General features: G+C 39.9%; 1 pseudogene; it reads left to right on the plus strand.

Moving 5' to 3' along the window:
- The first annotated feature begins 7,118 nt into the window (after positions 1-7,118).
- Positions 7,119-64,332, plus strand: LOC128657054 (zinc finger protein 260-like; annotated as a pseudogene).
- The last annotated feature ends 79,847 nt before the right edge of the window (positions 64,333-144,179 follow it).

The following is a 144,179-nucleotide window of genomic DNA, read 5'->3' on the forward strand; positions in this document are numbered from 1 at the left end:
ACATACCACAAGAGCTGGAGTGGAAAATCGTCTTGAAATAATTGAAAGATTTTTTAGATGTAAGTCTAATTAAAACTGTATTGACATGTTAATATTTTTTTTTTCTATATTATTAATTACACCTCTTTATTTTTCTTTCAGGAAATTTTCGGATTGGATTACAATAATAAAAAAAAAAAATTTATATTTAAAATAGATACAATTGTGTGTATATATATATATATATTTTTTTTTTTTTCCAGAGAGGAATTATATAGTTTGTTATTAAAGTTGTGTTGTGTTATTTATACATATACATATATATATATATATATAATATATATTTTATTATTTTATTTTTTTCTGAGAGGAATTATATAGTTTGTTACCAAAGTTGTGTTGTGTTATTTATACATATACATATATATATATATTTATAAAAAAAATTTCCAGAGAGGAATTATATAGTTTGTTATTAAAGTTGTGTTGTGTTATTTATACATATACATATATATATATATATATATATATATAATATATATTTTATTATTATTTTTTTTTATGAGAGGAATTATATAGTTTGTTACCAAAGTTGTGTTGTGTTATTTATACATATATATATATATATATATATATATATATATTTTTCTGAGAGGAATTATATATTTTGTTACCAAAGTTGTGTTGTGTTATTTATACATATACATATATATATATATTTTATTTTTTTCTCTGAGAGTAATTATATAGTTTGTTACCAAAGTTGTGTTGTGTGATTTATACATATACATATATATATATTTATTTATAGAGTTATATATATCTATTTCTAGTTTTGAATAAAAACAAAATACTTTTAAACAAAATAAATAAGTTTCGTTATTTACTTTTAATCAAAAAACTTTATTTAATAATATAAAAATCTTTATAATATCAACTTCAAAACAGTAAACTCCACTAAACATTAACAAAGGTTATAAGTGTGTTAAATTGTTTAGACACGATAAGTTAAAGGTATATATGAACAAAATAATTATACATCTGGATGTCGCCTATTCATTAACTCTAACTTTTTCTGATAATACTTCTTTTGAACATTTAACTGTTCTTGAAGTATATTATTTCTCGGTTTTTGTAATGCAATCATTTCTTTAAAAAATTGATTCTGTTCATTTCTGAAAGACAATGCCATATCTGTCAATCGTTCCACTTCATTTGGTCTCTCTGGTTCATCTATATGACATTGTTGTGCATCCTCAATCTCTTCCTCACATTCTGATTCGTCAACATGTGGTGTCTCAAGTTGTGTTTGAGTTTGTCCCTCTATTTGTGTCTCATCATCATCCTGACAAACTGTGTCAGTCACAAGTGGTTCCAAAGTAATTTCTATTTCATCTATGAATGTAAACCAAAATAATTTAAAAAACAAAAACAAAACATTTATATAAAAAAAAAAAGGACCAATAATTACCATCAAATAATGTAATTGACGAATCCTGCATTGTTTGTAGTAATTCCCTGACACCTGTAACAATAATTACATTTATTTTCATATACATCTTTTTAAAAAATTACTCTGTACATAAACAGAATTTTCATGAGAAAAGTCAGAAAGTCAATACATATTAATTACATTTCATTGTCCTTTCATTTCATTAATACAAATGACATTTACATTTTAGTTATACACTTTTACTTACTGGTAGTTTCTTCCCTGCATGTTATATCACATGAAGATGTTGAGGGTTGTTGTTGTTCAGAAGTCAACTCTGACTCGGATGGTCGGTCCACCTGGGCATTTTCTATTTCAGTTTCAAACGCTTCTTCATGTTGTTCTTTAAAGTACATATAAATAAAATTTAAAAAATTAAAATAAAATACGCAAAAATGAATATACAAAATACATGTTAAAGAGATAGTATAGTGAAAATTATACTTTCATTATTCGGATAGAGCATGGAATTTCAAAGAACTATATAATTCAATACTATTAGAAGCCGGACCATTTTTGGGTGTGGCACCTGGTTATCGCTTGAGGATTGGTTTCTTTTTAAATGTAGCCATCCAATCAGCAAGCGGTATCCAGGTCCTCAACCAACAATGGTCCTGCTTCCAAGCTTACTATAAAACGTTGCTAAATACATATTCAAAGCTAACAAATTAACAATCTTAATAGTAAAAAATTATTACCATGTTATGCTCTGTCTGAATACTGAAATTTAAGTTCTGAATAGACTATTCGTTTAACAGCAAGCAATGAGATATTTACCTCTAAAATCCATGGTATCTGATGGAACATCAAGTCCCACCACGACAGCATCCCCCATCCTGGCATACAGCATCTGTTCGTAGTCAAGCAGTTCAGCCCTATATGCGGGGCCTCCACCAGTTCCTTTCGATAACTGTTTTTCCTTACAGATTTTTTTTTTTATATTCTTACGAATATCATTCACCCTCTTCCGACAGGCCCTGACGTCTTTAGGAAAACTACCCTCTGCTGACACTGCACGACTAATTTGTTCCCAAATTGCCTTTTTTCTTTGAGGGTTGATAGATTTGGCTTGATAGCCGATAATAACATCATAATGTTCGATGATAGCTTCAACTAAAATACAGTTTTGTCGATGACTAAACATCACACTTCAACCACTTTTCGTCTTTCCAGCTTGTCCAGTAGCCATCGCAAATTTAGAGCAAATAATGGCGCAATAAGAATAGTCTCTTCGTTCGAAGTCAGAATAAAGTAATGAACAATTATCAATAACAAGTTTGTTTCTAGAACGTTACAGAAATGGGGCGTAATATGAATAGATAAAAGAATAATTTAAATAAAATTATTAACTTTCATTTGATTGGACATTAACAATTTACTTTATTCCTATTGGTCAATTGTGTTTTCTTTTTCAAATTGATGTGTCCATATTTTTATATACATTCAGTTTTTAAAATCATAACATTTGTATGTATCAATTGAAGTAACAATGAACATAGCCATAAAAATAAATGTTAAGTATTAAAACAAATGTATCGACTGTAGAAATATAGTTCAAGTTATTGCCCATTATTGTATCAAGCGTTGAAACATAGTGCCAGTTATCTTGTATCGACCGTAGAAATAAAGTGCACGTTATTACGCACTTTGTAACAACTTAAATGTAATCTATATTTTTTTTAAAAATTGTAACTTGGTTAATAGTTTTTCTTTAATATTTATTAATAAATAAGTTGCTATTACATTACTTACTTCTTTTAAACATAAATCATTTTTTAAATGGGTATATTTTACTGCGCAATTACAATCACAATTAGTTCCGTTATTGGGTGGAGTTTTATGGTTAGAGAGATACATACAGACAGTGATGATGAATCGTTCCAAGAAGTTTTACATCGGTGAATTACTGATAATCACCTATACAATGGAAAAAAAAAAATTCCTAAAAAAAAGAAGGGGATATTCACATTGGAACAGGATAAAAGAAATCCAATTTTATCAGAGATGGTGCGACGGGTCAGACGTCTGTCTGGCCATAATAGGACTAGAAAACAGTGCCTGAAGCGTTATAATGATCTAATCCGGAGACAATCGAAATTAAGGACCCTGATAAGAAGCTATGTGATGAAATGTAAGTATTTATGTAATAGTTGTGTATCAATTTTTTAACTCTATTGTAATCTGTCATTAGTTGTTACTTTGTTTACATAATCTTGAACTTTGTACAAAAATATAATTTCAGTTTTTGTATCCATTTGACCTTGATTGCAGTTTGTAAAACAGTATTAACAATGAAATTCTTTCTGTCAGATGTATGGTGTACTGTAAAATAGATTAACAATACAATTGTATTTTACTTTTACAGTCAAAAATAGAAGAAGGCCCCGTTATCTGAGCCCAATAAACTGGAATCCATCCAGTCCAGAAGCTGAATGTGATCCACTACCGACTGTTTTTCTGGAGTCTGAGGCTATCATTACAACCGGTATGAATATAGTTAATAAAATGTATAGTATTAAGATAACTATTCATTGATATTAACATTTATATGTTCTAAATTTTATACAAAAAGGGAGAAAAAAAAAAGAGGCGACAACGTCGCAGAAGGCCGATGCCCATCATTGATGATGAATGTGACAATGAAGGTAGATTTAATTCACATATATCTTACAAATAAATACTATTATTCTAGTTAATAACTATAATCATATTATAGACATGATTGAAGAAGATCAAAACCAAAATGCCATTGAAGAAATTATTGTTGAAGAGGAAAATAATAACATGATGCAAGATTCTCCAAATAGCGAGCATCCACAAGACAATTTATGTAGGTTCATATGTCTATTCAGTCACTCCTGATCTTATGTCATTATTTGTAATAAAATATAAATTTAAAAAAGATATGGATTTCAATCAGCATTGTTCTATTATATAACTATTCCAGTTCTAATTCATTTGTATGTCTTACAGCTATTCAAGATGAAGGACAGAACCTTGAACATGAAGAAGAGCAACAATCAAATTCATCAAATTCAACGCAATGCTATGATTGGAGTGAGTTCTTTTGTATCATAACAATCTTTAGCTTTATGAAATTCAATTGCAATTGTCAGTATTGTGTGGAACAAAAGATGCATGTGCGTGTACACAGTATTATCAAGATGACATGCTTTTAAATAACAACAGAGGTGTAGATAAAACCTTCTAACAAGATATTAGTCGTTTTCTGTGTTTCTTGTTAGCATTACATAAAACACTAGTTATCTTGTAATACTGAACAGAAATGTATTCAATTGATTACATGTTCCTTAATATAACTTATGTTCTTTTTCTCTTTGGTACAGTGCCTAAAGATCAAGAAATAACTATCAACAAAAAAGAAATTTTGGATACCCTGCTGGAAGTTGAAAATAATTTGATGAGGACATACATAAAAGTTCAAAACTTAAGAGAAAAATATAAATCTTTTTAATTATAAACAATAAAGCAAAACATTATTTTTCTTTTCATGTGGAAATAACATTATTTATTTATATTTTTATGAAAAAAAAATATATTTTATTATTTGTTATCAATAAATAGATTGCTGTTACAATATAATTTTTGAGTTGTCTGTGTGTTTATTTCATCTAAAAAAGTTAATAATTATTTTATTGTAAAAATAAAGAAAACAGCGCAATTTGTGTTGAGGGGGGGTGGATATAAATATAAGAGTTGGGTTAGATCAAAGAGTTGGGTTATATCTTTGCAATACATAAGCACATGTTTATATAAGTTGTTAAACAGTTAATACATCTTGATGTTGTTTCTTAAATAATATAAACATTGATACAACAAATAATAAAGTAGATATCAAACAATTGTGGTATTTTCAGCATTACATTTTAATGTTACCATGGAACTTCTATCCCTTCAGAGATTGATATGTGTATGATGACATTTTTATCTAATATCGGAAATATCCATAAAGTTTGTGTTTACTGAAAAGCACTGTAGTTATATACATCTAATTAATAAAATTGAATAATTGAACAATACCAATTTTTATTTATGTATATTAAAATGTAATCAATAATAATTCACATTTCTTTCTAATATGCGCTTAAATTGAACTAATTTTTCATAATAAATATGGCGCAAAAATACGAATAACGGCGAGATTTATCAATATCACGCCACATCTCGCCTTTGGAAAGTAACGTAGAAATACGACCAGTTTAATGATAAATAATGGCGCACATGTGCGCCTATCAGATGGCGATATGCAGAGTACTTGTCGGAGAACTGAAAGGCGATCCTGAACAAAGTTTGATAAATCGAGCCCTATACATTGAACCTATAGAGATCCCTTTTGTATCACATGCACCACCCACTAATAAGGGGTCAATTTATCAAAGGCTTTCGCCAGCCTTTGAGCCCCTACGGCTGCAGGTTTTCACACGAGAACCTGCAAGCCATATTTAACAAGCAGTGGTCATCAGACCGCTGCTTTGCTAACCTCTTCGCCACCTCTTGCTTGGCAAAATTCAATCTCCCCGGTCTTTTCCGACCGGGGAGATTGACAGCTCCTGCCGGGCACGATTGCACGCAAGCGCAAAATAGCGCTCGTGTGCAATGCTGAATTACTCCAGGAGAATTCAGACCGCCAGAGGCGAGCTGCGGCAGACAGGGGCCCGTATATATGTGCCCCTGTCCGCCTCAGCTTGATAAAACGCCCCCTATAGAACATCAAGCAGAGATACACAGTACTATAGAAAGGGTCCATATGTCATAAATACACTCTCCCCTTATATATAAACATTTAATAATGTATGTTCCCTCAGCTTCACACACAGCAACCTACTCACTACCTTATATACAGGAATATAAAATTTTAGAAAGTCTTCCTCTGCCTCACACACAGCCCCCTCCCCAGTACCGTATATATATAGAACTGTATTATTAATTATAGGCTCTGCCTCACACATACACCCAGAGAGATTGCTTGTCTCACATACATCGCCCCTCCCCAGTACCTTATATACAGATCTATATTATTATAGAGAGGTTTCCCGTGTCTCATATACACAACCCTTTCCTATCAACAGATCTATATTATTATATGGAGGTGCCCTGTGTCTAACACTCACTGCCCCCCTGCACCTTATATACAGATCTAAATTTGTATATAGATTTTCCCACTGCCGCACACACATCCAAACCGATCCCTATTACCTTTTATACAGATGTAAGTTATTGAGAGGTTCCCACTGCATCACACACGCAGTTCCATACCCAGTGCCTTATATACAGCTATATAATACTATAGAGAGGCTCCATCTGCCTCACAAACACACATCCAGCTCCCTCCCGGAGCCTGTTGCTTCATACATACAGGATTTCTTTAGTACAGCATATGCAGGTACATAACACTAATACAACGGTGGCTTTGCTTGTGTTTACCTACGTGAATCAGCCATGTTGAATACGGATAGTGTAGCAGCTACTTCCATTCCATCAGAAGGACCTATGATGTCATAAGTCACATGGCTGCTGTAACCACACGGGAACAAGTACTACAGGAAGTAGCTGGGTGGGTATTGGGTAACTTCAATGGATGCAGCTTCCGGTGTGTACCATGTGATCGCTGCCGTCCTGTAGTTACTACACTACGGAACAAGCTGCTACCGCCTCACTGCCTCAGTTCAGCAATCTATATGGTTGTTCTATGTAGGTAACTTTCTAATTGGTGATGTGTCTGTGTATAAAGCACTGGGGAGATATGTGTTTCACAACGAACCTCTCTTAGTGACTATATCTGTATAAGCTACTGCAGAAGACTTTATTTTAGAGGCAGAGAGAACCATAATATTAGGTGTCTGTATATAAGGTACTGGAGATTGGGTAAGGTGTGTGAGCCAGAGGGAACCTCTCTATAATATGTGTGTGAGGAAGAGGGGTGTGTGCGAGGCATAGGGGGCCACCATATTTTATATCTGTATATAAGGTACTGGTGGGGACTGTGTGTTTGAGGCATAGGTAACTCCTCTATTATATGTATATCTTCGTTTATAGTACTGAAGAGGGGTGGTATGAGACAGAAGGAAACTATAATATATAATATCTGTATATAGTATTCTGGGGAGGGGGCTTTGTGTGGGGTCACAGAGGATCTCAATGTTATATATCTGAATTCTGTATATAAGGTACTGGAAAGTGAGCTGTGTGTGTGAGGCACAGGGGATCACAGTGTGAGCCTATAACATATACCATATATATATATATATATATATATATATATATATATATATACACACACACACACACCATATACACACACACACCATATACACACACACACACACACCATATACACACACACACACCATATACACACACACACACACACACACCATATACACACACACACACACACACACCATATACACACACACACACACAAACAACATATACACATACACACCATATATATATACACACACACACACACAACATATACACACACATACATACCATACACACACACAAACAACATATACACATACACACCATATATATATACACACACACACCATATACACACGCACACAACATATACACATACATACCATACACACCATATATATATATATATATATATATATATACACACACATACATAACATACACAAACAACATATACACATACACACCATATATATATACATTACACACCATATATATATATATACACACACACCATATACACACGCACACAACATATACACATACATACCATACACACCATATATATATATATATATATATATACACACACAACATATACACACACATACATACCATACACAAACAACATATACACATACACACCATATATATATCCATTACACACCATATATATATATATATATATATATATATATATATACACACACCATATACAAACGCACACCACATATACACACACACACCGTATACACACACACACACCACATATACACACCACACACACTTATTAAAGAACAAAAAAAAAATCTAAGTATTTTGGTTGGCTCCTACACTCCTAGAATATATGTGTTAAGCCCTGACTTACCTTTTCTGCAATGTGCTGTTCCCTGTACCGCACTGGAGATCAGGAAGTGACGTGAGAGGAAATTGAAAAGAGAGGGATGTAGCAAATATTTTCATTGAGATAGAACGGAACAGTGACACCTGCAGGCAGAAATTAAAAGTGCAGGCAAAAATTTTTTTAACTGCCGTTCTTTCTGCAGAGATCCTTCAGTTTCTGCAATAAGAACGCAGATTGCACAGTGTTCTGCCTTGGGGCTTCTATTATCAAATTTGTTTTGTTCCCATGTTATTCCGTAATGAAGAGATAACTAGATAGGCATCTGGGGCACTACATGTCAGCCCAGAGGCAGATTTTTTTTTCACTTTCTGCGATGAGTTTTTTTAGTGAAAAACTTGCTGCAGATCATAATTTTAAATAAAATTTAATTTTAAATTAGGCAGTTACACTAAAGCGCCAGTTCAATTGTAATGTGTTGGTTAACTGGAGGATAAAGTAATTTTTAAAGTTTTATTATATAGTGCAATAGTTGAAAATTGAATTGCAAATTAGCCGCAGACAAAATAAATTGTATAAAATGTCTCTTGAATAAATTAGTTTCCTTTTCTCTTGGTCTAACATAAAAATGTAGTAATAAAAATGTGCATTGCTCATAAGAACGTCTTAGATTCAGAAAAAAAACAGCTTTGCAGACTGGGAAAGGTTTGCGCTAGTAAACAAATGCACTGCTGCTTTGCAGCGCTACTGCATATTTTACTGTTCTCTTCAAACAGCACTTTGCTCTGGATGCACTGTGGTAAGGAAAACTTACACAGTGCAGCCAGAGCGCACTGCTGTTTGAAGAGAACAATCAAATGTGGAGCAGCGCTGGAAAGTTAAATCGTTGACTGTTCCTGCATGTGTCCTTTTCTTTTTGCAGACATTCTGCATTTTCTGCAATGACAGCTCAGATCACTGGACGTTCTGTCTTGGGGCGTGGCAGGAACTAGTGCTGCCATCTAGTGGTTTTACAAATGGATACCATTCTTGCAAAACTGCTGCCAAATAGTGCTCCAGAAATGGGCTGGCTCCTTAGCATATGTCCCTCCTTTTCAAAAAATGATACCAAGAGAACAAAGAAAAATTGATAATATAAGTAAATTAGAAAGTTGTCTAAAATTGTTTCATATCCCTTTAACAATGTGATTAACCATTGGTTAAACACATAGCACTACAGTGTTGCTAGTGTTAAAATTAGTTGTTTTAACAGCATTTGAACACTATAATAGACTATTACCTTTTTATAATAATCTATATCTGTATATAAGATGCTGCAGAGAGGGTTGTGTTTGTATGGAACCTCTCTACTAAGTTTTTGTAGAAGTTGGCTCGGTTTGATTGAGAGGGAACCTGTCTGTGATAATATGTATCTCTATAAGGTACTGGGGAGGGGTCTGTATTTGTGAGAGGCAGAGGGAACATCTCTATAATTATATATAGCTGTATAGAAGATACTGGTGAGGGGTCTGTGTATGTGCGAGGTAGAGGGAACTTTATATATATATATATATATATATATATATATATACTGTACAGTAAGCATATTGAGTTTATCTGTTTTTTAAATGTTTAGTTCTATGTAATGAAATAACTTTGCAATATATTTTCACTATCTATTTTGCCCCTTTTCTGTGTCATTTGGTTCAGAAAATTAAAGTGAATGTAAATTTTGATGCTGAAGTGCCTGGTTTTTAAAAATTCGATTAAAAACATGGGCACTTTAATTCAACCTTTGGTCATCCTCCAATCACTGCTCCCCCCCCCCCCGGGGGGGGAATCGGTGTCTGATTCAAAGCCGTGATTGGAGGAAGCCGGATTCCACATTTTAGACCCAGGAAGAGGCTTTGCGACGGGCGGAGGAAGCTTGAGCGGCTGTCAAGATTAAAAGGTAAGTATTTTTTACAACATGAGTGAAATGTAAATTTTTATGAATTAAAGTGCCCCTGTTTTTAATCAAATTTTTAAAAAACGGGCACTTTAGCATAAAAATTTACATTCACTTTAGGCAATTTCTAATTCTAAGAACTTGGGGTGCACCCCTGCTGGCTTCTCGAGGCTAACTCGGCTACATACTGGGGCTAGCCTTGTTGTCTATGGGCTAAACCCCAGATTGTCTTCTCTAAATAAAGAAAATGCTGGGTGGAGATTGGCTATTGAAAAATAACTGCTGTAAAGAAGGATGTTAATGTTAGACTTGGCTGATATGTTATTCTATAGCAACACAACAGGAATGTCCTGTAATTGCAAGGTGTTTGCTGTCCCTTTAAGTGATAGTAGCTCAGACAAACTGATAAAAGTTTATTCATCCCTGTGACTCAGCCGATACTTGAATCCTGGGAGTCTGTTTAATTGAGGGAACTGCCAGGGTATAAATAGCGCTTCTTATCAAACTCTAGGTGCCATTAAACAATGTTGGTGATGTGGAAAAAAAATAAATGCTTTTTGTTTCACTTGCTATAAGCTACTGCAGTATAGTGTAAAACTGTGCATGGGTACACAAGGGAATTCCAGAGAATTATCACCAATTTGGGCTTATATTTTCATTAATTAATGAAAACTAAAGTTGGTTTCTAAAAGTGCTAGGTCTATTGAAAATACAGCATATAGTTTGTGTAGGTAACTCACAGAAGAAATAAACACATTGAAGTTGATATTCAAAAACAATAAATGTAAATGGTTGTAAACAGCTTCAGCACAAGGTTGTCAAATGGCGCAAATTAAATGGTTAAGGCTTTGTAAATAATAACATAAAATAAAAAAGCTATGTATTGTTAGAGAAGTTAAAGGGGCGGTCTACTCCAGAATGTTTATTGTTTAAAAAGATAGATAATCCCTTTATTACCCATTCTCCCTAAGGGTGATGCGGGAAGCCAGATATGGACCCGTTGCTCAGTGTGCCTAGAGCTTTATTACCCAATCCTCAGTTTTGCATAACCAGCATGGTTGTATTAATACACTTTTTACCTCTGTAATTACCTTGTATCTAAGCCTCTGCAGAATGCCCCCTTATTCTAGTTGTTTTGACAGACATGCATTTTAGCCAATCAGTTACTCCTAGGTAACTCCACGTGCATGTGCACAATGTTATCTATATGGCACAAATGAACTAACGCCCTCTAGCTGTGGAAAACTGTCAAAATGCCCTTAGATAAGAGACGGCCTTCAAGGCCTTACAAATTAGCATATGAGCTTACCGAAGACTAGCTTTCAACAAAGAATACCAAGAGAACAAAGCAAATTTGATGATAAAATTAAATTGGAAAGTTTTTTTGTTTTTTTTTTAAATTGCATGTCCTATCTGAATCATGAAAGTTTCATTTTGACTAGACTGTCCCTTTAATGTATACCCCATATGACAATGAACTGTACATGAGTGTCTCTCTCTCATCTCTCTGTGTTTAGGCTCCTGTTACTGTGAAGATCACGTACAATAGACGTCACTGCGTTTGCCAGTAAAGGGGAAACATTATAAGAATATCTGACAAATTCAGTTGTGCTGAACAAGAAAATGTTTGCCAAGACTGAGAACCAAACCTCAAACTTTCCTGATGCACACGGAGGTAAGCAGGACGTCACATGTATGTCACCTGGTTTTGTCATCAGAATGGGAAAATATTTACATTAACTGACCAGAAACCTCCGTGATCTCATCGTCTTAAAGGGACAAAGGGGTTGATAGTATATTGGTAATGTACAGAAGTCTCTACCTTGCTGTGTATACAATCTTGCTTTACTAATGTTGTTAATGACCAGCCCCAAGGCAGAACATACTGCGATGTGCGATCTCATCGCAGAAAATGTACCATTTCTGCAGAATTTTTTTTTTGCCTGCACTTTTAATTTCTGCCTGCAGGTGTCACTGTTTCATTCTTTCTCAATTTAAAGGGTGTTACGGTTGCCTCCAGGCTGGCTGGAAGTTGGACCGTAGAAAAGGATGCTCCTAGCGCTCACCAAAGAATCATCAGCACCATAGTCAGCAATCCCTGTAGTGATATTAGCTGAAGCTGTCCCCTACAAACATGAGTCAAAGCTGCAAGTTAGAGGGACAGAAAATAGGTCTGATGTGCTGGAGCACACAGCCTGCTTTTATTCAGGTTACATGCAAACAGGACACTCTCAGGGGGAGGCATAAAATCCCCCATCACACATTTGATATTAGATAGGGAGACACTCCCTTTGACAGGCCACAACATTTACTTCAGCAGATAACATTACACACAATAAAACAATGCGGTCCACCTTATCAATACTAGTCTGATTAGACAATGGGAAAGTTGATCACTAAACCTAATTAGAGCTAATCCCAGCAGACTTGTATTTAGAATAGGTTTCTTGAAGCTGAACAAAATTTAACTCTTAATGGCACACAATGAAACTGAACCAAGTGGGAGAAAGCCAGGGACAAGTCATTTCACAGGTCTGGGGACATAGTCTTAAAGGGGCATTGTTCATCAAAGTCACAATATGTCCCCAGATGGTTCTTAAAGGGCCACACACACCCAACAAAAGTCAATATGTCCTCAGGGGCACAATCTTCCAGGGGCCATAGTCATGTGGAAGGAGGCTGGCAAATAGGCTTCTCCAAAATCCAGGGAAGCAGGGCAATTTTTCATTTAAAGGGCCAGTTACAAACAGCAGTTTGTAACATATCTCCCCTTTTGGAGGGAGACTAACCAGGCACCTGACCTTCTGCCGGTCAGTGCCTAAGTTAGTCTCGCAACCCACCCACAAATAATCGTTAGCAGCAAAGTAGCCCCCCCACAATACGTAGTACTGGCCTGTAAGTTCCAGGTTGCAGGATGAAAGTGCAGCATCCTCGGCCTTCCTGGCGCAGCTGGGCAAATAGCTGATGGTACTTGGGGGGCAGAGGCCAGCGGCACTCTGCCCTGGTGCCAGCGCTTCTGCTGGGGTGAGGGGTTTGCAGGCCAGTCCTGTAACAAGGACAAGGTCTGTAGGGCAGAGGCCAGCAGCGCTCTGTCCTGATGCCAGCTCTTCTGCTGGGGGAATTGGGGCATAGTCCTGCCCGGTGGCAAAGGGAACGTGGGGGTCAGTGGGGGTTAACATCTCCACTGTTAACCCTGGGCCCAAGTTAGGAGTTAGCTGGGGAGGGGGAGATTGGCTTACCTCCTCCTCCTGATACTCCGGCGGCCGTTGGGAAGGGAGGTCGATGCTCTCCGCTTCCTGTGGAACATGCTGCGGCTGGGGAGAGAGACCGGTTGTCTCCTCTCCCTGGAAGGCACACTCCGGCTGGGGAGGGAGGTCGATGCTCTCCCCTCCCTGTAGCTGGGTCTGTCGCTGGGGATCTGGGCCGCCTGCCCAGCATCCCTGTAGGGCCGGTAGAGAGACTGCGGTCCCATCTCCACCTGCCTGCTGGGGGTCCTCCCAGGACCAGTCTATAAGGCCTGCTGCCTCTGGTATCTCTGGTTGGGGTTGGGGAAGGAGACCGGTTGTCTCTTCCCTCTGCACGGTATACTGCCGCTGGGGAGGGAGGTCGCTGCTCTCCTCTCCCTGTGGAACATGCTGCGGCTGGGGAGAGAGACCAGGTGTCCATACCCTCAAACTCCACAGTTGGCGCTCAAAGGCTCGTGCCGCTTCGTTCTCAGTAGCCAATTCCCGGATGAGGCGACTGACTACCTCCTGTGCAGGGTCTGGACCATATCGGACTAGCCGCCTCTTTACCTCTGGAACGAAATCCGCGCCCTCATAGCGACGGATCAGGTTGAGGTGCTCTTCACAGGGTTCTGACCAGTATCTTGTCAGCTCCATGCTGCTGTAGGTAGGGACGCTGCGCAGTGGCTAGCGTTGCCCTCAATAACTTTCCTACGATACCAGTGCTGTTGTGGTGCTGCTCCTTGCGCTAGGACGCCAATCCCACCGCTGCCGCCAAATGTTACGGTTGCCTCCAGGCTGGCTGGAAGTTGGACCGTAGAAAAGGATGCTCCTAGCGCTCACCAAAGAATCATCAGCACCATAGTCAGCAATCCCTGTAGTGATATTAGCTGAAGCTGTCCCCTACAAACATGAGTCAAAGCTGCAAGTTAGAGGGACAGAAAATAGGTCTGATGTGCTGGAGCACACAGCCTGCTTTTATTCAGGTTACATGCAAACAGGACACTCTCAGGGGGAGGCATAAAATCCCCCATCACACATTTGATATTAGATAGAGAGACACTCCCTTTGACAGGCCACAACATTTACTTCAGCAGATAACATTACACACAATAAAACAATGCGGTCCACCTTATCAATACTAGTCTGATTAGACAATGGGAAAGTTGATCACTAAACCTAATTAGAGCTAATCCCAGCAGACTTGTATTTAGAATAGGTTTCTTGAAGCTGAACAAAATTTAACTCTTAATGGCACACAATGAAACTGAACCAAGTGGGAGAAAGCCAGGGACAAGTCATTTCACAGGTCTGGGGACATAGTCTTAAAGGGGCATTGTTCATCAAAGTCACAATATGTCCCCAGATGGTTCTTAAAGGGCCACACACACCCAACAAAAGTCAATATGTCCTCAGGGGCACAATCTTCCAGGGGCCATAGTCATGTGGAAGGAGGCTGGCAAATAGGCTTCTCCAAAATCCAGGGAAGCAGGGCAATTTTTCATTTAAAGGGCCAGTTACAAACAGCAGTTTGTAACATAGGGCCACTGTAAGTAAATATTTTCTATGCCTGTTACTAACTAACTACCCCAAATATGCTTTTTATCAATAGCATTTCATTAACATATCTCTACCGTATATCAGAAATCTTGTCTGCAAATGTAATTGTTTTCCAAACCCACTCCGTGGGTATCCTTTGCTCTGTACCAATCCGTTTACAATACCTAGGTTTCAAAATGGCGCTTTAAACACAAAGTTATTGGTTTAAGTATTTTGAACACGCAGTGCTGAAAATAGTGGGCAGGATAACGTGACATCATCTGCGAATAAAAGATATAACTTTTAGAACGTTATGAAACTTCGTTTTGGAGAAAATATAGGTCAGTAGGTTTTAATTAATGTATATTAACTTTAATATGTTAGTTGTTTAGCTTAAAAATTATAACAGAAAGTAATCCTTTAATTATTTACTACGTTCCTCTCTCTTCAATTTCCTCCCCATTCCTGAACTCCAGTGCGGTACAGGGTAACAGCACATTGCAGAAAAGGTAAGTCAGGGCTTAACAAATTTATTCTAGGAGCCAATCAAAATACTTAGGAGCAAGATTTTTTTTTGTTCTTTAATGTATGTGTGTGTGTGTATGTTTGTATCTGTGTGTGTGTGTATATCTGTATGTATGTGTGTCAGTTTCCTCCCCCCTTCCTGAACTCCAGTGTGGTACAGGGTAATATCACATTGCAGAAACGGTGAGTCAGGGCATAACAAATTTATTTTAAGACACTGCAGAAAATTTTTCACAAAAACAATCTCATTGCAGAAAATAAAATAAAAAAAAGTTCTGCCTCTGGGATGACCAGATCGGCACTATGTGCTCATGCCCAGTCTCTGCATAAAGAGCACTTATTGGATAGGTAAGCTCCATGCATAGTGTACCAACCAATCAGCTATTGCACATGTTGCCAATTTCTTATATACAAAATGTCTAAACATGGTTTTGTTTGTTTTTGTAGGCACTTTGCATTGCACAATGTTTGACTCTAGTGCGCTTAAATTGTACAACACCAGTTTATGAAATCAGAGTGCAATCTGTATATGACAGCAGTGCTTGTCATCAGAGTTTACTGAAGTAGGCTCACAAGTGTGCTTTATAAATGGCAGCACTGTTTGTCGTTAGAGCATTCAAAGGTAGATTCAGGAGCATGCTCTATATGTACAGCAGTGCTTGTCATGAGAGCATACTGAGGTAGGCTTAGAAGTGCACGCTATCTATGGCAGCAGTGCTTATTATGAGAGCATACTGAGGTAGGTTTAGGAGTGCACTCTATACATGGCAGTAGTGCTTGTCATGAAAGCATACTGAGGTAGGTTAAGGAGTGTGCTCTATATATGGCAGCAGTGCTTGTCCTGAGCCCATACAGAGGTAGGCACAGGAGCACTGTCTATATATGGTAGAAGTGTTTGTCATGAGATCATACTGAGGAAGGCTTAGGAGCGCTCTCTATATATGACAGCAGTGTTTGTCATGTGATCATACTGAAGTAGGCAACAGCAGCTTGCTCTATATATTGCAGCAGTGCTTGTCATGAGACAAGGCTCAGGAGCGCACTCTATACATGGCAGTAGTGCTTGTCATGAGAGCATACTGAGGTAGAACAGGAGCGTGCTCTGTATATGGCAGCAGTGCTTGTCGTTAGTCCATATAGAGGTAGGCACAGGAGCACTGTCTATATATGGCAAAAAGATGCGTAGTCCACAGCACTATGAATAAGCATCTGTTTATTAAAGCATAACAGACGGGTAAATGTGCACATTTTGCTTTAATAAACAGATGCTTATTCATAGTGCTGTATGTCCTACGTGCACTACACCAGATGGGAGTTCCAGGTGCTAAGCTTTACTTTATCTGTTGTGTCTATATATGACAGCAGTGTTTGTCCTAAAATCATACTGAGGTAGGCTCAGAAGTGCTCTCTCTATATGACAACAGTGTTTATCATTAGAGCATACTGAAGTAGGCACAACAACATGCTCTATATATGGCAGCAGTGTTTGTTATTAGAGCATACTGAGGTAGGGTCAGGAGCGCTTTCTATATAGCTGCAGTGTTTGATACAAGAACATACTGAGGTATGCTCAGGAGCATGCTCTATATATGGCAGCAGTACTTGTCATAAGAGCATACTGAAGTAGACATAGGAGAGCACTCTATATATGCCAGCAATGTTAGTCATGAGAGCATACTGAGGTAGGTATAGGAGTGTTACAGACAATGGATACCCCGACTGGGTATCTCCGCCAAAAGGTCCTGCTTTCTTCCCGGAACCTGTAGCTGTATAGCTGGAAAGTGATTATAGCAAGTAGCCCACCCTAATAACCAGACAAGACCAGTATTAAAGGGACAGTACACTGTAAAATTGTTTTTATATGAATGTATTTTCAATGACTTGTTATACCAGCTGCATAGTATAAAATTTATGAGAAATTGCATTTTCAGTTTATTTGTGTATATGAAGTAGCTGTTTTTCTGCTTTTTTTTTTTTATTGAGGTTCATGTACAGGTGTACAAAAAATATACGATGAGCAAACAAAGGGTAAACAAAGCATATGATTACAATACAATTAGAAAGCTTTACGTGCATCACATTAAAATGACACTAATCTCTGAGTAGTTAGTATTGCGCTGTAAAGTTCGGGAAAAGAATGCAGTGCTCATCATTAATGGTGGGTGTTGTTCTACTTATAAACCCTCTAAAATGGATTAAGGAGGCCACTCTTGGACCTCAAGTGCTTAAGTGGTAATACTATTTATAGAAGGCATCTGAAAGTGAAGAGGCCACTTTGTGTCTCATCTTGTAAACCTAATTTTTTATTTTTGTAGTACTTTAACAGAACAGTATAGCGTTAAGAAGTTATAGAAGGGGCTCTGCCAGAAAATAACTAATTTACAACATTTAAGTACTTAGTAGAGGATGGAGCTACACTTAAACCTGGGGGTTATATCTAAATAGGATGTAGGGGTCAATAAGCTAGTGGCATCATTTGGTGTTGTCACAGGAAACAGGTCTCAAGGGCCAAACAAGATATGGACTGTAAGCCAAGTGGATTCCTCTGCTAGGTAAACAGAAGAGAAAATTAGATCTCTTGTTGAGCGCCTAGATGTGGACTGTTGTAGAATATTAGCAATAGGAAAAATGATAGCCACTGCAGAATCATATCTTAAGCCTACAAGGGAGGTAATGGATAAACCCGTGTGAACAGGTATTTAATTTTATAAAAGGTGTATATGTGGCTCTAATGTTTAAACTGGTAAATTTATGATAATCTAACAAACACCTAAATGCTGAAGTTAGGGACTCATCGTCTCGCCGTCGAGACCGCTAACAGCAAGGCGCCATCCCAGAGTGAAAAATTAAGTAAAGTTTAAATCGCTAGAAATGCAAATAGGGCTCTGACTAAAGTATGTTCTGGGGTGTAAGTGAAGAGGCAGTCCTATAAGCTAGCTACTATGTGTGGTACAAGAGCATATAAGTTTATCCTTTTTTTAAGCATATGCATACCAAGGTAGGAATTGATAATCAGCTAAAGGGTCATAGAGAGTGCAAGGTGTCTGAAACTATGGGTCTGACAAAGTGTCCTAAGAAAGTAAGTACCATGGGATCTAAAAGTTGACAGACACAGGCTGCAAATATACACGTAGTTAAACATGAGGAACATTCTCGCAGTTTAGAGCATAGTATTGATAGGATTTGATATCTACATGAGAAGATCATATTGTGATATTTAACTTAACATCAAATGATACATTAAAACTAAGGCAATACAACACAACTGAACAGGCTGTGTGACTACAGTTACTTGTCACAGTCCAGGGTGAACATATATTTATAAGCTGCAAATAGACCCATAGCCAAACCAGAACAACATTAGGAGCATTCTCATAGTTTAGAGCATAATATTTATAGAATTTTACACCCAGATGAAAAGATCTTATTATGATATTTACTTAACAGCCTTATAGGAACACTAAAAACTAAGGCAATGCAATACAATAGAACAGGCTTTGTGACTACAGTTCATTGCCATATGTTAGAATGGACATATGCAGGCTGCAAATGGGCAGGTAGTTAGACTAGAGTAACTATGTCCCAACCAGCACCATGTAGCAAAGCCAGAACCAAATGCAATACAGCAGGCTATGCATCTACTGGTTCTTGCCTTGATCTCCACAAACAGCCTGTAATTAACCTCCAGGATCCCATGTTAGATACAGCAAACCTGTGTAGGAAAGGATGGTAGGGTGCTTGTCAAGACCAGTCCCAGTCCTGCCTTCAAGGCTCCACCTTAGATGCAGTGAAATTGTACAGGGAAGGATGGTAGGTATCATCACTATTCGTGCACATAACGTTATTTTTGGGTGCATGCATATTAGGCCAGTAGAGTCCCCCTTTACATGCCCTCATTTTGGAATTACAGCCCATCGTGTAAGTTGTTGTCTGTTCAGCGCTGGCTACCCACACTGAAGGCTCCGCAGCAGGAAGCTCAGTAGATGCAAATAGCGAGTGCCAAATATTCAAGAAACCGCTTGTTCCATGGATTTTGTCTTCACTCGATTGGGCAATAGAGCTCTCTATATTGTCATCCGGTAGTTTAGCCTTGACATCTCGGACTGTGAGCTCTGCAGGAGCAGAATGAGCTTCGTCATTGGCAGGCAGCAGATGCTGGAGCTCCACCACACCACAGCCTCCACATTTCACTGAGACCTGCTCAGGCTGTATGTGCTGTTTTGCAAAGCATAATTTTCTGTAAAGCTAAATGCCGCGTGCAGCTTCTCTTCAAAGGCAGCGCTATGAGATTCAAGTAGACAGCGCAGCTCCTCCAAAATATATATCGCCGTCTCCATGGCATAATAAATACAGGGAGTGCAGAATTATTAGGCAAGTTGTATTTTTGAGGATTAATTTTATTATTGAACAACAACCATGTTCTCAATGAACCCAACAATACTCATTCATATCAAAGCTGAATAGTTTTGGAAGTAGTTTTTAGTTTGTTTTTAGTTATAGCTATTTTAGGGGGATTTCTGTGTGTGCAGGTGACTATTACTGTGCATAATTATTAGGCAACTTAACAAAAAACAAATATATACCCATTTCAATTATTTATTTTTACCAGTGAAACCAATATAACATCTTAACATTCACAAATATACATTTCTGACATTCAAAAACAAAACAAAAACAAATCAGTGACCAATATAGCCACCTTTCTTTGCAAGGACACTCAAAAGCCTGCCATCCATGGATTCTGTCAGTGTTTTGATCTGTTCACCATCAACATTGCATGCAGCAGCAACCACAGCCTCCCAGACACTGTTCAGAGAGGTGTACTGTTTTCCCTCCTTGTAAATCTCACATTTGATGATGGACCACAGGTTCTCAATGGGGTTCAGATCAGGTGAACAAGGAGGCCATGTCATTAGATTTTCTTCTTTTATACCCTTTCTTGCCAGCCACGCTGTGGAGTACTTGGACGCGTGTGATGGAGCATTGTCCTGCATGAAAATAATGTTTTTCTTGAAGGATGCAGGCTTCTTCCTGTACCACTGCTTGAACAAGGTGTCTTCCAGAAACTGGCAGTAGGACTGGGAGTTGAGCTTGACTCCATCCTCAACCCGAAAAGGCCCCACAAGCTCATCTTTGATGATACCAGCCCAAACCAGTACTCCACCTCCACCTTGCTGGCGTCTGAGTTGGACTGGAGCTCTCTGCCCTTTACCAATCCAGCCACGGGCCCATCCATCTGGCCCATCAAGACTCACTCTCATTTCATCAGTCCATAAAACCTTAGAAAAATCAGTCTTGAGATATTTCTTGGCCCAGTCTTGACGTTTCAGCTTGTGTGTCTTGTTCAGTGGTGGTCGTCTTTCAGCCTTTCTTACCTTAGCCATGTCTCTGAGTATTGCACACCTTGTGCTTTTGGGCACTCCAGTGATGTTGCAGCTCTAAAATATGGCCAAACTGGTGGCAAGTGGCATCTTGGCAGCTGCACGCTTGACTTTTCTCAGTTCATGGGCAGTTATTTTGCGCGTTGGTTTTTCCACACGCTTCTTGCGACCCTGTTGACTATTTTGAATGAAACGCTTGATTGTTCGATGATCACGCTTCAGAAGCTTTGCAATTTTAAGAGTGCTGCATCCCTCTGCAAGATATCTCACTATTTTTGACTTTTCTGAGCCTGTCAAGTCCTTCTTTTGACCCATTTTGCCAAAGGAAAGGAAGTTGCCTAATAATTATGCACACCTGATATAGGGTGTTGATGTCATTAGACCACACCCCTTCTCATTACAGAGATGCACATTACCTAATATGCTTAATTGGTAGTAGGCTTTCGAGCCTATACAGCTTGGAGTAAGACAACATGCATAAAGAGGATGATGTGGTCAAAATACTCATTTGCCTAATAATTCTGCACTCCCTGTATAAGGCAAATTGACGAAGTAACGCTATATAATGCTATGAGAATAGTTTTAAATTGCAGTGACTGGTGAGGTGGCACTTCTCCTTAACGACAGGCCCACAAAGGGTACCTGCAGGGGGGGTCTAAATAATGGCAACAGTCCTCAGCGTGACTTGGGAGCCCGGGTGAATTTGTAAAATCCTGCAGCCACGAGGTTGGAAAGATGGCTGCCACTTATGCAGAGTCAGGATAGGGCTCCGATCCCAATTCAAAGATGTAGCACAAGAGGTTAAATTTGGCTTTTGCCAGCTGCTAGATAGGAGTCCAGGGTGTACTCAAGGGGTTTCTCATGGTTCAACTCTGTGATAAACCATAGGTAAGGTTGAATATAGCATAGTCAGGACCAGAGCAGCAAGATTATGCGACCATTCTCGTGTGCACCGGACTCCACCCCCTGGTTTTGTGCTTTTGAACCACAGCCTATTACAATGGGTTGAGCTTAAGGTAATATCAGATCTCATTGTGTTATCATTTTGTGTACACACACTTGCTTCCTTATCTTATATTTGTCTAGAAAACCAAAGCTCAATACTTAGAGAGAACAATGGAAAATTATAATTTTATTACTTAACTAGCATGCCCCCCACTGAGAGTGTAATCTCTTCTGCTGGCTGTGTTTACTTAGGCTATTCAATATAATCTACTCCAGTATAGTAATTTTCAGTATAGGATGGGACACCACAGCCTAAATCAGCTATTTCAAATGCCAAAATAGGGGTAAAGGAGCTACTTGTAAACCATTTAAAACACTCCAGCAGGTAAAATGAATCAGTGGGAACAATTTAAAGGGGAGACATTTTTTGGGTGAACTGTCCCTTTAAGGTGAAACACGAACAGACTTTATTGTGAAACACACACTGCTTATATACACACTGTGCAAAGAAAGGAAGTGTGGGACAGAAGCGCTCCAAAGAAATGAAGCCTACCTTGCAAATTTTGTGTAGACAATTTTTTGCCGTGATAGTATTATGTTTTAAAGTGATAGTACTATGTTTTAGAGTGATCAATATTACTGATAAGTTTATAGTATTTCTAAATGTTCCCAATACAAAAAACAGATGAGACAAGGTGACAAGAAGTGATTTGTACAAAATGTAACAAAAGATTTATTAAAATGCTAAAAATTGCTAATGTAGCACACTAAAGTTGCTATAAGATGCCGGCATCTATAATAATCAATATATTTAATACTAAGTGTACCTCAGCAATGATATGTTATCAATTGTAGGTAGCAATCTTACATACTAAATAGCGCTATTTTTGTATCTTATGGTAACGATTAGCAAAAAACAATAAAACAAAGCCAATACTTGTATGTTAAGCTAAAATGTTCCCAAATGGTTTGTGACTTATTCGTTGGTGTATAGTGTCTTGCACCAATATCAGAAATAGATTCTTCGGCTGTGCACAGCTTTGTAACTCACAGTTCTCCGATATACAAACGTGTATTGACAGTCCGTTGGGAGCTCCGGTATAGATGGTGACGTCAGACCAGCAAGCTTTGTGAATCTCGTCCACTTCAAGAAATCCTGTGTCAAAAAACACAGAGGGAGTCTTCAATTTCCAGCTTGGATTCTGTCCCACACTTCCTTTCTTTGCACAATATTTTTTGGATCATTTCTTAGGAATCAATGATCCCCTATAGGAAGAGAGAGCAAATATACCTTAGAGCTAGCACTCGCACCACTCCCCTTCTTTTTCTTATATACACACTGCCCATCATAAGGGTCTTATCTGACCCCCAGATCTCCCGCCCCTCCAGACAGACTGGCGCCCCCATAGGAGCCATAGTCCCCGTAATACAGAGGCAGTGTATTCGTGGTGATCCTGAGGGAGCGGCGGCTATTCCCAGGTACCAGTGGAGAGCCCCGGTCCCCAAGGTGTCCCAGTCCAAAAAGTGTCACGATCCGTCGATGGGGGCCGAAGCAGCAGCTGGTCAAAGGTACACAGGGTAAGCCAGGGGGTGTAGGAGTTGTAGGGGGGTCCGAAACCCCAAGTTCACAAGGGAGCTCCCTTCCGGCAATCATCCCACCTCTTGCCCTCCCTAGAGGGTACTAATCCCCAAAAGAGCGGAGCTCTGTGACAAAAGGCCACTGGAGCGACCTAGGGTAAAGGTCAGCGGGGTTACGGGGTAGCTTGGCTGGGTAGTAGTTCCGTGAGTCCGGCCAGCCAGGAAGGGGTCAGGCGGTAAGCGATCAGGTCTTCCATGAGGAGGTACAAACAGTGCGAGCACAGGACAGAATGAGTCTAGGACAATGCGTAAGCCACAAAAAAAGCAAAAACAATATAATAAACAGTGACTTAGGTTGTAGGGGGGTGGGGGTTGCCTTGGCAGCTTGGTATCCGTGACAAGGAGCATGCACTATTTATGGCAGCAGTGATTGTCATGAGAGCATACTGAGGTAGGCACAGGAGCGTGCTGTATATATGGCAGTAGTGCTTGTCATAAGAGCATACTTAACTAGGCTCAGGAGCGCACTCTATATATGGCAGCAATGTTTTTCATGAGAGCATATTGAGATAGGCAGAGGAGCGTGCTCTATATATCGCAGCAATGTTTATGAGAGCATACTGAGATAGGTACAGGCGCATGTTCTATATATGGCAGATGTGTTTGTAATGAGAGCATAATGAGGTAGGTACAGGATCATGTTCTATATGAGGCAGCAGTGTTTGTAATGAGAGCATACTGAGGTAGGCTCAGGATCATGCTCTATATGAGGCAGCAGTGTTTGTAATGAGAGCATTCTGAGGTAGGTACAGGCGCATGCTCTATATGAGGCAGCAGTGTTTGTAATGAGAGCATACTGAGGTAGGTACAGGATCATGCTCTATATGAGGCAGCAGTGCTTGTAATGAGAGCATACTGAGGTAGGTACAGGATGATGCTCTATATGAGGCACCAGTGTTTGTAATGAGAGCATACTGAGGTAGGTACAGGCGCATGCTCTATATGAGGCAGCAGTGTTTGTAATGAGAGCATACTGAGGTAGGTACAGGATCATGCTCTATATGAGGCAGCAGTGTTTGTAATGAGAGCATACTGAGGTAGGTACAGGATCATGCTCTATATGAGGCAGCAGTGTTTGTAATGAGAGCATACTGAGGCAGGTACAGGCGCATGCTCTATATGAGGCAGCAGTGATTGTAATGAGAGCATACTGAGGTAGGTACAGGATCATGCTCTATATGAGGCAGCAGTGTTTGTAATGAGAACATACTGAGGTAGGTACAGGATCATGCTCTATATAAGATAGCAGTGTTTGTAATGAGAGAATACTGAGGTAGGTACAGGAGCATGCTCTATATGAGGCAGCAGTGATTGTAATGAGAGCATACTGAGGTAGGTACAGGATCATGCTTTATATGAGGCAGCAGTGTTTGTAATGAGAGCATACTGAGGTAGGTACAGTATCATGCTTTATATGAGGCAGCAGTGTTTGTAATGAGAGCATACTGAGGTAAGTACAGGTGCATGCTATATATGAGGCTGTAGTGTTTGTAATGAGAGCATACAGAGGTAGGTACAGGATCATGCTCTATATGAGGCAGCAGTGTTTGTAATGAGAGCATACTGAGGTAGGTACAGGTGCATGCTCTATATGAGGCAGCAGTGTTTGTCATGAGAGCATACTGAGGTAGGTACAGGATCATGCTCTATATGAGGCAGCAGTGATTGTCATGGGAGCACACTGAAGTAGGCTCAGGAGCATGCTTTATGTATGACAGCAGTGCTTGTCATGAGAGAATACTGAGGTAGGCACAAATTAAGTTGGGTCAAGTAGTTAGGTACGTACGATGTGACTACAGTATTCCAAGACACTGGTTTATTTTGGCCATTTTAACCATTTAAATTGTGATTTTTTTTTCTCCTTAGCTGTGCTACTGTACTTATTTTTTTATTATTTAAATTGTATTATATAAAATCTGTGCCAATTTCTTCCCAAAAGTGATTACATTTTACTCATTGCTGTAAGTGGCTGCATTTAATACAAAGCGTGATTTAATTAGACTTCAGGATATTATTGTAAAAGAAGATAAAACATACAAACTGCTGTTATATAAGTTTATGTTACACCCTGTACTGTGCTCTATCAGATAATTTCCTGCTGTAATTACAGGGCGTCTAGAGGAAAACCCGGGCACTGGGCTATTAAATGTGAAGGAAGAGGATGAGACAGATGACATGAATAGTCATCAGACTGAAATACATTGCTCCCTCCCTGCCGGTGAGTAGTAATACGTGAGAGTCTGCCGGGGCTGTGCACACAGTTACTTACTGCTCTCCCTCCCTGCCGGTGAGTAGTAATACGTGAGAGTCTGCCGGGGCTGTGCACACAGTTACTTACTGCTCTCCCTCCCTGCCGGTGAGTAGTAATACGTGAGAGTCTGCCGGGGCTGTGCACACAGTTACTTACTGCTCTCCCTCCCTGCCGGTGAGTAGTAATACGTGAGAGTCTGCCGGGGCTGTGCACACAGTTACTTACTGCTCTCCCTCCCTGCCGGTGAGTAGTAATACGTGAGAGTCTGCCGGGGCTGTGCACACAGTTACTTACTGCTTTCCCTCCCTGCCGGTGAGTAGTAATACGTGAGAGTCTGCCGGGGCTGTGCACACATTTACTTACTGCTCTCCCTCCCTGCCGGTGAGTAGTAATACGTGAGAGTCTGCCGGGGCTGTGCACACATTTACTTACTGCTCTCCCTCCCTGCCGGTGAGTAGTAATACGTGAGAGTCTGCCGGGGCTGTGCACACAGTTACTTACTGCTCTCCCTCCCTGACGGTGAGTAGTAATACGTGAGAGTCTGCCGGGGCTGTGCACACAGTTACTTACTGCTCTCCCTCCCTGCCGGTGAGTAGTAATACGTGAGAGTCTGCCGGGGCTGTGCACACAGTTACTTACTGCTCTCCCTCCCTGCCGCTGAGTAGTAGTACGTGAGAGTCTGCCGGGGCTGTGCACACAGTTACTTACTGCTCTCCCTCCCTGCCGGTGAGTAGTAATACGTGAGAGTCTGCCGGGGCTGTGCACACAGTTACTTACTGCTCTCCCTCCCTGCCGGTGACTAGTAATACGTGAGAGTCTGCCGGGGCTGTGCGCACAGTTACTTACTGCTCTCCCTCCCTGCTGGTGAGTAGTAATACGTGAGAGTCTGCCAGGGCTGTGCACACAGTTACTTACTGCTCTCCCTCCCTGCCGGTGAGTAGTAATACGTGAGAGTCTGCCGGGGCTGTGCACACAGTTACCTACTGCTCTCCCTCCCTGCCGGTGAGTAGTAATACGTGAGAGTGTGCCGGGGCTGTGCACACAGTTACTTACTGCTCTCCCTCCCTGCCGGTGAGTAGTAATACGTGAGAGTCTGCCGGGGCTGTGCACACAGTTACTTACTGCTCTCCCTTGTAGTTTACGGTCTGGTTTATAAGCGCAGATAACACAATGAGTTTAACCCTTGTTTAGTTCATGTTGTATTTTGTATACTGGTATATAGAGGCTCACGGTAAAAAAAAAAAAAAAAAAAAGGATGAGAGGGAAAAGGAGAATGTGTGAATTTGCTGTTGTTATTGTCTGTCTGGGAAATGCACAAACTGTGTTATGGTAAAGTTATAAAAAAAACTAGATCATGTGATATAAAAAGGGAATCTACTTTATTTGTACAGATGAAGATAATGCTGATATAGTGAAAGCTGAGAGAACAGAAGATCTGTGTGTGACACGTCAGCTGGAAGCACCAGATGAGGAAACCAGTGACAGCATCAGTCAATGTGAGTGTGCACTTGTGGTGTGTCTGAGGGACACAGGATACAGGTGAGTGTGCACTTGTGGTGTGTCTGAGGGTCAAAGGATACAGGTGAGTGTGCACTTGTGGTGTGTCTGAGGGACACAGGATACAGGTGAGTGGGCACTTGTGGTGTGTCTGAGGGACACAGGATACAGGTGAGTGGGCACTTGTGGTGTGTCTGAGGGATGCAGGTCACAGGTAAGTGTACATGTATGTTGTGTCTGAGGGACATGGATTAAAGGTGAGTGTGCACTTGTGGTATGTCTGAGAGACACAGGTTACAGGTGAGTGTGCACGTGTGTTGTGTCTGAGGAATGCAGGTCACAGGTAACTGCACATATTTTGTGTCTGAGGGATATGTGTTACAGGTGAATATGTATTGTGTCTCCGGGACACAGGTTTACAGGTGAGTGTGCAGGTGTCTCAGGGATGAAGGTAGCATGGGTGTTGTGTGTTTTTGGGTTACAGGTGATTGTACACAAGGTGGTTGTGCATATATGGTGTGGGTTACAGGTGAGTCAGCACATATATTGTGTGTGAGTTACAGGGGAGTGTGCACATATATTATGTGTGTGAGGTACGTGAGTTACAGGTGAGTCAGCACATACAGTATATTGTGTGTGAGCTATGTGGGTTACAGGTGAGTGCACATATATTGTGTGTGAGTTACAGGTGAGTGTGCACATATATTGTGTGTGAGGTACGTGAGTTACAGGTGAGTGTGCACATATATTGTGTGTGAGGTACGTTAGTTACTGGTTAGTTTGCACATATATTCTGTGTGAGGTACGTGAGTTACAAGTGAGTCTGCACATATATTGTGTGTGAGTTTAAGGTGAGTGTGCACATATATTGTGTGTGAGGTATGTGGGTTACAGGTGAGTGTGCACATATATTGTGTGTGAGTTACCGTGAGTGTGCACATATATTGTGTGTTAGGTATGTGGGTTACAGGTGAGTGTGCACATATATTGTGCGTGAGGTACATGAGTTACCGGTGAGTGTGCACATATATTGTTTGTTAGGTATGCGAGTTACAGGTGAGTGTGCACATATATTGTGTGTTAGGTATGTGAGTTACAGGTGAGTGTGCACATATATTGTGTGTTAGGTATGTGAGTTACAGGTGAGTGTGCACATATATTGTGTGTGAGGTATGTGGGTTACAGGTGAGTGTGCACATATATTGTGTGTGAGGTATGTGAGTTACAGGTGAGTGGGCACATACCTTGTGTGTGAGTTACCGTGAGTGTGCACATATATTGTGTGTGAGGTACGTGAGTTACAGGTGAGTGTGCACATATATTGTGTGTTAGGTATGTGAGTTACAGGTGAGTGTGCACATATATTGTGAGTTACAGGTGAGTCTGCACATATATTGTGTGTGAGTTACAGGTGAGTGTGCACATATATTGTGTGTGAGTTACAGGTGAGTGTGCACATATATTGTGTGTGAGTTACAGGTGAGTGTGCACATATATTGTGTGTGAGTTACAGGTGAGTGTGCACATATATTGTGTGTTAGGTATGTGAGTTTCAGGTAAGAGTGCACATATATTGTGTGTGAGTTACAGGTGAGTGTGCACATATATTGTGTGTGAGTTACCGTGAGTGTGCACATATATTGTGTGTGAGGTATGTGGGTTACAGGTGAGTGTGCACATATATTGTGTGTTAGGTATGTAATTTACAGGTAAGTGTGGGTCTACTAAATAATTCTCTTGTGTGCACATAGTAATTGTTTTGCGTTCTCACATGATTTTTTGTTATATATAATGAGAGAGAAATTAATATATCCCATGAGCACTACAAATAACTTAGGTATGTGAGTTACAGGTGAGTGTGCACATATATTGTGTGTTAGGTATGTGAGTTACAGGTGAGTCTGCACATATATTGTGTGTGAGTTACAGGTGAGTGTGCACATATATTGTGTGTGAGTTACCGCGAGTGTGCACATATATTGTGTGTGAGTTACCGTGAGTGTGCACATATATTGTGTGTGAGGTATGTGGGTTACAGGTGAGTGTGCACATATATTGTGTGTTAGGTATGTAAGTTACAGGTGAGTGTGGGTCTACTAAATAATTCTCTTGTGTGCACATAGTAATTGTTTTGCGTTCTCACATGATTTTTCGTTATATATAATGAGAGAGAAATTAATATATCCCATGAGCACTACAAATAACTTACACATATGCATGTATATTCTTATTGTACAGGCCGTATGGATGTGACGCCTTCAGATGGCTCAGCAGTTGAGTACAGAGGAGAACCGTATGTGTGTGATCACGTGAAGACTGAGGAGGATGAAGTTCCTATAAATACGGCTACAGGTGATTAGCAATAATTAATACACTACCCTTAAATATCCGCCGGATATAGCGCAGATCTTGCCTCCGAAGTTGCGCTAGTTAAACTCAAAACGACCACAGACGTACATGGTACGTCTGTCATTAAGAGGTTAAGTAAAGGGAATATTCTGATGGTGACATTGTGCCTCATGTAAATAACAGTTATATTTTCTCAGATGGTTACACAGCAGACACAAGTCAGTGAGCAGCTCATGTATGAATAACTAAGGGCTAGATTACACATGAAGCACAAAAATATAAGCACTGCTGAGTGCTAACTCCACTCAAGTTAAATCTATAGCGCTCCTATTCTTGTACTCATATTACAAGTTAAAAGTAAAATTTTATTGCAAGAGCCAATGCCTCAGGCGCGGTAACATATGGAGGTCGGATATTGTGACCTTGCTGAGTCCCTTTGTGCATAGACATCTGTATATTTACACACACATACATATATATACTGTATTTATTTATTTATATATATATATATATATATATATATAAACACATATACACCTTTGTGCACCAGATCCTAGACCATATCCCTTTAAATCACTATTAGAACATTTCTTTCAATAATAAACCTTGTTTTTGTATTAAATATGTATAACTCTAAGTGAAATACTTAATTTTAATGTATTATATATGTGTTTTAATGGGACAGTAAAGTCAAAATAAACTTTTGTGCTTCAGATAGAGGATAGAGTTTAAACAAACTTTCCAATTTACTTCTAGTATCTAATTTTCTGTGTTTTCTTGGTATCCTTTGTTGAATAGCATACTTAGGTAGGCTCAGGGGCAGCAATGCCCTACTGGCTAGTTGATGTTTGGTGTCTGCACAGATATGCCTCTTGTCATTGGCTCAGCAGATGTGTACAGCTAGCTCCCAGCATTTGCTTCATTCTCTTGGTAACAGAAGTACATTGTAAAGTTGTATAAAATAGTTGATGTTTGATGTCTGCACAGATATGCCTCTTGTTATTGGCTCAGCAGATGTGTACAGCTAGCTCCCAGCATTTGCTTCATTCTCTTGGTAACAGAAGTACATTGTAAAGTTGTATAAAATTACTCTCTATCTGATTCATAAAAGGATTATTTTTGTTTTTTACATTTTACTTCAGGTCTCTAAAAGCACTAAGTTTCCAGTGCTATTTTGTAATGTGCTCGAGTGTAACACTTTTGTCGCCAATGTAATATGAGCGTTAGTAGCAAATCCTGCTCTATCCATTTAAAGTATAGGGTGCGCTAAATAAATGTCAGCCTCGGTAAAGGGACATGAAACCCTTAATTTTTCTTTCATGAGGTAGAGAGAATGGGGAGCAGAACCGTTAACGTTACCCTTAGTCTGACCTTGCGCACAATCATTATCACAGACATGACGTTTCAGATAGATACAGAGAGAATATAATTTTAAATAACTTTCGAATTTACTTCTATAATCTAATTTTCTTCATTCTCTTGGTTTCAAAGGATACCAAGGGAACAAAACAAATTAGATAATAAAAGTGAATCTATCTGAAAATGTCATGTATTTGATGATGATTGTGCACAAGGTCACACTAATTGTACCGTTAATGATTTTGCTCCACTTGCGTCTCATGAATGCAGTGCACAGGCAAGTGTATATATGTGATGTGTCTGAGGGATACAAGGCACAGGTGAGTGTACATGTGTGATGTGTCTGAGGGATACAGGGCATAGGTGAGTGTACGTGTGTGATGTGTCTGATGGATACAGGGCACAGGTGAGAATGTGTGTAATGTGCCTGAGAGATACAGGGCACAGGTGAGTGTATGTGTGTGATGTGTCTGATGGATACAGGGCACAGGTGAGAATATGTGTGTAATGTGCCTGAGAGATACAGGGCACAGGTGAGTGTATGTGTGTAATGTGCCTGAGAGATACAGGGCACAGTTGAGTGTATGTGTGTGATGTGTCTGAGGGATACAGGGCACAGGTGAGTGTACGTGTGTTATGTGTCTGAAGGATACAGGGCACAGGTGAGTGTATGTGTGTGATGTGTCTGAGGGATACAGGGCACAGGTGAGTGTACATGTGTGATGTGTCTGAGGGATACAGGGCACAGGTGAGTGTACATGTGTGATGTGCCTGAGGGATACAGGGCACAGGTGAGTGTATGTGTGTGATGTGTCTGAGGGATACAGGGCACAGGTGAGTGTACATGTGTGATGTGTCTGAGGGATACAGGGCATAGGTGAGTATACATGTGTGATGTGCCTGAGGGATACAGGGCACAGGTGAGTGTACGTGTGTGATGTGTCTGAGGGATACAGGGCACAGGTGAGTGTACGTGTGTGATGTGTCTGAGGGATACAGGGCACAGGTGAGTGTACATGTGTGATGTGTCTAAGGGATACAGGGCACAGGTGAGTGTACATGTGTGATGTGTCTGAGGGATACAGGACACAGGTGAGTGTACGTGTATGATGTGTCTGAGGGATACAGGTCACAGGTGAGTGTACGTGTATGATGTGTCGGAGGGATACAGGGCACAGGTGAGTGTACGTGTGTGCTGTGTCTGAGGGATGCATTGTGCTGGTTAGTGTGCGTGTGTGATGTACCTGAGGGATACAGGGCACAGGTGAGTGTACGTGTGTGATGTGTCTGAGGGATACAGGGCACAGGTGAGTGTACATGTGTGATGTGTCTGAGGGATACAGGGCACAGGTGAGTGTATGTGTGTGATGTGTCTGAGGGATACAGGGCACAGGTGAGTGTACGTGTGTGATGTGTCTGAGGGATACAGGGCACAGGTGAGTGTACGTGTGTGATGTGTCTGAGGGATACAGGGCACAGGTGAGTGTACGTGTGTGCTGTGTCTGAGGGATGCATTGTGCTGGTTAGTGTGCGTGTGTGATGTACCTGAGGGATACAGGGCACAGGTGAGTGTACGTGTGTGATGTGTCTGAGGGATACAGGGCACAGGTGAGTGTACATGTGTGATGTGTCTGAGGGATACAGGGCACAGGTGAGTGTATGTGTGTGATGTGTCTGAGGGATACAGGGCACAGGTGAGTGTACGTGTGTGATGTGTCTGAGGGATACAGGGCACAGGTGAGTGTACGTGTGTGATGTGTCTGAGGGATACAGGGCACAGGTGAGTGTACGTGTGTGATGTGTCTGAGGGATGCATTGTGCTCGTTAGTGTGCGTGTTTGGCATTCTAATATTAATTACAACTTCTTTGTGCAGTGCAAAAAAAGCTATACTGTGACCTTATTTATACGATCTATGCAGGTGATTTTAAGACTGAAGTCACATCTAATGCTGAACAGACTAATGACTTGGAAGCTTTGAAGCAGGAAATCTGTGACAAAATCAGTACAGGTGAGTGTATGGGGTCAATTTATTATAGTGCAAGTGGACATGATACGATGTAGCGTATCATGTCCGCTGCACATCAATAAATGTCTACAGCATACGCTGTCGGCATTTATCATTGCACTAGCCGTTCTTGTGAACTGCTGGTGCAATACCGCCCCCTGCAGATTTGCGGCCGAGGGGATGTCAATCAACCTGATCGTATTCGATTGGGTTAATTTTTGTCCGCAGCCTCAGAGCAGGCGGACAGGTTATGGAGCAGCGGTCTTTAGACACACGGGGCATCAAGATCTGTACGGAGCTTGATAAATTGACCCCTATGTGTGTGATGTGACTAAGGGATGCCTTGCGCAGGTGTACATGTGTGATTTGTCTAAGGTGTGCATGGACCAAGTGTGTTTACGTGTGTGACGTCACAGGCGATTGTAGGTGTGTGTGTGTGTTTTTTGTTGTTGTTTTTTTATTTATTTTAAACCAACGGGGTATAGACTCAAATGTAATGCATCGCCTTTACGTCACGCAAGACGATTTTACAAACGTAATCGGGTCAAAACATAAAAGTAAATGCACCATTAACAACTTTATGAAGCATCATCCTGCAAATATAGGGATATATACCACGTTGGCATTTTGACTCTGAAATAACATAACATCAACAAAAACAGACATAATCACAATTAATTGTAGCGTTGTAAATCATTGCTGGTTTACTGTTTTATTAAAAGCTGTGTGTACCCTGTTGGGTTTTAAAAAAAACTAAACAATAAAGAGCTATACAAATAACATTTAATTTCATACCATTAAATTGGGATATTCATTTCTTTCTACAGGGAGTGCAGAATTATTAGGCAAGTTGTATTTTTGAGGATTAATTTTATTATTGAACAACAACTATGTTCTCAATGAACCCAAAAAACTCATTAATATCAAAGCTGAATAGTTTTGGAAGTAGTTTTTAGTTTGTTTTTAGTTATAGCTATTTTAGGGGGATATCTGTGTGTGCAGGTGACTATTACTGTGCATAATTATTAGGCAACTTAACAAAAAACAAATATATACCCATTTCAATTATTTATTTTTACCAGTGAAACCAATATAACATCTCAACATTCACAAATATAAATTTCTGACATTCAAAAACAAAACAAAAACAAATCAGTGACCAATATAGCCACCTTTCTTTGCAAGGACACTCAAAAGCCTGCCATCCATGGATTCTGTCAGTGTTTTGATCTGTTCACCATCAACATTGCATGCAGCAGCAACCACAGCCTCCCAGACACTGTTCAGAGAGGTTTACTGTTTTCCCTCCTTGTAAATCTCACATTTGATGATGGACCACAGGTTCTCAATGGGGTTCAGATCAGGTGAAGAAGGAGGCCATGTCATTAGATTTTCTTCTTTTATACCCTTTCTTGCCAGCCACGCTGTGGAGTACTTGGACGCGTGTGATGGAGCATTGTCCTGCATGAAAATCATGTTTTTCTTGAAGGATGCAGACTTCTTCCTGTACCACTGCTTGAAGAAGGTGTCTTCCAGAAACTGGCAGTAGGACTGGGAGTTGAGCTTGACTCCATCCTCAACCCGAAAAGGCCCCACAAGCTCATCTTTGATGATACCAGCCCAAACCAGTACTCCACCTCCACCTTGCTGGCGTCTGAGTCGGACTGGAGCTCTCTGCCCTTTACCAATCCAGCCACGGGCCCATCCATCTGGCCCATCAAGACTCACTCTCATTTCATCAGTCCATAAAACCTTAGAAAAATCAGTCTTGAGATATTTCTTGGCCCAGTCTTGACGTTTCAGCTTGTGTGTCTTGTTCAGTGGTGGTCGTCTTTCAGCCTTTCTTACCTTGGCCATGTCTCTGAGTATTGCACACCTTGTGCTTTTGGGCACTCCAGTGATGTTGCAGCTCTGAAATATGGCCAAACTGGTGGCAAGTGGCATCTTGGCAGCTGCACGCTTGACTTTTCTCAGTTCATGGGCAGTTATTTTGCGCCTTGGTTTTTCCACACGCTTCTTCACGCGACCCTGTTGACTATTTTGAATGAAACGCTTGATTGTTCGATGATCACGCTTCAGAAGCTTTGCAATTTTAAGAGTGCTGCATCCCTCTGCAAGATATCTCACTATTTTTGACTTTTCTGAGCCTGTCAAGTCCTTCTTTTGACCCATTTTGCCAAAGGAAAGGAAGTTGCCTAATAATTATGCACACCTGATATAGGGTGTTGATGTCATTAGACCACACCCCTTCTCATTACAGAGATGCACATCACCGAATATGCTTAATTGGTAGTAGGCTTTCGAGCCTATACAGCTTGGAGTAAGACAACATGCATAAAGAGGATGATGTGGTCAAAATACTCATTTGCATAATAATTCTGCACTCCCTGTATTGTGTATGTCAAGAGCTTTGACCCCCTAAATGGAAATGTAACAAAGTTTGTATTTCTTTGGGATATGACTGTTTAAAGGGACAGTATACACCTATTTTCATATAACTGCATGTAATACTTTACTATAAAGAATAATATGCACCGATACTGATATAAAAATCCAGTATAAAACAGTTTAAAAACTTACTTAGAAGCTCTCAGTTTAGCTCTGTTTAAAAGGTTACTGGAACACCCACTGCAATTGGGAAATATCAGACACTCTCCCTTTGCATATTAAAAGACCCTTTACACAAACAGAAGCAAGCTGGAATAGGTATACGTCAGTATTCTCCTAAAACTTTGGGGCTTGGTTAGGCGTCTGAAATTCAGAGCAATGTTATTTAAAAATAAGCAAAACTATCCATTTAAAAAAAAACTAAAAAAACTTTATGGGCTATATAAATAGATCATCTACAAAACATTTATGCAAAGAAAAAAATGAGTGTATATTGTCCCTTTAAGTTTTTCCTTTTGCCAAAAAGAGTCTTTGATTTTTTTTTTTTTTAAATTTTATTTATAACCAACACATGGTACAATGATAAGTTACAGATCCAAGACACCTCGCAGGGTGCGATAAAATAGCATAGAATTGATGATACAGCATGGTTTAACAACATAATCCATTGAATGCATTAGAATGAAACGTTCACGATTATATTTAGATTTGCAAAGGACTTGTATGGCCTAGAGAACTTTCTAACAGAAGTGTTCATTTGTACCACAATGCTGGGGTTTTTTTTTTTTTTTATAAACTAACTAAACAAATAATAAACTATCAAGACTAAACTAAACCTCCTTAAACAGAGACAAAAATTACAAAGGGGCAAAAGGATATTACATCTCAAAATGAGAAGGCTGATACATATAGTATTGTGGATAAGCCCACGAATGCAACTATCAAGTGCAGCGAATATATCAAGTGGAGGGGGGGGGGGAGAGGGCCCACAATTTTCATGAGTAAGATAATATATACTCTGTATTTCAGTTTAATAAACTAACAAGACTAAGCTTAACCACCTTAAATTAGGAAAATTAACTAATAAAGTATATTATATTACATATCCCGGCAGATATCATCTAATAGACATTGACTGTGAAAAATGTGGCTGCCGTGTTATTACATGTATGCATTTACTCCATAACTTCTTGGTATATATGAGTGGGATGTGCATTTACAGAGGCTATTTAGAATGGTTAATTATGTCTGGCTATAGTTCAAAGCAAGAGCTTGTATGTACGTTGAGACATTAGTTTGCAGAAGCGATCTAGTTCTCACAATGAGATCTAATCCCAAGAGTGCATATCGCTGGTTACAGAACAAGTATCAGGCAGTGTAGCATATAAACACTGATCAGCCAAACTGTGGAGTTACAGTGGAGATGTGTCCCTTATAAGAAGGCAGCGTGACCAAAATTTTCGACATATTATAAGAGTTATAACATATTACAGGTCTCAGCAAACAACAATATGATTGTGCAGCAATTCAGAAGTACAGTTTTATATGTAAGGAGGTGGGATGTCCCAAATCTAGGTAGTTGACCTGGGTTATGATAACACAGCTGAGAAACTACACCTAATTGCTTTTAATTAAGTTATGATCTGTCTTACAGCCTCCCCTTTGAAACCAATATAAAGTGTGGAAGAAACAATGCAAGCATACAAGGGAAAAACAATAAACAATCATATCAGAGTTGAAAAAGAAAAATCAAGCAGATACATAGAGAATGTTAAGGCATACCTGTTTCTATACAGATGTCTGGTTGAGCAGAATCTTACAATAAATTGCTGTTGGGTGATCGCAACTCAGAGCCAAAGGAAGTGTGCTGCAATACCAAAGTAGCCACTAGAGGCCCTCAGAAAATAACGATTCACTCATTGTACAAAGAGTTAGAATATAGAAAATAATAATGCAGAACTTTCAGCACGGATATGTGAGAGTGATAAAATGTGATTCAATTTCTAAGATCTGTAGTGCACTAAATACCAGGGTCAGTGGGGGCATTAAGGGGCATTCATGTGGCAGCTATACAGTAAATTCCAAACGCTGGTTGAGATATTTAACAAAGTGTGAGAGGGAGGCTTACGTTAGTGAGAGAATATAGAAGTACTCATGCAGGTGTTTAAGAGGATATGTACAAGTTAGGTGTGGGGAGATTACACTAAGCTGCCATAGCAAACGTTATAAACAATAGATTTATGCGAGCATCATGAATACTCAGTAGGATCCAGCAGGGAGCCGGTGTTGAATGGGAGTGTTTGACAGCCTGTGTAATCTCTAGTCGGGCAATGGAAGTCTGTAATAAACAACGATACACACACTTAATAAAACAACACAACAACAACAACAACACAAAGAGCAGGGGGCCATAAAGAGGGAATTGCTAATTTATGAGCGGCTTTCAAATGAATTTAATGATGTACTCAAAGTGTAAAAAATAAGCCAGTCTCAATGTGTCCAGAGATCCCTGTCGCATGAGTAAAGAGAAAACGGTAAAAGTCAGCCAACCCCTGTAGCCAAGCAGTTCTTACACTGTCTCCAGCATCCTGCAGAACTCTCATCCACAATGCCCTGCATTTTATCTCCTGGGCTAGTGATCAGATATATGGCCAGCATGATTTCTAACCCGGAGTTGCAGCCAACCTGTCGTGCCTCAGATGGAACTAGGAGGGTACCCGGAGCAACAGGAAACCCAACTGCAGGAACAGCAGAGCAGGCAGGATTACAAGCAGCCTCCTTTCCAATGCCTGAGCCAAGATCCGTGACTGAGGACGGGGAAGCAGTCAGAGCCACGTGAGAGAGCTGTAAGTTATACTGTGGGTAAACAGTCGGCTCCATAGCGCATCCCAACCAGATCGCCTGGACATCTAGCTCTGGAGCAGAAAGCGACAGTGGGTGAGTAAACGGACATGTCGGCAGGCTCTCCTCTGGTCCGGTTTTCAGTTCCATAACGGACCCCACTAGGTGAGAGTCATGGGAGACTGTTCCGCTCACTGGTTGGTGTGGGGCCTTGAGGCTGTCATTGGGAGGCATGAATGTGATAATTCTTGTGGTGGGCTCGAGGGTAAGTTTCTCCTGCTGACCAGATTGTTTCTCTATTGCTAACATTACACATAAGTCAGCGCAGGAACACAAGAGTCTCTCTAGTTTAGGCAAGAATATAGCTTGTAGTTCTGCTGAGATGTAAGAGCCGGCAGAGCAGTCTTTGGCGACGCAGTTCTCCATTGTGCAGAGAGAGCAACTCTATGAAATATATATACAATTCAATGTGGCAGCAGATTCCCGCCACAGTGCCCGATGGCTATAATCTGTAAAATGACGTTCCGGGGTAGAAGAGCTGTAGTTTCTTCTGTCTGCTGGATATTCCCGGACAGCTTGCCTGTCAAGGGAGATGCAGATGGCTTTGAAAGTGGCAGCAATATTAGCTTCAGGAGTAGTCTTCTGCAGAGCTGATGGAGCTTGCAGCCATCTTGTAGAGCCGCCCACCGGAAGTCAGAGTCTTTGATTTTAATTTCTGAGTTTATAGAGGTATCAAATTGTTCTATTATTAATTTAGCATAGATTTTGTTAATGCACTCTGCCAAATCTGGGCTCTTTTTGGACTTTCATTTTTTTAAAACTAAAGATCTGCCTGTCAAAATAATTTTACAAACTTAATATTTACCTGGATTATTGTTTCTCCGTAAAGGAAAAAGATGTACTTGTCCCGTAATTTTATTTATTTTATTTAGCTAATAAGGTGCTGGAAAGCTACATTTACAACATTTATTATCAGAGAATGTATCCCATTTTGCTTTCACTGCGGGCGTAATATATGTCCTAATAATTATTTTTGTATGGGATTCTCTCCAGGAGGTTGATAATGTTGCCTTGTCTGACAACTGGAAACTTTTTTGAATTATGTCTGATTGACATCAGTTAGTAACTATCCTTTCTATATTCTTTAAACCTTGGAACACTTTTGATCTTAATGCTGGTTTAAAGTTTGGGTTTCCACATATTGTAAGATATTTAGACCACCTAGGATTGGCTTGTGAGATTTAAAAAAAAAAAATTGCCAGGCACCTATCATGTTTTTGATAGTAATCACGGTTCTAACTCCTGGTGGTAGATTTCCTTTACAATGTAATAATGCTTTTAGCAAAGGCGGATTAACTATCTGTTCTTCCCACCCAGAGATTGAATAATATTGTTAACCCATCTATTGCTATTTTCCCCATACATGTTAAATAATATAATTCAATATCGTGGAAGGATATTCCTCCCTCTTCTAAAGTAGGTCACCTCCTGCCCCACAAAAACCTCACACATTTTTTTTTAAATAAAGATAAATCTCTATGTTTAATAAATAATGGTACATTTTGTAATAGATATAATAGCTTAGGGAACAACACTATTTTGATCAAATTGACTTTACTCGATAAGGACAAAGGAAATTTGGACCAAGTTGATGTAATTAAATATTTTTGCAAAAATACAAGGATAGTTTAACTCAACCAGTCGGGGGTTTTCGCAAATTTAATACCCAAATATTTAAGTTCATCCTTTGTTTCTTTAAATGGGCATTTTTTTTAAAACTGTTTCTGTTTTTATGAATCCAAAAAAATTCTGATTTAGCTACGTTCACTTTATGACCCGAAGAAGAGCTAATCTTTTCTAAGATTTGGATTACTATAGGAATTTTTGTTTTAGAATCTCTTAAGAAGACTAATAAATCGTCCACGTAAAGTAACAGCATAATTCTTCTTTTCCCTTCCCAAATGCCCTCAATTTCTTTTCTAAGATAAATAGCAAGTGGTTCGATAGCTAGGTTAAATAGGTAAGGGGATAAGGGGCACCTCTGTCTTGTGCCTTTCTGAAGGGAGAAATTTGGCATAGTACTTCCATTGACTAAAATATTGTCAAAATTATTTTTGTAAATAGTCTTAACAAATCTGAGGAAATGTCCAGTTATCCCAAATTTTTGTATCACCATGAAAATATAGTCCCACGTGACTGTATCAAATGCCTTCCCGGCATCGATTGGTATGATAGCAATATCTGTTTTAGGTAAGGATCTCTTTTTATTAAATTGCTGCCAATAATAATCAATAGTTAACTGTAATTTCCTCAGATTGATAGTTAAATTTCTCCTCAGCATAAAGCCAACCTGATATTTATGTATTAACAGGTCCATCACTCTCTTTAGCCTTTGTGCAATAACACTAGTAAATCTTTTATAATCATTATTTAGCAATGACATTTTTCTATATGCATTTAGTTCTTAAGGATCCTTTTTCAAGCTTAATGACATTGTTGATGCAGTAAAATATTTAGATTGCATATTTCCTTGTATAATAATTGTGTTAAAGGACCACTTAATGCAGTAGAATTAAGTAATTAAATACATAATAAAAAGACAATACAATAGCACTTACTCTGAATTTTAAATAAGCAGTAGATTTGTTTTTCTCCCATTTTCCAGCCCCCTGTATCATGTGACAGACATCGGCCAATCACAGACTAGTATACGTATACAATGTGAGCTTTTGCGCATGCTCAGTAGATAGTAGATTGCTAATATACGCAACAAGTTTAATAGAAGCTATCTCATTATAAGAATATATAGGATATTATTTAATGATCACACTGCTGGATGGTTAAATATAGAATGATGAGTTTAAAAGTTCTGTATTAACCTTTTAGCAACCTCACCTATGTTTGCAAGAGGTGTTAAATTACCCCAGATTTGGCTCTATATATACATTTTATGTTTGTTATACTCACTTATTTCTAAATGACGATATACTGCACTATGATAAAAATATATTGCAATTATTTGTTAATAATGACTGTTTACTTCTTAAAGGTTTATGAAAGATTTTGATTTATTATTGACAGTCTATACAAGACATTTTTCTGATTGGTTGCTGTGAATTAAGACAGTTCTTTGATAAGGGGGGGAGGGGTTAAACATCTGTTAAAATGTTTGTTAGATTGTTCGTTGTCACTTGGTCTGATGAAGGGGTGAGATCTCCGAAACACCACGGCATGTATAATTTTTGTTCACAATAAAGCACTATTTAAAAGGGTTCAGTGAGTGCATATCTGCTTTTGATTATTGATTAGGTTTGCTTGCACCCTGTTTGTTACTCGGATAGTGAGAGTGCGCTTTGTTAAACTTACATACACATATACACACCTTTTGAGTCCTTGCCAGTCATTGTCATATACCATCTATTTTAAAGCCTTTTTAAACCTTATTCAGTATTAAACATTTTTTATTTAAAATGTTTATGTATGAGTGTAACACTTATTTAATATTCAGTTTTTTTAGTATTTTTATTTTAACCCCTAAAGGCTGTGACACACTGCAAGCGATGCAGCACGAGGCGAAGCAGCTGCTTTGCACTGCGTCACATCGTTTCTCAAGTTCAAATATTTCATCTCTGAGCACTCAGCTACGCGACCTGACGCAGCAGAGTGCTCAGAGATGAAAAGGCAGGACACACTGAACGCGCACAGCCACATCTACACGCTGCACGCCGCTCGGCTTGCAGTGTGTCACAGCCTTTAGACTTTACTTCAGATCTCAGGTCGTGCTAATTCTATTTCATAACTTTAAACTTGTAATGTGAGCAATATTTATCACGGTCACAATCTCCATTAAAATTAGATGGCATGCTAAGGATGTGTTTGCTGCGTTAAACCTTCTCTGGTAAATCTATTATACTGTGGACTTGTAGTATTAATTTGTGCACTTATTTTAGCATGGTCTAGTAGTGATATTGCACCCCGCACTATAATTAGTGCTCTATTTGTTATCTGGTTTTATATCTGGTATTTTTCAAATAGTTTTTAATTTTGGTCTAAATTGTAATACTTTTTAAAGTCAATATTGCGTTATAAGATTAACATTACAGAAAATATTTGACGTCTTAGATTTATAGACACATTCTCTGTTTACCATATTTTATTTTGTAGACAACATAATCATATTAGTTTTCAATAGATAAAATCCTATCTTGTAATTTAAAGGGACAGTCAACACCAGAATTGTTGTTGTTTTAAAAAGATAGATAATTCCTTTATTATCCATTCCCCAGTTTAGCATAACCAACACAGTTATAATGCATGTTTTACCTCTGTAATTAACTTGTATCTAAGCCTCTGCAGACTGCCTCCTTATTTCAGTTCTTTTGACAGACTTGCATTTTAGCCAATCAGTGCTCACACCTTGGTGAATTCACGTGGCTTGAGCTCAATGTTATCTATATGAAACATATGAACTAACACCCTCTAGTGGGGAAAAACCATTCAGATTAGAAGCAGTAAAAGGTCTAAGAAATTAGCATATGAACCTTCTAGGTTTAGCTTTCAACTAAGAATACCAAGAGAACAAAGAAAAATTGGTAATAAAAGTAAATTGGAAAGCTGTTCAAAATGACGTGCCCTGTTTGAATCGTCAAAGTTTTTTTTTAGAAGCCATTGTGGAACCTCCACTTCAAATGTGTCCCTCATGTACTGAAAGGGCCTTACTTTGCAAAGAACATATTTTAGCTGATAAAAGTTTGTCTCAGGATGATTCTCAGTCAGAAGAGAATCAGGTTCGGCCATCTGCTTCTCCCCAAGTGTCACAACCTTTAACGCCTGCCCAAGCGACGCCAAGTACTTCTAGTGCATCTAATTATTTCACCCTGCAAGATATGGCTGCAGTTATGTCTACTACCCTTACAGAGGTATTATCTAAACTGCCAGGTTTACAGGGTAAGCGCAGCAGGTCAGGTATTAGAGTAAATGCTGAGCCCTCTGATGCTTTATTGGCCATCTCCGATGTACCCTCACAGTGTTCTGATTTGGGGGTGGGGGAATTGCTGTCTGAGGGAGAGCTTTCTGATTCAGGAAAGATGTTCCCTCAAACAGACTCAGATGTGACGGCCTTTAAGTTTAAGCTTGAACACCTCCGCTTGTTACTCAGGGAGGTCTTAGCGACTCTGGATGATTGTGACCCTATTGTCATCCCACCAGAGAAACTGTGTAAAATGGATAAATATCTAGAGGTCCCTACTTACACTAATGTTTTTCCAGTCCCTAGAAGAATTTCGGACATTGTTACTAAGGAATGGGATAGACCAGGCATTCCGTTCTCTCCTCCTCCTACTTTTAAGAAAATGTTTCCCATATCTGACACCATTCGGGACTCGTGGCAGACGGTCCCTAAGGTGGAGGGAGCTATTTCTACCCTGGCTAAGCGTACAACTATACCTATTGAGGACAGTTGTGCTTTCAAAGATCCTATGGATAAAAAATTAGAAGGTCTTCTAAAGAAATTGTTTATTCATCAGGGTTTTCTTCTACAACCTATAGCGTGCATTGTTCCAGTAACTACTGCAGCAGCTTTTTGGTTCGAGGCTTTAGAGGAGTCTCTCAAGGTTAAGACCCCATTAGATGATATTTTGGAAGGAATTGAGGCTCTCAAGCTAGCTAATTCTTTTATTACAGATGCCGCTTTCCAAATGGCTAAATTAGCATCAAAGAATGCAGGCTTTGCCATTTTAGCGCATTTAGCATTATGGCTTAAGTCATGGTCTGCTGATGTGTCATCTAAATCCAAGCTTTTATCTATTCCCTTTAAGGGTAAGACCCTATTCGGGCCTGAACTAAAGGAGATAATTTCTGACATTACTGGAGGTAAAGGTCATGCCCTTCCTCAGGACAAGACGGTTAAAATGAGGACCAAACAGAATAATTTTCGTTCCTTTCGAAACTTTAAAGGTGGTCCCTCTACTGCCTCATCCGCCTCCAAGCAGGAGGGGAACTTTGCTCAATCCAAGTCAGTCTGGAGACCTAACCAGACCTGGAATAAAGGTAAACAGGCCAAGAAGTCCGCTGCTGCTACCAAGACAGCATGAAGGGGCAGCCCCCGATCCGGGACCGGATCTAGTAGGGGGCAGACTTTCTCTCTTCGCTCATACCTGGGCAAGAGACGTTCAGGATTCCTGGGCATTAGAAATTGTGACCCAGGGGTATCGTCTAGAATTCAAGGATTCTCTCCCAAGGGGGAGATTTCATCTTTCACGTTTGTCTGTAGAACAGACAAAAAGAGAGGCGTTCTTACGCTGTGTAGAAGACCTATATACCATGGGTGTCATCTGCCCAGTTCCAAAATTAGAACAAGGGCAGGGGTTTTATTCCAATCTGTTCGTGGTTTCCAAAAAAGAGGGAACCTTCAGACCGATTTTAGATCTCAAAAGTCTAAACAAATTTCTCAGAGTCCCATTGTTCAAGATGGAGACCATTCGAACAATTTTACTAATGATCCAGGAGGGTCAATATATGACCACCATGGATTTGAAGGATGCGTATCTTCACATTCCTATCCACAAAGATCATCACCAGTACCTCAGGTTCGCCTTCCTGGACAAACATTACCAGTTTGTGGCCCTTCCTTTCGGATTGGCCACAGCTCCCAGAATTTTCACAAAGGTGCCAGGGTCCCTTCTGGCAGTTCTAAGGCCGCAGGGCATAGCAGTGGCGCCCTATCTGGACGATATTTTGATTCAGGCGTCAACTTGCCATCTAGCCAAATCCCACACGGACATTGTGTTGGCTTTTCTAAGAACTCACGGGTGGAAGGTGAACATAAAAAAGAGTTCACTTGTTCCTCTGACAAGAGTTCAATTCCTATGAACTCTGATAGACTCGGTAGACATGAAGATTTTTCTGACGGAGGTCAGAAAATCAAAGATCTTAACTACTTGCCGAGCACTTCATTCCGTTCCTCGGCCATCAGTGGCTCAGTGTATGGAGGTAATTGGATTAATGGTAGCGGCAATGGACATCATTCCATTTGCTCGCTTACATCTCAGACCACTGCAGCTGTGCATGCTCAGACAGTGGAATGGGGATTATGCGGATTTATCTCCGCGGATAAATCTGGATCTAGAGACCAGAGACTCTCTTCATTGGTGGTTGTCACAGGATCATCTGTCCCAAGGAATGTGCTTCCGCAGGCCAGCATGGGTCATAGTGACGACGGACGCCAGCCTCTTGGGCTGGGGTGCAATCTGGAATTCTTTGAAGGCTCAGGGTGTGTGGACTCAGGAGGAGTCCCTACTACCAATAAATATTCTGGAACTGAGAGCGATATTCAACGCGCTTCAAACGTGGCCTCAGCTGGCTTCGGCCAAATTCATAAGATTCCAGTCAGACAATATCACGACTGTAGCATATATCAATCAGGGGGGAACAAAGAGTTCTCTAGCGATGATAGAGGTTTCCAAAATAATTTGATGGGCAGAGACTCACTCTTGCCATCTATCAGCAATATATATCCCAGGAGTGGAGAACTGGGAAGCGGATTTTCTAAGTCGTCAGACTTTTCATCCGGGGGAGTGGGAGCTCCATCCGGAGGTGTTTGCAAAATTGATTCATCAATGGGGCACACCGGAATTGGATCTGATGGCATCTTGTCAGAATGCCAAACTTCCTTGTTACGGGTCCAGATCAAGGGATCCTCAAGCAGTACTGATAAATGCTCTAGCAGTACCTTGGTCGTTCAACCTGGCTTATGTGTTTCCTCCTTTTCCTCTCCTTCCTCGTCTGATTGCCAGAATCAAACAGGAGAGGGCTTCGGTAATCTTGATAGCGCCTGCGTGGCCACGCAGGACTTGGTATGCAGACCTGGTGGAAATGTCATCTCTGCCACTGTGGAAACTGCCACTGAGACAGGACCTCATTCAGGGTCCGTTCCAACATCCAAATCTAATTTCTCTGCAACTGACTGCCTGGAGATTGAACGCTTGATTTTATCTAAGCGGGGATTCTCTGAGTCGGTCATTGACACCTTGATTCAGGCTCGAAAGCCTGTCACTAGGAAAATTTACCATAAGATATGGCGTAAATATCTTTATTGGTGTGAATCCAAAGGCTACTCATGGAGTAAGATCAGGATTCCTAGGATTTTGTCCTTTCTCCAAGAAGGATTGGAGAAGGGGTTATCAGCTAGTTCCTTAAAGGGACAGATTTCTGCTTTGTCAATCTTACTACACAAGCATCTGGCAGATGTCCCAGAAGTTCAGTCGTTTTGTCAGGCTTTGGTTGGAATTAAGCCTGTGTTTAAACCTGTTGCTCCACCATGGAGTTTGAATTTAGTTCTTAAAGTTCTTCAAGGGGTTCCGTTTGAACCCATGCATTCCATAGATATTAAACTTCTATCTTGGAAAGTTCTGTTGTTAGTTGCTATCTCTTCTGCTCGAAGAGCTTCTGAGCTATCTGCGTTGCAATGTGACTCACCTTATCTTATATTCCATTCTGATAAGGTGGTTTGCACACTAAACCTGGATTCCTTCCTAAGGTTGTTTCAAATAAGAATATTAATCAGGAAATTGTTGTTCCTTCTCTGTGTCCTAATCCTTCTTCTAAGAAGGAGCGTCTGTTACATAACTTGGACGTGGTTCGTGCCTTGAAGTTTTACTTGCAAGCGACCAAGGATTTCCGTCAAACATCTTCTCTATTTGTTGACTGTTCTGGAAAGCGTAGAGGTAAAAAAGCTACTGCTACCTCTCTTTCTTTTTGGCTGAAAAGCATCATCCGTTTGGCATACAAGACTGCTGGACAGCAGCCTCCTGAAAAAATTACAGCTCATTCTACTTGAGCGGTGGCTTCCATTTGGGCTTTTAAAAACGATGCTTCTGTTGAACATATTTGTAAGGCTGCGACTTGGTCTTCCCTTCATACCTTTTCCAAATTTGATACTTTTGCTTCTTCTGAGGCTGTTTTTGGGAGAAAAGTTCTTCAAGCAGCGGTGCCTTCTTGTTAGGTATCTGTCTTGTCCCTCCTGTTCATCCGTGTCCTGTAGCTTTGGTATTGTATCCCACAAGTAAAGGATGAATCCGTGGACTCGTATCTTGTAGAAGAAAAGGAAATTTATGCTTACCTGATAAATTGATTTCTTCTACGATACGACGAGTCCACGGCCCTCCCTGTCAATTTTAGACATATTATATTTTTTTGTTTAAAACTTCAGTCACCTCTGCACCTTTTAGTTTCTCCTTTTTCTTCCTATACCTTCGGTCGAATGACTGGGGGGTGGAGTCAAGGGAGGAGCTATATAGACAGCTCTGCTGTGATGCTCTTTGCCACTTCCTGTTAGCAGGAGGATAATATCCCACAAGTAAAGGATGAATCCGTGGACTCGTTGTATCTTAGAAGAAATCAATTTATCAGGTAAGCATAAATTTCCTTTTTCTCACCATTAATTGGACTTTCTAAAGATACCATTATTTTCTTCATATCTTATAATTTACTATAATTTTTTTTTATACAACATTAGGAAAAAAATGGAAAAAAAAACACACTTTTTCTAACTTTGACCCCCAAAATCTGTTAAACATCTACAACCACCAATAAACACCCATGCTAAATAGTTTCTAAATTGTGTCCTGAGTTTAGAAATACTCAATCTTTACATGTTCTTTGCTTTTTTTGCAAGTTATAGGGCAATAAATAGAAGTAGCACTTCCAATAAACACAAGTTGCTATTTCCAAACCACTTTTTTTCAAAATTAGAGTTTGTTATATTGGAACACTGATATCTTTCAGGAATCCCTGAATATCCCTTGACATGTATATATTTTTTGTTAGAAGACATCCCAAAGTATTGATCTAGGCCCATTTTGGTATATTTCATGCCACCATTTCACCACCAAATGCGATCAAATAAAAAAAAATGTTACATTTTTCACAATTTTAGGTTTCTCACTGAAATTATTTACAAACAGCTTGTGCAATTATGGCACAAATGGTTGTAAATGCTTCTCTGGGATCCCCTTTGTTCAGAAATAGCAGCTATATATGGCTTTGGCGTTGCTTTTTGGTAATTAGAAGGCTGCTAAATGCCACTGCGCACCACACATGTATTATGTCCAGCAGTGAAGGAGTTAATTAGGGAGCTTGTAGGGAACTTTTAGGGTTAATTTTAGCTTTAGTGTAGTAGACAACACAAAGTATTGATCTAGGCCCATTTTGGTATATATAATGCCACCATTTCACTGCCAAATGCGATCAAATAAAAAAAATTGTTCACTTTTTCACAAACTTTAGGTTTCTCACTGAAATTATTTACAAAGAGCTTGTGCAATTATGGCACAAATGGTTGTAAATGCTTCTCTGGGATCCCCTTTGTTCAGAAATAGCAGTTATATATGGCTTTGGCGTTGCTTTTTGGTAAATAGAAGGCTGCTAAATGCCGCTGTGCATCACACGTGTATTATGGCTAGCAGTGAAGGGGTTAATTAGGTAGCTGGTAGGAAGCTTGCATAGTTAATTTTAGCTTTAGTGTAGAGATCAGCCTCCCACCTGACACATCACACACCCTGATCCCTCCCAAACAGCTCTCTTCCCTCTTCCACCCCACAATTGTCCCTGCAATGTTAAGTACTGGCAGAAAGTCTGCCAGTACTAAAATAAAAGCTATCTTTGATTATTTTTTTAAATTTTTAAGCATATTTACATATGCTGCTGTGTAGGATTCCCCCAACCTCCCTGACCCCCCCCCCTCTAACTTATTGGGAGCCATCTTGGGTACTGTCAGTTTACAATAAAATATTTTTTTATATATATTTCTTCTGTAGTGTAGCTTTCCCCCCTATAGACCAACCCCCCACCCCCTCCTAGATCCCTTAGATGATTTATATTTAATACTTCCACCCCCCTCTCTCTCACTTTTGGTCTTACATTTTTCTGTAGTGTAGCGGTTCCCGCCCGCCCCCGTGCACGCATGCGCGTCCATGTGCGCCCCCAGTTAATCTGCCCGAGATCCCGCCCCCCTCTGCATCATTGAAGCCATCGATGGCCGCCCACCCGCCTCCCACCCAACGATTGCGGCCATCGATGTCCGGTGCAGAGAGGGCAACAGAGTGTCTCTCTGCACCAGAGGGCTTATAAAGGTTATTACAGGCTGCCTCGATATCGAGGCATCACTGCAATAAGCGGACCGACATCGTACAGTGTACATCCTCGGGCGTTAAGGGTATTTTTTTGGAGGACGTACCCTGCACGTCGTCTGTCATTAAGGGGTTAAATAAACAAAACAGATTATATTTTTTTTTTAGTTTTTTCTTCTTCTAATATTAGGTCTGTTAAAGATTTTTTTTATAAGTGATTCTTATGTTTTGCTTCATCTGTACAATATTTGGATCTTAGATCTTCGGAAAATGTATTTCTCTTGTAAGGTGTATCCAGTCCACGGGTTCATCCATTACTTGTGGGATATTCTCCTTCCCAACAGGAAGTTGCAAGAGGACACCCACAGCAGAGCTGTCTATATAGCTCCTCCCCTAACTGCCACTCCCAGTCATTCTCTTGCAACTCTCGACAAGATAGGAAGTATCAAGAGATATGTGGTGACTTACTGTAGTTTTTACCTTCAATCAAGAGTTTGTTATTTTTAAACGGTACCGGCGTCATACTGTTTTACTCCCAGGCAGAAATTAGAAGAAGAATCTGCCTGGAGGTTAATGATCTTAGCGGTTTGTAACTAAGGTCCATTGCTGTTCTCACGCATAACTGAAGAGTATGGGAAAGACTTCAGTTGGGGGAACGGTCTGCAGATTACCTGCTTTGAGGTATGTTCAGTGTATTTATTTCTAGAGAGATGATAAGGTCTAGAAAATGCTGACAGAGCCTTATATAATTGAGGTAAGCCTGATGCAGTGATTTAACCACGACTGGGATCATGCTTGCAAAAAAGGGTAATATTCATGTTAATACTCATATTTCTTAGTGACAAAACGTTTACAGGTTATATAGAAAGAACGTTTTTTCTCTGAGGGTGATAAATCGTTTTTTGGGGCCTAGTTTCCACATGGCTAGTCAGATACTCCTAGGAGTATTTTCTTAAGGCCCTCTGACATCGAGTGCATGGTGGGAGGGGCCTATTTTCACGCTCTAGATGCACAGTTCATATTCAGACTGAGACATCCAGCTTCCCTAAAGGAGTCTTCTGGCATCTGAGGACCACTATAGAGGGCTTATTTCTTTACTAAATCGTATTTGAGGGCAGGTAGGAGCCACAGCAAAGCCGTGGCAAGGTGTTTAACTGTTTATTAACGTTTTTCAAATCCGGTTTGGGGCCTAAAGGGTTAATCATCCATTTGCAAGTGGGTGCAATGCTGCTTTAGTCCCTTATACACACTGTAAAAATTTCGAAGAGTTTACTACTTTTTAACACTGTTTTGCAGTTTATGTGCTAGTTTTTTTTTTCTCTTAAAGGCACAGTACCGTTTTTATTTAATTGCTTTTTCACATTTATTAAAGTTTTTTCCAAGCTTGCTGGTCTCATTACTAGTCTGTTAAACATGTCTGACATAGAGGAAACTCAATATGTTTAGTAGCCATTGTGGAACCCCCTCTTAGAATGTGTACCAAATGTACGGAAATTTCTATAAACTATAAAGACCATATGATGGCACTTAAAGATTTATCACCAGAGAATTCTCAGACAGACAAAAGGGAGGTTGTGCCACCTAGCTCTCCCCATGTGTCAGAACCTATAACTCCCGCGCAAGTGACGCCAAGTACATCTAGTGCGTCCAATTCTTTTACCTTACAGGACATGGCGGCAGTTATGAATGCTACCCTCTCAGAGGTATTGTCCAAACTGCCAGTATTACAAGGAAAGCGAGACAGCTCTGGGGCTAGAATAAATACAGAGCTTTCTGATGCTTTAATACCTGTGTCCGATATACCCTCACAATACTCAGAAGCCGAAGCAGGAGAGCTTCTATCTGTGGGTGACATTTCAGATTCAGGGAAGGCGTCAGTCTGACTCTGAAATGACAGCATTTAAATTTAAGCTTGAACACCTCCGCTTATTGCTCAGGGAGGTTTTAGCGACTCTGAATGACTGTGACCCCATTGTAGTTCCAGAGAAATTGTGTAAAATGGACAAATATTTTGCAGTGCCTGTTTACACTGACGTTTTTCCAGTGCCTAAGAGGTTTACGGAAATTATTACTAAGGAATGGGATAGACCAGGTGTGCCGTTCTCTCCCCCTCCTGCTTTTAAAAAGATGTTTCCGATAGATGCCGCAATACGGGACTCGTGGCAGACGGTCCCTAAGTTGGAGGGAGCAGTTTCTACACTAGCTAAGCGTACAACTATCCCCGTCGAGGACAGTTGTGCTTTCCTAGATCCTATGGATAAAAAATTGGAGGGTCTCTCTATCTTTATACAGCAAGGTTTTATTCTCCAGCCTCTTGCATGCATTGCCCCAGTTACTGCTGCAGCGGCTTTCTGTTTCGAGTCTCTTGATGAGGCTCTACAGGTGGAGACCCCGTTAGATGATATTTTAGACAGGATTAAAGCTCTTAAGTTAGCTAATTCCTTTATTTCGCAGTTTTTCACTTAACCAAGCTAACGGCTAAGAATTCAGGTTTTGCCATTCTGGCGCGTAGGGCGCTATGGCTTAAGTCCTGGTCAGCAGACGTTACTTCAAAGTCTAAGCTTCTTAACATACCCTTCAAGGGGCAGACCCTATTCGGGCCTGGACTGAAGGAGATCATTTCTGATATTACTGGAGGAAACAGTCACGCCCTTCCTCAGGATAGGTCCAATAAATTAAGAACTAAACAGAATAATTTTCGTTCCTTTCTTAACTTCAAGAGTGGCGCAGCTTCAGCTTCCTCTAATGCAAAGCAAGAGGGAAATTTCGCCCAGTCCAAACCAGTCTGGAAACCTAACCAGGTTTGGAACAAAGGAAAGCAGGCCAAAAAACCTACTGCTGCATCTAAGACAGCATGAAGGAGTAGCCCCCGATCCGGGACCGGATCTAGTCGGGGGCAGACTTTCTCTCTTCGCTCAGGCTTGGGCAAGAGATGTCCAGGATCCCTGGGCACTGGAGATTGTTTCCCAGGGATATCTTCTGGAATTCAAGGGTTCATCTCCAAAGGGGAGATTTCATCTCTCACAACTATCTGCAAACCAGATAAAGAGAGGCATTCTTACGTTGCGTTCAAGACTTACTGGTTATGGGAGTGATCCACCCAGTTCCAAGGGAGGAACAGGGGCAGGGGTTCTATTCAAACCTGTTTATAGTTCCCAAAAAAGAGGGAACGTTCAGACCAATCTTGGATCTCAAGATTCTAAACAAATTTCTCAGGGTCCCATCTTTCAAGATGGAGACAATCCGAACCATCCTCCCTATGATCCAGGAGGGTCAATATATGACTACCGTGGACTTAAAGGATGCTTATCTCCACATTCTGATCCACAGAGATCATCATCAGTTCCTCAGGTTTGCCTTTTTAGACAGGCATTACCAGTTTGTGGCTCTTCCCTTCGGTTTAGCCACGGCGCCGAGAATCTTTACGAAGGTTCTAGGGTCCCTACTTGCGGTTCTAAGGCCGCGGGGCATAGCGGTGGCTCCTTAGACGACATCCTGATCCAGGCATCGACTTTTCAAAGTGCCAAGTTCCATACGGATATTGTTCTGGCCTTTCTAAGGTCTCATGGGTGGAAGGTGAACAGAGAAAAGAGTTTGTTCTCCCCCTCACAAGAGTTTCCTTCCTAGGAACCCTGATAGATTCAGTAGAAATGAAAATTTTTCTGACAGAGGTCAGGATATCAAAGCTTCTATCTTCCTGCCGTGTTCTTCATTGCACTCCTCGGCCGTCAGTGGCTCAGTGTATGGAAATGATCGGCCTAATGGTAGCGGCAATGGACATAGTTCCGTTTGCCCGCCTTCATCTCAGACCACTGCAACTTTGCATGCTCAATCAGTGGGATGGGAATTACACAGATTTGTCTCCTCAGTTAAATTTGGATCAAGAGACCAGGGATTCTCTTCTCTGGTGGTTATCTCGGGTCCATCTGTCCAGGGGAATGAGTTTCCGCAGGCCAGAGTGGACTATAGTGACGACAGATGCCAGCCTTCTGGGCTGGGGCGCAGTCTGGAACTCCCTGAAGGCTCAGGGCTCGTGGTCTCTGGAGGAAGCCCTCCTTCCGATAAACATTCTGGAACGAAGTGCGGTATTAAATGCTCTCTAGGCTTGGCCTCAACTAGCTACGGCCAGGTTCATCAGATTTCAGTCGGACAATATCACGACTGTAGCCTATATCAACCATCAGGGGGGGAACAAGGAGTCCCCTGGAAATGATGGAGGTTTCCAGGATAATTCTTTGGGCAGAGGTTCACTGTTGCCATCTCTCAGCTATCCATATCCCAGGAGTAGAGAATTAGGAGGAGGATTTTCTAAGTCGGCAGACTTTTCATCCGGGGGAGTGGGAACTCCATCCGGAGGTATTTGCCCAGCTGATTCAACTTTGGGGCCAACCAGAACTGGATTTGATGGCGTATCGTCAGAACGCCAAACTTCCTCGTTACGGGTCAAGGGATCCCCAGGCAGCGCTGATAGATGCTCTAGCAGTGCCTTGGTCCTTCAGCCTGGCTTATGTGTTTCCACCCTTTCCTCTCCTCCCACGTCTGATTGCCAAGATCAAGCAGGAGAGAGCTTCGGTGATTTTGATAGCACCTGCGTGGCCACGCAGGACTTGGTATGCAGATCTGGTGGACATGTCATCCTTTCCACCATGGACTCTGCCGCTGAGGCAGGACCTTCTACTCCAAGGTCCTTTCATATATCCAAATCTAATTTCTCTGCGTCTGACTGCTTGGAGATTGAACGCTTGATTTTATCAAAACGTGGCTTCTCCGAGTCGGTCACTGATAGCTTGATTCAGGCTCGTAAGCCTGTCACCAGGAAAATCTATCATAGGATATGGTGTAAATATCTTCATTGGTGTGAATCCAAGGGTTACTCATGGAGTAAGGTCAGGATTCCTAGGATATTGTCTTTTCTACAAGAAGGATTGGAAAAAGGATTATCGGATAGTTCCTTAAAGGGACAGATTTCTGCTCTGTCTATTCTTTTGCACAAGCGTCTGGCAGATGTTCCAGACGTTCAGGCGTTTTGTCAGGCTTTAGTTAGAATCAAGCCTGTGTTTAAACCTGTTGCTCCGCCATGGAGTTTAAATTTAGTTCTTAAAAGTTCTTCAAGGGGTTCCGTTTGAACCTTTGCATTCCATAGATATCAAGCTTTTATCTTGGAAAGTTTTGTTCTTAGTAGCTATCTCTTCGGCTCAAAGAGTTTCAGAATTATCAGCCTTACAGTGTGATTCCCCTTATCTGGTCTTCCATGCAGATAAGGTAGTTTTGTGTACCAAACCTGGGTTTCTTCCTAAGGTGGTTTCTAATAAGAATATCAATCAGGAGATTGTTGTTCCGTCACTGTGTCCTAATCCTTCCTCAAAGAAGGAACGTCTGTTACACAATCTTGACGTGGTTCGTGCTTTAAAGTTCTATTTACAAGCTACTAAGGAGTTTCGTCAAACATCTGCATTGTTTGTTGTCTACTCTGGAAAGAGAAAAGGCCAAAAGGCTTCGGCAACTTCTCTTTCTTTTTGGTTAAGAAGCATAATCCGTTTAGCTTATGAGACTGCTGGCCAGCAGCCTCCTGAAAGAATTGCAGCTCATTCCACTAGAGTGGTAGCTTCCACATGGGCTTTTAAAAATGAGGCCTCTGTTGAACAGATTTGTAAGGCGGCGACTTGGTCTTCGCTTCATACCTTTTCTAAATTCTACAAATTTGATACTTTTGCTTCCTCGGAGGCTATTTTTGGGAGAAAGGTCTTACAGGCAGTGGTGCCTTCCGTTTAAGTGCCTGCCTTGTCCCTCCCTTCATCCGTGTCCTAAAGCTTTGGTATTGGTATCCCACAAGTAATGGATGAACCCGTGGACTGGATACACCTTACAAGAGAAAACAAAATTTATGCTTACCTGATAAATTTCTTTCTCTTGTGGTGTATCCAGTCCACGGCCCGCCCTGTCATTTTAAGGCAGGTGGTTTTTATTTTTGAACTACAGTCACCACTGCACCCTATAGTTTCTCCTTTTTTCTTGCTTGTCTTCGGTCGAATGACTGGGAGTGGCAGTTAGGGGAGGAGCTATATAGACAGCTCTGCTGTGGGTGTCCTCTTGCAACTTCCTGTTGGGAAGGAGAATATCCCACAAGTAATGGATGAACCCGTGGACTGGATACACCACAAGAGAAAGAAATTTATCAGGTAAGCATAAATTTTGTTTTTTTTACATGATTTCTTTAAAGATACAGTCAACACCAGAATTTTTGTTGTTTTAAAAGATAATCACTTTATTGCCCATTCCCCAGTTTTGCATAACAAACTCAGTTATAATACACGTTTTACCTCTGTAATTACCTTTGTATCTAAGCCTCTGCAGACTACGCCATTATTTCAGTTAATTTGATAGACTTGCACTTAAGCCAATCAGTGCTCACTCCTCTGTAAATTCACGTGCATGAGATCAATGTCATCTATGTGAAACACATGAACTTATGTCCACTAGTGGTGAAAAACTGGCAACATGCTTTCAGATTAGAGGCGGCCTTCAAGGTCTAAGAAATTAGCATATGAACCTCCTAGGTTTAGCTTTCAACTAAGAATTCCAAGAGAACAAAGCAAAATTGGGGATAAAGTTAAATTGGAAAGTTGTTTAAAATTGCATGCCCTATTTGAATTATGAAAGTTTTCTCCAACATAGGTGTGTCCGGTCCACGGCGTCATCCTTACTTGTGGGATATTCTCTTCCCCAACAGGAAATGGCAAAGAGCCCAGCAAAGCTGGTCACATGATCCCTCCTAGGCTCCGCCTACCCCAGTCATTCTCTTTGCCGTTGTACAGGCAACATCTCCACGGAGATGGCTTAGAGTTTTTTAGTGTTTAACTGTAGTTTTTATTATTCAATCAAGAGTTTGTTATTTTGAAATAGTGCTGGTATGTACTATTTACTCAGAAACAGAAAAGAGATGAAGATTTCTGTTTGTATGAGGAAAATGATTTTAGCAACCGTCACTAAAATCCATGGCTGTTCCACACAGGACTGTTGAGAGCAATTAACTTCAGTTGGGGGAACAGTGAGCAGTCTCTTGCTGCTTGAGGTATGACACATTCTAACAAGACGATGTAATGCTGGAAGCTGTCATTTTCCCTATGGGATCCGGTAAGCCATGTTTATTACGATCGTAAATAAGGGCTTCACAAGGGCTTATTAAGACTGTAGACTTTTTCTGGGCTAAATCGATTCATTATTAACACATATTTAGCCTTGAGGAATCATTTTATTTGGGTATTTTGATATAATAATATCGGCAGGCACTGTTTTAGACACCTTATTCTTTAGGGGCTTTCCCAAAGCATAGGCAGAGCCTCATTTTCGCGCCGGTGTTGCGCACTTGTTTTTGAGAGGCATGGCATGCAGTCGCATGTGAGAGGAGCTCTGATACTTAGAAAAGACTTTCTGAAGGCGTCATTTGGTATCGTATTCCCCTTTGGGCTTGGTTGGGTCTCAGCAAAGCAGATACCAGGGACTGTAAAGGGGTTAAAGTTCAAAACGGCTCCGGTTCCGTTATTTTAAGGGTTAAAGCTTCCAAATTTGGTGTGCAATACTTTTAAGGCTTTAAGACACTGTGGTGAAAATTTGGTGAATTTTGAACAATTCCTTCATGTTTTTTCGCAATTGCAGTAATAAAGTGTGTTCAGTTTAAAATTTAAAGTGACAGTAACGGTTTTATTTTAAAACGTTTTTTGTACTTTGTTATCAAGTTTATGCCTATTTAACATGTCTGAACTACCAGATAGACTGTGTTCTGAATGTGGGGAAGCCAGAATTCCTATTCATTTAAATAAATGTGATTTATGTGACAATGACAATGATGCCCAAGATGATTCCTCAAGTGAGGGGAGTAAGCATGGTACTGCATCATTCCCTCCTTCGTCTACACGAGTCTTGCCCACTCAGGAGGCCCCTAGTACATCTAGCGCGCCAATACTCCTTACTATGCAACAATTAACGGCTGTAATGGATAATTCTGTCAAAAACATTTTAGCCAAAATGAACACTTATCAGCGTAAGCGCGACTGCTCTGTTTTAGATACTGAAGAGCATGACGACGCTGATAATAATGTTTCTGAAGGGCCCCTAACCCAGTCTGATGGGGCCAGGGAGGTTTTGTCTGAGGGAGAAATTACTGATTCAGGGAACATTTCTCAACAAGCTGAACCTGATGTGATTACATTTAAATTTAAGTTGGAACATCTCCGCATTCTGCTTAAGGAGGTATTATCCACTCTGGATGATTGTGACAAGTTGGTCATCCCAGAGAAACTATGTAAAATGGACAAGTTCCTAGAGGTGCCGGGGCTCCCAGAAGCTTTTCCTATACCCAAGCGGGTGGCGGACATTGTTAATAAAGAATGGGAAAGGCCCGGTATTCCTTTCGTCCCTCCCCCCATATTTAAAAAAATTGTTTCCTATGGTCGACCCCAGAAAGGACTTATGGCAGACAGTCCCCAAGGTCGAGGGAGCGGTTTCCACTTTAAACAAACGCACCACTATACCCATAGAGGATAGTTGTGCTTTCAAAGATCCTATGGATAAAAAATTAGAAGGTTTGCTTAAAAAGATGTTTGTTCAGCAGGGTTACCTTCTACAACCAATTTCATGCGTTGTCCCTGTCGCTACAGCCGCATGTTTCTGGTTCGATGAGCTGATAAAGGCGGTCGATAGTGATTCTCCTCCTTATGAGGAGATTATGGACAGAATCAATGCTCTCAAATTGGCTAATTCTTTTACCCTAGACGCCACTTTGCAATTGGCTAGGTTAGCGGCTAAGAATTCTGGGTTTGCTATTGTGGCGCGCAGAGCGCTTTGGTTGAAATCTTGGTCGGCTGATGCGTCTTCCAAGAACAAGCTACTTAACATTCCTTTCAAGGGGAAAACGCTGTTTGGCCCTGACTTGAAAGAGATTATCTCTGATATCACTGGGGGTAAGGGCCACGCCCTTCCTCACGATCGGCCTTTCAAGGCAAAAAATAAACCTAATTTTCGTCCCTTTCGTAGAAACGGACCAACCCAAAGTGCTACGTCCTCTAAGCAAGAGGGTAATACTTCTCAAGCCAAGCCAGCTTGGAGACCAATGCAAGGCTGGAACAAGGGAAAGCAGGCCAAGAAACCTGCCACTGCTACCAAGACAGCATGAAATGTTGGCCCCCGATCCGGGACCGGATCTGGTGGGGGGCAGACTCTCTCTCTTCGCTCAGGCTTGGGCAAGAGATGTTCTGGATCCTTGGGCGCTAGAAATAGTCTCCCAAGGTTATCTTCTGGAATTCAAGGGGCTTCCCCCAAGGGGGAGGTTCCACAGGTCTCAGTTGTCTTCAGACCACATAAAAAGACAGGCATTCTTACATTGTGTAGAAGACCTGTTAAAAATGGGAGTGATTCATCCTGTTCCATTAAGAGAACAAGGGATGGGGTTCTACTCCAATCTGTTCATAGTTCCCAAAAAAGAGGGAACGTTCAGACCAATCTTAGATCTCAAGATCTTAAACAAGTTTCTCAAGGTTCCATCGTTCAAGATGGAAACCATTCGAACTATTCTTCCTTCCATCCAGGAAGGTCAATTCATGACCACGGTGGATTTAAAGGATGCGTATCTACATATTCCTATCCACAAGGAACATCATCGGTTCCTAAGGTTCGCATTCCTGGACAAGCATTACCAGTTTGTGGCGCTTCCTTTCGGATTAGCCACTGCTCCAAGGATTTTCACAAAGGTACTAGGGTCCCTTCTAGCCGTGCTAAGACCAAGGGGCATTGCTGTAGTACCTTACTTGGACGACATTCTGATTCAAGCGTCGTCCCTTCCTCAAGCAAAGGCTCACACGGACATAGTCCTGGCCTTTCTCAGATCTCACGGATGGAAAGTGAACGTGGAAAAGAGTTCTCTATCTCCGTCAACAAGGGTTCCCTTCTTGGGAACAATAATAGACTCCTTAGAAATGAGGATATTTCTGACAGAGGCCAGAAAAACAAAGCTTCTAGACTCTTGTCGGATACTTCATTCCGTTCCTCTTCCTTCCATAGCTCAGTGCATGGAAGTGATCGGGTTGATGGTAGCGGCAATGGACATAGTTCCTTTTGCGCGCATTCATCTAAGACCATTACAACTGTGCATGCTCAGTCAGTGGAATGGGGATTATACAGACTTGTCTCCGAAGATACAAGTAAATCAGAGGACCAGAGACTCACTCCGTTGGTGGCTGTCCCTGGACAACCTGTCACAAGGGATGACATTCCGCAGACCAGAGTGGGTCATTGTCACGACCGACGCCAGTCTGATGGGCTGGGGCGCGGTCTGGGGATCCCTGAAAGCTCAGGGTCTTTGGTCTCGGGAAGAATCTCTTCTACCGATAAATATTCTGGAACTGAGAGCGATATTCAATGCTCTCAAGGCTTGGCCTCAGCTAGCGAGGGCCAAGTTCATACGGTTTCAATCAGACAACATGACAACTGTTGCGTACATCAACCATCAGGGGGGAACAAGGAGTTCCCTAGCGATGGAAGAAGTGACCAAAATCATTCTATGGGCGGAGTCTCACTCCTGCCACCTGTCCGCTATCCACATCCCAGGAGTGGAAAATTGGGAAGCGGATTTTCTGAGTCGTCAGACATTGCATCCGGGGGAGTGGGAACTCCATCCGGAAATCTTTGCCCAAGTCACTCAGCTGTGGGGCATTCCAGACATGGATCTGATGGCCTCTCGTCAGAACTTCAAAGTTCCTTGCTACGGGTCCAGATCCAGGGATCCCAAGGCGGCTCTAGTGGATGCACTAGTAGCACCTTGGACCTTCAAACTAGCTTATGTGTTCCCGCCGTTTCCTCTCATCCCCAGGCTGGTAGCCAGGTTCAATCAGGAGAGGGCGTCGGTGATCTTGATAGCTCCTGCGTGGCCACGCAGGACTTGGTATGCAGATCTGGTGAATATGTCATCGGCTCCACCTTGGAAGCTACCTTTGAGACGAGACCTTCTTGTTCAGGGTCCGTTCGAACATCCGAACCTGGTTTCACTCCAGCTGACTGCTTGGAGATTGAACGCTTGATCTTATCGAAGCGAGGGTTCTCAGATTCTGTTATCGATACTCTTGTTCAGGCCAGAAAGCCTGTAACTAGAAAGATTTACCACAAAATTTGGAAAAAATATATCTGTTGGTGTGAATCTAAAGGATTCCCTTGGGACAAGGTTAAGATTCCTAAGATTCTATCCTTCCTTCAAGAAGGATTGGAAAAAGGATTATCTGCAAGTTCCCTGAAGGGACAGATTTCTGCCTTGTCTGTGTTACTTCACAAAAAGCTGGCAGCTGTGCCAGATGTTCAAGCCTTTGTTCAGGCTCTGGTTAGAATTAAGCCTGTTTACAAACCTTTGACTCCTCCTTGGAGTCTCAATTTAGTTCTTTCAGTTCTTCAGGGGGTTCCGTTTGAACCCTTACATTCCGTTGATATTAAGTTATTATCTTGGAAAGTTTTGTTTTTAGTTGCAATTTCTTCTGCTAGAAGAGTTTCAGAATTATCTGCTCTGCAGTGTTCTCCTCCTTATCTGGTGTTCCATGCAGATAAGGTGGTTTTACGTACTAAACCTGGGTTTCTTCCAAAAGTTGTTTCTAACAAAAACATTAACCAGGAGATTATCGTACCTTCTCTGTGTCCGAAACCAGTTTCAAAGAAGGAACGTTTGTTGCACAATTTGGATGTTGTTCGCGCTCTAAAATTCTATTTAGATGCTACAAAGGATTTTAGACAAACATCTTCCTTGTTTGTTGTTTATTCCGGTAAAAGGAGAGGTCAAAAAGCAACTTCTACCTCTCTCTCTTTTTGGATTAAAAGCATCATCAGATTGGCTTACGAGACTGCCGGACGGCAGCCTCCCGAAAGAATCACAGCTCATTCCACTAGGGCTGTGGCTTCCACATGGGCCTTCAAGAACGAGGCTTCTGTTGATCAGATATGTAGGGCAGCGACTTGGTCTTCACTGCACACTTTTACCAAATTTTACAAGTTTGATACTTTTGCTTCTTCTGAGGCTATTTTTGGGAGAAAGGTTTTGCAAACCGTGGTGCCTTCCATTTAGGTGACCTGATTTGCTCCCTCCCTTCATCCGTGTCCTAAAGCTTTGGTATTGGTTCCCACAAGTAAGGATGACGCCGTGGACCGGACACACCTATGTTGGAGAAAACAGAATTTATGTTTACCTGATAAATTACTTTCTCCAACGGTGTGTCCGGTCCACGGCCCGCCCTGGTTTTTTTAATCAGGTCTGATAATTTATTTTCTTTAACTACAGTCACCACGGTACCATATGGTTTCTCCTATGCAAATATTCCTCCTTAACGTCGGTCGAATGACTGGGGTAGGCGGAGCCTAGGAGGGATCATGTGACCAGCTTTGCTGGGCTCTTTGCCATTTCCTGTTGGGGAAGAGAATATCCCACAAGTAAGGATGACGCCGTGGACCGGACACACCGTTGGAGAAAGTAATTTATCAGGTAAACATAAATTCTGTTTTTTTGGACTTGACTGTCCCTTTAATGTTGGTTATAAAATAAATATAAAACATACTTAAACAACTTTCTGATGTACTTCTATTATCACATTTTCTTAGTTTTCTTCTTTTCCTTTGTTTAAAAAGCAGGAGTGTAATCTCAGGAGTCTGCACTTGTCTGTAGCACTATATCACAGCAGTTTTGCAACAACTTATACATTATCAAGAGCACTAGATTACAGCACTATTTTCTATCATGTAGTACTTCAGGCATGTGCAAGCTGCTAACCTAGGTATCTCTTCAACAAATAATATGAGAACAAAGCAAATTTGATAATAGAAGTAAATTGGAAACTTTTAAAAATGGTATTATTTGAATAATGAAAGAAAAATGTTGGGTTTCATATTCCTTTAAGCATTAGCATAAAGCTAGGGAAAGGTGTAGCGGGGTCATAGCCTGCGGCTTACTCTTGTGGTAGACACTCATTCATAGCAGTTGAAATGTGCTCAAAATATAATAATTATGTCATTAATAACTAACATTAATCCTATTGTATATCTTAACAGGTGAATTTACAAACTGCAATTATCCTAATCCTATCCATGGTGAAAATACGGATAGCAACGTGGAAAATTTATGTTCTGAATATGGGATTTTTTTTACCAGGAAATCAAATCTTTTAATACCGAAAATTCATACTGTAGAGAAAGCATTTTCATGTTCTGACTGTGTGAAATGTTTTACCGACAAATCAACTCTTATTAGATATCAGATAACTCATACAGGAGAGAAAGCATTTTCATGTTCTCAATGTGGCAAGTGTTTTGCTTTGAAATCAACTCTTAGGAACCATAAAAAAAATCATACAGGAGAGAAAGCATTTTCATGTTCTGAATGTGGGAAGTATTTTATTGACAAAGCAACTCTTAGAGGCCATCAGAAAAATCATACAGGAGAGAAAGCATTTTCATGTTCTGAATGTGGGAAATGTTTTGCTCACAAATCAACTCTTATTAGTCATCAGATAATTCATACAGGAGAGAAACCATTTTCATGTGTTGACTGTGGGAAATGTTTTACACAGAAATCAATTCTTATTAGACATCAGATAAATCATACAGGAGTGAAAACATTTTCATGTTCTGAATGTGGGAAATGTTTTGCTCAGAAATCAACTCTTATTAGACATCAGATAATTCATACAGGAGAGAAACCATTTTCATGTTTTGAATGTGGGAAGTGTTTTAATGACAAATCAACGCTTAGAAGCCATCAGGAAATTCATACAGGAGAGAAAACATTTTCATGTTCTGAATGTGGGAAATATTTTGCTCGGAAATCACGTCTTATTAGACATCAGCGAATTCATACAGGAGAGAAAGCATTTTCTTGTTCTGAATGTGGAAAGTGTTTTGCTCACAAATCAACTCTTATTATTCATCAGATAATTCATACAGGAGAGAAAGCATTTTCATGTTCTGAATGTGGAAAGTGTTTTGCTCACAAATCAACTCTTATTAGTCATCAGATAATTCATACAGGAGAGAAAACATTTTCATGTTCTGAATGTGGGAAATGTTTTGCTCGGAAATCACGTCTTATTAGACATCAGCGAATTCATACAGGAGAGAAAGCATTTTCATGTTCTGAATGTGGAAAGTGTTTTGCTCACAAATCAACTCTTATTAGTCATCAGATAATTCATACAGGAGAGAAAGCATTTTCATGTTCTGAATGTGGAAAGTGTTTTGCTCACAAATCAACTCTTTTTAGTCATCAGATAATTCATACAGGAGAGAAACCATTTTCATGTGTTGAATGTGGGAAGTGTTTTAATGACAAATCAACGCTTAGAAGCCATCACAAAATTCATACAGGAGAGAAAGCATTTTCCTGTTCTGAATGTGGGAAGTGTTTTGCTCATAAATCAAGTCTTATAAGACATCAGATAATTCATACAGGAGAGAAAACATTTTCATGTTCTTAATGTGGGAAATATTTTGCTCAGAAATCAACTCTTAGAAGCCATCAGATAATTCATAAAGGAGAGAAGGCATTTTCATGTTCTGAATGTGGGAAAAGTTTTGCTCCGATGTTAAAACTTATTGCGCATCAGAAAATTAATTTTGGAGATAAAGCATTCTCATATTTTGCACAGAGCGAACCCCTATGTTAAGCCCTTATCTGGTTTAGGATAGTCTCCCTAGCTGCATAAAATGCATTGTGCTGAGTTATAACAAATAATATATTTTGATTTACAATTTTTTATTAAAAATAAAAACACTGAATTAATTTAGAAAGGTTACTTAATATATTTATTAATCCTTAAATGTTTTGACTACATTTGAGAAAATAATCTCAAAATCTTGTGTATTGAAATTGTAATAAAAATATGATTTATTTCATACAGGTGGTGAAAGTCCACAATCCATTTGATTCTTTGGTGAGAGGGGTTCTCAGACCGAGTTGTGGCTCATTTCCCCCACAGAGTATAATGAGTTTTGGAGGGATGTATTTGTAGTATAGGTAGTGATATATTTTTTCAATTATTGGGATTTAAACACAAGCCTTTCCACATGTGTCACAGGGACGTGTCCTTTGCCTCTTTCTGTTGGTTTGTGAATATACTCTTATTCCAGATCCTCTGCTGTTATGTTTCAGCACTGGTTTTGGCTTCCTACTGGTTTTCTACATTAGTAGGGTGTCCAATGTTAAGTACTATATTTTTTGTTATTTGGCAATCTATAAGCCTCTTAGATTATTGTTATATATTTATTTAATTTCCGTTTTAAAAACTTTTTTTATGTATTTGTCACTTTTTCACTCGTACATTTTTTAAACCTTACAGGCATTTCACATGCATATAATTTCCATCTTTATGGGAGGTGAGTCCACGGCTTCATTCATTACTTGTGGGAAATAAGAACCGGGCCACCAGAAGGAGGCAAAGGCACCCCAGCCAAAGGCTTAAATGCCTCCCTCACTCCCCTCATCCCCCAGTCATTTGCCTTTCGTCACAGGAGGTTGGCAGAGATGTGTCAACAGTTTTTAGATGGGACTGGAGTTTTAAGTAGTCCTGTTAGTCTCAGTGAGGGCATGGATGAAAGTTATAGTTGGAGATGCAGGGAGAGACTTTCTGCGAAACCTTTCCAACTCAGATTAACAGTTCCATTAGCAATTGGCATTGACGAGTTTCACTGCCTGCTTTCTGCACTCAAGTCCATGTGAGGAGCTATGCTACTAACCTGTCACACTTGAAGGGCTGTGTTCCTGTTCCACAGTGTCGATTCTGGTAAGATTGTTTCATTTATACACATATGATAACGTAAGAAGGCAGGGGCACAGTGTGACTCCTTTATCTCTATAGAATCAAGGGTTAATATCCCCGGAAGGGGGTTATTTAACAGTGGGGGATTTATGCATAATATTTGTTATTGTGTTTAATACTGCGACATGTGTGAGATGAGGCTCTGTTAATGTGTGAACGGTCAGGTTTCCTTGGAAGATTTTGGCGTGGCCTTTGTTGGTGTGTTTTCTCTTTAGTGCAGGGGCGGTCCTGCATGGCACTCCATGTGATCGGGTGTGACCTCTTCAACTTCCTCTTTCTTGACCGGCAGTTGCATGAGACAAAGCGGTTTCTCTGTGGTCTGGGTCATAGGAGGTGGTGAGTACCCCGGCCATTGGGTATGCCATTTAATCTATCTAGTCCATAATAAAGGTGCAACCTATGGAGGACTCTATGTTAGAGGGTACTCCCTCTTTAACTAAATCTAATATGTGTGTTTATTGTGAGGAGGTTCCGGTTGTTGATCCGCCTGCTCAACTATGTATGTTCCACATGCTTTGATAAAATTGCAATGTCCAAACAGAATAAGATTTTTAGTACAACTGAGGGTTCTCCGCCCAGTGAGGTGCGTTCCCTACATTCATCTCTGATTACACATGCTGCTCCCCAGGGCACTACTAATCTTCTAATGGGAGGGGCCCTCTGGCCTCCAGATTTCGCTGATCAGTTGCAATCCTTCTGGATAGGAAGAGTCCATGGCCCCCACTCATTTTTTCTTGTCTATGGACGGTCCCGTATTATTTATTTTATTCTTCTGGCACCATTTATACCCTGTTTCTCCTACTTTTCCTTGTTCCCTCGGCACAATGACTGGGGTAGTGAGGAATTGGGAGGAATATTTTACCCTTTGGCTGGGGTGTTTTTGCCTCCTCCTGGTGGCCTGGTGTTGTATTTCCCAACAGTAAGGAATGAAGACGTGGACTCTCCCTATCCGGAAGGAAAGGAATTTATCTGGTAAGCAAAAATTATGTTTTTTTTTTAAATGAAGCTTGCTTTCAGTCTGTTCAGGATACCTGTGTTATAATTATAGTCTTCCAGGATTATTGAATTGGTTTCAGAACAAGGCCTCCCAGGGGAAAGTTTTCTTTTTTATGTCCAATGTTCTGAGAAATCCTGTAAAAGCTAAGGCCTTTATTCAGTGAGTTTTGAATGTAGAATCTATGGAAGTGATTGTTCCTGTTATTTTGTTGGAACAGGGAATGGAGTTTTACTCCAATATCATAATTTCATCAGTTCCAAAGAAAGAAAGGATTCTCAGACCAGTTCTTGAACTAAAGGCTCAGAGTCCCTACTTTTAAAATGAAGACTATTCAAACTATTCTACCTTTTGTTCAGCAAGGTCACTTTATGTTCACAATAGATTTAAAAGGATGCATACCTTCATGTTTCTATTCACAAGGAACATCAGTTTCTAAGGTTTGCTGTTCTAGACACACATTTTCAGTTTGTTGCTCTACCATTTTGTTTGGATACAGCTCCCAGAAAATTCTCCAAGGTCCTGAGTACCCTTTTGTCTGTGATCAGAGATCAAGGTATTGCAGTGTTTTCATTACATGGATGATATCTTGGTTCAAGCTCCATCTTTTCATTGAGCAGAATCTCACACCAGCAGACTGTTGTTCTTTCAACAACATGGTTGGAAAATAAATTTTTCAAAGAGTTTGCTGGTTCCTCAGAAAAAGGTTTTTTCTTTCATATTGGTGCTACCAGGAGGAGGCAAAGTCTCCTAATCCTCAAAAGCCTATAAATACCCCTCCCACCTCACACATACCTCAGTTTTAAACTTTGCCTCCCTAGGAGATACTTGAAGCATTATAATGTGCTTGATGTCTTCAGTGGAAAAGCTCTTCAGAGCATTTTGAAGCCCAGTTCCCCTCAGAGTACAGTGCTTGTCAGAGGGATGTGAAGGGAGTACTGCCTTATGACGCCATGTTTTTGCCTCACAAGAAAGCTTTTTCATAGGCTCTTTGTAAATTCGGTTGCCGGGATTCATCTTCTGCCTCCCTTTACAGATCTGCATCATACTTCTATTCCATTACCTCTGCTTATATGTTTCAGTACTGGTTTGGCCGTCTGTTATCAGTGGACGAGTGTCTATGGGTAAGTATAATAAATATGGATTTATCTGACACAGCTATGGTTTGGGCACTTATTCAAAAGTTAGCATATATATTTATATATAAGACCCCTGGAACAGGTACTATTCCCCTTTATGCAATGATTATTTTATTAGAGCAGTATTTTTTATCAATGCAAACTAATATCTGGTCACAGTGCCATAATCAGCAATTGTGTTCTGCCTTAGCAGGGGGTTTAACTTGCATACCATTTAAATTTATATGAGGCATCATCTAAATTTTCTAAGACATGACACTGGGCCTTAGAATAAGAACTGGCATCCGCTTTGATGAAGCATTAGTTTATTTTACGTGCATGTGCACGCTCACCGTGTCGCTTATTTATGATGTAATTGACCGTGTCATCATTTGGCGCCAAACGATAATTTTCGCGCCTTTCTTTCTCTATATTAGTACTTTCCCCTCTGCTATTATTGACCTAGATCGTAACAAAGGGCTAGATTATGCATCCTTTGTTCTATACATAATGATATCACAATGCAATTTGGATTATAACATTTTAAGCGTTTTTTTGCAAACCTTTTTTAAAGAGAGAGAGAGACAAAAAAGCTTACTTAAGCAGGGGGTTAAAATAGTATTTTATTGCATACTCAATTTGTTTATTTTTATTTTTCTGTGTTTCCATAATGGAGTAGCCTTCACCTGTCCCAGAAGTTACAGGAATTGAGCTGTCTGGACACATTTCTACCAAAGCTAAGTGTGCTTATTGTAAAAATACTGAAGTGGCTTCTTCAGCTGATTTATGTGGCTCATATTTTCATTTTTTTATTGAGGACATACATGAAAAGAAAAAAGAACATATTGGCACAAGATACATGGACATAATTCAAATTACATGTGATGTTTAAGAAAAGAGAATAATATAAATAAAATGATTTTCCTTGTTTTTATCCCTGTAGACATCAAACCTGGACCTCTCTTGGGTCTTTGATTAAAACATATAGCAAATAATATAGAGATTATATAATAGGTACAACCCTAACAAGGATTTTCAAACAAGATTCAAACTGCAAGCTTAGCAGAAATAAAATTGTAAAAAAACAGTTGCAGTAGAATAAAGGTCAGAACTGGAAAAACATCAGTTAAATATATTATCAGCACCTGGTAGGGTTTCCTTAAATGTTATGTATCTTATATGACAGCATATTCTGTTGTGAAAGTATGGCCAGCTAGTGATAGTTAATGATTTGAATTGTTAGACTGGAACAAAGGTAATAATTGTTTCTGAAAGAATAACTATATATTAACCTCACTATTATAAAGCTGGGTGTATAGTGATGTCCAATATCAACAAACAGCACAGTCCAGCACACAGGCCACTGCACACCACATAGAGTAACCACCACACCCTCAAGGTAATCATTAAAGATTCAGAATGAAGTGGCAGCAAAAGTGAAATCAAACAGGTTTATTCAGCACATAAAATATGCTATGTTTTGGGAACTTTTTCCCTTAGTCATGCATTACTAAGGGAAGGAGCTCCCGAAACATGTTGTGTTTTATGTGCTGAATAAACCTGTTTGATTTCAATTTTGCTGCCACTTCATTCTGAATCTTTAGGGTGTATAGCAATGTACAGGAGAACAATTAAAATATCTTTATAGATTAATTTATATTTTAACAGGAAATCGTAATAATGGAGTTGTATATATCATAATGCTCTTATGAAAAATCTTAGGTTGCTGACAATTAAAGCAGTGTTGTTGCTGAAGTTAGTCCAGCTGTGCCCATGCTTTCTTGCATCTGTATTACCAGATTGTGATGAGCGCCAGTCCCTTGATGCGTATATATCCATGTGTATAGTCAGGCAGCTTTAGAAATGTTAGTGGATCATGGGGATTGTCCGGTGGTGTAAACTTTGAGGTCATCTGTGTATCGGATGGGATATATGCGCCACATGATGAATCTATGATAGTTTTCATGCCCAATGGGCTTGGTGTTGTAGGACTCTTTAAATGTTTTAATCTCAATGTAATGATTTAACTCATATTTTGTGGGTGCTTTATTGATTAGGGCTTGCAGAAGGGCTTCTATTTTAGAAAAATATTGATCCAAATGATATAAGGACTCAACGCCCCTCATGGTCACGGCTTTCTTCCTCTGTAATGGGATGAGGGAGTGGATTTCTTGGACTGTAATTGAAGTAAGCAAATGAAGATAGCGAGGTTAGCTTTGCAGATGGGTGACTGATACAACAGTATGTTGTGGAGTGTTCTAAGGAAAATGATTAGTCCAGACATGGCTAAGTACCCCGGAATTCCGGGGGGGTGTGTTACCTGGTAATTACCGGCCTCAAACGTCTGATTCTGGCTCCAAAATCATAAATACAGCGATCTGATCATCAGGTTTGTTTGATAGGTGCTAGTAACCAAGCAAGGTTGCAATGTTTATCAGATGCTGTAGAATAATGATAATAATCGGTGGATTACTTCAAATTCTTCTGGAGCTTCAGAACGTACGACCACTCAGAGCCGCTGCTAGGACACGCACCCGCATGCTTTGAATTTTTATCACATTCTGACAATGTTTCTATGTATTCAAACGAAACTGCTGTTTTTCCCTTACAGTCTAATGCAGAAGGCATACCCACAGCAATGAAGGATTTATTGCTGCCGCCATTGAGAAGGCCCTGACTTCTCTACAGCCTTCAAATAAACATAAAAGGTCAGCACATGTTTTACCTACTGCTAGTAATATATTTACTGACCAACTTAATACTGATGTATCTTCTAATGATGGGGACACCTGAATTTGAGATTCCTATATCAGACATAGAGGTTGATAATTATTTTTTATTTAAAATTGAACTCATACGTTCTCTTTTAAAAGAAGTTATAGTCACGCAAGAAGTTTAAGAAGCTAATCCTTCTAACAATATACCATATAATCATTTAAATTCAGTGTTTAAAATGGTTATCAATCTCCCTGAGGTTTTTCCTATTCCTGACGATTTCTCTGATATGATTGCTGAGGAATGGTCTAAACCAGGGAATTATTTTAACCCTTCTTCAAGGTTTTAAAAATTATATCCTTTACCTATTTCTAAGTTAGAGCTTTGGGAAACCTTACCCTAAGTTGATGGGGCTATTTCCACTCTTGTTAAACGTACTACTATTCCTTTGGAAGACAGTACTTCGTTCAATGACCCTTTTAGATCGATTTCTATTGCTGACATAGCTGATGCATCTACTTTTTGTATATCAAGTCTTGTTCAGCAGTCCACTTCTGATCCTGAATGCTCAAATATTCATTTACTTAATTTTATTTGCAATGCAGTATTTGATATCATGAAAATCAATGTTAAAACTATACCTTTAGCTATTCTTCCAAGAAGAGCTTTGTGGCTTAAATCATGGAATGCGGATATGATATGTAAAACGAGATTATTATCTCTTTTCAGGATAAAAATCTCTTTGGTTCCCAACTAGATTCTATTTATTCTACTATTACTGGAGATAAGGGGGTTTTCCTTCCACAAGAAAAAAAGTCTAAAGGAAAATTTAAGGCACCAAATCATTTTCTATCCTTTCATCAGAATAGAGAACTGAAAGCCAACCCCTTCAATAAACCGTCTGGCTCTAACTGGAGACCTTCAAATTGGAATAAATTTAAACAATATAAGAAACAGAATCCAGCCTCTAAGCCTGCATGAAGGTACGGTGCCCAATTCAGTTCTTCTGGTAGGAGGCAGACTAAAACACTTTCAAGAATTTTGGTCAGAATCTGTCCAAAATCCGTGGATCCAGAACATAATTTCTCAGGGATATTGAATTGGTTTCAGAATAAGACCTCATACAGAAAGATTTTTTTTCTCACCCATATTCCAAATCACCCATTGAAAGCCAAGCATTTCTGAAATGTGTTTAAACAGATTTGCGAGAATTCCAACTTTCAAGATGGAAACTATAAGGACTATTCTTACCTTTTGTTCAGCAAGGTCACTTTATGTCCACAATAGACTTACAGGATACTTACCTTCACATCCAAGTCCACCCAGAACATTGTCAATTTCTGAGTAACTATTCTACCTAGTTATCCTGTAAGTCTATAGTTTTTTAAAGCATTACCTTATATCCGGTTTCAGACGGACAATATCACAACAGTGGCATATGTCAATCATCAAGGGGGAACTCAAAGTTTCTTAGCTATTATAGAAGTATCTCAAATATGTTCTTGGGCAGAATCAAAATCTTGTATTATCACTGTGATTCACATCCAAGATGTAGACAACTGGGAGGCGGATTATCTCAGTCATCAATCGCTACATCCAGGGAGTGGTCTCTCCACCCAAATGTGTTCTATCAAATTGTACTGATATGGGTCCTTCCAGAAATTGATCTGGTGAGCTCTTGTTTGAACAAGAAACTTCCCAGGTACCTCTCAAGGTCCAGGGATCATCAGGCAGATGTGATGGATGCTCTAGCAGTACCTTGTTCTTACCAGCCTCCTTACATTTCCCCCCCTTCTCATCCTGATTCCCAGAGTGATTTCAAAGATCAAGAAGAAACAGTCCTATGTGATTTAATAGTCCCTGTGTGGCCTCATGTGATTTGTTATGCGGACATAGTTTGGATATCCAGTTGCTCGCCATGGCATCTTCCTCTACGACTAGACCTTCTGTCTCAAGGTCCCTTCTTCCATCCAGATCTAAAGTCTCTAAACGTAATGGCATGGAAATTGAACACTTACGACTAGATTACGAGTTTTGCGGGAAGGTGAAAAAGCAGCGTTAACAGGTCCTAACGCTGCTTTTTTATGCCCGCTGGTATTACGAGTCTTGCAGGTTTAGGGGCACCGTACACTTTTTTGGCCTTACCACAAACCAACTTACGCAAATAGCATATAGTCTTTTTTCAATGGAACTTCCATAAGGGCTGATATTACAAGTTTGTCCTGGGAGGCCAAAAAGTGAGCGGTACAGCCCATCCTGCAAGATTCCTAACGCATTTTAAAGTCAGTAGTGCTGTAGCATAAAACTCATAACTAAAGTGCTAAAAAGTACACTAACACCCATAAACTACCTATTAATCCCTAAACCAAGTCCCTCCCACATCGCAAACACTAAAATAAAACTATTAACCCCTAATCTGCTGCTCCGGACATCGCCACCACTAGAATAAACATATTAACCCCTAAACCGCCCCACTCCTGCCTCGCAAACACTAGTTAAATATTATTAACCCCTTATCTGCCGCCCCTTACATCACCGCCACCTACCTACATTTATTAACCCCTAATCTGTCGCCCCCAACGTCACCACCACTATATTATATTTATTAACCCCTAGACCTAAGTCTAACCCTAACAGCCCCTAACTTAAATATAATTTAAATAAATCTAAATAAAATTACTATCATTAACTAAATTATTCCTATTTAAAACTAAATACTTACCTGTAAAATAAACCCTAAGCTAGCTACAATATAACTAATAGTTACATTGTAGCTAGCTTAGGGTTTATTTTTATTTTACAGGCAAGTTTGTATTTATTTTAACTAGGTAGAATAGTTACTAAATAGTTATTAACTATTTAATAACTACCTAGCTAAAATAAATACAAATTTACCTGTAAAATTAAACCTAACCTAAGTTACACTAACACCTAACACTACACTACAATTAAATTACCTAAATGAAATACAATTAAATAAATCAAATACAATTAGCTAAATTACAAAAAAACCACTAAATTACAGAAAATAAAAAACAAATTACAAGATCTTTAAACTAATTACACCTAATCTAATAGCCCTATCAAAATAAAAAAGCCCACCCAAAATAAAATAAAACCTAGCCTAACCTAAACTACCAATAGCCTGTAAAAGGGCCTTTTGCGGGGCATTGCCCCAAAAAATCAGCTCTTTTACCTGTAAAAAATAAATACACACAACCCCCCCAACAGTAAAACCCACCACCCACACAACCAACCCCCCAAATAAAACCCTAAATAAAAAAAAAACTAAGCTCCCCATTGCCCTGAAAAGGGCATTGGGATTGGCATTGCCCTTAAAAGGGCATTTAGCTCTATTGCGGCCCAAAGCCCTAACCTAAAAATAAAACCCACCCAATAGACCCTTAAAAAATCCTAACACTAACCCCCAAAGATCCACTTACCGGGAGAAGTCTTCATCCAAGCGGCAAGATGTCTTTAACGAAGCCAGCAGAAGTGGTCCTCCAGACGGGCAGAAGTGGTCCTCCAGACGAGCAGAAGTCTTCATCCAGACGGCATCTTCTATCTTCATCCTTCCGACGTGGAGCTGGTCCATCTTCAAGACATCCGGAGCGGAGCATCCTCTTCCAACGTCGACTACTCGACGAATGAAGGTACCTTTAAGTGACGTCATCCAAGATGGGGTCCCTTAGATTCCGATTGGCTGATAGACTTCTATCAGCCAATCGGAATTAAGGTTGAAAAAATCCTATTGGCTGATGCAGTCAGCCAATAGGATTGAAGTTCAATCCTATTGGCTGATCCAATCAGCCAATAGGATTGAGCTTGCATTCTATTGGCTGTTCCAATCAGCCAATAGAATTCAAGCTCAATCCTATTGGCTGATTGCATCAGCCAATAGGATTTTTCCAACCTTAATTCCGATTGGCTGATAGAATTCTATCAGCCAATCGGAATCTAAGGAACGCCATCTTGGATGACGTCACTTAAAGGTACCTTCAATCGTTGGGTAGTCATCGTTGGAAGAGGATGCTCCGCGCCGGATGTCTTGAAGATGGAGCAGCTCCGCGTCAGAAGGATGAAGATAGAAGATGCTGTCTGGATGAAGACTTCTGCACGTCTGGAGGACCACTTCTGCCAGCTTCGTTGAGGACATCTTGCCGCTTCGATGAAGACTTCTCCCGGTAAGTGAATATTCAGGGGGTTAGTGTTAGGATTTTTTAAGGGTGTATTGGGTGGGTTTTATTTTTAGGTTTGGGCTTTGGGTCGCAATAGAGCTAAATGCCCTTTTAAGGGCAATGCCCATCCAAATGCCCTTTTCAGGGCAATGGGGAGCTTAGGTTTTTTTTAGTTAGGGTTTTATTTGGGGGGTTGGTTGTGTGGGTGGTGAGTTTTACTGTTGGGGGGTTGTGTGAATTTTTTTTTACAGGTAAAAGAGCTGAGTTCTTGGGGCAATGCCCTGCAAAAGGACATTTTAAGGGCTATTGGTAGTTTAGGTTAAGCTAGGGTTTTTTTTTTTTGGGTGGGCTTTTTTTATTTTGATAGGGCTATTAGATTAGGTGTAATTAGTTTAAAGATCTTGTAATTTGTTTTCTGTAATTTAGTGTTTTTTTATTTAGCTAATTGTATTTGATTTATTTGTATTTCATTTAGGTAGTTTATTTAATTGTAGTGTAGTGTTAGGTGTTAGTGTAACTTAGGTTAGGTTTAATTTTACAGGTAAATTTGTATTTATTTTAGCTAGGTGGTTATTAAATAGTTAATAACTATTTAGTAATTATTCTACCTAGTTCAAATAAATAAAAACTTGCCTGTAAAATAAAAATAAACCCTAAGCTAAATACAATGTAACTATTAGTTATATTGTAGCTAGCTTAGGGTTTATTTTACAGCTAAGTATTTAGTTTTAAATAGGAATAATTTAGTTAATGATAGTAATTTTATTTAGCTTTTATTTAAATTATATTTAAGTTAGGGGGGTTAGGGTAAGACTTAGGTTTAGGGGTTAATAAGTTTAGAATAGTGGTGGCGACGTTGGGGGTGGCAGATTAGGGGTTAATAAATATAATGTAGGTGTCGGCGATGTTGGGGCAGCAGATTAGGGGTTAATAAGTATAATGTAGGTGGCGTGATGTCGGGGCGGCAAATTAGGGGTTAATAACTGTAAGGTTAGTGGTGTTTAGAGTCGGGGTTCATGTTAGGTTGTTAGGTGTAAACATAAAATGTGTTTCCCCATAGGAATCAATGGGGCTGCGTTACTGAGTTTTAGGCTGCTGTTTTGCAGGTGTTAGACTTTTTCTCAGCCAGCTCTCCCCATTGATGTCTATGGGGAAATCGTGCACGAGCACGTACAACCAGCTCACCACTCACTTAAGCAGCGCTGGTATTGAAGTGCGGTATGGAGCTCAATTTTGCTCTACGCTCACTTCTTGCCTGTTAACGCCGGGTTGATAAAAACCCGTAATACCAGCGCTGCAGGTAAGTGAGCGGTGACAATAACGTGCAAGTTAGCACCGCCCCCCTCATAACGCAAAACTCATTATCTAGGCGTTAATTCTTAATCATAGAGGATTCTCTGACTCTGTGATTGACACCATTATTCATGCCTGCAAGCCTGTTTCAGTATGATTTATCATAACATTTAGAAAAATTTTATTTCATGGTGTACTTCTCATGATTACTTCTGACATTCCTTTAGAATTCCTAGAATTCTTCAGTTCCTTCAGGATGGTTTAGATAAAGATTTGTCTGCCAGTACCTTGAAAGGACAAATCTGTGTTCTTTCTGTGATGTTTCACAGGAGGATTGCTCATCTTCCAAATATTCATTGTTTTGTTCAGGCTTTAATTCATATTAAACCTGTAATTAAACCTACAGTATCTCTCCTCCTTGGAGTTTTAACTTAGTGTTGAAGATTCTACAGGCTCCTACATTTGAACCTATATATTCTTTGAACATTAAACTGCTTTCTTGTAAAGTGTAGTTTCTTTTGGCTATCTCTTCTGCTAAAAGAGTTTCTGATTTGTCTGCTCTATATTGTGAGTCTCCGTATCTGATTTTGCATCAAGATAAAGTTGTCTTTGCTCAAATTTTTACCTCTTACAACATTAATAGGGAAATTATCATTCCTTCTTTATGTCCTAAATCCTAAGAATACTACTGAATAGTCTTTGCATTATTTGGATGTTGTTAGGGCATTGAAATATTATGTTGATGCTACTAATTATTTCAGACAGACTTCCAGTCTGTTTGTTCTGTTTTCATGGTTCTAAAAAAGGCCATAAGGCTTCGGCTATATATTTAGCCTCTTGATTGAAACTTTTGATTCACAGTGCTTATTTGGAGGCGGGTCAGTCTCTGCCTCAGAGAATAACAGCTCATTATACTAGATCGGTTGCCACATCTTGGGCTTTCAAGAATGAGGCTTCATTTGATCAAATTTGCAAAGCAGGAACTTGGTCTTCTCTGCATACATTTTCTAAATATCCAGTTTTTATGTTTTTGCCTCTTCAGAAGCAGGTTTTGGTAGAAAGGTCCTTCAGGCAGTTTTCTCAGGTTGATAATTATGCCTATAATTTGAGTTTTTGATGATTTAAGACTTCAAGCTGTTTTTATTTTATTCTTACCTTAAATTGTTACATGTGGTCCCCACCCATCTGTGGGTTATATTTTTTCTTTAAAACATATCTTTTTCCCTGCTTCTCTTTATTGTCTTTTATTTATTAAACACCTTACTACTTGGCTATTCGTTAAACTGAGGTATGTTTGAGGTGGGAGGGGTATTTATAGGCTTTTGAGGTATGGGAAACTTTGCCTCCTCCTGGTAGGAATGTATATCCCATAGGTAACAGCTTGTGGAGTCTCGCCACCTTGAAATAAATTAATTTATCAGGTAAGTTCTTACATAAATTATGTTTTGTTCTGGGGGTTCAAATAGATTCCTTTTCCATGGGAATTTACTTGACAGATGTGGAGTTTAAAGTTAGTTTCCACCTGTCTAAACCTTCAGTCTCTTTCTTTTCCCTCGGTTGCTCTTTGCATGGAGGTGTTAGGTCTTATGATTGTGGCTTTGGGTGCTATTCCGTTTGCTTATTTCCACAAGAGGCCTCTCCAGCTTTGTATGCTTCACAATAGTGCATACTCAATTATCTTAAATAACTCATCTAGATTACAGAACAAGCCAGTCTCTGTTTTGGTGGCTGAAGCATCAGCTTTGTATGGAGGGGGCTTCTTTTTTTTATTGAGAGACAGTGTTCACAGGTTACAGGTAGACATAGGTATAGGAGATGACATATCATACAAGTCAAATAAGGGGGCTTCTTTTGTTCATTCTACTTGGTCTATGATTCCTACAGATGCAAGTCTTTCAGGTCGGTAGGCCGCCTGGGCATTTTAAAGAGTGCAAGAGGTTACTTATATATGTTTTAGAACTCTGAAATTTCCAGAGCCCTTCAGCATTGCCTCTGTTGAAAATGGAGTCTTAGCTCTGATTTCACACAATGTTGCAGCAGTAGCATATGTTAGTTATCAAGGGGAAACTCACAGTTCCCTAGCCATGAAGAAAGTATTTAAAATTCTTTCCTGGGTAGAAATCAATTGTTGAATTTCTGCTGTTCATATTCCTGGAGTGTACAACTGGGAAACAGAATTTCACCGTCGTTTGTCCTTGCATCCAGGGGAGTGGTCTCTTCATCTGGATGTTTTCAGTTAAATAGTGGATCTTTTGAGTCCTCCCAGAAATAAATCTGATGGCCTCTAAGTTGAATTACAATTTTCCCAGGTATTGTGCGAGGTCCAGAGATCCTCAAGCAGTTTTTTTGGATGCTCTGTTAGTTCCATAGTCTTTTCAACTAGCTTGTTTTTCCCCAGGGTGATTTCCAGAGTGAGACAAGAGGAAGCATAAGTGATTATAATTTCTCCAGGTTGGTTTTGCAGAGTTTTGTATGCAGATATGGTTCAGATGTCCAGTTGTCCTCCTTGACCACTTCCTCTGCGTCCAGACTTTCTGTCTCAAGGTCCTTTTTTCCAGCCGAATCTTTAAGCTTGATGGCGTAGAGCTTGAACAAATAGTTCTTGAGCAGAGAGGGTTCTCTGATTCTGTTATTGAGACTCTGTGCCCTTATGTCTGTAATCAGAACTCTTGGGATTGCAGTATTTACTTGCCTGGATGATACTTTTCACTACTATTAATTCATTTAAGAGCAACATCAAATTTTATTCACACTGCATTGATGATCTGCTTCTGATCTGGCGTGGGGACCGTAATTTAAATACAAAATTTGTGAGTTTCTTGAATAATAACAATATGAATCCAAAATTTACTTATGAATTTTCAGAAAAACAAATACCATTTCTGGATTTACTAATTATTAAGGATCCTATAAACAAGATTTTGATAACAGAATCATATAGAAAACAGATAGCAGGCAACACTCCTAAGGGCTAACTCTCATCACCCATTCCATTTAAAAAAGGCCATTCCGAAGGGTCAGTTTATACATTTGAGACACAACTGCACTAAGGACATTCAACAACTGTTCATAACACCTAGGTGTCCAACCTTAGGGGGCACTATAATATGGCTAATAAAATGAGCGAATTATCAATGCAGAGTATATGGATATGACAATCTGTGAGTATAATGTGATTAGAATAGGTGAGTAATCACAATGTTACCTATATAGGTAATATACATATGCATAAAAAACAACCAGATGATTTCAGTCATAAGCACCCATTGTTAGTAAAAAACTTAGCTGAGTCTTTGTGAGGACTTATAACACAAAGTCCAGTTTTCAAAATTGTCCTGGTTCATCATTTGTAGTAACTCATCTGTGTATGACAATCCAGATGTAGCCAATGAAGATCAATTCAGAAGAAAATGAGCAGCTCCTCTCATGGATATATAGCAGAAACCAGGAATCTCTGAAAAGGATCACAAAGAGAGAGGGCGCCTCCTAGTGCAACATTGGGAAAGTGGTAATAAAAAAGATCTTGTAATAAAATAATACTCACAAAAGGAGCAGCACCAATGTGTTAATTGACACAAGCTGGGGAATCACAGTGACCCAGCTACACTGATCCTGCAATAGGATGATGGGATCCAGGATATCCAAGTGGTGTGATAGGTAAGACAGGCTCAGGCTTCCATATAATACAACATATTTATTAAAATGGTTGATAAAAACAAAGGGGTGTAAGGACTTTACCCAAAAATATAAAAACAAATGTAACAGATTGCAACGTGTTTCTCAGCCTAACTGGCTGTTTCCTCAGGCATCTCTAAATATGTTGTATTATGATAAAATAGGTTTTACTAACATCAGGGATGAAGTAAGTTGAATGGACAGATTTGCGTTACTGAAGGATAAAAGTAAGAAAGTTTATGATAATGAGAAAGTCCTTTTAGGTTTATTACCACATATAGCAGACATTACAGACAGATCTGTGACATTGTATGAAGAGCTCTGCCCTCTTATAGGTAGTCGTATTACTAAAAGAGGTATACAGTGCATTTCTAGAAAAGCGAGAACTCTTGAAAGTATCTTAAGAAGAGATTTCTCTAGGAAGAATAAGCAGACTGGAAGTCTTTTACATCATAAAACGGGTTTCTTCAAATGTGAAACCTTACCATGTAAAAGCTGTAAGTATGTCTCCAAAGGGGACATTTTTTTCTCTTCTGTAACAGGGAAACCATATAGAATATTGAGTCACCTAACATGTAATTCTAAATTTGTGGTATACCTAATAACATTTTATTATTATTATTCTTTATTTATAAAGCGCCAACAGATTGTGCAGCGCAGTAAAAGGATAAAAGTACAACGAAGAAACAATACAATAAGAGACAAAATTTTACAGACAAATACAGGGGGAATTGAGGGCCCTATTCCTGTGAGAACTTACAATCTAGATGGGTGGGAGGATGGGAAACAGGATGTGGGGACTGCAATGGTGAGAATGATATTAGTGAGGAGATACTGTAGATGAGGGCAACTGTTGGGTAAGTGAAGTTCATTTTTTAATGAGTGGGGTGATAAGCTTCCTTGAACAAAAAGGTCTTTAGGGAATGTTTAAAGGAGGAGAGGGTAGGGCAAAGTCTGACAGCTCAAGGAAGTGCATTCCAGAGGGTTGGGGCCGCACGAGAGAAGTACTGTAGTCTAGCATGATAGGAGGTGATGGTAGAGGACGCAAGAAGCAGGTCATTGTTGGATCTTAGGGGCTGGCTTGGGTATATTTGTTGATGAGTGAGGATAGGTAGGGTGGGGCAGCATTGGTGAGGGCTTTGTAGGTCAGGGTGAAAATTTTGAATTTAATTCTACTGTGAATGGGGAGCCAGTGAAGGGACTCACAGAGAGAAGCATCAGAAACAGCGTTGAGAAAGTTGGATTAAACCTTGCAGATGCATTTAGGATAGATTGAAGGGGAGAGAAGCGGGAGAGAGGAAGGCCAATAGCAAGTTATTACAGTAGTCAAGACGGGAAATTACCAGGGAGTGGATTAGCCGTTTAGTAGTTTCAGCACTCAGAAACGGATGAATTTTGGAGATATTGCGTAAGTGGTTGCGGCAGGATGATGCGAGCAATTGGATGTGGGGAATGAAAGACAGATTTGAGTTAAGTGTGACTCCGAGGCAGCGGACTTGGGGTGAGGAGGAGATAGTGGTGCCGCCAACAGTGATGGAAAAATTAGAAACTGGAGTAGAGTTTGCGGGATTAGAAGTAGTTCATTCTTGGACATGTTTATTTCTTTCATGTAATTAGCAAGAGTCCATGAGCTAGTGACGTATGGGATATACATTCCTACCAGGAGGGGCAAAGTTTCCCAAACCTCAAAATGCCTATAAATACACCCCTCACCACACCCACAATTAAGTTTTACAAACTTTGCCTCCTATGGAGGTGGTGAAGTAAGTTTGTGCTAGATTCTACGTTGATATGCGCTCCGCAGCAAGTTGGAGCCCGGTTTTCCTCTCAGCGTGCAGTGAATGTCAGAGGGATGTGAGGAGAGTATTGCCTATTTGAATGCAGTGATCTCCTTCTACGGGGTCTATTTTATAGGTTCTCTGTTATCGGTCGTAGAGATTCATCTCTTACCTCCCTTTTCAGATCGACGATATACTCTTATTTATATACCATTACCTCTGCTGATTTTCGTTTCAGTACTGGTTTGGCTTTCTACAAACATGTAGATGAGTGTCCTGGGGTAAGTAAATCTTATTTTCTGTGACACTCTAAGCTATGGTTGGGCACTTTATTTATAAAGTTCTAAATATATGTATTCAAACATTTATTTGCCTTGACTCAGGATGTTCAACATTCCTTATTTTCCTTAAAATTTGACTCTTTTTTCCCTGTGGGCTGTTAGGCTCGCGGGGGCTGAAAATGCTTCATTTTATTGCGTCATTCTTGGCGCAGACTTTTTTGGCGCAAAAAATCTTTTCTGTTTCCGGCGTCATACGTGTCGCCGGAAGTTGCGTCCTTTTGCGCCAAAAATGTCGGAGTTCCGGATGTGGCGTCATTTTTGGCGCCAAAAAGCATTTAGGCGCCAAATAATGTGGGCGTCTTATTTGGCGCTAAAAAATATGGGCGTCGCTTTTGTCTCCACATTATTTCAGTCTCATTTTTTCTTTGCTTCTGGTTACTAGAAGCTTGTTTATTGGCATTTTTCCCATTCCTGAAACTGTCATTTAAGGAATTTGATCATTTTTGCTTTATATGTTGTTTTTTCTCTAACATATTGCAAGATGTCTCACGTTGCATCTGAGTCAGAAGATACTTCAGGAAAATCGCTGTCTAGTGCTGGAACTACCAAAGCTAAGTGTATCTGCTGTAAACTTTTGGTAGCTATTCCTCCGGCTGTTGTTTGTATTAATTGTCATGACAAACTTGTTAAAGCAGATAATATTTCCTTTAGTAATGTACCATTGCCTGTTGCAGTTCCTTCAACATCTAAGGTGCAGAATGTTCCTGATAACATAAGAGATTTTGTTTCTGAATCCATCAAGAAGGCTATGTCTGTTATTTCTCCTTCTAGTAAACATAAAAAATCTTTTAAAACTTCTCTCTCTACAGATGAATTTTTAAATGAACATCATCATTCTGATTCTGATGACTCTTCTGGTTCAGAGGATTCTGTCTCAGAGATTGATGCTGATAAATCTTCATATTTATTTAAAATGGAATTTATTCGTTCTTTACTTAAAGAAGTTCTAATTGCTTTAGAAATAGAGGATTCTGGTCCTCTTGATACTAATTCTAAACGTTTAGATAAGGTATTTAAATCTCCTGTGGTTATTCCAGAAGTTTTTCCTGTTCCTAATGCTATTTCTGAAGTAATTTCCAGAGAATGGGATAAATTGGGTAATTCATTTACTCCTTCTAAACGTTTTAAGCAATTATATCCTGTGCCGTCTGACAGATTAGAATTTTGGGACAAAATCCCTAAAGTTGATGGGGCTATTTCTACCCTTGCTAAACGTACTACTATTCCTACGTCAGATGGTACTTCGTTTAAGGATCCTTTAGATAGGAAAATTGAATCCTTTCTAAGAAAAGCTTATCTGTGTTCAGGTAATCTTCTTAGACCTGCTATATCATTGGCTGATGTTGCTGCAGCTTCAACTTTTTGGTTGGAGACTTTAGCGCAACAAGTAACAGATCATGATTCTCATAATATTATTATTCTTCAGCATGCTAATAATTTTATCTGTGATGCCATTTTTGATATTATCAGAGTTGATGTCAGGTTTATGTCTCTAGCTATTTTAGCTAGAAGAGCTTTATGGCTTAAAACTTGGAATGCTGATATGGCTTCTAAATCAACTCTACTTTCCATTTCTTTCCAGGGTAACAAATTATTTGGTTCTCAGTTGGATTCTATTATCTCAACTGTTACTGGTGGGAAAGGAACTTTTTTACCACAGGATAAAAAAATCTAAGGGTAAAAACAGGGCTAACAATCGTTTTCGTTTCTTTCGTTTCAACAAAGAACAAAAGCCTGATCCTTCATCCTCAGGAGCAGTTTCAGTTTGGAAACCATCTCCAGTCTGGAATAAATCCAAGCCTTCTAGAAAAGCAAAGCCTGCTTCTAAGTCCACATGAAGGTGCGGCCCTCATTCCAGCTCAGCTGGTAGGGGGCAGGTTACGTTTTTTCAAAGAAATTTGGATCAATTCTGTTCACAATCTTTGGATTCAGAACATTGTTTCAGAAGGGTACAGAATTGGTTTCAAGATGAGACCTCCTGCAAAGAGATTTTTTCTTTCCCGTGTCCCAGTAAATCCAGTGAAAGCTCAAGCATTTCTGAATTGTGTTTCAGATCTAGAGTTGGCTGGAGTAATTATTCCAGTTCCAGTTCTGGAACAGGGGATGGGGTTTTATTCAAATCTCTTCATTGTACCAAAGAAGGAGAATTCCTTCAGACCAGTTCTGGATCTAAAAATATTGAATCGTTATGTAAGGATACCAACGTTCAAAATGGTAACTGTAAGGACTATCTTGCCTTTTGTTCAGCAAGGGCATTATATGTCCACAATAGATTTACAGGATGCATATCTGCATATTCCGATTCATCCAGATCATTATCAGTTCCTGAGATTCTCTTTTCTGGACAAGCATTACCAGTTTGTGGCTCTGCCGTTTGGCCTAGCTACAGCTCCAAGAATTTTTACAAAGGTTCTCGGTGCCCTTCTGTCTGTAATCAGAGAACAGGGTATTGTGGTATTTCCTTATTTGGACGATATCTTGGTACTTGCTCAGTCTTTACATTTAGCAGAATCTCATACGAATCGACTTGTGTTGTTTCTTCAAGATCATGGTTGGAGGATCAATTCACCAAAAAGTTCATTGATTCCTCAGACAAGGGTAACCTTTCTGGGTTTCCAGATAGATTCAGTGTCCATGACTCTGTCTTTAACAGACAAGAGACGTCTAAAATTGATTTCAGCTTGTCGAAACCTTCAGTCACAATCATTCCCTTCGGTAGCCTTATGCATGGAAATTCTAGGTCTTATGACTGCTGCATCGGACGCGATCCCCTTTGCTCGTTTTCACATGCGACCTCTTCAGCTCTGTATGCTGAATCAATGGTGCAAGGATTACACAAAGATATCTCAATTAATATCTTTAAAACCGATTGTACGACACTCTCTAATGTGGTGGACAGATCACCATCGTTTAATTCAGGGGGCTTCTTTTGTGCTTCCGACCTGGACTGTAATTTCAACAGATGCAAGTCTCACAGGTTGGGGAGCTGTGTGGGGATCTCTGACGGCACAAGGAGTTTGGGAATCTCAGGAGGTGAGATTACCGATCAATATTTTGGAACTCCGTGCAATTTTCAGAGCTCTTCAGTCTTGGCCTCTTCTGAAGAGAGAATCGTTCATTTGTTTTCAGACAGACAATGTCACAACGGTGGCATACATCAATCATCAAGGAGGGACTCACAGTCCTCTGGCTATGAAAGAAGTATCTCGAATTCTGGTTTGGGCGGAATCCAGCTCCTGTCTAATCTCTGCGGTTCATATCCCAGGTATAGACAATTGGGAAGCGGATTATCTCAGTCGCCAAACGTTGCATCCGGGCGAATGGTCTCTTCACCCAGAGGTATTTCTTCAGATTGTTCAAATGTGGGAGCTTCCAGAAATAGATCTGATGGCGTCTCATCTAAACAAGAAACTTCCCAGATATCTGTCCAGATCCCGGGATCCTCAGGCGGAAGCAGTGGATGCATTATCACTTCCTTGGAAGTATCATCCTGCTTATATCTTTCCGCCTCTAGTTCTTCTTCCAAGAGTAATCTCCAAGATTCTGAAGGAATGCTCGTTTGTTCTGCTGGTAGCTCCGGCATGGCCTCACAGGTTTTGGTATGCGGATCTTGTCCGGATGGCCTCTTGCCATCCGTGGACTCTTCCGCTACGACCAGACCTTCTGTCGCAAGGTCCTTTTTTCCATCAGGATCTCAAATCCTTAAATTTAAAGCTATGGAGATTGAACGCTTGATTCTTGGTCAAAGAGGTTTCTCTGACTCTGTGATTAATACTATGTTACAGGCTCGTAAATCTGTATCCAGAGAGATATATTATAGAGTCTGGAAGACTTATATTTCTTGGTGTCTTTCTCATCATTTTTCTTGGCATTCTTTTAGAATTCCGAGAATTTTACAGTTTCTTAAGGATGTTTTAGATAAAGGTTTATCCACAAGTTCTTTGAAAGGACAAATCTCTGCTCTTTCTGTTCTTTTTCACAGAAAGATTGCTAATCTTCCTGATATTCATTGTTTTGTACAAGCTTTGGTTCGTATAAAACCTGTCATTAAGTCAATTTCTCCTCCTTGGAGTTTGAATTTGGTTCTGGGGGCTCTTCAAGCTCCTCCGTTTGAAGCTATGCATTCATTGGACATTAAATTACTTTCTTGGAAAGTTTTGTTCCTTTTGGCAATCTCTTCTGCCAGACGAGTTTCTGAATTATCTGCTCTTTCTTGTGAGTCTCCTTTTCTGATTTTTCATCAGGATAAGGCAGTGTTGCGAACTTCTTTTGAATTTTTACTTAAAGTTGTGAATTCCAACAACATTAGTAGAGAAATTGTGGTTCCTTCATTATGTCCTAATCCTAAGAATTCTAAGGAGAAATCGTTGCATTCTTTGGATGTTGTTAGAGCTTTGAAATATTATGTTGAAGCTACTAAGTCTTTCCGAAAGACTTCTAGTTTATTTGTTATCTTTTCCGGTTCTAGAAAAGGCCAGAAAGCTTCTGCCATTTCTTTGGCATCTTGGTTGAAATCTTTAATTCATCTTGCCTATGTTGAGTCGGGTAAAACTCCGCCTCAAAGGATTACAGCTCATTCTACTAGGTCAGTTTCTACTTCCTGGGCGTTTAGGAATGAAGCTTCGATTGATCAGATTTGCAAAGCAGCAACTTGGTCCTCTTTGCATACTTTTACTAAATTCTACCATTTTGATGTATTTTCTTCTTCTGAAGCAGTTTTTGGTAGAAAAGTACTTCAGGCAGCGGTTTCAGTTTGAATCTTCTGCTTATGTTTTTCATTAAACTTTATTTTGAGTGTGGATTATTTTCAGCAGGAATTGGCTGTCTTTATTTTATCCCTCCCTCTCTAGTGACTCTTGCGTGGAAAGATCCACATCTTGGGTAATCATTATCCCATACGTCACTAGCTCATGGACTCTTGCTAATTACATGAAAGAAAACATAATTTATGTAAGAACTTACCTGATAAATTCATTTCTTTCATATTAGCAAGAGTCCATGAGGCCCGCCCTTTTTTTTTTTGTGGTGGTTATGATTTTTGTATAAAGCACAATTATTCCAATTCCTTATTTTATATGCTTTCGCACTTTTTTATCACCCCACTTCTTGGCTATTCGTTAAACTGAATTGTGGGTGTGGTGAGGGGTGTATTTATAGGCATTTTGAGGTTTGGGAAACTTTGCCCCTCCTGGTAGGAATGTATATCCCATACGTCACTAGCTCATGGACTCTTGCTAATATGAAAGAAATGAATTTATCAGGTAAGTTCTTACATAAATTATGTTTTTTAGGTGGTAGGAGGCCATCCAGGACGAAATGCCAGATAAGCAGTCGCTGATGTGAAAATTGACAGAGAGAGAGTGTGTTGGGATGGAAACGTAGATCTGGGTATCATCAGCATAAAAGTGGTAGTTGAAGCCATAGCTGTTGATAAGTTTACCCAGTGAAGAAGAGTAAATAGAGAAGAGTAGAGGACCTAGGAAAGAGCCTTGAGGTACTCCAACAGACAGAGGCAATGGAGAGGAGGAGTCACCAGCAAAAAAAGATGGAGAAGGATCTGTTAGAGAGATAAGAGTGAATCCAGGAGAGGGCAGTGTCACAGAGCCCAAGAGAACTGAGAGTCCGTAGGAGAAGGGGAGGGTCAACAGTGTCAAAGGCAGCAGAGAGGTCAAGTAAGATGAGTATAGAGTAGTAACCTTTGTTTTTAGCAGAAAGAAGATTGTTAGTAATCATGTTTAGGGCAGCCTCAGTTGAGTGTTGGGGACAGAAGCCAGATTGCAGGGGGTCAAGCAATGAGTTGTAGGACAGTAAGTGGGTTAGGCAATCAAAAGCTAGTTTTTCAAGGACTTTTGAAGCTAGAGGGATCAATTATATGGGACGGTAGTTTGCAGGAGAGTTAGGGTCAAGGGAGGGTTTTTTGAGGATGGTGGTGACCTTTGCATGTTTGAAGGAGGCAGGGAATGAGCCGGTAGAAAGGGATAGGTTGAATATATGAGTAAGAGCCGGAGTGAGGGTGAGAGACAGAAGGTATTAGATGTGAAGGAATAGGGTCAAGTGGGCAGGTAGTGAGGTGTGAGGAAGACAATAGGGAAGCCAGTTAACTCTCAGTGGTTGGGAGAAGGGTGCAGAGAGCAACAGAGGGGGTGACTGGGAGCAAAGTTGGGAGATTGCAGGCTTGTGATGGGATGTTTCTTTGGATGATAAGTGTTTTATCGAAAAAGTAGTCAGCCAGGTCTTGAGCACTGAATGCAGATGATGGGGGAGGTGCAGGTGGGTAGAGGAGGGATTTGAAAATGGAGAAGTCTTTTAGGGTTAGAGGAGTGAGTGGATATACGATAAGAAAAGTAGGTTTGCTTAGCTAGGTGAAGGGCAGAGGTGTAAGTGAAGAATGAACTTATAGTGCATGAAATCAGGTTCAGAACGGGATTTCCTCCAGGCACGTTCAGCAGTATGGGAGCATTTTTGCAGGTGGCGTGTTTGCTGGGAGTGCCAGGGCTGGAGCTGAGGACGTGGGGCTTTGCAAAGTTGGGGAAGAGCGACAAGAGTGTCAAGTGCAGAGGAGAGGGTATTGTTATAGTGAGGGCAGGATATAGTGTAAGTGTGGGGGAGGCGTATTTGAATAAGGTTGGAGAGTTTGGGAGGGTCTATAGTGTACAGATTTCTACAGGTGCGGGGGCGAGGGGGGAGTAGTTTTAGCCTGTATATTAAGATTAAAGTTGAGCAGATTGTGGTCTGAGATGGGAAATGGGTGACAGGCAACATCAGAGAGAGAGCAGAGATAGGAGAATACCAGATCAATAGAGTGTCCATCGCGGTGGGTAGGGAATAGGGTGGATTGTGAGAGGTCAAAGAAGTTAGTGAGTAAGAGAAGTTTTGTAAGGTTTAAACAGTATGAGGGGTAGTTATCAACGTGTCTACCTCAAAAATGCTGGAATTCCGCAGCTTATTTGAGGCGAGGCTGATTCGCCTTAGTTATCAAGCCCTAAACACCGGCAAAAGTAGAATTTTGTGACGTAAGCTTTGATCCGCCGGACTCAGTCTGACACAGATCGATTCTTATGTCACTCCAGATGTTCCGCACACAAGTGTGGCATAATCTGACTACTTTTGGGAGTTATCAAAAAACTAGCAGGTACGCTCGGCACTTTTCCGGCCCAGCGTACCTGGTTTTCAATCCGCCGCCCTGGAGGCGGCGGATCCCATAGGAATCAATGGGAGTCTGACCATAGCGAAAGTTCAGGTTCGCTGCTGCCCGACATCCCATTCATTCCTATGGGAGCTGTCTACACCTAACACCCTAACATGTACCCCGATTCTAAAAACCCCTAATCTGTCCCCGCCTACACCGCCGCAACTAAATAAATGTATTACCCCCTAAACCGCCGCTCCCGGAGCCCACCGCCACCTAAATTATACCTAGTAACCCCTAAACCGCCGCTCCCGGACCCCGCAACTAAATAAAGTTACTAACCCCTAAACCGCCACTCCTAGACCCCGCCGCAACTCTTAGAAATGTATTAACCCCTAAACCGCCGCTCCCAGACACCACCGCCACCTACATTATACCTAGTAACCCCTATCCTGCCCCCCCTATACCTCCGCCACCTATAATTAAGTTATTAACTAGACATGTGCACGGCTAAAAAATTTGGTTCGTTTTCGGTTCGGATCGTTTCAGACTTTTCGAATTTCGGTTCGGATCGAATCGGATTCGGCAAAATTTGAATAAATTTGTTTCGGATTTATTCGGATCCAAATAAATTCGTTTCAGATTTATTCGGATTCGGCTGAATTCAGTTCTATTCGGTTCCGAAATTCGGTATGTTTTAGTACACTAACACCCATTTAGTACACTAAGTCACTAACACCCATAAACTACCTATGAACCACTAAACCGAGGCACCCCCACATCGCAAACCCTATAATAACATTATTTAACCCCTAATCTGCCGATCGGATATCGCCGCAACCTACATTATAACTATTAACCCCTAATCTGCTGTCCCTAACATAGCCGACCCCTACATTATAGTTATTAACCCCTAATCTGCCCCCCCCCAACGTCGCCGCAATCTAACTACAAGTATTAACCCCTAATCTGCCGACCCGATATCGCCGCCTACATTATAGCTATTAACCCCTAATCTGCTGTCCCTAACACCGCCGACCCCTACATTATAGTTATTAACCCCTAATCTGCCCCCCCCAACGTCGCCGCAATCTAACTACAAGTATTAACCCCTAATCTGCCGACCCGATATCGCCGCCGCCTACATTATAGCTATTAACCCCTAATCTGCTGTCCCTAACACTGCTGACCCCTACATTATAGTTATTAACCCCTAATCTGCCCCCCCCCAATGTCGCCGCAATCTAACTACAAGTATTAACCCCTAATCTGCCGACCCGATATCGCCGCCGCCTACATTATAGCTATTAACCCCTAATCTGCTGTCCCTAACACCGCCGACCCCTACATTATAGTTACTAACCCCTAATCTGCCCCCCCCCAACGTCGCCGCAATCTAACTACAAGTATTAACCCCTAATCTGCCGACCGCAAATCGCCGCCACTATAATAAATGTATTAACCCCTAAACCGCCGCACTCCCGCCTCGCAAACACTGTAATACATTTTATTAACCCCTAATCTGCCCTCCCTAACATCGCCGCCACCTACCTACAATTATTAACCCCTAATCTCCCGCCCCAACGTCGCCGCTATAATAAGGTTATTAACCCCTAAACCTAAGTCTAACCCTAACACTAACACCCCCTAACTTAAATATAATTTAAATAAAACGAAATAAATTTACTATAGTTAAATAAATGAATCCTATTTAAAACTAAATACTTACCTGTAAAATAAACCCTAATATAGCTGCAATATATACATACATACATTGTAGCTATTTTAGCATTTATATTTATTTTACAGGCAACTTTGTATTTATTTTAACTAGGTACAATAGTTATTAAATAGTTAATAACTATTTAATAACTACCTAGCTAAAATAAATACAAATTTACCTGTAAAATAAATCCTAACCTAAGTTACAATTACACCTAACACTACACTATCATTACATTAATTAAATAAATGAATCCTATTTAAAACTAAATACTTACCTGTAAAATAAACCCTAATATAGCTGCAATATAACTAATAGTTACATTGTAGCTATTTTAGCATTTATATTTATTTTACAGGCAACTTTGTATTTATTTTAACTAGGTACAATAGCTATTAAATAGTTATTGACTAATTAATAGCTACCTAGTTAAAATAATTACAAAATTACCTGTAAAATAAATCCTAACCTAAGTTACAATTAAACCTAACACTACACTATCATTAAATAAATTAACTACAAGTACCTACAATTATCTACAATTAAATAAACTAAAGTACAAAAAAAACCCCACTAAATTACAAAAAAAACCAAACACTAAATTACAAAAAATAAAAAAATATTACAAGAATTTTAAACTAATTACACCTAATCTAAGCCCCCTAATAAAATAACAAAGCCCCCCAAAATAAAAAAATGCCCTACCCTATACTAAATTAAAAAAGTTAACAGCTCTATTACCTTACCAGCCCTTAAAAGGGCCTTTTGCGGGGCATGCCCCAAAGAAAGCAGCTCTTTTGCCTGTAAAAAAAAAACACAATACCCCCCCACATTACAACCCACCACCCACATACCCCTACTCGAACCCAAACCCCCTTTAAATAAACCTAACACTACCCCCCTGAAGATCTCCCTACCTTGAGTTGTGTTCACCCAGCCGGGCCGAAGTCTTCATCCGATGGGGCAGAAGAGGACATCCAGACCGGCAGAAGTCTTCATCCAAGCGGGGCAAGAAGATGTCTTCCATCCATCAGAAAAGTACCAAAAAACAAACAAACACTAAATTACCAAAAATAATTAAATATTACAATCATTTTAAACTAATTACACCTAATCTAAGCCCCCTACTAGCTATTAATATAGCTACAATATAACTAATAGTTACATTGTAGCTATTTTAGGATTTATATTTATTTTACAGGCAACTTTGTATTTATTTTAACTAGGTACAATAGTTATTAAATAGTTAATAACTATTTAATAACTACCTAGCTAAAATAAATACAAATGTACCTGTAAAATAAATCCTAACCTAAGTTACAATTACACCTAACACTACACTATCATTAAATTAATTAAATAAATGAATCCTATTTAAAACTAAATACTTACCTGTAAAATAAACCCTAATATAGCTACAATATAACTAATAGTTACATTGTAGCTATTTTAGCATTTATATTTATTTTACAGTCAACTTTGTATTTATTTTAACTAGGTACAATAGCTATTAAATAGATATTTACTGTTTAATAGCTACCTAGTTAAAATAATTACAAAATTACCTGTAAAATAAATCCTAACCTAAGTTACAATTAAACCTAACACTACACTATCATGAAATAAATTAAATAAATTAACTACAAGTACCTACAATTAAATGCAATGAAATAAACTAAACTAAAGTACAAAAAACAAACACTAAATTACAAGAAATAAAAAAAATTACAAGAATTTTAAACTAATTACACCTAATCTAAGCCCCCTAATAAAATAACAAAGCCCCCCAAAATAAAAAAATGCCCTACCCTATACTAAATTACAAAAGTTAACAGCTCTATTACCTTACCAGCCCTTAAAAGGGCCTTTTGCGGGGGCATGCCCCAAAGAAAACAGCTCTTTTGCCTGTAAAAAAAAAACACAATCCCCCCCCCACATTACAACCCACCACCCACATACCCCTACTCTAACCCAAAACCCCCTTAAATAAACCTAACACTACCCCCCTGAAGATCTCCCTACCTTGAGTCGTGTTCACCCAGCCGGGCCGAAGTCTTCATCCGATGGGGCAGAAGAGGACATCCAGACCGGCAGAAGTCTTCATCCAAGCGGGGCAAGAAGAGGTCTTCCATCCATCAGAAAAGTACCAAAAAACAAACAAACACTAAATTACCAAAAATAATAAAATATTACAATAATTTTAAACTAATTACACCTAATCTAAGCCCCCTACTAGCTATTAATATAGCTACAATATAACTAATAGTTACATTGTAGCTATTTTAGGATTTATATTTATTTTACAGGCAACTTTGTATTTATTTTAACTAGGTACAATAGTTATTAAATATTTAATAACTATTTAATAACTACCTAGCTAAAATAAATACAAATTTACCTGTAAAATAAATCCTAACCTAAGTTACAATTACACCTAACACTACACTATCATTAAATTAATTAAATAAATGAATCCTATTTAAAACTAAATACTTACCTGTAAAATAAACCCTAATATAGCTACAATATAACTAATAGTTACATTGTAGCTATTTTAACATTTATTTCTTTCATGTAATTAGCAAGAGTCCATGAGCTAGTGACGTATGGGATATACATTCCTACCAGGAGGGGCAAAGTTTCCCAAACCTTAAAATGCCTATAAATACACCCCTCACCACACCCACAATTCAGTTTTAGAAACTTTGCCTCCTATGGAGGTGGTGAAGTAAGTTTGTGCTAGATTCTACGTTGATATGCGCTCCGCAGCAGGTTGGAGCCCGGTTTTCCTCTCAGCGTGCAGTGAATGTCAGAGGGATGTGAGGAGAGTATTGCCTATTTGAATGCAATGATCTCCTTCTACGGGGTCTATTTCATAGGTTCTCTGTTATCGGTCGTAGAGATTCATCTCTTACCTCCCTTTTCAGATCGACGATATACTCTTATATATATACCATTACCTCTGCTGATTTTCGTTTCAGTACTGGTTTGGCTTTCTACAACATGTAGATGAGTGTCCTGGGTTAAGTAAGTAAGCTTATTTTCTGTGACACTCTAAGCTATGGTTAGGCACTTTTTTATAAAGTTCTAAATATATGTATTCAAACATTTATTTGCCTTGACTCAGGATGTTCAACATTCCTTATTTTCAGACAGTCAGTTTCATACTTGGGATAATGCATTTGTTTCAATCATTTTTTCTTACCTTAAAAAATTTGACTTTTTTCCTGTGGGCTGTTAGGCTCGCGGGGGCTGAAAATGCTTCATTTTATTGCGTCATTCTTGGCGCTGACTTTTTTGGCGCAAAATTTTTTTTGCTGTTTCCGGCGTCATACGTGTCGCCAGAAGTTGCGTAATTTTTTGACGTTTTTTTGCGTCAAAAGTGTCGGCGTTCCGGATGTAGCGTCATTTTTGGCGCCAAAAGCATTTAGGCGCCAAATAATGTGGGCGTCTTATTTGGCGCTAAAAAATATGGGCGTCATTTTTGTCTCCACATTATTTAAGTCTCATTATTTATTGCTTCTGGTTGCTAGAAGCTTGTTCACTGGCATTTTTTTCCCATTCCTGAAACTGTCATTTAAGGAATTTGATCAATTTTGCTTTATATGTTGTTTTTTCTATTACATATTGCAAGATGTTCCACGTTGCAACTGAGTCAGAAGATACTTCAGGAAAATCGCTGCCCGGTGCTGGAGCTACAAGCTAAGTGTATCTGCTATAAATTTTTGGTATCTGTTTCTCCAGCTGTTGTTTGTATTGCATGTCATGACAAACTTATTAATGCAGATAAAATTTCCTTTAGTACTGTTACTTTACCTGTTGCTGTTCCGTCAACATCTAATTTTCAGAGTGTTCCTGATAACATAAGAGATTTTATTTTTTAAATCCATTAAGAAGGCTATGTCTGTTATTTCTCCTTCTAGTATACATAAAAGTCTTTTAAAACTTCTCTTTTTTCAGATGAATTTTTAAATGAACATCATCATTCTGATACTGATAATGGTTCTTCTGGTTCAGAGGTTTCTGTCTCAGAGGTTGATGCTGATAAATCTTTGTATTTGTTCAAGATGGAATTTATTCGTTCTTTATTTAAAGAAGTATTAATTGCATTAGAAATAGAGGATTCTGGTCCTCTTGATACTAAATCTAAACATTTAAATAAGGTTTTTAAATCTCCTGTAGTTATTCCAGAAGTGTTTAATCTCCCTGATGCTATTTCTGAAGTAATTTCCAGGGAATGGAATAATTTGGGTAATTCATTTACTCCTTCTAAACGTTTAAGCAATTATATCCTGTGCCATCTGACAGATTAGAGTTTTTTTGGGACAAAATCCCTAAGGTTAATGGGGCTGTCTCTACTCCTGCTAAACGTACTACTATTCCTACGGCAGATAGTACTTCATTTAAGGATCCTTTAGATAGGAAAATTGAATACTTTCTAAGAAAAGCTTACTTATGTTCAGGTAATCTTCTTAGACCTGCTATATTTTTAGCGGATGTTGCTGCAGCTTCAACTTTTTGGCTAGAAGCTTTAGCGCAACAAGTAACAGATCATAATTTTATAGCATTATTATTATTCTATAACATGCTAATAATTTTATTTGTGATACCATCTTTTGATATCATTAGAGTTGATGTCAGGTATATGTCTCTAGCTATTTTAGCTAGAAAAGCTTTATGGCTTAAAACTTGGAATGCTTATATGTCTTCTAAGTCAACTTTGCTTTCCCTTTCTTTCCAGGGTAATAAATTATTCGGTTCTCAGTTGGATTCTATTATCTCAACTGTTACTAGAGGGAAGGGAACTTTTTTACCAAAGGATAAAAAATCTAAGGTAAATTTAGGTCTAATAATCGTTTTCGTTCCTTTCCTCACAACAAGGAACAAAAGCCTGATCCTTCATCCTCAGGAGCGGTATCAGTTTGGAAACCATTTCCAGTTTGGAATATATCCAAGCCTTATAGAAACCTAAAGCCAGCTCCTAAGTACCCATGAAGGTGCGGCCCTCATTCCAGCTCAGCTGGTATGGGGCAGATTACGTTTTCTTCAAAGAAATTTGGATCAATTCCGTTCACAATCTCTGGTTTCAGAACATTGTTTCAGAAAGGTACAGAATTGGCTTCAAGTTAAGGCCTCCTGCAAAGAGATTTTTTTCTTTCCCGTGTCCCAGTAAACACAGCAAAGGCTCAGCATTTCTGAAATGTGTTTCAGATCTAGAGTTGGCTGGAGTAATTATGCCAGTTCCAGTTCTGGAACAGGGGCTGGGGTTTTATTCTATCTCTTCATTGTACCAAAGAAGGTCAATTCCTTCAGACCAGTTCCGGATCTATCAATATTGAATCGTTATGTAAGGATACCAACATTCAAGATGGTAACTGTAGGACTATCCTGCCTTTTGTTTAGCAAGGGCATTATATGTCTACAATAGATTTACAGGATGCATATCTGCATATTTCGATTCATCCAGATCACTTTTAGTTTCTGAGATTCTCTTTTTAGACAAGCATTACTAGTTTTGTGGCTCTACCGTTTGGCCTAGCATCAGCTCCAAGAATTTTTTCAAAGGTTCTCGGTGCCCTTCTGTCTGTAATCAGAGAACAGGGTTTTGGTATTTCCTTATTTGGACGATATCTTGGTACTTGCTCAGTCTTCACATTTTCGAAGAATCTCATACGAATCGACTTGTGTTGTTTCTTCAAGATCATGGTTGGAGGATCAATTTACCAATCAGTTCATTGATTCCTCAGACAAGGGTAACCTTTTTTAGGTTTCCAGATAGATTCAGTGTCTATGACTCTGTCCTTGTCAGACAAGAGAAGTTTAACATTGATATCAGCTTGTCAAAACCTTCAGTCACAATCATTCCCTTTGGTAGCCTTATGCATGGAAATTTTAGGTCTTAGGACTGCCGCATCGGATGCGATCTCCTTTGCTCGTTTTCACATGCGACCTCTTCAGCTCTGTATGCTGAACCAATGGTGCAGGGATTACACAAATATATCTCTATTAATATCTTTAAACCGATTATACGACACTCTCTGACATGGTGGACAGATCACCATCGTTTAGTTCAGGGGGCTTCTTTGTTCTTCCGACCTGGACTATAATCTCAACAGATGCAAGTCTTACAGGTTGGGGAGCTGTATGGGGGTCTCTGACGGCACAAGGGGTTTGGGAATCTCAGGAGGTGAGATTACCGATCAATATTTTGGAACTCCGTGCAATTTTCAGAGCTCTTCAGTCTTGGCCTCTTCTGAAGAGAGAGTTGTTCATTTGTTTTCAGATAGACAATGTCACAACTGTGGCATACATCAATCATCAAGGAGGGACTCACAGTCCTCTGGTTATGAAAGAAGTATCTCAAATTTTGGTTTGGACGGAATCCAGCTCCTGTCTAATCTCTGCGGTTCATATCCCAGGTATAGACAATTGGGAAGCGGATTATCTCAGTCGCCAAACGTTGCATCCGGGCGAATGGTCTCTTCACCCAGAGGTATTTCTTCAGATTGTTCAAATGTGGGAACTCCCAGAAATAGATCTGATGGCTTCTCATCTAAACAAGAAACTTCCCTGGTATCTGTCCAGATCCCGGGATCCTCGGGCTGAGGCAGTGGATGCATTATTACTTCCTTACAAGTATCATCCTGCCTATATCTTTCCGCCTCTAGTTCTTCTTCCAAGAGTATTCTCCAAGATGCTCGTTTGTCCTGCTGGTAGCTCCAGCATGGCCTCACAGGTTTTGGTATGCGGATCTTGTCCAGATGGCCTCTTGCCAGCTGTGGACTCTTCCGTTAAGACCAGACTTTCTGTCGCAAGGTTCTTTTTTCCATCAGGATCTCAAATCCTTAAATTTTAAGGTATGGAGTTTGAACGCTTGATTCTTGGTCAAAGAGGTTTCTCTGACTCTGTGATTGATACTATGTGACAGGCTCGTAAATCTGTATCTAGAGAGATATATTATAGAGTCTGGAAGACTTATATTTCTTAGTGTCTTTCTCATCTTTTTTCTTGGCATTCTTTTTGAATACCGAGAATTTTACAGTTTCTTCAGGATGGTTTAGATAAAGGTTTGTCCGCAAGTTCCTTGAAAAGAAAAATCTCTGCTCTTTCTGTTCTTTTTCACAGAAGGATTGCTAATCTTCCTGATATTCATTGTTTTGTACAAGCTTTGGTTCGTATAAAACCTGTCATTAAGTCAATTTCTCCTCCTTGGAGTTTGAATTTGGTTCTGGGGGCTCTTCAAGCTCCTCCTTTTGAACCCATGTATTCTTTGGTCGTTATATTACTTTCTTGGAAACTTTTGTTTCTTTTGGCCATCTCTTCTGCCAGAAGAGTCTCTGAATTATCTGCTCTTTCTTGTGAGTCTCCTTTTCTGATTTTGCATCAGGATAAGGCGGTGCTGCGAACTTCTTTTGAATTTTTTACCTAAGGTTGTGAATTCTAACAACATTAGTAGAGAAATTGTGGTTCCTTCATTATGTCCTAATCCTATGAATTCTAAGGAGAAATCATTGCATTCTTTGGATGCTGTTAGAGCTTTGTAATATTATGTTGAAGCTACTAAGTCTTTCCGAAAGACTTCTAGTCTATTTGTCATCTTTTCCGGTTCTAGAAAAGGCCAGAAAGCTTCTGCCATTTCTTTGGCATCTTGGTTGAAATCTTTATTTCATCATGCCTATGTCGAGTCGGATAAAATTCCGCCTCGAAGGATTACAGCTCATTCTACTAGGTCAGTTTCTACTTCCTGGGCGTTTAGGAATGAAGCTTCGGTTGATCAGATTTGCAAAGCAGCAACTTGGTCCTCTTTGCATACTTTTACTAAATTCTACCATTTTGATGTGTTTTCTTCATCTGAAGCAGTTTTTGGTAGAAAAGTACTTCAGGCAGTGGTTTCAGTTTGAATCTTCTGCTTATGTTTTTCATTAAACTTTATTCTGGGTGTGGATTATTTTCAGCAGGAATTGGCTGTCTTTATTTTATTCCTCCCTCTCTAGTGACTCTTGCGTGGAAAGATCCACATCTTGGCTAGTCATTATCCCATACGTCACTAGCTCATGGACTCTTGCTAATTACATGAAAGAAAACATAATTTATGTAAGAACTTACCTGATAAATTCATTTCTTTCATATTAGCAAGAGTCCATGAGGCCCGCCCTTTTTTGTGGTGGTTATGATTTTTTTGTATAAAGCACAATTATTCCAATTCCTTATTTTATATGCTTTCGCACTTTTTTCTTATCACCCCACTTCTTGGCTATTCGTTAAACTGAATTGTGGGTGTGGTGAGGGGTGTATTTATAGGCATTTTAAGGTTTGGGAAACTTTGCCCCTCCTGGTAGGAATGTATATCCCATACGTCACTAGCTCATGGACTCTTGCTAATATGAAAGAAATGAATTTATCAGGTAAGTTATTACATAAATTATGTTATTTATTTTACAGGCAACTTTGTATTTATTTTAACTAGGTAAAATAGCTATTAAATAGATATTTACTGTTTAATAGCTACCTAGTTAAAATAATTACAAAATTACCTGTAAAATAAATCCTAACCTAAGTTACAATTAAACCTAACACTACACTATCATGAAATAAATTAAATAAATTAACTACAAGTACCTACAATTAAATACAATGAAATAAACTAAACTAAAGTACAAAAAAACAAACACTAAATTACAAAAAATAAAAAAATATTACAAGAATTTTAAACTCATTACACCTAATCTAAGCCCCCTAATAAAATAACAAAGCCCCCCAAAATAAAAAAAATGCCCTACCCTATACTAAATTACAAAAGTTAACAGCTCTATTACCTTACCAGCCCTTAAAAGGGCCTTTTGCGGGGCATGCCCCAAAGAAAACAGCTCTTTTGCCTGTAAAAAAAAACACAATACCCCCCCCCCACATTACAACCCACCACCCACATACCCCTACTCTAACCCAACCCCCCCTTAAATAAACCTAACACTACCCCCTTGAAGATCTCCATCCATCAGAAGTCTTGATCCAGGCGGCATCTTCTCTGTTCAGATTGACCTCGCATTCTATTGGCTGATCGGAACAGCCAATAGAATGTGAGGTCAATCTGATTGGCTGATTGGATCAGCCAATCGGATTGAACTTGATTGAACTTGAATCTGATTGGCTGATTCCATCAGCCAATCAGAATATTCCTACCTTAATTCCGATTGGCTGATAGAATCCTATCAGCCAATCGGAATTCAAGGGATGCCATCTTGGATGACGTCACTTAAAGGTACAGTCATTTAGTCGTCGGATCAAGAAAGAAGAGGATGCTCCGCGTCGGATGTCTCTTCAGGATGCTCCCGCTCCGCTCCGGATGGATGAACAGAGAAGATGCCGCCTGGATCAAGACTTCTGATGGATGGAAGACCTCTTCTTGCCCCGCTTGGATGAAGACTTCTGCCGGTCTGGAAGTCCTCTTCTGCCCCATCGGATGAAGACTTCGGCCCGCTGGGTGAAGACACGGTAGGGAGATCTTCAGGGGGGTAGTGTTAGGTTTATTTAAGGGGGTTTGGGTTAGAGTAGGGGTATGTGGGTGGTGGGTTGTAATGTGGGGGGGGTATTGTGTTTTTTTTACAGGCAAAAGAGCTGTTTTCTTTGGGGCATGCCCCCGCAAAAGGCCCTTTTAAGGGCTGGTAAGGTAATAGAGCTGTTAACTTTTGTAATTTAGTATAGGGTAGGGCATTTTTTTATTTTGGGGGGCTTTGTTATTTTATTAGGGGGCTTAGATTAGCAGGCCCATTTATCAAAGGTCTTGCGGACCTGATCCGACACTGCGGATCAGGTCCGCAAGACCTCGCTAAATGCGGAGAGCAATACGCTCTCCGCATTTAACATTGCACCAGCAGCTCACAAGAGCTGCTGGTGCAACGCCGCCCCCTGCTGACTCGCGGCCAATCGGCCGCCAGCAGGGAGCTGTCAATCAACCCGATCGTATTCGATCGGGTTGATGTCTGGCGATTCCTGTCCGCCTGTTCAGAGCAGGCGGACAGGGTTATGGAGCAGCGGTCTTTTGACCGCTGCTTCATAAGTTGTGTTTCTGGCGAGTCTGAAGACTCGCCAGAAACACGGCCCTTCAAGCTCCATACGGAGCTTGATAAATGGGCCTGTATGTGTAATTAGTTTAAAATTCTTGTAATTTTTTTTATTTCTTGTAATTTAGTGTTTGTTTTTTGTACTTTAGTTTAGTTTATTTCATTGCATTTAATTGTAGGTACTTGTAGTTAATTTATTTAATTTATTTCATGATAGTGTAGTGTTAGGTTTAATTGTAACTTAGGTTAGGATTTATTTTACAGGTAATTTTGTAATTATTTTAACTAGGTAGCTATTAAACAGTAAATATCTATTTAATAGCTATTGTACCTAGTTAAAATAAATACAAAGTTGACTGTAAAATAAATATAAATGCTAAAATAGCTACAATGTAACTATTAGTTATATTGTAGCTATATTAGGGTTTATTTTACAGGTAAGTATTTAGTTTTAAATAGGATTCATTTATTTAATTAATTTAATGATAGTGTAGTGTTAGGTGTAATTGTAACTTAGGTTAGGATTTATTTTACAGGTACATTTGTATTTATTTTAGCTAGGTAGTTATTAAATAGTTATTAACTATTTAATAACTATTGTACCTAGTTAAAATAAATACAAAGTTGCCTGTAAAATAAATATAAATCCTAAAATAGCTACAATGTAACTATTAGTTATATTGTAGCTATATTAATAGCTAGTAGGGGGCTTAGATTAGGTGTAATTAGTTTAAAATGATTGTAATATTTAATTATTTTTGGTAATTTAGTGTTTGTTTGTTTTTTGGTACTTTTCTGATGGATGGAAGACATCTTCTTGCCCCGCTTGGATGAAGACTTCTGCCGGTCTGGATGTCCTCTTCTGCCCCATCGGATGAAGACTTCGGCCCGGCTGGGTGAACACAACTCAAGGTAGGGAGATCTTCAGGGGGGTAGTGTTAGGTTTATTTAAGGGGGGTTTGGGTTAGAGTAGGGGTATGTGGGTGGTGGGTTGTAATGTGGGGGGGGTATTGTGTTTTTTTTTTACAGGCAAAAGAGCTGCTTTCTTTGGGGCATGCCCCGCAAAAGGCCCTTTTAAGGGCTGGTAAGGTAATAGAGCTGTTAACTTTTTTAATTTAGTATAGGGTAGGGCATTTTTTTATTTTGGGGGGCTTTGTTATTTTATTAGGGGGCTTAGATTAGGTGTAATTAGTTTAAAATTCTTGTAATATTTTTTTATTTTTTGTAATTTAGTGGGGGGGTTTTTGTACTTTAGTTTAGTTTATTTAATTGTAGGTACTTGTAGTTAATTTATTTAATGATAGTGTAGTGTTAGGTTTAATTGTAACTTAGGTTAGGATTTATTTTACAGGTAATTTTGTAATTATTTTAACTAGGTAGCTATTAAATAGTCAATATCTATTTAATAGCTATTGAACCTAGTTAAAATAAATACAAAGTTGCCTGTAAAATAAATATAAATGCTAAAATAGCTACAATGTAACTATTAGTTATATTGCAGCTATATTAGGGTTTATTTTACAGGTAAGTATTTAGTTTTAAATAGGATTCATTTATTTAATTAATTTAATGATAGTGTAGTGTTAGGTGTAATTGTAACTTAGGTTAGGATTTATTTTACAGGTAAATTTGTATTTATTTTTGCTAGGTAGTTATTAAATAGTTATTAACTATTTAATAACTATTGTACCTAGTTAAAATAAATACAAAGTTGCCTGTAAAATAAATATAAATCCTAAAATAGCTACAATGTAACTATTAGTTATATTGTAGCTATATTAATAGCTAGTAGGGGGCTTAGATTAGGTGTAATTAGTTTAAAATTATTGTAATATTTTATTATTTTTGGTAATTTAGTGTTTGTTTGTATTTTGGTACTTGTATGATGGATGGAAGACCTCTTCTTGCCCCGCTTGGATGAAGACTTCTGCCGGTCTGGATGTACTCTTCTGCCCTATCGGATGAAGACTTCGGCCCGGCTGGGTGAACACGACTCAAGGTAGGGAGATCTTCAGGGGGGTAGTGTTAGGTTTATTTAAGGGGGGTTTGGGTTAGAGTAGGGGTATGTGGGTGGTGGGTTGTAATGTGGGGGGGGGTATTGTGTTTTTTTTTACAGGCAAAAGAGCTGTTTTCTTTGGGGCATGCCCCGCAAAAGGCCCTTTTAAGGGTTGGTAAGGTAATAGAGCTGTTAACTTTTGTAATTTAGTATAGGGTAGGGCATTTTTTTTATTTTGGGGGGCTTTGTTATTTTATTAGGGGGCTTAGATTAGGTGTAATTAGTTTAAAATTCTTGTAATATTTTTTTATTTTTTGTAATTTAGTGTTTGTTTTTTTGTAATTTAGTGTTTTTTTTTGTACTTTAGTTTATTTAATTGTAGATAATTATAGATACTTGTAGTTAATTTATTTAATGATAGTGTAGTGTTAGGTTTAATTGTAACTTAGGTTAGGATTTATTTTACAGGTAATTTTGTAATTATTTTAACTAGGTAGCTATTAATTAGTCAATAACTATTTAATAGCTATTGTACCTAGTTAAAATAAATACAAAGTTGCCTGTAAAATAAATATAAATGCTAAAATAGCTACAATGTAACTATTAGTTATATTGTAGCTAGCTTAGGGTTTATTTTACAGGTAAGTATTTAGTTTTAAATAGGATTCATTTATTTAACTATAGTAAATTTATTTTGTTTTATTTAAATTATATTTAAGTTAGGGGGTGTTAGTGTTAGGGTTAGACTTAGGTTTAGGGGTTAATAACCTTATTATAGTAGCGGCGACGTTGTGGGCAGGAGATTAGGGGTTAATAATTGTAGGTAGGTGGCGGCGATGTTAGGGAGGGCAGATTAGGGGTTAATAAAATGTATTATAGTGTTTGCGAGGCGGGAGTGCGGCGGTTTAGGGGTTAATACATTTATTATAGTGGCGGCGATTTGCGGTCGGCAGATTAGGGGTTAATACTTGTAGTTAGATTGCGGCGACGTTGGGAGGGGCAGATTAGGGGTTAATAACTATAATGTAGGGGTCGGCGATGTTAGGGACAGCAGATTAGGGGTTAATAGCTATAATGTAGGCGGCGGCGATATCGGGTCGGCAGATTAGGGGTTAATACTTGTAGTTAGATGGCGGCGACGTTGGGGGTGCAGATTAGGGGTTAATAACTATAATGTAGGGGTCGGCGGTGTTAGGGACAGCAGATTAGGGGTTAATAGCTATAATGTAGGTGGCGGCGATATCGGGTCGGCAGATTAGGGGTTAATACTTGTAGTTAGATTGCGGAGACGTTGGGGGGCAGATTAGGGGTTAATAACTATAATGTAGGGGTCGGCGGTGTTAGGGACAGCAGATTAGGGGTTAATAGCTATAATGTAGGCGGCGGTGATATCGGGTCGGCAGATTAGGGGTTAATACTTGTAGTTAGATTGCGGCGACGTTGGGGGGGCAGATTAGGGGTTAATAACTATAATGTAGGGGTCGGCGGTGTTAGGGACAGCAGATTAGGGGTTAATAGCTATAATGTAGGTGGCGGCGATATTCGGTCGGCAGATTAGGGGTTAATAAAATAATGCAGGTGTCAGCGATAGCGGGGGCGGCAGATTAGGGGTTAATAAGTGTCAGATTAGGGGTGTTTAGAGACTCGGGGTACATGTTAGGGTGTTAGGTGCAGACTTAGTGTTTCCCCATAGGAAACAATCGAGCTGCGGTAGTGCGGTGTTAGTTTTTTTTTCAGCCGAAACTCCCATTGTTTCCTATGGGGAAATGCCGAATTTTACCGAGCTAATTCGGATTTATTCGGAGATACGGCAGCTATTTCGGATTCATTCGGTAGATTCGGAAGTATTTTAATTCGGAAATCCGAATCGATCCGAATCTCCGAATTTACCGAATTTTCTGAATTTCCGAATAAATCCGAAACGAACCGCACATGTCTATTATTAACCCCTATCCTGCCGATCCCGTACCTCACCGCACCTAAATAAATAGTTTAACCCCAAAACCGCCGCTCCTGGACCCCGCCGCAACCTATATTAAATTTATTAATCCCTAATCTGCCCCCCCCTACACCGTCGCCACCTCTAATAAATGTATTAACCCCTATCCTGCCCCCCCTACACCGCCGCCACTGTAATAAAATGATTAACCCCTAAACCTAAGTCTAACACTAACCCTAACACCCCCCAAACTTAAATATTAATTAAATAAATCTAAATAAATTTAACTCTTATTAACTAAATGAATCCTATTTAAAACTAAATACTTACCTTTAAAATAAACCCTAATATAGCTACAATATAAATAATAATTATATTGTAGCTATTTTAGGATTTATTTTTATTTTACAGGCAAATTTCAATTTATTTTAACTAGGTACAATAGCTATTAAATAGTTATTAACTATTTAATAGCTACCTAGTTAAAATAAAGAGAAATTTACCTGTAAAATAAAAACTAACCTAAGTTACAATTACACCTAACACTACACTATACTTAAATAAATTATTCCTATTTAAAACTAAATACTTACCTGTAAAATAAACCCTAAGATAGCTACAATGTAATTAATAATTACATTGTAGCTATTTTAGGATTTATATTTATTTTGCAGGTAACTTTGTATTTATTTTAGCTAGTTAGAATAGTTATTAAATAGTTATTAACTATTTAATAACTACCTAGCTAAAAGAAATACAAAATTACCTGTAAAATAAATCCTAACCTAAATTACAATTAAACCTAACACTACACTATCATTAAATTAATTAAATTAATTAGCTACAAATAACTACAATTAAATACAATTAAATAAACTAACTAAAGTACAAAAAATAAAAAAAGCTAAGTTACAAAAAATAAAAAAAATAAGTTACAAACATTTAAAAAATATTACAACAATTTTAAGCTACTTACACCTAATCTAATCCCCCTAATAAAATAACAAAGCCCACCAAAATAAAAAAATTCCCTACCCTATTCTACATTAAAAAGTAAACAGCTCTTTTGCCTTACCAGCCCTTAAAAGGGCCTTTTGCGGGGCATGCCCCAAAGAAAACAGCTCTTTTGCCTGTAAAATAAAAATACAACACCCCCCCCGAACATTAAAACCCACCACCCACATACCCCTAATCTAACCCAAACCCCCCTTAAATAAACCTAACACTACCCCCCTGAAGAACATCCTACCTTTAGCCGTGTTCAGCCAGCCAACCACCGATGGAACCGAAGAGGAGATCTGGAGCGGCAGAAGTCATCATCCAGGCAGCGCTGAAGAAATCTAAAATCCGATGAAGTCATCATCCAGGCGGTGCTGAAGAAATCTTCCATCCGATGAAGTCATCATCCAGGCGGCGTCTTCAATCAGCCAATCGGATTGAACTTGAATCTGATTGGCTGATTCAATCAGCCAATCAGATTTTTCTACCTTAATTCTGATTGGCTGATAGAATCCTATCAGCCAATCGGAATTTGAGTGACGCCATCTTGGATGACGTCACTTAAAGGTACCGTCATTCGTCGTTAGTCGTCGGGAAGAAGAGGATGGATCCACGTAGGCTCCTCTGAAGATGGCTCTGCTCCGCTCCGGATGGATGAAGATTGAAGACGCCGGCTGGATGATGACTTCATCGGATGGAAGATTTCTTCAGCGCCGCCTGAATGATGACTTAATCGGATGGAAGATTTCTTCAGCGCCGCCTGGATGATGACTTCATCAGATGGAAGATTTCTTCAGCGCTGCCTGGATGATGACTTCTGCCGCTCCGGATCTCCTCTTCGGTTCCATCGGTGGTCGGCTGGCTGAACACGGCTCAAGGTAGGATGATCTTCAGGGGGGTAGTGTTAGGTTTATTTAAGGGGGGTTTGGGTTAGATTAGGAGTATGTGGGTGGTGGGTTTTAATGTTGGGGGGGTTGTATTTTTTTTTTTACAGGCAAAAGAGCTGAATTCTTTGGGGCATGCCCCGCAAAAGGCCCTTTTAAGGGCTGGTAAGGCAAAAGAGCTGTTTACTTTTTAATGTAGAATAGGGTAGGGAATTTTTTTTATTTTGGGGCACTTTGTTATTTTATTAGGGGGCTTAGATTAGGTGTAAGTAGCTTAAAATTGTTGTAATATTTTTGAAATGTTTGTAACTTATTTTTTTATTTTTTGTAACTTAGCTTTTTTTATTTTTTCTACTTTAGTTAGTTTATTTAATTGTATTTAATTGTAGTTATTTGTAGCTAATTAATTTAATTAATTTAATGATAGTGTAGTGTTAGGTTTAATTGTAACTTAGGTTAGGATTTATTTTACAGGTAATTTTGTATTTCTTTTAGCTAGGTAGTTATTAAATAGTTAATAACTATTTAATAACAATTCTAACTAGCTAAAATAAATACAAAGTTACCTGTAAAATAAATATAAATCCTAAAATAGCTACAATGTAATTATTAATTACATTGTAGCTATCTTAGGGTTTATTTTACAGGTAAGTATTTAGTTTTAAATAGGAATAATTTATTTAAGTATAGTGTAGTGTTAGGTGTAATTGTAACTTAGGTTAGTTTTTATTTTACAGGTAAATTTCTCTTTATTTTAACTAGGTAGCTATTAAATAGTTAATAACTATTTAATAGCTATTGTACCTAGTTAAAATAAATTGAAATTTGCCTGTAAAATAAAAATAAATCCTAAGATAGCTACAATATAATTATTATTTATATTATAGTTATATTAGGGTTTATTTTAAAGGTAAGTATTTAGTTTTAAATTGGATTCATTTAGTTAATAAGAGTTACATTTATTTACATTTATTTTATTAATATTTAAGTTAGGGGGGTGTTAGGGTTAGTGTTAGACTTAGGTTTAGGGGTTAATCATTTTATTAGAGTTGCGGCGGTGTAGGGGGGCAGGATAGGGGTTAATCATTTTATTACAGTGGCGGCGGTGTAGGGGGGGCAGGATAGGGGATAATAAATTTATTATAGGTGGCGACGGTGTAGGGGGGGCAGATTAGGCGTTAATAAGTTTAAGATAGGTTGCGGCGGGGTCCGGGAGTGGTGGTTTAGGGGTTAAACTATTTATTTAGTTGCGGCGAGGTCCGGAATCCACAGAATAGGGGTTAATAAATTTATTATAGGTGGCGGCGGTATAGGGGGGGCAGGATAGGGAGTTACTAGGTATAATGTAGGTGGCGGCGGTGTCCGGGAGCGGCGGTTTAGGGGTTAATACATTTATAAGAGTTGCGGCTGGGTCTAGGAGTGGCGGTTTAGGGGTTAGTAACTTTATTTAGTTGCAGGGGGCTCCGGGGGCGCCGGTATAGGGTGTAGAACAGTGTAGTTTAGTGTGGGTGCTTAGTGACAGCTTGTGAATAAAGCTGTCAAAAAGCCGAAGAGCAGCGAGATCGGATGAGTGATAACTATCACAATCCGCTGCTCATCGCCCCGTACTTGGTGCGCGGCTTTTTGACAGCTTTTTTTTATAACTTAGGCGAACGTATTCAGGTCCGCGGCGGCGATGGTAGGCGGGCGTATTGGACTGGCGAAGACAGGTAAAGTAGACGGCTTGATAAGTACCCCTCTATGTCTGATAAACCTTTTGTTTATAAATTATAGTTTTGTAGCTGAGATTTGCGTCTAAGGAAAAATGTTATTAACCTTCGCAATGAACAAAATCAGCAGAGTTAATTGAGTGATGAATGGGTTCTCATTTAACATGAAAACAAATTGTGCAGAGACAAGCAGGGAATGCAAATATACGTCAAAGAATAGATACTTTGTATTTCACTTTAGAGTTCAGGAAAATTAATACAATGTATCTGTATGTGAGAACAAGAGGTTTGTTTCAAGCAAAGCACAGAAATAGATAGTGCAGTAAAAGTTCAAGCAAGCATACAAACAATGTCAGTTTATTCCTTATACAAAAGTTATACTTGCGGTTACAGGCTTTCTTCAGCGCTGCCTGGATGATGACTTCATCAGATGGAAGATTTCTTCAGCGCTGCCTGGATGATGACTTCTGCCGCTCCGGATCTCCTCTTCGGTTCCTTCGGTGGTCGGCTGGCTGAACACGGCTCAAGGTAGGATGATCTTCAGGGGGGTAGTGTTAGGTTTATTTAAGGGGGGTTTGGGTTAGATTAGGGGTATGTGGGTGGGGGGGTTTAATGTTGGGGGGGTTGTATTTTTTTTTTACAGGCAAAAGAGCTGAATTCTTTGGGGCATGCCCCGCAAAAGGCCCTTTTAAGGGCTGGTAAGGCAAAAGAGCTGTTTACTTTTTAATGTAGAATAGGGTAGGGAATTTTTTTTGGGGCACTTTGTTATTTTATTAGGGGGCTTAGATTAGGTGTAAGTAGTTTAAAATTGTTGTAATATTTTTGAAATGTTTGTAACTTATTTTTTTTATTTTTTGTAACTTAGCTTTTTTTATTTTTTGTACTTTAGTTAGTTTATTTAATTGTATTTAATTGTAGTTATTTGTAGCTAATTAATTTAATTAATTTAATGATAGTGTAGTGTTAGGTTTAATTGTAACTTAGGTTAGGATTTATTTTACAGGTAATTTTGTATTTCTTTTAGCTAGGTAGTTATTAAATAGTTAATAACTATTTAATAGCAATTCTAACTAGCTAAAATAAATACAAAGTTACCTGTAAAATAAATATAAATCCTAAAATAGCTACAATGTAATTATTAATTACATTGTAGCTATCTTAGGGTTTATTTTACAGGTAAGTATTTAGTTTTAAATAGGAATAATTTATTTAAGTATAGTGTAGTGTTAGGTGTAATTGTAACTTAGGTTAGTTTTTATTTTACAGGTAAATTTCTCTTTATTTTAACTAGGTAGCTATTAAATAGTTAATAACTATTTAATAGCTATTGTACCTAGTTAAAATAAATTGAAATTTGCCTGTAAAATAAAAATAAATCCTAAGATAGCTACAATATAATTATTATTTATATTATAGCTATATTAGGGTTTATTTTAAAGGTAAGTATTTAGTTTTAAATAGGATTCATTTAGTTAATAAGAGTTAAATGTATTTATATTTATTAAATTAATATTTAAGGTAGGGGGGTGTTAGGGTTAATGTTAGACTTAGGTTTAGGGGTTAATCATTTTTATTAGAGTTGCGGCGGTGTAGGGGGGCAGGATAGGGGTTAATCATTTTATTACAGTGGCGGCGGTGTAGGGGGGGCAGGATAGGGGTTAATAAATTTATTATAGGTGGCGACGGTGTAGGGGGGGCAGATTAGGCGTTAATAAGTTTAAGATAGGTTGCGGCGGGGTCCGGGAGTGGTGGTTTAGGGGTTAAACTATTTATTTAGTTGCGGCGAGGTCCGGAATCCACAGAATGGGGTTAATAAATTTATTATAGGTGGCGGCGGTATAGGGGGGGCAGGATAGGGAGTTACTAGGTATAATGTAGGTGGCGGCGGTGTCCGGGAGTGGCAGTTTAGGGGTTAATACATTTATAAGAGTTGCGGCGGGGTCTAGGAGTGGCGGTTTAGGGGTTAGTAACTTTATTTTGTTGCGGGGGGCTCCGGGGGCGCTGGTATAGGGTGTAGAACAGTGTAGTTTAGTGTGGGTGCTTAGTGACAGCTTGTGAATAAAGCTGTCAAAAAGCCGAAGAGCAGCGAGATCGGATGAGTGATAACTATCACAATCCGCTGCTCATCGCCCCGTACTTGGTGCGCGGCTTTTTGACAGCTTTTTTTATAACTTAGGCGAACGTATTCAGGTCCGCGGCGGCGATGGTAGGCGAGCTTAGGCGGGCGTATTGGACCGGCGAAGGCAGGTAAAGTAGACGGCTTGATAAGTACCCCTCTATGTCTGATAAACCTTTTGTTTATAAATTATAGTTTTGTAGCTGAGATTTGCGCCTAAGGAAAAATGTTATTAACCTTCGCAATGAATAAAAATCAGCAGAGTTAATTGAGTGATGAATGGGTTCTCATTTAACATGAAAACAAATTGTGCAGAGACAAGCAGGGAATGCAAATATACGTCAAAGAATAGATACTTTGTATTTCACTTTAGAGTTCAGGAAAATTAATACAATGTATCTGTATGTGAGAACAAGAGGTTTGTTTCAAGCAAAGCACAGAAATATATAGTGCAGTAAAAGTTCAAGCAAGCATACAAACAATGTCAGTTAATTCCTTATACAAAAGTTATACTTGCGGTTACAGGCTTGAAAGTAGCTGCAATCGGATGAACAACAGAGAGCTGAAATGAAGAGGATTGCAGTTTTTTAAATGGAGGCTTGTTATCCAAATATCCCAGCTGCTTCAGAGATCTATGTAGTTTCACAAAGTTCCTTGTAAACAGGATTCCTAACAAGCTGACAGGAGGTCAGAAGCCATAAAGAGGCTGATAGGCACAGGAAATCACTCAGGAATGACTTGAGGATTAACAGCAAATAAATCACTGTTTAAATCAAAAGGAAACTGAATAAAGGTTCTGTCACGGATACCAGATGGCTAAGGCTATCCCCAACCCCCTACAACCTCACCCCTGTTGTTTCTCAGTGGTTTTTGGCTCCTCAGCGCAACCACCATCTCTGGAAGCTGTTTCTTTGCTTTGTGTTGGCTTGTTTTTGTGTTCAGAGAAAAGTTGGTGTATGACCAGGAAAACCCTCCTAGGCTGGCCGGGCTCCTGGAACTCCCGGTCGGCTGCCTCACAACGGACACCGGCCTAACCCCTCTCAGGCTGGCCAGGCTCCTGGAACTCCCGGTCGGCCACAGGACAGCAGAGCACCCGCTAACTTTAACCCAGGTCGCTCTAGCAACCATGTGCCCAAGAGCTCCGATCTTTTTGGGATTAGTAGTCCCTGGGGAGTACAAGGGTTGGTGGAATTGCCGGAGGGGAGCTCCTTTGGGAACCGGGGGTTTTGGACACCCCTAACCCCATAACTTCAATGGACTGTAACTCCTGTCCCCAGTAACGAATCATGCTGATTTTTGGACTGTGAAATCTGGGGACCTGGGGAGCTTTAAAATGACACCCTGGAAGTGCCACCGGGATTACCGGGATCACCCCAAAACTGCCACCCATATGTATTGGGATTATGTGGGACTGTGGCTCCTATGGAGGTGCCGGGCTGTCTGGAGGGGCGGGAATGGCGGGAAAATAGTGGGATTGTCCAGGGTCTTATCAAGATGAGCTGTCTGTATAAAAGGAGTGCATGTTTTCAATAAAATCAGTTCTTGTTCACCTTAAGGCTAGTCTGTCTAGTTATTTGGGTGAGCTCCAGCTAAAATCAATTTCCTGAGCTACATAGAAATCACTTTCCTGGGCTACATGGCCACTTGTTCCAGGCAGAGGAAGGACCCAGTCGACGGCTCTACCCAGTCGGGGTAGCGGGGAAGTCCGTCACAGGTTCCCAAAATACTTTTGAAAAGGTAGCCTGAATTGTAGTTGTTAAATCCAGAGTAAAGAAACAACTAGACTTATTAACAAAATACTCAAGCAATGTCTGCTCAAAGGAAGTGAGGTTAAGTATCTTAGGAGAAAAGAGGGGTGGAGAGTTAAAGGTACAGCATCATTACATGTTTAGGGGCAGCAGCGGCAGATGGGTTGTCAATGGGGATGTTAAAGCCCCTAGGATTAGAGTAGGTGTATTTGTAGAGAGAAAGTAAGGAAGCCAGACAGCAAAATTGTCAAGGAATTGGGAGGTTGGTCCAGGGGGCGATAAATAACTGCAACTCTGAGAGAGAGGGGGGAGAACAGGCGAATGCAGTGGACTTCAAAGGAAGAAAAAAAGAGATGGAAATGAGGATAGGTACTGATAGGAGCAGGTGGGGGAGAGTAACACCGCCACCATGTCTCTCACCTGGCCTAGGTGTGTGGCTAAAGTGGAGACCACTGTGTGTGACAGCAGGAATGGAAGCAGTGTCAGAGAAACATAGCTAGGTTTAAGTAATTGCTAAAAGGTTGAAAGCGCTTGAAACAAACAGGTCGTGAACAGAAACAATACACAGGTCGCACCACTCGCTTTCTCAAGGATTGTATTAGGGAACATAACTCCATTCAGACTGAGCCTCCTAGAACACCAGTAGCAAGACACTTGCAGCACATGCTAACCAAAGAACAAGGGATTTGTTCTCTTTTCAAGCTATTGACTAGGTGCAAACGCAGGAATATAATGTGAGAAAGTAAATGAACAGATGAATATTTGCTATTGTTTATCTTTCTTCAAACCCAAAACGTTTGTTCTCCACTTTCAATACTCTTCTCCGCCCTCCCCCACCTCCTAGTACAACTTCTCTGTCAGCTCAAGACTTTGCCAACCACTTCAATAACAAAATCAACTCCATCTCAACATAATTCCATTCTCTCACCCCCTCAAATGCTCTCAATAAAACACAACCCATATAACCTTAATCTTAGCTCATTCTCCTCTGTTACTGAGGATAAAGTTTTGGCACTTATACTGTGCTCTCACCTCACTACCTGTCCCCTTGACCCTATCCCCTCACAGCTACTACTCTCCATCTCTGCCACCCTTACCCCTATACTCATACACACTTTCAACCTCTCCCTCAGCACCGGTATATTTCCCTCATCGCTGAAACATGCACTGGTCAAAAAACCTTCCCTTGATCCTACCTCCCCATCCAACTACCGCCCTATTTCCCTCCTCCCTCTTGCATCAAAGCTTCTCGAAAAACTATCTTATGCACGCCTATCCCATTTCCTTACAATAAACTCCCTCCTTGACCCATTGCAATCTGGATTTCGTCCCCATCACTCCACAGAGACAGCAATTGTTAAGGTTACCAATGACCTACTTACAGCAAAATCAAAAGGCCACTTCTCTCTGCTTATCCTCCTTGATCTGTCCGCAGCCTTTGACACTGTTGACCACCCTCTTTTGCTCCAAACCCTCCAATCCTTCGGCATCTGTGACACAGCCCTCTTGTGGCTCTCTTCCTACCTGTCAAACCGTACCTTTAGTGTAGCCTTCTCTGGGGCCTCCTCTGCCCCGTCACCACTTTCTGTCGGAGTACCGCAAGGCTCTGTCCTCAGTCCACTTCTCTTCTCAATCTACACGTCATCACTAGGTTCTCTAATAAAGTCCCACGGTTTACAATATCATTTGTATGCCGACGACACCCAAATCTACTTCTCTGCACCAGACCTATCTCCTTCCTTGCTAACCCATGTCACTAACTGTCTCTCTCACATCTCTAACTGGATGTCCTCTCACTACCTCAAGCTAAATCTCTCCAAAACTGAGCTCCTTATTTTCCCCCCTTCTTCTAAACTCTCCACCCCCAATCTCTCTATAACTGTCGACAACTCCATCATTACCCCTACCCCGCATGCCCGATGTCTTGGGGTCACATTTGACTTAGATCTTTCTTTCACTCCTCACATTCAGTCATTGGCTAAAGCCTGCCGCTTCCACCTTAAAAACATCTCTAAAATTAGATACTTCCTTACACAAGACACAACTAAGATTTTAATCCACTCTCTCATTCTTTCCCGCATCGATTACTGCAACTCTGTCCTTTCTGGTCTCCTCACCTGCCGCCTAGCTCCTTTACAACCCATAATGAATGCCTCTGCCGGACTCATCTTCCTTACACGTCGCTCTTCATCTGCTGAACCTCTCTGCCAATCCCTTCACTGGCTTCCTCTTGCCTACTGCACTGCTTCCCCCTATATCTCAGAACTTGTCTCCAGATACTCTCCCTCCCGTCCCCTTTGCTCTGTTCATGACCTCCTACTCTCCTCCTCTCTTGTCACCTCATCACACTCCAGTTTACAGTACTTCTCCAGACTGGCTCCCATCTTGTGGAACTCTCTGCCTCGCTCCACAAGACTCTCTTCTAGTTTTAAAAGCTTCAATTGCTCCCTAAAGACTGTTCAGGGATGCATACAACCTATGTTAACCTTTCTTTATACCAGTTCCTCTCCTCCATTGCTATCCCCTGAAACCCCTTAGCATGTAAGCCTAAGAGTCTAGCTGTTTGTAGATCACCTTCTTAAGAGCTGACTACAACAGTGCAACTCTTGGCAGGGCCCTCTACCCATTTGATCCCTATAATTGTTTTGTTGTACTCCGCCTTTGTTTATAGCACTGCGGAATCTGTTGGCGCTCTACTAATAACCGATAATAATAATAATGTTTTATTATATTGCAACATAAAATACTGTTATGTCGTTATACATTATGGGGTCGAATTATCAAGGGCCGAATGGCCCGTTTCTGCACGAACCTTCAGGCTCGCTGCTCCTTAACTGGATCCGCTGCCTCTGAGTGGTAGACAGCAATCCACCCGATTGAATACAATCAGGGGGCGGCATTGCACAAGCAATTCACTAGCACTGCTTGTGCAATGTTAAATGCTGACAGCGTATACTGGAGGCATTCAGCGATGTCTGGCAGACATGATACGCTACAGCGTATCATGTCCGCCAGACATTGATAATTCAGCCCCTATGTGTATGAGTGTTGAACCATTTATTTTATAATACTATATTTATGTAGATTTGTGAGAATGTATATATCTATATGTAGTACTTCCAAAACAGATGTTTTAATTCCATTCCCTTTTCCTGTATTTTTATTCCCTTTTTTTATTTTACCTTATTGAAACTCCTGGGCATAGTAACATTGTCGAAATGGTGACAGCCCATTTATATGTATACTTATCTATTCTATTTTTATACCTTTAAAATGATATACTATTAGGGCTTCACCTTTGTTACATTATTTATGTTATTTCTGATATAACTTTGACTTAAGAATGCCCAGGTTGCTTTGGCAAGGTTTAAAAAAAGCCTAACTATGTACTTTTGCATTTACACAGTTTTTCTTGTGCAATATTAACTAGCACGTAATCAGTTAACCACATGGTTTATAAGATAGTTGAATGGAAGGTCTCACAAATCCCTGATGAAGTGCCCTCATAGGCATGACATTCGTAGGATTTTTTTGCTAAGCATGTTTGGCCTTGCATGATTTTCTGTCACTGTATGTACAATAAAAACCTATTACAATTTAACCACAAGTAAACAGCTTCTAGATTTGTTACCTGGATAATATCTTGATTCAAGCTCCATCTTTTTTTTTCCATTAGCAGAATTTCATACCAAACAACTGTTGTTGTTTCTTAAAAATCATGGCTGGAGGACATAGATAAAATCATACAACCATATGTTGTGAAAACTAAATCCTATCTAAAAGATACCTTAAGAGTACTAAACATTTCAGATAATATTAAATGGCAAAATGATTACTGGTTGGTTACAGCCGATGTTGCCTCCATGTACACAAACATACACAAAGATAAAGGGTTATTAGCTGTAAATAATATATTACAGAAAACATGACAAATAAACTCAGAAGAGTGTTGGAAGGTATGGAGATAAGATTGGATATCAACTTATTTTGGTTCAAAGATGCCTTCTATTTACAGATCAGTAGAATTGCAATGAGCATTAGGTTTGCACCCAGTTATGCCAATTTATACATTTTATACATGACAGTGTGGGAAGACCAATATGTTTACCCCCAATCATAGGTGGAAAACCTGGTAGCCCATTGCAGATATATTGATGATCTACTCTTTGTCTGCAGGGTGTTATGAGCTGCTTATTCTATTTTCATTATTTTATATGTTTAACCAAACTGTTCCTTTTCTTTTACTGAACTCCTCTCTGAAGCTGTAGTTATATTAGTTCTGTATTTTCCAGCAATTCACTTATAACCTAATAAGCTACGTATCTGCATTTTTCTTACAACTTACTTCTAACCTAATAAGTTACACAAACATATAACTTTGTTTTGGCTTTTCTCATAGATTGTTTTCTAAATATCTTAAAAGCAAGGCCTCTTTGTCTAGTATTATTTTTCCAACCCAATTAGCCTCTGGCCAAATTCCAAGAAAGCATATCTTATCACTAATCACGTGAAATTTATTAGCCAATTATTATCAGCCAATTAGCTCTCTGCTTTGTAAGAAACTGTAATAGTATAAAAAAAGCATGTAGATGAAAATGTGTTAGTCTTGCATTGCTGTGTTTTGTGCTGGGACACTGTTGCAACAGTGTAATAAAGATTACCTCTCCTGAGGTGAGCCCTTGTTTGATAAATGTCTGGTGTGGAGCTCTTTATTACTGCACCTGAGACAAGCTCACTCACGACAGTAACTTGGCGACTCTGGTGGGACTTGAACCCACAACCTTTGATCGCAAATGTCAACGTGCGACGATCACAAAACGTCAATGCGACTCATGGCGTTTGACAATCACAATGCTATTAGTACATGGGTGCTCACTTGCAAGATGGTTCACAGGACTACAAGAGGGTAAGCAAAAACAAGGTAGGAGTGAAGTTAGGTAGTAGACGATTCCGCTATTCCCGGATGCTAAGCGCCGTTGGCTGGAGTAGACAACTACCTAAACATTCATATATATATATATATATATATATATATATATATATGTGCGGTGTGACATGACATAGTGCAGAAACTTCCCCTCCCAGATTTATTAACAACAATTAACAATCCACATCATTCTTGCAGAGTTGATGGCAAATAGTGGGTCAGGCAGTATCATGGCATATTTGGGAGGTGAAGGAATTCTGCAACTGTGAAGGAAACATAGAAAGTGTAAGTATAAGGTAATACAATATGAAAGCAAAATAAAGCACAGACAGGCTACGACCGGGGTGGCCATCAAGGTAGATGATGGTCCGAGGTCTGTCCATGGCTGGTTTCCCAATGTAGGAAAGTTCTAGACGATCCTAGGGACATAGTGCATCCTGCATAGGGATAAGACAGGGAAATTTAGGGCACAGCTGGTGGTTAGGCAATAACATTGTAAGATCAAGAGGTCAGAAGAGACATAGAGGAGGAGAGAAGTAAGTGAACTCAGAAGATATCAGGGTCAAGAGAGATCTCAATATGGTGGGGAAATTTAAAATGGATAGAGGGGAATCAGTATTTGGGGAAAGAATGAGACACAGAGAAAACACTCTTGCATGTAGAGATTAAACCAGGTACACATTGTATACAGCAACACATCAGGATAAGGTATACTATAATAACAATGTCATACAGAAAAAGGGAACGTAACCATCCCAAATTAGGTAGCCAATCAAAGAGATGGTCAAAAATACCTCCAAGGCCAAATTTGTCATCAATCACATCTTGGACATCCTGGGATAGGGACCTAATAACTGTGAGATGGTGACTCAAATTAAGTGATTGAACAGTAACATAGGTACAACGTTCTTTGCTCACAAAATTACCCCCCCCCCCCCCGGGAAACCAGGAGATAATCAAGTGCCATCCTATTCTGCAATGCTAGTTGTTTAAGCTGCTTCAACTCTTGGGCCACACTCTGAACAACTCCTGCACGCTCATCATGAAAGTCTGTACAATCACAGACAACATGATAATGTTCTGATGATTCAGGTAGAGATCAACGGCCGGGAGGATACCTCGACCAGTTGAATCTCCAGCATACTGTTGGACAAGGGGGAGCAGAGAGCTTCCAGATTCACGTTTATTGTGAATTGGGCCCAAGGGCAGCGTGGGAACAACACGGATGGCTGGGGTTACCACACTCAGGAAGCAGATGGCTGTATACAGGGAGTGCAGAATTATTAGGCAAATGAGTATTTTGACCACATCATCCTCTTTATGCATGTTGTCTTACTCCAAGCTGTATAGGCTCGAAAGCCTACTACCAATTAAGCATATTAGGTGATGTGCATCTCTGTAATGAGAAGGGGTGTGGTCTAATGACATCAACACCCTATATCAGGTGTGCATAATTATTAGGCAACTTCCTTTACTTTGGCAAAATGGGTCAAAAGAAGGACTTGACAGGCTCAGAAAAGTCAAAAATAGTGAGATATCTTGCAGAGGGATGCAGCACTCTTAAAATTGCAAAGCTTCTGAAGCGTGATCATCGAACAATCAAGCGTTTCATTCAAAATAGTCAACAGGGTCGCAAGAAGCGTGTGGAAAAACCAAGGCACAAAATAACTGCCCATGAACTGAGAAAAGTCAAGCGTGCAGCTGCCAAGATGCCACTTGCCACCAGTTTGGCCATATTTCAGAGCTGCAACATCACTGGAGTGCCCAAAAGCACAAGGTGTGCAATACTCAGAGACATGGCCAAGGTAAGAAAGGCTGAAAGACGACCACCACTGAACAAGACACACAAGCTGAAACGTCAAGACTGGGCCAAGAAATATCTCAAGACTGATTTTTCTAAGGTTTTATGGACTGATGAAATGAGAGTGAGTCTTGATGGGCCAGATGGATGGGCCCGTGGCTGGATTGGTAAAGGGCAGAGAGCTCCAGTCCGACTCAGACGCCAGCAAGGTGGAGGTGGAGTACTGGTTTGGGCTGGAATCATCAAAGATGAACTTGTGGGGCCTTTTCGGGTTGAGGATGGAGTCAAGCTCAACTCCCAGTCCTACTGCCAGTTTCTGGAAGACACCTTCTTCAAGCAGTGGTACAGGAAGAAGTCTGCATCCTTCAAGAAAAACATGATTTTCATGCAGGACAATGCTCCATCACACGCGTCCAAGTACTCCACAGCGTGGCTGGCAAGAAAGGGTATAAAAGAAGAAAATCTAATGACATGGCCTCCTTGTTCACCTGATCTGAACCCCATTGAGAACCTGTGGTCCATCATCAAATGTGAGATTTACAAGGAGGGAAAACAGTACACCTCTCTGAACAGTGTCTGGGAGGCTGTGGTTGCTGCTGCACGCAATGTTGATGGTGAACAGATCAAAACACTGACAGAATCAATGGATGGCAGGCTTTTGAGTGTCCTTGCAAAGAAAGGTGGCTATATTGGTCACTGATATGTTATATTGGTTTCACTGGTAAAAATAAATAATTGAAATGGGTATATATTTGTTTTTTGTTAAGTTGCCTAATAATTATGCACAGTAATAGTCACCTGAACACACAGATATCCCCCTAAAATAGCTAAAACTAAAAACAAACTAAAAACTACTTCCAAAAATATTCAGCTTTGATATTAATGAGTTTTTTGGGTTCATTGAGAACATGGTTGTTGTTCAATAATAAAATTAATCCTCAAAAATACAACTTGCCTAATAATTCTGCACTCCCTGTAGTTACCACCGAGGACTGACACCGCTGTCTGTCCACATATCCAATACAACCCACGGGGTGGTCTGTTAAGGAAAGATTGTACAAGGGATGGGGAAACAAAAGTACAATTGGGGCCCTGGAGGAAACAAAAAAAATCCAGTGAGATTATGATTCACAGTCAGGATCATTCCAGAGGAATTTACCAACCGGAAATGAGTGCCATTACTGGAAATTACATACTCACATAGGGAGGCACCCAACCGCACTGTACCTTGGCCAATTTCCCTGCAGATAGTACCATATGATGAGGTGCCTCCCTAGGAGATAAAATTGTCTGATAGGTTGAACAATGGTGTAACTGGAGGAATAAAAGTAGACAAATCAAAGGTAAACAAATCAACATAAATACCCATGAGAGTAATACCCCCCTATAATGAGTAGGAATGTGTACACAAATATAGCAGTTTCCCTCAGTGTGATTGGCTATAGTTTGGAGTAGGGCAACATGTCAGTTTAGTCCCCATTTACCTAAAGGACAGTTCTCTGAGGACAATTGGGCATTAGGTAAAGTATCATTATGGGGGAAAGAATCATGAGGGTAAGAAGGGGTTGTGGAAAAGGTAGTTACAGGGGAACACCAAGCAAGGAGGGGTGACTTTCATTTCTCAGCTACCCACTCCATAATTTTCAAACCACATTCAGTAGTGGGGGCTATGAAATAGACTGGATAACAAAAGCCTTAGGACTTTTATTGCAAACTTGCAAGTATAATTACTTGTTGGGGCACCTAGTAGTGGGAGGGAAAACTGCCACAGATACAAGGTTACTAGAACAGGAGTATTTAGTAAAAGGGTTAGAAGAAACACACTGACCAGGAGACACATATTGGGAAATAAAGTAAGAGAGCATGGTCAAAAGTGTGACACAAAACAAAGGAGAGATATTGAGGAATGTTACTCAAGATATCAACAGAGGAGTGAGACAATGAAAATAAGAGTAAAGACTACCTGGATCCCCCTCACCACGGAGGACACACTCAGAATCATGAAATCTATCCCCTCCGGAGAACCCTCCAACCCATGCCCGCACCACATATACAACAAAGCGGGTTTTACCCTCGCCCACGAACTCTGTCTCGCCATAAACTGCTCCTTAAAAACTGGTACCTTCCCAGATGACTGGAAGCACGCAGAGCTGAAACCCCTGCTGAAGAAACCCACAGCTGACCCCATAGATCCTAAAAACTACCGTCCCATCTCTCTACTCCCCTTTCCAGTCAAAGTAATCGAGAAGGCCATCAACGTACAACTTGTTGACCACATCGAGACCAACCACATCTTGGACCCCTCCCAATCCGGTTTCAGGAGCAATCACAGCACCGAGACCGCCCTCCTCGCCGCCGCAGACGACATCCGTGCCCTGTTCGACCAAGGAGAGACTGCCGCCCTCATTCTTCTAGACCTCTCAGCCGCATTCGACACTGTAGACCACAGCACCCTCCTCACACGCCTACACGATGCCGGCATCCGCAATAAGGCCCTGGAATGGATCACCTCCTTCCTCAGCGGCAGAACCCAGAAAGTCAGATTCCCACAATTCTCCTCCAATCCCACAGCAATCAGCTGCGGCGTACCCCAAGGCTCTTCTCTTAGCCCCACCCTCTTCAACATCTATATGGCCCCCCTCGCCGCCATCGTCCGACAACACAACCTCAACATCATCTCCTACGCTGACGACACCCAGTTAATCATCTCACACACCCGCCACTGCCAAGAAAAACATCCACGAAGGATTTACAGCAATCGCCACCTCGATTAACAACAACCGTCTCAAACTCAACACTGACAACACCGAAATCCTCCTCCTCGGACCCACCAAATCTGCATGGGATGACTCCTGGTGGCCCACAGCCGTCGGACACCCTCCAACTCCAACACACCATGAACGAAATCTAGGCGTCATCCTCAACTCATCACTTTCCATGGACCGCCAAGTCAACGCTGTCTCTTTGACTTGTTTTCACAAACTCCACCTACTGCTAAAAATCTTCAAGTGGCTCCCCACCGAAACTAGAAAATCTGTCACCAACGCCCTCGTCAGTAGTCGACTGGACTACGGCAATGCACTCTATGCCGGGTCCACCATCAAACTCCAGAAACGACTCCCATGCATCCAGAACACCTCGGCCAGACTCATCCTCGACATCCCTCGCCAAAACCACATCACCGAACACCTAAGGAACCTACACTGGCTCCCCGTCAACAAGAGAATCACCTTCAAGCTCCTAACCTATGCATTCAAGGCCCTCCACAATATCGATCCTAAATACATCAACCACCATGTCAATTTCTATACCCCCTCCAGACAACTCCGCCCTGCCAACCAAGCACTCGCAGTCATCCCCCGCATCAAGAAAAAAACAGCTGGAGGAAAATCCTTCTCCTATATGGCAGCAAGATCATGGAACTCCCTCCCGTTGCACCTCAGACAATCCACCTCCCTTACAAACTTCAGGAAGGACCTCAAGACCTGGCTCTTCAACTGAATCGTCTTCCCTTAGCCCCCCCCTCTCCCCCCCTCCCATAGCGCCTTGAGACCCTCACGGGTGATTAGTTTGCTCTTTACAAGTACCCAATAGATAGATAGAAGATAAATCTTTCAGCTTCACTGATTCAGAAAGTGGGATTTTACTATTTCTGGTTAGTCTGAGTTTCAAACCAGGAAGGGTCTGAATTAATCACTCTTCGTTAGGGGTCTTGGTTACCCCTTCTTCAGAGGGCTTGGTTGCCCCAGCTTCTTCTTTCTTTGGTCCGTTGCAGGCTGCTTCTTTGTCTGGGCTTATATCTTTTACACCAGGAGTAGTGGATCCAAGAGTCGACCTCAGCAACTTTAATAGTTGTTGGAGTAGTCAGCAAAACAAGTAAGGACCTTTCCAGTGAGGCTGCAGCGGCTTCTTTTGATAGGTATTGACTAAAATGTACAGTAACATCCAATGGCAAAGACTGAGAGAGAGAGGCATGTATGTGGAGAGAATGTAATTGCTTTTGCAGTTGCAAAAGATAAGCAGTTAGTTATACATCACCCACTGCAAGGTCAGGCAGGTGTAAGGTGTTGGCACTTTACAAAGGAGGTGGCCTACCAAACAGTTCATATGGTGAGCGCTTGAGGGTCCTGTCAGGGCACCTGTAAGTAACATTGAACAAGCTACAGATATATCATAGATATTTAATATCCCATTTTGCAACTAAAAATAAAAATGTGATATGAGATGGGCTGGGTGAGACACCCATTCTTCCTAATTACAATTAGAAAATGGAGAGAAGCGCATGCACGATTCAAGTGTAGAGATAAAAAATTTAATTATAGCCACACGCTATATGGGCACTCACAAGACATATATGATTAAACTGCACATCTCTATAACCTCCCAGAGAAAAGCCAAGCTCCGTCGGTAGTAAAGTCCTGATGTGACATGTAACTTTCCATTTGCTGGAACTACTCAATCATGCAGGTACAGGACGCTATCCGAACTGGGAGCGTGAGCATGGGGGATTAACAGAAAATGGCCTCAGCTATTCGTCAATAGGATTCCTCCTTACGATACACATATTGCACGTGATACAAGAGGTCCTATGGCAGCCTTATAGGGCCAAACAAGTGCAAATCACGGTAGTAAAGTCCTGATGTGACGTGTAACTTTCTGTTTGCTGGAACCAATCAATCATGCAGGTACAGGATGCTATCTGAATTGGGAGCGTGAGCATGGGGGATTAACAGAAAACGCCCTTGGCTATTCGTCAATAGGATTCCTCTTTACGATACACGTATTGCACGTGATACAAGAGGTCCTATGGCAGCCTCATAGGGCCAAACAAGAGCAATAGATTGTTCTACTGATGTGACGGAAAGTTACACGTCACATCAGGACTTTACTACCGATGGAGCTTGGCTTTACTCGGGGAGGTTATAGAGATGTGCAGCTTAATCATATATGTCTTGTGAGTACCCATATAGCGTGTGGCTAAAAATAAAAGTTTTATCTCTACACTTGAATCATGCGTGTGCTTCTCTCCATTTTCTAATTGTAATTAGGAAGAAGGGGTGTCTCACCCAGCTCATCTCATATCACATTTTTATTTTAAGTTGTAAAATGAGATATTAAATATCTATGATATATCTGTAGCTTGTTCAATGTTACTTACAGGTGCCCTGACAGGACCCTCAAAAACAATCTATTTGCTCTTGTTTGGCTCTATGAGGCTGCCATAGGACCTCTTGTATCACATGCAATACGTGTATCGTAAGGAGGAATCCTATTGACGAATAGCCGAGGGTGTTTTCTGTTAATCCCCCACGCTCACGATCCCAGTTTGGATAATGTCCTGTACCTGCATGATTGATTGGTTCCAGCAAACAGTAAGTTACAAGTCACATCAGGACTTTACTACTGACGGAGCTTGGCTTTACTCGGGGAGGTTATAGAGATGTGCAGTTTTATCATATATGTCTTGTGAGTACCCATATAGCGTGTGGCTATAAATAAAAGTTTTATCTCTACACTTGAATCATGCGTGTGCTTCTCTCCATTTTCTATTTATAGACTTCATTTGGGACATCAGTATTACCATTAAAGAGGAGCTGCAGCACACATTCGAATATTGTGATCACTCTTCACACAGAAGCCTATGAACTTATACATATCACTCTAAGAGTTTTTGGTCTTTTATATTTTAGCTTGATTTAGGAATTTTTTATAGTAAGACATGATTTGTGTTGTTTACTAGGTTTGTTTTACATATATATACATATTAATTTGATCATATTATCAGTATATTGATAGGTGTGTTTTTTATTATTTTTTAATTTAATATAGAAGGTTTTTATATCAGGCAATTAGCAGATTATTTATTGTACATAGTCATTATTGTGAATATATAATTCAATTATATCTAAACTATATTTGTGCTTCTCTTTTGCTAATTACAATGCATTCAGGTGAGATCAAAGAAAATACATGTGGTCTAATTAGATCAGGCAGTTATTTTGAAAGAAGATGTCACCATGTGGCTGCTCTGCTTGAAGTTGATTTCCTGCCCAAGATAATGATAACTTATCAGACCCTGTAAATAAACAGACATGGCCTAAGTGTATGCAAAGATGTTAAGGGCCCCCTATTGTGTTTGAATCCACAAATTCTAGACAATAAAAGTTTGGCCATGCAGAAACACATGTTACAGTGTAGCTATTTGAATTCATTTTTTTAATACAGCTGGTATAATTTTGTTTGTTGTATAACAATGTGTAATCTGCTGGGGTTTTATATAAATATAAGGGAATACTCAACTGAATATATATATATATATATATATAAATACACCGAGTAATACAGCGCTATAAACATAAAAAGTCCCAAAACGAGAATACCAGTATTGTCCTATGTATGTAGGTCTCCCTGATATTTTCCAATCGCACCAGTTAGTGATACTTGGAGGAAGCAAAGTTTTTTGTCTTCCACCTGCAGCCTAATCCCAAAAAGTAATGAAGTCCCCCCTGCGAGCAGGAAAGCTTCTTGGAAGAAATCTGGAACAGAAGAGGGAAGGGCGCACAGCAAAAGGAACCTCCTGGTGTAGTATGTCAAAACACTTGCTATTTTTTCTGCACTACAGTGCCAAATAAAAACTCACGTGCTTCCACCTCAACCTTATGAGGTATAGATAAGACTCTGGGTGGTGAATATCCACTTAAAGAAGGTAATTCAATCCCCTTGTAGTTGCAGCTTCCATTTATCTCCTTAGACACAGTCCTCACCTCTCCAGCAGAAGATGAACCACTTCGAATGGTGAAAGCAAAGTCTTTACCAGAGGAGTGTTCTAACGGGCTTTTACAGGGTGATGAAGGAGACGAATTTGCACACCAATGGGGTTTACATAAATGTGTGCTTTATTCAATTAAAATCTCATACATGTTTTTATCATAAAATACTTTTAAAATCCACATAAAAACGATGTAGCAATAAATAAATCAAGTCTTTCATGCAATCCTTACTGCACAAACTAATGGCTTACAGCATGAAAAGATTTGTGTATATTCTAAAATAAATATTCCCAGCAACGCTGGAAAGCTTACAAACTGTGCCGTAGCACTCCATAAAAAATCTTGGCTAGTGAGGGGGTGTGGACTGGTGTATTTCACGACACGAATGGTCGCTTCATCAGAGGTAGGGTATGCCCCCCCTAAACCTCCTATTTATATCATGTGAGCATAATTTGTTATTTTCTAGCCCTGTTTCCTGGACTCCATCTTTGATTTGGGTAAAAGTGGAGTTCCTTGTTATTCTATTGTTCTCTTCTATGGGCAAATCAATGTACTTAGAGAACGATCTAACTATATCCCTTCACTAGTTAATACTTCATTCTTCGTGTAATCATCTAACTTGTAAAAATAACTCCTTTTGTATAAACACTCATTTTTCAAAAGCTTTTCTGCAATTGTATGTTTATACTCATGTTTGCATTCATATTTGCACCTGGTCTTATATGTACATTTATCCATCTGTACAGATGCGTGCATATCTATACACCCATAGAATATTTTCCATACCTAAATAATATGCATATACACACATGCATACATTACCCATTGTGTGAGTGGGTCCACACATATAATCTGTGCATATATGAGCTTTTGCCACAGTTCCATCCACTGTGACTGGGTGACTGCTCAGTACGCCTAATCAAGGTAATCATTAAGTTCAGAGAAGAAAATCTTGAAAAGGTGACAATAGAGCTTAAGAAACTGGAGAGTTTAGTGTTAACCTATAAAGGGAATGAGCAATATAATAAACTTGATAAGGAAATCAGGGAACGTCTGAACAAATTAGAAATAGACACAAAATTAAAGGAAAAGAAAAAGTTTGAGAGGGATTTTTTGCTAAACAGAAGGAGGAAGCAGAAAATCTAGAAACAGATACCACTGTACCAATACCACCAGTAACACCAGGTACACCACTGGCAACGAACACTGATAAATCTCACTTTAATTTCACTAGGTTAGAGACAATAAAACAAACTTACAGACCACCATATCAAACGAACAATATGCAACATAACAATAAAAATAAGAATAAGAATTTTAAAAGGGATAATAAAAACAATTATGACAATAACAATGGTAATACTAACAAACATGATAGACATCAATCCCTTCAGAATGGGAATAATAAAGGCTATCAAAATTTGAAATATGGACAGCCATATTACAACCACTCCCCAGAGCCATGGAGGAATAATTACAGGTACAATAATGCCAGCAAGGTTAGAAACAGAAGCCAACATTATAATGGAGGTACCCCACAAAGATTGAGAGAATTTAGGGATCAACAAGAGTGCGAGGAGACAGAATGGGAAGATGTAGAAACCTTCCCATCTGGACCTATAGAAACAATAGTGAAAAACCAGGGACCATATGTCCAGACTCATTTTTTAGAACAGGGAACAGGAAACAGGTTCAGACCAAGACCATCAGTAGAAGGAGCAAGACCCAAACAGGTGGACTGGGATCTAGAATGGAGGCCCCACCACGGACAAAATCAAACAAAGGGAAGAAAAAGAACAATAGAAATAGAAGAGGATGTAGGGCAGGTAGAAGGATTCAACACAAAAAGAAGAAGACCCCAATAGATGCAATAGAGGAAACAATAAAAATATTAAATTTTTCCTCATATACACTTAATACAGTATACAAAAGAACACTTTGTAAGTAAGTAGCGCACACATAGACTTTAGCAATATAATTTCAAAAGGTACCTGTATACCACTCACTGTCCGGTAACACGCTGGGGAGCAATTGAATCAGAGTGTATGGAGATCTGCAGCTGTGGAGACTGAGCCGGTCTGTAGTCAGCGTCTGAGTAAATAGAATATGTTCCAATGGATTGTCCCCACTTGTAGCGCAAAAAATCTCTCTCCAAAGAAAAGTAAAACTTCCTTTATTGTAGTATCAAAAGTAAAAACATGACAGCCTACACACGACTGTAATAAAGCACTTAATGTAAAAACACAGTGTCAGTGATCTGAACCACATGCAGACATGTTTCGTGCAGTTGCGCACTTGATCACTGCTTGAAAGCAATCCTGATCACACCTGCTTTATAGCACTTTTCTTAAAGAGACATTTGTAAATGTTAGACACTGTGTGCTTGAACTCTCTCTTTACTGCCTATCCTTTGTTGAAGAACATGTTTCAAAAAGTTATTTAATACATTTGCAGAAAAATTTTTCTGCAAAGGTATTAAATAACTTTTTGAAACATGTTCTTCAACAAAGGATAGGCAGTAAAGAGAGAGTTCAAGCACACAGTGTCTAACATTTACAAATGTCTCTTTAAGAAAAGTGCTATAAAGCAGGTGTGATCAGGATTGCTTTCAAGCAGTGATCAAGTGCGCAACTGCACGAAACATGTCTGCATGTGGTTCAGATCACTGACACTGTGTTTTTACATTAAGTGCTTTATTACAGTCGTGTGTAGGCTGTCATGTTTTTACTTTTGATACTACAATAAAGGAAGTTTTACTTTTCTTTGGAGAGAGATTTTTTGCGCTACAAGTGGGGACAATCCATTGGAACATATTCTATTTACTCAGACGCTGACTACAGACCGGCTCAGTCTCCACAGCTGCAGATCTCCATACACTCTGATTCAATTGCTCCCCAGCGTGTTACCGGACAGTGAGTGGTATACAGGTACCTTTTGAAATTATATTGCTAAAGTCTATGTGTGCGCTACTTACTTACAAAGTGTTCTTTTGCATACTATGTCTGTCGATTTAAGTCTGAGCAGCCACATAAGATCATATGTATTCCTTTCCACTTAAGCACAAAGCTACAAACAGGTGCAATCTGTGGTTAATTAACAGCAACAGTAACAAAGTTGTTTGCACTAGGAAAGCATCATCCAATATACCTGACTTACAAATGAAACTGTGATACACGGTCTAAAGGGGAGATATATAAAAAGGATTAAAAAAGAAAAAGAGATTAGATTTGTACCTAAATATACACTAAGGTGATTGGATTTATCACATACTCTGATCTCTAAATAAACAAAAGTAACAGCCTTTACACACAATAAAGCACTAATTTACACACAAATCATTTGTGTAAGTACTCTATTCTGCCTAAAAATCCTTGAACAAATATGGATAATTCAAGTGAACCAAGTTATGTGTTGGGAGACTTTCAGGATGAAGTATCTGAAACCTACAATCAAATAATACATACTATAGACAGTCTTTTCTTTGAAATGGATTCCTTAAGAAAAAAGGACATTAAATTGGATCTAGATCTCAAATCTTTTTCTATTTACAAGCATGAACACAGAATACCAAGAGGTCTTCGTATAAGAAAATTTCCATCCTTTGTGATTATGGATACAGAATTTATCTCCAAATGGAACAGCATTCTAGATGCATGCTCATTTGCATTAATTGATTTGCTTATGGAGCACAAAAGAAAACAAAAAGCAGAGCTGTTACAGGAGATGAAAGAGGTTCAAAACAAACTTAGAGATTTTCAACATCACAAAGACTTTAAGGAATATGACAAAAAATTTGAAACAACCATGAATACTTTCAGACAAGAAATATGGCAATTTAAGTCAAGAAAAATAACAAGAGACAAAAAAGATTACGATCAGAAACAAGTTTACAGATGGACACAGGAAGAATATCCTAGGAGATTTCAGAGAAGGCAACAGAGAAGAATACATAAAGGAGGAAAAACTGTGACATTCTCAGACACAGAATACGAATTTGACTCATCTGATAATGATTTGCAGACTGAGGAAGAAACACCAGCAGTATTTCAAGAACTGGAGGTACAAGCTACAACATCAGGATCTCATAAGGAGTCAAAAAACGAGGACCCCCAGACTTTCCCAAGAAAAACAAAAAAAACCATAGAGGAAGTAGGGGCAAGGGCAGCAAGCGGAAACAGATACAACAAACAACATCAGAGGAAAGGACAACAGAAGAAATACATCACGAGATCACAGGGACAGAACAAAAAGAAATAAATGCAGATCTGAGTGTCTGTAATCTGTCTGATGTTACCCTGAACTCCATAGAGATTAATCTTTTGTCCAAAGGTCTCAACTTTGTGCCATCAGCTCAGTTTAATTTGTTTGAAACAGTATTAGACGTTAACAAGTTTGTACGCAAACTTACTTTGAAAAAACATTTTTTTTCAGAAAGTGAGCATAAGACACAAGTTGAGACTAAAAATGATATTAATGAGAGTGTCACGTCAGCCATTACTGATGTCTTGTTATTTCCTGACTTATGTGCTATTAAAGATTTGCAAGAACTAGCTGAGGATAGCAATAGAGAATCTATAGATAAGATAATGGAAGAAGATATCAAATTTGGTCACTTAAAGAAAAAGAGCACCTTTTATCCAGTACACACCAGACCTAAGGTGTTAGATATTTTCCAGAAAACAGTGGAAAGTAAGTTAAGAATACTACATGAAAAGAATCTAAAAAGTAAAAAAAGAAGGTACTCTAATTTAACAAATAAAGAAAAAGCAGCTTTATTAACTCTTCAAGAAAATAAAGATATAATGATCCGCCCTTCTGATAAAGGAGGAAATGTAGTCATTTTAAATACTGTAGACTACATTAAAGAAGCCAAAAGGCAACTGTCTGATCAAGAAGTGTATATCAAACTAGATGGTAATCCCACGAGAGAGTTTAGAAAAGAGCTAATTAAAATCACTAAGATAGCTAAACTAAACAATATCATAACTCCTACATTAGAAGAAGTCCTAACTCCAACTAATTCAGTAATTCCAATATTTCATTATTTTCCCAAGTTACATAAAGATTTAGTCTGTCCACCAGGACGACCTATAATTGCAGGTATTAACTCATTAAATGAACCGTTATCAGATCTGGTGGACACTTTCTTACAACCACTTGTTAAAGATTTACTAAGTTACATACAGGATAGCACATCATTGCTTAACAAGTTACAGAATATCAAATGGAATGAAAATTACAGATTTCTAGTAGTGGATGTATCATCCTTGTATACTTGTATAGATCACAACTTAGGCATAACAGCTATAGAATTTTTCTTGAACCAGTGTACTGACTATGAATCAGCAACAAAAATGTTTATACTTAATGCAATTGAATATCTTTTAACGCATAATTTCTTTATGTTTGGATCAGATTTCTTTCTCCAAAGGCGTGGAACGGCGATGGGGGCCAAGTTTGCCCCATCATACGCCAACCTATTTATGGGTTGGTGGGAGCTGTTCCACGTCTTTGGAGAGAGAAATCCCCATAGAGAGAGAATCATACATTTTTTCAGATATATAGACGATTTGCTTTTCATTTTTGAAGGAGACACAGATCAAGTAAAAGATTTCTGTGCTTATTTAAATAATAACAAATGTGGGTTGAAATTCACAGGAGAAGAAAGTACGGAGTCAATAGACTTTCTAGATCTTACATTAAAAGCAGATGTAGAACATGAAAAAATAGTCTCTATACTTTACAGAAAGCCAACAGCAGGCAATACTACACTTTTATACAAATCATGTCACCCGAGACATGTGCTACAAGGAATACCAAAGGGTGAATTCATTAGGGCCAAAAGAAATTGCTCTAATGAGGAAGATTATAATAAACAGTGTAAAATTATTGAAGAAAGACTAAAACAGAGAGGATATAATGAAGGCACTTTAATTAAAGCAAAAGAAAGTGTTCAGCAAAAAACTAGGGAGGATTTACTAAAATATAAAAGGAAAGATGCAAAAAGAAGGGACACTGAGAAACCCAGGTTTATAACTACCTATAGTACTGATTTTAAAAACATCAGCAAAATCATTAAAGATACTGTACCTGTGTTATATTCAGATCCAGTACTAAAAATTCTAATGGAAGAGGGTGTAGATATTATACCCAAAAGAGGAAAAACACTTTCAAACTACCTCTCTCCATCTAATCTTCCAATAAAACACAATAAATGCTGGCTAAAAGAGAGAAAGTGATTCTTTAGATGCAGGAGAAATATATGTAAAACTTGTAACCATGTCATTGAGGGCGATACTTTTTCTTCATCTGCTACCCAGCAAGACTATAAAATTAAGTATTACATAAATTGTTCAACTACACATGTAGTATATTTACTTACGTGTGATCTCTGTAAAATTAACTATGTAGGTAAAACCAAGCGTAGCATTAAAGATAGGTTTCTTCAGCACCTCAGATCAATAGAGGATGATGACACCGACACACCAGTGTCGAGACATTTTAAAAGTCAACATAATTCAGATGTGTCTTTATTAAAAATTCAAGGTATAGATCATGTTCCTCTATGGAAACGAGGAGGAGACAGAGAAGATAAACTTAACAAACGTGAAGTCTTCTGGATTTTCACATTAAAAACATGTAATCCATTAGGTCTCAATATGCGTAGAGACCTGGATCTTTTTGTGAATTAATATATACACAACAGCTTTTCTTTTAGATAAGGAAAAGGGGAGAAATAATATATGACCATCATATAAGTCTTAAACAATAAATTATTTTTACATATATTGTAAACTCTAAACCTTACTCTAGAAATAAATTTAACATTTTTTGTATGACACATAGTGTCATATATAAATTACATCAAAGTATTACAGTTGAAAGACTGCAATTTTATCTAGTGGTATAAGATATACTTATGAGAAATGAGGCAAAGACATAAGGTAATTTTTAATGTATAAAAGTTAACATCATATTATTAATATACATGTAGAAGAGAAAAAATTCTTAATATATAAAAGTTAACATCATATTATTATTAATATACATGTAGAAGAGAAAAAAATTTCTGCAAAGGTATTAAATAACTTTTTGAAACATGTTCTTCAACAAAGGATAGGCAGTAAAGAGAGAGTTCAAGCACACAGTGTCTAACATTTACAAATGTCTCTTTAAGAAAAGTGCTATAAAGCAGGTGTGATCAGGATTGCTTTCAAGCAGTGATCAAGTGCGCAACTGCACGAAACATGTCTGCATGTGGTTCAGATCACTGACACTGTGTTTTTACATTAAGTGCTTTATTACAGTCGTGTGTAGGCTGTCATGTTTTTACTTTTGATACTACAATAAAGGAAGTTTTACTTTTCTTTGGAGAGAGATTTTTTGCGCTACAAGTGGGGACAATCCATTGGAACATACTTAATACAGTATAAGAGAGAGTCTTGAAAAGGGGTCTTTCATTTGCGCCTACACAAAATCCAAACTTCTTTGATTTGTTTGTGGATATCAACAAATTTATTAGGAAGCTAACGCTTACTAGACATTTCAAGAAGAGGAAAACTAATGGGATTGGAGGTGCCCTAACAGAGGATGAGAAAGAAACTAGCTGATTTGGAACAAGAATTTAATAGTCACACCCAAAATGACCAGGAATTATGGTCTATACATGAAGATGATGATCTAGAGATGAAAAGCTTCACCCATAGTAAATTGAAACCGAAATCTATATTCTTCCCTGTACACTCGCAAAGGGAGGTATATTTCTCAGTTTAAAGATGCAGTCATCCAAGAATGTTCAGAGATGTGTAGGGATTTTAAAATAAGGAAACACAATCTGAGTTTGAAAGAGAAGGCAGCATTAAAAGATCTGAAGGAGAAGGACCATATCATTTTTAGAGCCGCAGACAAGGGGGGTGGCATCGTCATTCAAGATAAGGTTGATTATTTAAAAGAAGCATTAAACCTATTATCTGATGTAGAGACGTAGTGATGTCGCGAACCTAACATTTTGGGCTCGCGAACGGCGAACGCGAACTTCCACAACTGTTCGCGAACGGGCAAACCGGGCGAACCGCCATAGACTTCAATAGGCAGGCGAATTTTAAAACCAACAGGGACTCTTTCTGGCCACAATAGTGATGGAAAAGTTGTTTCAAGGGGTCTAACACCTGGACTGTGGCATGCCGGAGGGGGATCCATGGCAAAACTCCGATGGAAAATTACATAGTTGATGCAGAGTCTGGTTTTAATCCATAAAGGGCATAAATCACCTAACATTCCTAAATTGTTTGGAATAATATGCTTTAAAACATCAGGTATGATGTTGTATCGATCAGGTAGTGTAAGGGTTACGCCCGCTTCACAGTGACAGACCAAACTCCCGGTTTAAAGGGACAGTCTACACCAGAATTTTTATTGTTTTAAAGATAGATAATCCCTTTATTACCCATTTCCCAGTTTTGCATAACTAACACATTTATAATAATATACTTTTAACCTCTGTGATTATCTTGTGTCTAAGCCTCGGCAAACTGCCCCTTTTTTCAGTTCTTTTGACAGACTTGCAGTCTAGCCAATCAGTGCCTGCTCCCAGATAACTTCTCGTGCACAAGCACAGTGTTATCTATATGAAATACGTGAACTAACACCCTCTAGTGGTGAAAAACTGTTAAAATGCAATCTGAAAGAGGTGGGCTTCAAGGTCTAAGAAATTAGCATATGAACCTCCTAGGCTAAGCTTTCAACTAAGAATACCAAGAGAACAAAGCAAAATTGGGCATTATTCTAGGGCCAAAGGGAATCACAGCACCACGAACACAACGGCCCCTACGGGGTGGCCTGCCTCTGCCTGTCATTTTTTTTTCAATTAGTGGTACTATGCGTGCAAGCTACTGTGACAACAGATATGAGTGGCACTGTGTACTGGCAGAAGTTGGCAGAGTAGACGCTGTAGGCCTGACACACACGCTTGCAGACATCTAACTGCTATTCAATCTATTACAGTCAAAATTGGTGTGACACTGTGCCCTGGCAGGCACTGAAACGCATACGTGTGAAGGAGACTGACTGCTATTATTTAACACAGTCAAAAAAGTGTTTTTTTTTTTAAATGTACACTACTGTTACACCAGATATGAGTTGCACTGGGGTGACACTGTGCCCTGGCAGGCAGGCACTGAAACGCACACGTGTGAAGGAAACTGACTGCTATTATTTAACACAGTAAAAAAAGTGTTGTTTTTTTAAATCTACACTACTGTTACACCAGATATGAGTTGCACTGGGGTGACACTGTGCCCTGGCAGGCAGGCACTGAAACGCACACGTGTGAAGGAAACTGACTGCTATTATTTAACACAGTCAAAAAAGTGTTGTTTTTTTTAAATCTACACTACTGTTACACCAGATATGAGTTGCACTGGGGTGACACTGTGCCCTGGCAGGCAGGCACTGAAACGCACACGTGTGAAGGAAACTGACTGCTATTATTTAACACAGTCAAAAAAGTGTTGTTTTTTTTTTAAATCTACACTACAGTTACACCAGATATAAGTTGCACTCGGGTGACACTGTGCCCTGGCAGGCAAGCACTGAAACGACACGTGTGAAGGAAACTGACTGCTATTATTTAACACAGTCAAAAAAGTGTTGTTTTTTGTAAATCTACACTACTGTTACACCAGATATGAGTGGTGGCACTGGGCAAGTGGGCACAGTATACGCTGTGAGCCTGACACACACCCTGGCAGGCAGGCAACTGCAATTAGATTACACAGGAAAAAAAAAAAAGCAGACTGATGTTCTAGCCCTAAAAAGGGCTTTTTGGGGTGCTGTCCTTACAGCAGAAATCAGATGAGTCCTTCAGGACTGTAGTGGACACTGAATACACTAGCCTAGCTATCGATTTCACTATTAAATATGCAGCAGCTACACTGTCCCTCCTCTCTCTAAGAATGCAGCTTCCAAATGAATCTAAAATGGATGCTGTCCAGGAGGTAGGAGGGTCTGGCAGGGAGGGTCTGCTGCTGATTGGCTGGAATGTGCCTGCTGACTGTGAGGTACAGGGTCAAAGTATTACTCAATGATGACGAATAGGGGGCGGATTGAACATCGCATATGTTCACCCGCCGCGGCGAACGCGAACATGCTATGTTCGCCGGGAACTATTCGTTGGCGAACTATTCGTGACATCACTACGATATGAGATACTGAATGGCGATCCCACCCACCGATATCTGGATGATTACAAATTACACATTAATCAAGGATATAAAAATAAAGTATTGAATCAAAAGGAGTGGACATTTTTGGCAAGTGATGAACCGAATATTGCTATATTCTATCACTTGCCAAAGATTCACAAGGATCAGAAATGTCCACCCGATTATATCAGGCATAGATTCATTAACAGCAAGATTGTCCGAATATGTAGATGGGTTTTTGAGGGCAATGGTGGTTGGCCTCAAATCCCACTCACGGGATACACCACAACTGCTACAAATGATATAAAATGTAAGTTGGAAACCAACGTACAGGTGGGCCACACTAGATATATCAGCCCTATATACATCAATTCCCCATGGCGGTGGCATAGATGCTGTGAGATATTTTCTGGATAGATATGAGCAGTTTCCTCTAATCCAGCAGAATTTTATAACAGAGTCTATAAGATTTGTTCTGGAAAATAATTATTTTCTTTTTCAGAACAAATTCTACCTACAAAAGAAAGGCCCCTACGGGGTGGCCTGCCTCTGCCTGTCATTTTTTTTTCAATTAGTGGTACTATGCGTGCAAGCTACTGTGACAACAGATATGAGTGGCACTGTGTACTGGCAGAAGTTGGCAGAGTAGACGCTGTAGGCCTGACACACACGCTTGCAGACATCTAACTGCTATTCAATCTATTACAGTCAAAATTGGTGTGACACTGTGCCCTGGCAGGCACTGAAACGCATACGTGTGAAGGAGACTGACTGCTATTATTTAACACAGTCAAAAAAGTGTTTTTTTTTTTAAATGTACACTACTGTTACACCAGATATGAGTTGCACTGGGGTGACACTGTGCCCTGGCAGGCAGGCACTGAAACGCACACGTGTGAAGGAAACTGACTGCTATTATTTAACACAGTAAAAAAAGTGTTGTTTTTTTAAATCTACACTACTGTTACACCAGATATGAGTTGCACTGGGGTGACACTGTGCCCTGGCAGGCAGGCACTGAAACGCACACGTGTGAAGGAAACTGACTGCTATTATTTAACACAGTCAAAAAAGTGTTGTTTTTTTTAAATCTACACTACTGTTACACCAGATATGAGTTGCACTGGGGTGACACTGTGCCCTGGCAGGCAGGCACTGAAACGCACACGTGTGAAGGAAACTGACTGCTATTATTTAACACAGTCAAAAAAGTGTTGTTTTTTTTTTAAATCTACACTACAGTTACACCAGATATAAGTTGCACTCGGGTGACACTGTGCCCTGGCAGGCAAGCACTGAAACGACACGTGTGAAGGAAACTGACTGCTATTATTTAACACAGTCAAAAAAGTGTTGTTTTTTGTAAATCTACACTACTGTTACACCAGATATGAGTGGTGGCACTGGGCAAGTGGGCACAGTATACGCTGTGAGCCTGACACACACCCTGGCAGGCAGGCAACTGCAATTAGATTACACAGGAAAAAAAAAAAGCAGACTGATGTTCTAGCCCTAAAAAGGGCTTTTTGGGGTGCTGTCCTTACAGCAGAAATCAGATGAGTCCTTCAGGACTGTAGTGGACACTGAATACACTAGCCTAGCTATTGATTTCACTATTAAATATGCAGCAGCTACACTGTCCCTCCTCTCTCTAAGAATGCAGCTTCCAAATGAATCTAAAATGGATGCTGTCCGGGAGGTAGGAGGGTCTGGCAGGGAGGGTCTGCTGCTGATTGGCTGGAATGTGCCTGCTGACTGTGAGGTACAGGGTCAAAGTATTACTCAATGATGACGAATAGGGGGCGGATTGAACATCGCATATGTTCACCCGCCGCGGCGAACGCGAACATGCTATGTTCGCCGGGAACTATTCGTTGGCGAACTATTCGTGACATCACTACAATATGAGATACTGAATGGCGATCCCACCCACCGATATCTGGATGATTACAAATTACACATTAATCAAGGATATAAAAATAAAGTATTGAATCAAAAGGAGTGGACATTTTTGGCAAGTGATGAACCGAATATTGCTATATTCTATCACTTGCCAAAGATTCACAAGGATCAGAAATGTCCACCCGATTATATCAGGCATAGATTCATTAACAGCAAGATTGTCCGAATATGTAGATGGGTTTTTGAGGGCAATGGTGGTTGGCCTCAAATCCCACTCACGGGATACACCACAACTGCTACAAATTATATAAAATGTAAGTTGGAAACCAACGTACAGGTGGGCCACACTAGATATATCAGCCCTATATACATCAATTCCCCATGGCGGTGGCATAGATGCTGTGAGATATTTTCTGGATAGATATGAGCAGTTTCCTCTAATCCAGCAGAATTTTATAACAGAGTCTATAAGATTTGTTCTGGAAAATAATTATTTTCTTTTTCAGAACAAATTCTACCTACAAAAGAAAGGCCCCTACGGGGTGGCCTGCCTCTGCCTGTCATTTTTTTTTCAATTAGTGGTACTATGCGTGCAAGCTACTGTGACAACAGATATGAGTGGCACTGTGTACTGGCAGAAGTTGGCAGAGTAGACGCTGTAGGCCTGACACACACGCTTGCAGACATCTAACTGCTATTCAATCTATTACAGTCAAAATTGGTGTGACACTGTGCCCTGGCAGGCACTGAAACGCATACGTGTGAAGGAGACTGACTGCTATTATTTAACACAGTCAAAAAAGTGTTGTTTTTTTTAAATGTACACTACTGTTACACCAGATATGAGTTGCACTGGGGTGACACTGTGCCCTGGCAGGCAGGCACTGAAACGCACACGTGTGAAGGAAACTGACTGCTATTATTTAACACAGTAAAAAAAGTGTTGTTTTTTTAAATCTACACTACTGTTACACCAGATATGAGTTGCACTGGGGTGACACTGTGCCCTGGCAGGCAGGCACTGAAACGCACACGTGTGAAGGAAACTGACTGCTATTATTTAACACAGTCAAAAAAGTGTTGTTTTTTTTAAATCTACACTACTGTTACACCAGATATGAGTTGCACTGGGGTGACACTGTGCCCTGGCAGGCAGGCACTGAAACGCACACGTGTGAAGGAAACTGACTGCTATTATTTAACACAGTCAAAAAAGTGTTGGTTTTTTTTTAAATCTACACTACAGTTACACCAGATATAAGTTGCACTCGGGTGACACTGTGCCCTGGCAGGCAAGCACTGAAACGACATGTGTGAAGGAAACTGACTGCTATTATTTAACACAGTCAAAAAAGTGTTGTTTTTTGTAAATCTACACTACTGTTACACCAGATATGAGTGGTGGCACTGGGCAAGTGGGCACAGTATACGCTGTGAGCCTGACACACACCCTGGCAGGCAGGCAACTGCAATTAGATTACACAGGAAAAAAAAAAAGCAGACTGATGTTCTAGCCCTAAAAAGGGCTTTTTGGGGTGCTGTCCTTACAGCAGAAATCAGATGAGTCCTTCAGGACTGTAGTGGACACTGAATACACTAGCCTAGCTATTGATTTCACTATTAAATATGCAGCAGCTACACTGTCCCTCCTCTCTCTAAGAATGCAGCTTCCAAATGAATCTAAAATGGATGCTGTCCGGGAGGTAGGAGGGTCTGGCAGGGAGGGTCTGCTGCTGATTGGCTGGAATGTGCCTGCTGACTGTGAGGTACAGGGTCAAAGTATTACTCAATGATGACGAATAGGGGGCGGATTGAACATCGCATATGTTCACCCGCCGCGGCGAACGCGAACATGCTATGTTCGCCGGGAACTATTCGTTGGCGAACTATTCGTGACATCACTACAATATGAGATACTGAATGGCGATCCCACCCACCGATATCTGGATGATTACAAATTACACATTAATCAAGGATATAAAAATAAAGTATTGAATCAAAAGGAGTGGACATTTTTGGCAAGTGATGAACCGAATATTGCTATATTCTATCACTTGCCAAAGATTCACAAGGATCAGAAATGTCCACCCGATTATATCAGGCATAGATTCATTAACAGCAAGATTGTCCGAATATGTAGATGGGTTTTTGAGGGCAATGGTGGTTGGCCTCAAATCCCACTCACGGGATACACCACAACTGCTACAAATTATATAAAATGTAAGTTGGAAACCAACGTACAGGTGGGCCACACTAGATATATCAGCCCTATATACATCAATTCCCCATGGCGGTGGCATAGATGCTGTGAGATATTTTCTGGATAGATATGAGCAGTTTCCTCTAATCCAGCAGAATTTTATAACAGAGTCTATAAGATTTGTTCTGGAAAATAATTATTTTCTTTTTCAGAACAAATTCTACCTACAAAAGAAAGGCCCCTACGGGGTGGCCTGCCTCTGCCTGTCATTTTTTTTTCAATTAGTGGTACTATGCGTGCAAGCTACTGTGACAACAGATATGAGTGGCACTGTGTACTGGCAGAAGTTGGCAGAGTAGACGCTGTAGGCCTGACACACACGCTTGCAGACATCTAACTGCTATTCAATCTATTACAGTCAAAATTGGTGTGACACTGTGCCCTGGCAGGCACTGAAACGCATACGTGTGAAGGAGACTGACTGCTATTATTTAACACAGTCAAAAAAGTGTTTTTTTTTTTAAATGTACACTACTGTTACACCAGATATGAGTTGCACTGGGGTGACACTGTGCCCTGGCAGGCAGGCACTGAAACGCACACGTGTGAAGGAAACTGACTGCTATTATTTAACACAGTAAAAAAAGTGTTGTTTTTTTAAATCTACACTACTGTTACACCAGATATGAGTTGCACTGGGGTGACACTGTGCCCTGGCAGGCAGGCACTGAAACGCACACGTGTGAAGGAAACTGACTGCTATTATTTAACACAGTCAAAAAAGTGTTGTTTTTTTTAAATCTACACTACTGTTACACCAGATATGAGTTGCACTGGGGTGACACTGTGCCCTGGCAGGCAGGCACTGAAACGCACACGTGTGAAGGAAACTGACTGCTATTATTTAACACAGTCAAAAAAGTGTTTTTTTTTTTTTTAAATCTACACTACAGTTACACCAGATATAAGTTGCACTCGGGTGACACTGTGCCCTGGCAGGCAAGCACTGAAACGACACGTGTGAAGGAAACTGACTGCTATTATTTAACACAGTCAAAAAAGTGTTGTTTTTTGTAAATCTACACTACTGTTACACCAGATATGAGTGGTGGCACTGGGCAAGTGGGCACAGTATACGCTGTGAGCCTGACACACACCCTGGCAGGCAGGCAACTGCAATTAGATTACACAGGAAAAAAAAAAAAGCAGACTGATGTTCTAGCCCTAAAAAGGGCTTTTTGGGGTGCTGTCCTTACAGCAGAAATCAGATGAGTCCTTCAGGACTGTAGTGGACACTGAATACACTAGCCTAGCTATTGATTTCACTATTAAATATGCAGCAGCTACACTGTCCCTCCTCTCTCTAAGAATGCAGCTTCCAAATGAATCTAAAATGGATGCTGTCCGGGAGGTAGGAGGGTCTGGCAGGGAGGGTCTGCTGCTGATTGGCTGGAATGTGCCTGCTGACTGTGAGGTACAGGGTCAAAGTATTACTCAATGATGACGAATAGGGGGCGGATTGAACATCGCATATGTTCACCCGCCGCGGCGAACGCGAACATGCTATGTTCGCCGGGAACTATTCGTTGGCGAACTATTCGTGACATCACTACAATATGAGATACTGAATGGCGATCCCACCCACCGATATCTGGATGATTACAAATTACACATTAATCAAGGATATAAAAATAAAGTATTGAATCAAAAGGAGTGGACATTTTTGGCAAGTGATGAACCGAATATTGCTATATTCTATCACTTGCCAAAGATTCACAAGGATCAGAAATGTCCACCCGATTATATCAGGCATAGATTCATTAACAGCAAGATTGTCCGAATATGTAGATGGGTTTTTGAGGGCAATGGTGGTTGGCCTCAAATCCCACTCACGGGATACACCACAACTGCTACAAATTATATAAAATGTAAGTTGGAAACCAACGTACAGGTGGGCCACACTAGATATATCAGCCCTATATACATCAATTCCCCATGGCGGTGGCATAGATGCTGTGAGATATTTTCTGGATAGATATGAGCAGTTTCCTCTAATCCAGCAGAATTTTATAACAGAGTCTATAAGATTTGTTCTGGAAAATAATTATTTTCTTTTTCAGAACAAATTCTACCTACAAAAGAAAGGCCCCTACGGGGTGGCCTGCCTCTGCCTGTCATTTTTTTTTCAATTAGTGGTACTATGCGTGCAAGCTACTGTGACAACAGATATGAGTGGCACTGTGTACTGGCAGAAGTTGGCAGAAGAGACGCTGTAGGCCTGACACACACGCTTGCAGACATCTAACTGCTATTCAATCTATTACAGTCAAAATTGGTGTGACACTGTGCCCTGGCAGGCACTGAAACGCATACGTGTGAAGGAGACTGACTGCTATTATTTAACACAGTCAAAAAAGTGTTTTTTTTTTTAAATGTACACTACTGTTACACCAGATATGAGTTGCACTGGGGTGACACTGTGCCCTGGCAGGCAGGCACTGAAACGCACACGTGTGAAGGAAACTGACTGCTATTATTTAACACAGTAAAAAAAGTGTTGTTTTTTTAAATCTACACTACTGTTACACCAGATATGAGTTGCACTGGGGTGACACTGTGCCCTGGCAGGCAGGCACTGAAACGCACACGTGTGAAGGAAACTGACTGCTATTATTTAACACAGTCAAAAAAGTGTTGTTTTTTTTAAATCTACACTACTGTTACACCAGATATGAGTTGCACTGGGGTGACACTGTGCCCTGGCAGGCAGGCACTGAAACGCACACGTGTGAAGGAAACTGACTGCTATTATTTAACACAGTCAAAAAAGTGTTGTTTTTTTTTTAAATCTACACTACAGTTACACCAGATATAAGTTGCACTCGGGTGACACTGTGCCCTGGCAGGCAAGCACTGAAACGACACGTGTGAAGGAAACTGACTGCTATTATTTAACACAGTCAAAAAAGTGTTGTTTTTTGTAAATCTACACTACTGCTACACCAGATATGAGTGGTGGCACTGGGCAAGTGGGCACAGTATACGCTGTGAGCCTGACACACACCCTGGCAGGCAGGCAACTGCAATTAGATTACACAGGAAAAAAAAAAAGCAGACTGATGTTCTAGCCCTAAAAAGGGCTTTTTGGGGTGCTGTCCTTACAGCAGAAATCAGATGAGTCCTTCAGGACTGTAGTGGACACTGAATACACTAGCCTAGCTATTGATTTCACTATTAAATATGCAGCAGCTACACTGTCCCTCCTCTCTCTAAGAATGCAGCTTCCAAATGAATCTAAAATGGATGCTGTCCGGGAGGTAGGAGGGTCTGGCAGGGAGGGTCTGCTGCTGATTGGCTGGAATGTGCCTGCTGACTGTGAGGTACAGGGTCAAAGTATTACTCAATGATGACGAATAGGGGGCGGATTGAACATCGCATATGTTCACCCGCCGCGGCGAACGCGAACATGCTATGTTCGCCGGGAACTATTCGTTGGCGAACTATTCGTGACATCACTACAATATGAGATACTGAATGGCGATCCCACCCACCGATATCTGGATGATTACAAATTACACATTAATCAAGGATATAAAAATAAAGTATTGAATCAAAAGGAGTGGACATTTTTGGCAAGTGATGAACCGAATATTGCTATATTCTATCACTTGCCAAAGATTCACAAGGATCAGAAATGTCCACCCGATTATATCAGGCATAGATTCATTAACAGCAAGATTGTCCGAATATGTAGATGGGTTTTTGAGGGCAATGGTGGTTGGCCTCAAATCCCACTCAAGGGATACACCACAACTGCTACAAATTATATAAAATGTAAGTTGGAAACCAACGTACAGGTGGGCCACACTAGATATATCAGCCCTATATACATCAATTCCCCATGGCGGTGGCATAGATGCTGTGAGATATTTTCTGGATAGATATGAGCAGTTTCCTCTAATCCAGCAGAATTTTATAACAGAGTCTATAAGATTTGTTCTGGAAAATAATTATTTTCTTTTTCAGAACAAATTCTACCTACAAAAGAAAGGCCCCTACGGGGTGGCCTGCCTCTGCCTGTCATTTTTTTTTCAATTAGTGGTACTATGCGTGCAAGCTACTGTGACAACAGATATGAGTGGCACTGTGTACTGGCAGAAGTTGGCAGAGTAGACGCTGTAGGCCTGACACACACGCTTGCAGACATCTAACTGCTATTCAATCTATTACAGTCAAAATTGGTGTGACACTGTGCCCTGGCAGGCACTGAAACGCATACGTGTGAAGGAGACTGACTGCTATTATTTAACACAGTCAAAAAAGTGTTTTTTTTTTTAAATGTACACTACTGTTACACCAGATATGAGTTGCACTGGGGTGACACTGTGCCCTGGCAGGCAGGCACTGAAACGCACACGTGTGAAGGAAACTGACTGCTATTATTTAACACAGTAAAAAAAGTGTTGTTTTTTTAAATCTACACTACTGTTACACCAGATATGAGTTGCACTGGGGTGACACTGTGCCCTGGCAGGCAGGCACTGAAACGCACACGTGTGAAGGAAACTGACTGCTATTATTTAACACAGTCAAAAAAGTGTTGTTTTTT

This window comes from Bombina bombina, chromosome 4, assembly GCF_027579735.1.
Source record: "Bombina bombina isolate aBomBom1 chromosome 4, aBomBom1.pri, whole genome shotgun sequence".
In the NCBI taxonomy this organism is placed as follows: domain Eukaryota; kingdom Metazoa; phylum Chordata; class Amphibia; order Anura; family Bombinatoridae; genus Bombina; species Bombina bombina.